Source organism: Mus musculus, chromosome 1, assembly GCF_000001635.26.
Source record: "Mus musculus strain C57BL/6J chromosome 1, GRCm38.p6 C57BL/6J".
NCBI lineage: Eukaryota > Metazoa > Chordata > Mammalia > Rodentia > Muridae > Mus > Mus musculus.
Genome location: NC_000067.6, coordinates 130,735,886 through 130,878,281, shown reverse-complemented (window position 1 = coordinate 130,878,281; position 142,396 = coordinate 130,735,886). Strand labels below are relative to the sequence as shown.

The 142,396-nt window shown below is 44.4% G+C and overlaps 4 protein-coding genes and 3 long non-coding RNA genes across 16 annotated transcripts in view; 2 read left to right on the top strand and 5 right to left on the bottom strand.

Annotated features, from left to right (window-relative positions):
* Fcmr (Fc fragment of IgM receptor) overlaps positions 1–12,505 on the bottom strand; it is a 15,014-nt gene extending 2,509 nt beyond the window's left edge. Inside the window, exons 1-6 of the mRNA NM_026976.3 lie at positions 12,386–12,505; positions 3,902–4,234; positions 3,129–3,260; positions 2,100–2,319; positions 378–529; positions 1–99 (exon numbers count right to left, since the gene is read on the bottom strand). The exon at positions 1–99 is cut by the window's left edge and continues 60 nt beyond it. Coding sequence (NP_081252.1) covers positions 1–99; positions 378–529; positions 2,100–2,319; positions 3,129–3,260; positions 3,902–4,234; positions 12,386–12,422 — 973 coding nt within the window. The 5' untranslated portion in view covers positions 12,423–12,505. The remainder of the gene's footprint in view (positions 100–377; positions 530–2,099; positions 2,320–3,128; positions 3,261–3,901; positions 4,235–12,385) is intronic.
* Positions 12,506–26,032: 13,527 nt separating this feature from the next.
* Positions 26,033–51,598, bottom strand: Pigr (polymeric immunoglobulin receptor). Its single transcript, NM_011082.3, has 11 exons — positions 51,475–51,598; positions 43,811–43,909; positions 36,441–36,785; positions 33,194–33,847; positions 31,623–31,955; positions 30,737–31,069; positions 29,652–29,844; positions 29,164–29,291; positions 28,663–28,794; positions 28,493–28,551; positions 26,033–27,481 (listed from the first exon to the last, which is right to left on the bottom strand). Exons 2-11 carry the CDS (start codon positions 43,851–43,853, stop codon positions 27,386–27,388), a joined length of 2,316 nt encoding a protein of 771 aa, NP_035212.2. The 5' UTR covers positions 43,854–43,909; positions 51,475–51,598; the 3' UTR covers positions 26,033–27,385.
* A 780-nt stretch (positions 51,599–52,378) lies between these two features.
* On the bottom strand, positions 52,379–93,576 carry Fcamr (Fc receptor, IgA, IgM, high affinity). 8 transcript variants are annotated; one of them, XM_006529787.4, is made up of 11 exons: positions 93,136–93,576; positions 92,848–93,030; positions 77,840–77,932; positions 77,510–77,760; positions 77,294–77,427; positions 75,006–75,063; positions 73,599–73,739; positions 66,573–66,911; positions 64,935–65,691; positions 64,170–64,288; positions 58,966–63,783 (listed from the first exon to the last, which is right to left on the bottom strand). In XM_006529787.4, exons 5-11 carry the CDS (start codon positions 77,330–77,332, stop codon positions 63,629–63,631), a joined length of 1,608 nt encoding a protein of 535 aa, XP_006529850.1. In that variant the 5' UTR covers positions 77,333–77,427; positions 77,510–77,760; positions 77,840–77,932; positions 92,848–93,030; positions 93,136–93,576; the 3' UTR covers positions 58,966–63,628. The 8 variants fall into 8 exon arrangements, with proteins under 8 accessions (XP_017177412.1, XP_006529850.1, XP_017177414.1 ...); XM_017321925.2 differs by lacking the exon at positions 77,840–77,932; XM_017321923.2 differs by lacking the exons at positions 77,294–77,427; positions 77,510–77,760; positions 77,840–77,932; positions 92,848–93,030; positions 93,136–93,576 and adding an exon at positions 52,379–52,611 and having other exon boundaries at positions 63,619–63,783; positions 75,006–75,330.
* On the top strand, positions 60,884–68,278 carry Gm15848. 2 transcript variants are annotated; one of them, XR_003947986.1, is made up of 5 exons: positions 60,884–61,092; positions 64,743–65,761; positions 65,916–66,735; positions 66,918–67,076; positions 67,995–68,278. It is a non-coding gene; the product is annotated as a predicted gene 15848 (long non-coding RNA). The 2 variants fall into 2 exon arrangements; XR_003947987.1 differs by lacking the exon at positions 66,918–67,076 and having other exon boundaries at positions 65,916–66,057; positions 67,995–68,268.
* A 272-nt stretch (positions 93,577–93,848) lies between the features above and the next one.
* Gm28856 (predicted gene 28856) lies at positions 93,849–111,898 on the bottom strand. Its single transcript, NR_151623.1, has 4 exons — positions 111,703–111,898; positions 111,382–111,526; positions 97,176–97,340; positions 93,849–96,170 (listed from the first exon to the last, which is right to left on the bottom strand). It is a non-coding gene; the product is annotated as a predicted gene 28856 (long non-coding RNA).
* A 21,761-nt stretch (positions 111,899–133,659) lies between these two features.
* AA986860 (expressed sequence AA986860) overlaps positions 133,660–142,396 on the bottom strand; it is a 12,681-nt gene continuing 3,944 nt past the window's right edge. The window contains exons 2-4 of one of the 2 annotated variants that reach the window (NM_177604.3): positions 140,595–140,780; positions 137,099–137,279; positions 133,660–135,953 (exon numbers count right to left, since the gene is read on the bottom strand). In NM_177604.3, coding sequence (NP_808272.2) covers positions 134,419–135,953; positions 137,099–137,279; positions 140,595–140,699 — 1,821 coding nt within the window. In that variant the 5' untranslated portion in view covers positions 140,700–140,780 and the 3' untranslated portion in view covers positions 133,660–134,418. The remainder of the gene's footprint in view (positions 135,954–137,098; positions 137,280–140,594; positions 140,781–142,396) is intronic. The other variant, XM_017319617.2, reaches the window with a different exon arrangement.
* On the top strand, positions 136,991–138,364 carry Gm28857 (predicted gene 28857). The gene is made up of 2 exons (NR_168728.1): positions 136,991–137,302; positions 138,044–138,364. It is a non-coding gene; the product is annotated as a predicted gene 28857 (long non-coding RNA).

Genomic DNA, 142,396 nt, shown 5'->3' with positions numbered 1-142,396 from the left:
GCGGCCTCTGCGAGGCATCCCGGCGCTGTGTGGGGAACGGGCGGGAAGCCCCCCGGCCTCGCCTCCTCATCGCTAGTCGGCCCGCACGTCTGGAGGAGGCTTCAGGAGGTCACCAAGAAAAGAGAAGGGCATGGCATCAGACACCAGTGGCCACCTGCCTCTTTTCTCCCAGACTGAAGGCTATACACCTCTAGGATGCCTGGCAATGTTGTAGCCTGGACTTAGACGCCCAGGGTACAGAGCACAGGAGCAAGGGCAAACTATTTTTAGACTCCATTTCTCATCCCGGTTACCTGGGCATCCGAGCTAGATCTGAATGCTCTGGGCTCTTGTACTTCAGGTCTCCCAACCACAGCCCAGATCCTCAAGTGGCTCACCTCTCCTCCTTTGAATGGCTCTTTTTACCACCAGTCCCAAAAGAACCAGCAAGAGAAAGCCCAGGAAGGTCGGAATCAGGATGTGAAATTCTGGGATGGGGATGTGAAGCCCTCGGTCTTCTCTCCCATAGTGTGGGCCATGGTGGCGTGTCCTTGGCCGTGGGAAAAAGGAGAGAGACAGAGAACTTAGACAAGGAAAGGAAACTTAAAGACTCACCCTTCAGTGGCCACCTTTCTTTAGGTGATTTCGAGTTGACCCATTGTTAACAGAATTTCCTCCATCATCCCCAAAGAGATTTGTTTATGGGGTCAGGAGTCTTTGGTTCAAATTTAAGTTCCTCATTTTACTGGTTTTGTGCTCTTGAGCGAGTTTTAATTTCCCTGAGTCTTATTTTGTTATAAATGGGTATCAGAAATGGACTTTGGACTTTCACAAAACTGTTCTGACCAAAATCATAGGGGGTGGGAAGAATTGAAGACAGCCAGTCCATCGCAGGGTCTGATATGGCTTCTATTCCCACAGTTAGAAACCTTGGCATAGGCAGACCTGTATTAACCACACTTGGACATTGTGTGTCTTTATCACAGTTGACATGAAAGAAACATTTATTACGTGGATTTCTGAGATGGAAACTAAGAGTCCTAGTTTCATTGAAGCCACATAGATTTTATTGCCCCAGTTCCCTCACAGGATCCAAATGATAGCCTTTTTTCTCTTTTGTATTTGCTCAGGCAAATTGCTTGTGGGGTTTCACACACATTTGCTTTAATGCTGCCCCCTAGTGGTTCATTGAGGTCCGATATTTAGAACCAAGCTAAGCAATAGTAACATTTGTCACAAAGTGTTAGCAGCATTAAGAAGGAAAGAAAAAAAAAGTAAGAGTAATTTTAATGCTAATTGATTAGTAAATACTTTTAATTACTTTAAATTAATTAAACCCTTTTTCTCATTTAGTTATACATTACAACAGGCCTGAATGAATCTGTATGATAGAAAGACCTGAGTCTTTCTATAAGATCAGAACTAGGGAGTTGCAAAGAATACTACATGTGGGAAAACTCTGCTAACTAAGGTCAAAGTCCATCATGACTGGATAGCCTCTGGGCCTGGTGTAATATAAGAGACTCCCTTCATTAGTGGGGTTTCAAGGAGAAACCCCACTGACCTTACCTGGGGAATTCTAAACCCACACGTTTCTACCTGAGGAATGTCACGAAGCCTCAATGAGATTGCAGAATCAATTTTCTTTCTCCCGATAAATCTCGTTCAGCCAGAACCTGAGATTCCTAAAATGCTTCCCCATGCTAGTGAGGTATCCAGGTAAGCCCCCAGCCAATGACCTTTGCCTATTTTGGATTTTTCTACTTTCAGTCCCTCAAAACTTTATAAGCCTTGAATCACCCTAAATAAAGTTGATCTGCCTCCTGATAGCTGGTTCCAGTGTGGCTAGTCACTGTATGTACTCACAGGGCTTCCAAATCCCCTCCCATCTCGATGCCTCTGCTTCCACTGCCCTTGTGGACAGAATTGGCTGATGTCCACAAGGGCAGGGAGACCCACAACAACAAAGCATATTCTTTGATGATAAGACTAATGCATTTATACAGAACACTCAAAAGCAGAGCATTTCTCAGAGGGTTTCTGGAGACAAAGCTGAGAAGGATATAGGATGACTTCAGGGCTCTTAGTACACAGGCACTAAACATAGAAGCCCTTCTTACCTTTGCTCATGAAGTCTGGTGTGGTGGCTGTAGCTGGCCTCTAGGGGCCTGATTGCTTGCTGAGTGGAAGTCTTTGAGGCTGTGGTTGCTGGCAGGAGCGCTGGGGACTTGGTAGCTGACACAGAAAATGCTCTGTAAACTCTGGGATGTTGGGTTACTGAAGTGATGCTGGAGGGCTGGTGAACCGGAGGGGCCTCAGTCTTTGGAGTTGGCGTGGTAACTTCAAGAGGGAAGGGAAAGCTTACATCAGTGGGAGATATGCTGTGCTCTCCAGTCTCCAGGAGAAGTGGGTCTCCTCTTCCACCCACAATCACTTCTCCCCTTTTGCCCATACACACCACCTGTTTTTGTAGTCCTTGTGGCCACAAATGCCTTTATAGTGCTCTAACTACACAAAAAACTTTCATGCATGCATGCATACATACTTTAAATATTTTCTCCAGGATGCCTTCCCTGACCTCACAGGCTTACTGTCTTCTGGACATGGGGAGTACCTTGCTCTTCTGTGCTCATATATTCTTCCCAATTTCATCCCAGTCAGTCACACTCATGGATCTATGATCTGCCCAGTTACACTGTTTCTTTTGACCCCAGCAAGGCCTCCTAGTGCAGCAATGTTCAATTAACGTACCTAACTCACCAGTATATGTTAAGATGCATGGGAATGTTAGTAGATAATCATCTTTTAATTGCTAAATAGAGTTGTTAAAACCACTAATTACCAGCAGGTAGAAGACACCCCTGCAGGTAGCAGGAAACATACTGACCTCCAGTTGGCAAACGTCTGCCCAGTCTTGGTTTCTAGTCATTCAAATAGGACCTGGGGTTTGTGAATTGGGCACTTTGTTACTTGTATGCCACCTAGTGGTGGTATGTGACTCCTCCAACTAGGGCCTGGCCTCTTAGCTGTCAGATGAAGGTCCTTCCCAAGGAAAAAGCATGGGAAAGTCCCTTCAGCTTTGCTAACTGCCTTATGAATTGAACAAAACAAGTCTCCCTCTTCTCGCGCTCTTGACTTGATGAGCTCACCTTTGGCTATGACTCCAGAAGAGCTGGGATGTTCACTCCCGTGGAGCCAGGGCATCTGGTGCTGCAGAAATCTGTGCAACCATCTTGGCCGCTCAGAGGTCCATTCATCTTCCCAGAATGGTTCTGGGTATTCTATTGGAGGCAAGAGGGATTCGTTGGTGATCATCAGGGAAGAGATAAGACTGGAGGGTCCAGTAAGAGCTGACTCAGCCAAGGCCATGAGGAGATGAGAATAGTCCACAGAAACAACAAGAAAGGAACGGGTATAGAGTCTCCCTGAATGCTGGCCTTTCCCACCAGCATATCCAGCGCTCCCTATAAAGCCATTGGACTGTTGGGGGTTATACATTGCTGAAGCAGTCATGCACATGTTAGGATGTCATGGAAAAGTCAGAGTTAAGAAGAAATGTAGGACCCCACCGTATAGTAACACATTTGGCTCGATCATTGTTTCTTAGTCTTATCCACCCAAGACATAATAATCACACACATAATAATTACATAGGACATGCATGGTTCCTCTGATGGTTTCCTCATCCTCAAAACCTCCTCTGTCTAAGGTCTACCTCTCCATTCATGCCCTGGGTAGAATGGGCAACATACAACATCTATCTTACTCCTTTCATCTCCTGTGGCTAGAAGGTTCTAGGCTGTGGTGTCGGTCAACTGTGAAGTTAAGCTGTGTTGTTCTGTGTTAATACTGGGATGGCTAATATGGCAATAGTATGGGATGGTTACAGTTAGATGCTGGTCTCAGTTTTCTAAACACCTACCATTATGGACATTCAGGGTGATTTTCTGGGTCTTGCCTTTGTCTGTCTTCATGCCCACACCACAGGCATAGATTCCATCGTCATTTTCCGTCAGCTGTGTCATCTCCACTAGGAATAGCTTCTTATCCAAGCATGGCGTCAGGGTGACTCGCCTTTCATATTCCTTCTTGACAAAGGTGTTGGACACCACAGTGGAGCATATCCCAGGTTTGGCCATCTGCCGACACAGATACATCCTTACGTGTAGTTGAGGGAGTGGGCATTCGATGATAATGGATCCACCCCACTCTACATTCAGCTGTACTTCTGGGAGGACTCTCAGGGCCCCAGACACTGCGAAGAGAAGAAACTAATGCAGAAGAAGCCCCATTCTCAGATGTGTCTCTACTTCATCCATACCTCCCCCTCACACTTCTCTCCAAACCTATTGCCGACCCCAGACCACCCCCAAATTAACCCCCAGATCTAGCCATGCCCTGTCACCAGCCCAGCCTCAGCCCTACAGAGTTTTCTTCTGATTTATGCCCAGATCCTTCATTCTCATTCAGGCTTACTCTGTGCCCACCCCATGTCCTTAGCCTCAGCCTCATAATTAAACCCGAGCCTGTAAGGACCTAGACACAACTACAATGCCTACTCCAAAGAGAAATGAGATGCCAGGAATGACCCCCCCCCCCAGTGGCACATAACCCCCTGAGGGACTAAAGTCTGAGGGTGAGAAAGGTGACCCATTCTTACAGCAAATTGTCCTTCTGGGTTCTTCTTTTCTCAATTCTGTTCATCTATCCACTCCTCCTTTCAACTCTACTAAACCATTCAACAAATATACATTTGATACCTTTCCTGGGTGCTCCTCTCTCATACAGTAAGTCATGTTGTAAATTATACCAACAGACAGCTACTCCAGTACAATGTAATAGATGTCTTGAGAGAGATAGCTCAGGGCTCCCTGACAACAGCAAGCAGGGACACCTGACTCAGGCCACTGAGGGGATGGTGTCCTGGGAGGATGGCTTTTGAGAGAAGTGGTGTCCAACGCTGTACCCTGAAAGAATGGGCATGGAGGGTGCCTGAGAAGGTGATGCTTGTCACTAGGGTGGAGAACTCATGGAAGGGCAATCAGGGTGTGCCTGAGTGTGAGTATACATGCATGGGTGTGAACATACATATGCCTAGGAGAGAAATAGGACAAGGAGGAGTGGAGGTTGTGGGTCACAAGTTCCTGACATTAAAAAGCAAGAAAAGGGAAGTGTAGCGTAACCCAACCCACTATAGCAGAGGGTAAAGCCACAGATGGCAATCTAAGTGGGTCCCAGCAAGTGCCTCCATATACCGAGAAGAGGGTTGTCTTAGTTGCTTTTCTATTGCTGTGACAAAACACCAGGACCAAGGCAACTTATAAAGGAGAGCATTTAATTTGGGGCTCATGGTTTCAGAGGGTTAGAGTTCATGACCACTGTAGGGAGAGGCATGGCAGCAGGCAGGCAGGTGTGGTGTTGAAGCAGTAGCTAAGAGCTTATATCTTGATCCACAAGTGTGTGTGTGTGTGTGTGTGTGTGTGTGTGTGTGTGTGTGTGTGTGTGTGTGTGTGTGAGAGAGAGAGATAGAGAGAGAGAGAGAGAGAGATGAAGTGATGTGTAGTTTTGAAATCTCAAAACCCACTCCCAGTGATACACCTACTCTAACAAGGCAATCTCCCCTAATCCTTCCCAAGCAATTCCACCAAGTTAGAGCCAAGCATTCAAACATATGAATGAATGGGGGCCGTTCTCATTCAAACCATCACAAGGGTGTGTGCTTATAGTGTAAAGCATGTGTGTGTTTAGCTGGGCCTGGAGAGCTAAGGTGGAGATGAAAAAGGCCTTTCAGGTAACAAGAACAGATTGCACCGAGGTAAGGACGTGAGAGAATGTGGCAGGGAAATCTGCTGGCTTATGATGTTTATCTACAAACCGTACATTCTGAATAGCTTCAATGAGCTTAGTCATGCGAGAGTTAAAACATTAGAATATCAATGGGTTTAGGGCATCTAGATTAGGATATCTCTGGTAGAGGGAAGTATTGAAGAGAGGTGAAAAAACATGGGCTAGAGATGGGGGTTAGGTGACAGTGCAGAGGAGCTGGAGAATAGCCACAGGAAGTGTTGAGTTCTGAAAGTGAAGCTATGCTAACAAGTTGGAGGGGGGAAGAGGCAGAGGGCACAGTCAGAAGTACATGGTCTGCCAAGGAACCTTGCATTTGATACACAAAGCTCAATACTGCTTAAAACTGCTGCCAACAGAACTCACAAGATGGCTTTGTGCCTGGACCCAGGCAATAGAAAGGTGACACATTCACAAAGTTCCAGCCAGCCAAGGCTCAAGACCTGATCCAGAGGTTGGGGGATTCTTAAAAATGACCAGATTCCTGGACAAACTAACTAGCTCTCTTTAGAGTCTATGGTAGCATCTATGACCAGGATTACAAAAACAGACTTCCAAGACAGAGCAAAGTAGGTAGGATTCGTAGTTTAGAAGTTTGAAATGCTGGGTCAGTCATTGGGGGCTCACTGATGCCTATGAATTGTCTTGTCCTTGGGCATGGTGGCTCCCTCTGTCTAGGCTGGTGTAGGGACCTGCTTTTTAAAGACACACCTCAGATGTAATTCCTGGCAACTTAAAAGTGGTTCTTGGGGAAAAGGGGGAGGGGGAGAAGGTATCTAAAGGAACTCACTGATTTGATACTAATATTATATAGGCAATAAAGTGATCTCTAGTTTCTAACCTCTAATTTGGTGACTGAATTGTAGAAATAGTAGAAAAGAGGAAAGCTGTAGTTTGAAAAGTCACTGTCGATATATAGTTGGATGAAAACGCATGATTGAGATGTTAGCATCCTATATTCTTTTCACAGTGCAAAAGAAGAAATAAGGCAGGGCCTTGAGGGCTGAGGACACACTGGAGATTTTCTAGGTGGGAGTGGGATTCAACCCAATTTGAAACAGAATGCTTGGAAAGAAAGTGGGAAGCACTTGGCTTGAGATTTGTATGTTGATTAAAGAGCTATAGTTTATGGGCGTGTGTTTGTGGATCAGGCATTCTCTTTAACTGAACCTGCAGTTTACTCATTCACCAGCAATCCTGGGCTTTCTCTTGTCCCCACCTTCCCAGCTCTGGGCTCACAGGTGTGCGGCACTGACTAGCTTTTTATGCAGATGTTGTGGCTCTCAACTCAGGTTCTCATGCTTTTGTGGCAAGCATTTTACCTACCTATCCAGTCCCTGAGTGTAATGTTTTAAATTCCTTTTAAAAGGACGAGAGGGCTGGTGAGATGGCTCAGCAGGTAAAGGCATTGCTAACAATCCTGATAGTTTCAGTGTGAGTCCTAGTGCCCACGTGATGGAGAAAAACATCTCCTTGAGATTGAAGGACAGCTCCTTCAGGTTGCCCTCTGGCCTCTCTATGCATGCCATGGCACATGGCCCAGAAAAAAACAAACTAACAGACGACAAACAAACAAATAATGTAAAAATATTTAAAAGCACGAGAACATTCCACTTAGCATCTCATTTTGATCTACAGCAACCTGCACGTGGACAGGCCCGGCACCTGCCATCGGTTCTGCCCCAGGAAAGGGTTCTAATTCATTTCACAGGGCATTTCCTCAGCTGAAACCCAAGCATGGCCTTCTTTGGTTTAGAATGTCTGTCTGCAATGGCCCCCACCCCCCTTTTTGCTGTATCATTGACTTTCGCTCTCTTCAGTCCTGCAGTAACTCATGCACAGACCTTGATGATGGCACCTTTAAAACCCTTAGATGATGTCTGCATCTCCTCCAGTCTTTTCTATGTGCTTTCTCAAATGCCTCATCCAATTCATATCCATCCCTTCCATTTCTCTTTGATCAACTTCAACCAGAATTTTGTCTCTAAACGTCCACCTAAACTGTTCTCATCTGGGTCAACACAGCTGTCCTGGTTGCTGTCTCTGGCGGTCACTTACTTGTCATCTCTGGCAGTATTTGACCTACCTGAGTTCTCCTTCCTAGGACCGCTTTTTGTGCACCACCCAAGTGCCACACTGTCATAGCTCTTCTTGCGCTGGCTCCTCTCTTACTCATCTCCATCTCCCTCTCAGTGCTTGGTACCTGACTGATTCTTTGTGTGTGTTCTCTTTTCTTTCTACACTAGGACCTTTTTATTTTTCATTTACTCTAGGACCTTTTACATACAGATGCTAATGGGTTAGATTTCAACTAAACACATGCTTGTTTCTAGTCTTGTCTTTACGGCACCAAACTGGCTCTGGTCTTTGGACTCCACTGTATATTTAAGATAATATCTAATAACAGCAAGAAAAGAACACCTCATCTCTCTTTATAAACCTGCCTGCTTGCAAAAGAGATTTGTACTTTTAGGAAATAACACTATCATCCAAGTGCAGGAGACCAAACTCATCCTCATGGTAATGAATCAAGATTAAATTTTGTGAGGTCCAGGGAGATGGTTCAGGGGGTAAAACCTCTAGCTTGACAATCCTGATTCAGTTTTTGGAACCCTTGTACAATGCCAGATAAGTGACTGTAATCCCCTCACTCTTGTGGTAAGATAGGAGGTGGAGAGAAGAGGATTGCCTGGGAGTGCATAGGTCAGCTTAAAGTGTGTAGCACAGCAGCAGAAACAATGAGAGAGACCTTGCCTTAATTAGGTAGAAGCTGTGTCATGACTCCCCAAAGTTTTCCTCTGATCCCCACACATTTTATTGTGTGCTGTGGTGTGCACACAATAACAATTTTAAAAGAATAAACCTCTCTCTCTCTCTCTCTCTCTCTCTCTCTCTCTCTCTCTCTCTCTCACAAGTCACATTCTTATTAGTAGTCTAGGTAAAGTTGAAGCCCACACCCTCTGATTCTGCCTTGTGTCATGAGGGACCTTCCCACAGGGCTCCATTCAGTATGGTCTATAGTTGTACTGAGCACTAGGGACAGGCCTATCCCAATATTTGTAGGCCCGAGGGCAGTATTAGTAATCAAAGGCCAGCATATCATACATGTAATTATTCAAAGAAATCATCAGGGGTAGGGACATGGCTCAGCTGCTACAGTGCACACACAGAAACCTGAGCTCAGGCCCATGTAACCAGGCCTGGTGGCCCATGCCTTTAATTCTAGCTTTTGAGATCCTCTGCAAGAGGGTCAGGAAGTCAAGGTCACCTTCATCTAAATAGCTCATTAGAGGCCAACCCTGTCTTAAGAACACAAGACTAACAATAAACCATTAATTAGAATATTTAGAATATTCTTTATTAGAATAAACTGTTAATTAGAATATTGTATGTTCATATCATGATAAATCCATATATTCCTTCTCTGTTGCTTATGACACATGTGGTCCCTCACCAGGAAGGCTCCATTTGGCACCTACAGCTTTCCTTGGTGATGTGATTTTCTCACATTTCTGGAATCCCCAATATCCTGGAGTCTCCACTGCTTCTCTTCCACACCCACACAGCTACCATCTCAGGATCTTGGTACAGAGAAGCCAACCCTGCCAGACTTTGCCTCAGAGGCTGTTGAGACCCTTGGTGTTGGCCTTCAATGTCCGTTCACTCTTAGGTTTTGTATATCTGCAAGGGCAGCTGCGTGTGCACAGTGCCAAGTTCTATTACAAGCTTGAGATGTAACGTGGCCCCCTTGGACCACAGCTAGAACAGGATCTGTGTTTCTTTGAGGAGAATCCTGAGAAAACACTTCCTGAGGTAGCAATCTCCTAGCACCATGCCTGAAGATTCTCTCTCCTTAAGCTCTCTCCTTTCCAATGAAAGCTTGTCAAAAAAGTTTGCAATACTACACTCTCTAGTTTGGGAGATGGAATACTGTGCTCAATACATCTTTCCTGTTGTGCCATGGCAAAGTCTGAGGCTTCTCCTTGTGCTGGCCAGTTTATGTCAATTTGACACAAACTAAAGTCTAAGAGAAGGAAACCTCAATTAAAAAAAAATGCCTCCTATAAGAAAGCAGGCTGAGGCTGGGCAGTGGTCGAGCACGCCTTTAATCCCAGCACTTGGGAGGCAGAGGCAGGTGGATTTCTGAGTTCGAGGCCAGCCTGGTCTACAGAGTGAGTTCCAGGACAGCCGGGGCTATACAGAGAAATCCTGCCTCAAAAAAAAAAAAAAAAAAAAAAACCAAAAAACAAAAAACAAACAACAACAACAAAAAAAACAAACCCCCAAAAAACCTACCACCACCACCAACAACAACAAAAAAAGCAGGCTGAACAAGCCATGAAGAGCAAGTCAGTAAGCAGCTCCTCCCCACAGCCTCTGCGTCAGCTCCTGCCTCCAGGTTCTTTGATGATGGACAGTGATATGGAAGGGCAAGCAAAATAAACTTTTTCCTCCCCAACTTGCTTTTTGGTCATGCCATTGCATTGCAGCAAACTAACTCTAACTAAGACATTCCTTAACTGCACTTAACTCTTTAAGAATCATAGCTGCTTTGTCTGGACCCATTTGGTCAGCTCTATTTGTAGCTTTCGCTGAGTTCGAGATCCTTTCTTTGCCAAGAAGCCCATTTCCCACACACTTGTGTTCTCTCTCACTGTAAATCTGGGTAAGCGCTGTGAGCAGTAACCACGCCATGGCTTGAATGTTATGCCACATTTACATTTCCTCTGTCAAACAACTTTAGGACACCATCAGAACACAGCCTGATTCTTTAATACCTTGAACAACAAATGACTCCTGCCCTAATTTCTGATAGAATCTTGTTCTCCTGTGAGCAGTATTTATTTATCTATTTATTTACTGATTTATTTATTTTGTTCTGGTCCTTTGTGCTTTCACCAGCATGATCCAATTAACCTCTTCTTATAACATCCTCGACCTTCTCTAGATCACCCACACATCTCAGAATTCCTCCTGAAAATTAGTCCTGAAGGCCTATTAACCACAAGGTCAGATTTTTCACAACAGTAACCTCACTTCTAGTTATCAATTTACTCTATTCGTCACTTTTCTCTCATTATTGCAACAAAATACATGACGAGAAGAAAGTTCAGTGGGGGGCGGGGGAGGTGTATTTGTGCTCACAGTTTTGAGACCATCGGTTCTCAGCTTATGGGTAATGACCCCTTTAGAGTACAGGGGTCACCTAAGGCTATCAGAGAACACAGATGTTTCCATTACAATTTATATCACTAGCAACACTGCAGCTATGCAGTAGCGGTGAAAATAATTCTATGACTGGGGGTCACTACAACGTGAGGAGCTGTATTAAAGGGCCACTGCTTTAGGAAGGCTGAGAACTGCTCTAGACCATCGTGGCATGGAAGCTATGGTAGCAGAAGTATGAAGCTGCCTGATTATATCTCAGGGTGGGCTGGTAGGTCGATCAACAAATGGGAGGAAGGTGAACTCAGTCCTCTGCAGCCTTTCTCTTTCTTCTTTTTTTATTCTGTTCGTGACCTCGGCCCACGGGATAGTAAAATCCGCAGGCAAGGGGGTCTTCTCCCCTTGCTGAATTCTTTCTGGAAAGGACCTTGCAATTACATCCAGAAGTAAGCTTGACTAGTACCTCAGCATTTCTCAATCCAGTCAAATCCTCAGCAAAGCTTAATTATCACAAAGCAGGCATTCCTGACAAACTAAATAAGCTGAGCACACTGAGCCGAAATAGGACATGGCTGTGGCTGGGGTTCAGAAGGTGCTTGGGAATAATGACTGTGAGAGATAGGTAGGTTTGCCATGACCTGCAAAGAGCCAGGTAATAATGGTAAACTGGGAGTAATGACAGTAACAGGGATGGTAAGCGGGGACAGCCTGAGGGAGGGTGCAGGAGGGGGAATTTGTAGCATTTGTACCAAGAAGAGGTCTATTTCTCTGGAAGAAGGTCCGTGGGAGCATGATAAGCTCAGATTCTAAGGGAGGAGAGTGTGTTTTAGTTAGTAGATAGTGGGAGCCATGGAATGACGTTATAATCTTAGAGACGCTTAACACAAATGGAATAGCTGGCTTGTATGGCAACCAGGGAAGTATATTAGGCAAGGCATTAGGCGCATGTATTCCAGATCTTGGTGGTCATTCAAGCGGATTGCTGGGTAGGTGGCTGTAAGCTGAGATAAGAAGCTTAAGGGAATAGTTTAGGGAGACTTCATTTGAAAGTTTCCAATTTCAGAGTGAAGAAGAAAGATCTAGAGGAGAAATACATACAAGAAGAACAAACCTTGGAGACATACATTTTAAGATCCCCAAAAAGTGAGTCTTTAAGATATGTGACACGTTCAACCCTTAGAAATCTAACAGCTGTCTAGGGTGGAAGTCTGGAAGCATACTGAAGGAGTGGGGAGTGGCCAGCATCCACTTCACAGGTCTCCACCCTTGTTCTCTGTGCCCCGGCTGCAACTGCAACTCTCCAGATGCATCAGGGTCAGAGATGGCTGTCAACTGATTACCTCTGGCTAATTCAAACCTGGTAGTTAAGTCTGAAGTGTTTCCTCAGAGCACTCACCTGGCAGGAAGTAAAGTAACCAAAGCCAAAAGTCCATGGTTCCCTGGAGGCCCTGGAGTGAGGCTGACACACACCGATCACCTGGGAGCCTTCTACAACTGGGTGCTTGAAAGCTATGCTGGACCTCTTTGAGTGGCAAGGACTTAAAATGAGGAAATGATAATCTGTTTTGTTTGCTAGCTAGTCTTTGTCTAAAAAAGAAAACACCAGCGAACCATAGCGGAAATCAAGAATTGAGAAAACACGTACTGCATAAAAATGAGTGAGCAGGTCCAAGCTCTCAGCCTGAGCAGCTGCCAGGCCTTGCCCCCTCTTCTCAAAGGGACCTCCCAGGATTCATAGGTGCCGACTGACTTCTGAGCTAGAGGCATTTGTTGTTTCTCCATCCTCAGGACAACAAAGCTCATCACCAACTCATCTCTCCCAACAACAAAGCCTTTGTGGACCAAAGCTAGGCTTTGAAAGTCACCTGGGTTTTTTTTTTGTTTTGTTTTTGTTTGTTTTTTTGTTTTTGTTTGTTTGTTTGTTTTGGTATTTCAAGACAGGGTTTCTCTGTGTAGCCCTGGCTGTCTTGGAACTCACTCTGTAACTCCTCCCATGAGTACTTGTGAACACCTACTATTTATAGTGATATTAGCCATGGATTTTGTGCAGTCTACTGCTTTTGTCTGAACTACATTTATCTAGAAAACAGATGGAGGTGAGACACATAGCCTCTGGTACTCCAATATGCACACTATCATTCCTGAGGTCTTAGGCACAGCTTGCTCAGGGCCTCAGTTAATCTTTAGGCCTCATTCTCTTACAGTGGTATCTGAAAGGCGCTTCCCTCTGGCAGAGGCACAAGCCACTGTCTAATAAGCAGAAGACAATGCTAAGAGTCAGGTGTGACAAGTCACATAGCAAACTCTGCCCTTAGGGTTGGCAGTCTGGTCGAGCCATTTTTCAAGACACCCAGTGGCGAGGGTGAGTGAGGCTCACTGATGGAGAGTAGAGAAGCTGAGAATAAGGAAAACAGTTTCAGGCTTCAGACAAAATGGTTTGTCCAGGCTTGACTTTGTTCGCCTTGGGCAAGCTTCGCTGAGCCTGTGTTCTCATTGGTCACTTGGGTATGGTCACTGTCTTGTCTGGTGCACAGCAGAGATCACTGATGTAGAAATGCTATAAAAGCCCTTTACCATGGGCTATTTGGCTTTAATGGTCTTTCAGGTGTGCAAAGCTGTAACTTATCAGAGGATTCCCAGGTTTTCCTTGGGTCGGGGGTTTCATTCGCCAATGGTACCCCTAGTCTAGGCTTCCTAGTCACTTTTGTCCACACTATTTTAGGCTCATTGGTGGCTGGCTGCCTGCACACCACTCCTTCCTCACGCCTACACACCAGATTGGTCACATGCTCTCCAAAACAGAACACAATGATGTCCTCAGCCCTGGAGGTTGAGTGCGAGCCCAGAGCAGGTGCAGAGGAAGAGGAAAGAGGAAATGTGTGGGTGCAGGCTGCCTTCCCTGCTCTGCCCAGCCCTGCCCTTCTCTCTCCAGGTCTCTACTAGCTCAGAGCAATGGGCATGAGATGTCCTCCAGCCAACAAACAGGCCAAGTGGACAGAGGGCAGTCTCTGCCTCCTGGTTAGAGTAGCCGACTGAGGGCAGTTTCAGCTAGGATCAGTGCCTTACAGTTCTCCATGGAGAGAGCTCTTTGCAGTGGTCCACACCCATCCAACAGCTAGCTGGGCTCTCCATTAGCTGGTTAAATGGTTAGGATTGCCTTGAAGTCCTGGGGTAGGCTAGATGAAGGACAGGAGAGAGGGAGTTTATGAGTGAATATGCTAAGTATTACAGTGGGTATGAGAGAGTGTGGATGTCAGCATATTGCTAATGTGGGAGATCAGTGGCCTGTACAAATGTGCAGCATGCTTTATGTAAATGGGTGCTGTGTGGTGTGTAGACATGTGACATGTGTTCTATGATATATGATGTGCTTTGTGACATGTGAGTATATGATGTGGCTGTGAGTGTATATTGTGTATATATAATTATTACAGATATGTATTATGTATGTCTATGATGTTCAGGAACTCGCTGTGTGGTTGAGCCTGTCAATCAGGGCTGAAAACATATAGACAAGAGGAGAGAATTTAACATGTATAGTCTTTAAAAAAGATTCCTTTTTAAAAAGCATAGGGTAAAAGCAAGAATTAGTATAGATGTGTGTGTGAGGGGTTGGCCATCTTCAAACCCTTTGGTCTACCATGGTGACCTGCCTGCAGGATACACTGTTGCAATAGTGCCACAGGTGGTGTGGGAGTATCTGATTGGAATTAAAGCCCACCTCATGAGATGGAACCTGTACCTGACATTGCTCTGGTAGCTCAGGGTTTGAGACTAGATAGACCATGGTCCTAGGGGAAAGCCAACTATTAGTGTTCTGGTAAAGGGACACTGAAATAAAAAGACTCTTGACAACATTCTGCTGTGTGTAAATCTTGCTCAGCCATCATCAGAGAAGCTTCCGCTTGCAGTATGTGACCTAATACAGAGACTCACAACTCAAACCGTACAGTCCTCAGTGGGAGGTCTCCATCAAACTCTTCCTTTCAGGGCTCAGGGAACGATGCAAAAGAGGAGGCAGAAAGATTGTAGGAGTCAGGGGGGATGGATGACTCCAAGGAAACCATGTCTTCAGACACGGCAGGACTGATACACGCATGAACTCACAGAGACTGTGGCAGCAGCCACAGGGCCGGCACAGGTTCAAGCCACGTAGGGTCCCAGTGCCGAAATACAGAAATGGACACAAACTCCCATCCCTAACTAAGAAGACATCTCCAGCTCTCCAGCACTTGCAAAGGAAAAATTTGTTTGTTTGTTTTTTTCCAATAGAGTCTCTGGGTATACAAGCCAGCAGTAGATGACCAACAGAAAATGAACCCAGTGGTATTTTTAGGTTGATTTTGTTGTTGTTCATTTGATTTTATGTTTTGTTTCATTTTATTTTGTTTTGTCTCGAGTTACTTTGGACATTAAAAACAAACAAATATACTTTGTTTACTTTGGACATTAAAAAACAAACTAAATAAACAAATAAATAAAGAACCCCTTAGTCATCTTTTGCTTGTATATTACGGTTTCAGATTTTGTGTTTTGTGTTTTGTGTGCACTCTCAGAGGGCACATGCAACCAGATGGAGGTGCATTCCTTGTTCATAGCTACACCCAGGCATCCCCTCGGGCAGTGCTTATTCAGGAAGATGCTGGGATGAACCAGGGTGAAGGGAAGCACTTTGGGGCTTGAGGAAATGGAAACATCACTAGAGAGACGCCAAGGGCTTTCCAGTCCTGGCCTCTGACAGCCCATTTCCCTCATGTGGCATACATATAAGTAACTGGGAGCCTTTCGGCTAGGGACAGACTCCTAGGAGACCAGAAGAAGCAGCAACTCGTGAACTCAGGTAAGAGAGTTTCTCAGATGACCCTGGGGATAACCCAGTCCACACAATCATTTTCCCAGCTATATTGAGGGTCAGTCATGTGTCCCCCCCCCACACACACACATAAAGAAAACCTTTCCAGAACAAAGTCTCTTGGAAAAGCAGAAGTGTCACCATTATCTTTGTATCCAGTTGGTAATAGTAGCACAGCATTTAGGACAGTGGATGTTCAACAAATTCTAGTCTGGTTGTTGAATTTATGATCATGTTGGTGCAAAAATTACAGCTCTCATGTTTTTTAAAAAAAAATAAGAGAGAGAACTTATTCTGGAGCCATTTTGAGTAATCATGGTTACTTACTCTAACTTTCATATTCCAACATGGAAGCAGTTTCACAAGGTTTTATAATTTCACAGAACAAAGAAAGCAGGTTTTAAAAATAACAATTAAAAGTACTTAGGGTTTTCTCTTACAGAGTCCTAGCTAAAATAAGGATGTTGAAAAACCTGTTTGGTCAGGGCCTTGGTGGCACATGCCTTTAATCCCAGCACTTGGGAGGTAGAGACAGGCAGATTTCTGAGTTCGAGGCCAGCCTGGTCTACAGAGTGAGTTTCAGGCTAACCAGGGCTACACAGAGAAACCCTGTCTCGAAAAAACCATAAAACCAAAACACACACACACACACACACACACACACAAAGAAAGAAAGAAAAAAGAAAATGAAAAACCTGTTTTTTAAAATTAGGTATTTGCTTCATTTACATTTCAAATGCTATACCCAAAGTCCACTATACCCTCCCCCTGCCCTGCTCCCTAACCCACTCAAACCTGGTTTCTGGTCCTGGCATTTCCCTTTACTGGAGCATATGATCTTCGCAAGACCAAGGGCCTCTTCTCCCATTGATGGCCGACTATGCCATCCTCTGCTACATATGCAGCTAGAGACACAAGCTCTGGGCGGAGGGGGGTACTGCTTAGTTCATACTGTTGTTCCACCTATAGGGTTGCAGACCCCTTTAGCTCCTTGGGTACTTTCTCTAGCTCCTTCATTAGGGACCCTGTGTTCTATCCAATAGATGACTGTGAGCATCCACTTCTGTGTTTGCCAGGCACTGGCATAACCTCATAAGAGAGCGCTGCTATATCAGGGTCTTGTCAGCAAAAGATTTCTGGCACATACAGTAGTGTCTGGGTTTGGTGGTTGTATATGGGACGGATCCCCGGGTAGAGCAGTCTCTGGATGGTCCATCCTTCCCTCTCAGCTCCGAACTTTGTCTCTGTAACTCCTTCCATGGGTATTTTGTTCCCCATTCTAAGAAGGAGCAAAGTATCCACACTTTATTCTTCCTTCTTCTTGAGTTTCATGTGTTTTGCAAATTGTATCTTGGGTATTCTAAGTTTCTGAGCTAATATCCACTTATCAGTGAGTGCATATCATGTGTGTTCTTTTGTGATTGGGTTACCTCACTCAGGATGATATCCCCTAGATGCATCCATTTGCCTAAGAATTTCATAAATCCATTGTTTTTAATAGCTGAGTAGTACTCCATTGTGTAAATGTACCACATTCTCTGTATCCATTCCTCTGTTGAGGGACATCTGGGTTCTTTCCAGCTTCTGGCTATTATAAATAAGGCTGCTATGAACATAGTGGAGCATGTGTCCTTATTACAAGTTGGAACATCTTCTGGGTATATGCCCAGGAGAGGTATTACAGGATCCTCTGGTAGTACTATGTCCAATTTTCTGAGGAACCGCCAGACTGATTTCCAGAGTGGTTGTACAAGCTTGCAATCCCACCAGCAAAGGAGGAGTGTTCCTCTTTCTCCATATCCTCACTGGCATCTGCTGTCACCTGAATTTTTTGATCTTAGTCATTCTGACTGGTGTGAGGTGGAATTTCAGGGTTGTTTTGATTTGCATTTCCCTGATGATTAAGGATGTTGAACATTTTTTTCAGGTGCTTCTTAGTCATTCAGTATTCCTCAGTTGAGAATTCTTTGTTTAGCTCTGTACCCCATTTTTTAATAGGGTTATTTGATTTTCTGGAGTCCATCTTCTTGAGTTCTTTATATATATTGGATATTAGTCCCCTATCTGATTTAGGATTGGAAAAGATCCTTTCCCAATCTGTTGGTGGCCTTTTTGTCTTATTGATGGTGTCCTTTGCCTTACAGAAGCTTTGCAATTTTATGAGGTCCCATTTGTCGATTCTCGATCTTATAGCACAAGCCATTGCTGTTCTATGCCCATATCTTCGAGGCTTTTCCCCACTTTCTCCTCTATAAGTTTCAGTGTCTCTGGTTTTATGTGGAGTTCATTGATCCACATAGACTTGAGCTTTGTACAAGGAGATAAGAATGGATTAATTTGCATTCTTCTACATGATAACTGCCAGTTGTGCCAGCACCATTTGTTGAAAATGTTGTCTTTTTTCCACTGGATGGTTTTAGCTCCCTTGTCAAAGATCAAGTGACCATAGGTGTGTGGTTTCATTTCTGGGTTTTCAATTCTATTCCATTAATCTACCTGTCTAGCGCATACCAGTTTTTATCACAATTTCTCTGTAGTACAGCTTGAGGTCAGGGATGGTGATTCCACCAGAGGTTCTTTTATTGTTGAGAATAGTTTTTGTTATCCTAGGTTTTTTGTTATTCCAGATGAATTTGCAAATTGCTTTTTCTAATTCGTTGAAGAATTGAGTTGGAATTTTGATGGAGATTGCATTGGATCTGTAGAATGCTTTCAGCAAGATAGCCATTTTGACTATATTAATCCTGCCAACCCATGAGCATGGGAGATCTTTCCATCTTCTGAGATCTTTAATTTCTTTCTTCAGAGACTTGAAGTTCTTTTCATACAGATATTTCACTTCCTTAGTTAGAGTCACACCAAGGTATTTTATATTATTTGTGACTATTGTGAAAGGTGTTGTTTCCCTAATTTCTTTCTCAGCCTGTTCATCCTTTGTGTAGAGAAAGGCCACTGATTTGTTTGAGTTAATTTTATATCCAGCTCCTGCACTGAAGCTGTTTATCAGGTTTAGGAGTTCCCTTGTGGAATTTTTAGGGTCACTTATATATACTATCATATCATCTGCAAATTGTGATATTTTGACTTCTTCCTTTCCAATTTGTATCCCCTTGATCTCCTTTTGTTGTCGAATTGCTCTGGCTAGGACTTCAAGTACTATATTGAATAGGTGGGAGAAAATGACAGCCTTGTCTAGTCCCTGACTTTAATGGGATTGCTTCCAGCTTCTCTCCATTTAGTTTGATGTTGGCTACCGGTTTGCAGTATATTGCTTTTATTATGTTTAGGTATGGGCCTTGAATTCCTGATCTTTCCAAGATTTTTACCATGAATGCGTGTTGGATTTTGTCAAATGCTTTCTCCACATCTAACGAGATGATCATGTGGTTTTTGTCTCTGAGTTTGTTTATATAGTGGATTACATTGATGGATTTCCATATAGTAAGCCATCCCTGTGTTTGTTTGTTTTTGAAGAGAAGGTGGCAGCTTATAAAGTTCTTTAAAATCCTTAGAATGTACTCACATATATCCAAAATATATCTGAAAGCACAGATATTGGTAGTCAGTCCTCTTCATCTTTGGATTAAAAAGTTCAGTATCTCAATGAGGGTAGTTTCCTAATAGAAAAATGTATTCTGGGACAAGAATAACCATCTCATAGCGAATTGCAATGCCAAACAACAGGGACCATGTTGTAGAACCAGAGTTGGGTCAAGGTAATAACATCTTGACTAGAATTCTATCATTATGTAGATCTTGTCATTAAAGTAGTTTAAAAACTCATTTTATTTGTCCTAAGGAAAGATTTAGGAATACTGGCTCTCTATTGGTTTACCTATTGTATACTTTGGTCTTTTATAAGAATTTGTTTCATGAAATTATAGTTTTACTGGGAGCCAAAGGAAGCCAGTCCAAGTTAACAACAATATTAGTTTACATAAGCACTTACTTATGAGGCAATTTGGTACTAAGTTAATTATGTCAAAACAAACTAGAATCACATGCACAGTTTATATAAGCATATATAATATCATACATAAGGTATATTTTAATAAATCAAGATTTTAAATGTTATTGTTAATTGGGATTATTCTTTCTATGTCTTCATTGTAAAAGAAAAACACAAGAGAGATCTTCAGTAAACAAATGTCTATTAATTTATATATGGTTTAGCCTTAATAAGAAACAGTTTTTTTATTACGAATACTTTGAAGAAATCATGTGAATTCTATGTTATCCATTATATAATGAAAAATAACAATTTTTATAAGTACATATTTATAATTTGTTTTATAAGGAAATTCTTATCAAAATCTATGACATTAAGTTTATTTATTTACTTATTACTTGTTTGTTGTTTGAGACAGGGTTTCTTTGTGTAGCCCTGGCTGTCTGAGAACTTGCTCTATAGACCAGGCTGGCCTTGAACTCATCTATCCTCCTGCCTCTGCCTCCAGAGTGCTGGAGTTAAACGTGTGTGCCACCACTGTCTGGCTATATTGATTGTTTTTATCTCCTTACTGACCTAGTTTGGCTTGAGGCCAACCTTATTAGACCTTAGAAGAGCCAAGGAAACTTTCCTCTAGCTTTCATTTGATTGACAGGTTGACGCTGATCTTTTTATCATAGGTTCTTTGCCAGTGAGTATGTTTCCAGGAGACAATAATGAGTTGCATTTTGCTTTTTTAATGAATTCAGATAGTCTGAACCTTTAAATGGGGGCATGTGTGTCAAAGGTTGTTTTTGAGGGATGTTTGCTAGTGCCTACGGCTTTGTTAGCGGTTGTTCTGACTGACCGGGTTATTGCTGTTTGTCTCATGTTACAGTTTTCCTGGGCTACTGTGTTTGATAAGATGGACTCTTTCCTAGCTCTCCTTTGTTTATCTATGCATTTCATAAAATCAATTCTTTAGTTTGTTTTTCTGAATATGTTTTTTTTTTCTTTTAGTATGCTACTTGTTTAAATGTTTTCTTTTGGGGGGACTTAAAAATTATTAATAAAATAATAACATGTATATGAGAGTGGATGTCACATGTGTGCAGGTGCCTGTGGAGGCCAGGAGAAGGTGTCAGATGGCCTGGAGACATAATAGACAGCTGTAAGCGGCTAGTTATGTGTGGTGGGAAGTGAGCTTGGGACCTTTGGAAGAGCAGGACAGGGTCTTAGCATCTGGGCCATCCCTTCAACCCACATTCAGTGGTTTCTGTAGTGATAGCATAGTTGTTGTGAACAGCTTTAGTTTGCAAATGCCCTTATTTTTTTTTCCCTCAGTTTCAAGAGGTAACTTACTGGACATAGACACTTGATTGACAGGTGTGTACATTCAGGACACAGTGCTGCCGGATGTCCATGTTTCCCTTTTTTTCGTTTTGCTGATGACACAGCTGATGTTATTCTATCGTGTTTGCCTTTGTATGTGGGCTGGCATTTCCCCCTTAGAGATTTAGTAGAGTTTCTTTGCTTTGCAGTGCTGACATCTTGACTATGATATATTGTGGTGTGTGAGAGAAATTCTTCCTATTTGGGGCTCTAAATGCCTCTTGTCTTTATATGCTTATTTCTTTTTATAGGCTTGGGAAATTTCCTACCATAAATTTATTGGAGAAACTAATTATGTTTTTAGATTTTTTTTTTAACCTCAACTTTTCCTTCTTTTGTGAGGATGCTTTGGTTTGGTCTCTTGAACGTGTCCTGGGTTTTGACCAACTTTTCTTTGTATGTCTGAATGGATTATCATCTTTAATTTGTCCATTCCTTGGTAGTCTTTCTTCTTTCCTTTGGGGCATGGCTTTGTTTAATGTTACGGTCCACTGTATTTTTATTTATGTGATTGACGCTTTGACTCCCCACCATTCTGTTTGGCTCATTCTCAGTCTTGTGCTGAAGTGTCTCCGTGCTTCTGTCTGTTATCCACCTTGCTCACCTTTTCTTATTTCTCTAACTCTCTATTTCTCTAATCTCTTGGTGACTTCTTTACTTCATTCATCTGCTTCTTTGTAGAACTCTGAAACATGTCCACTACTTCATCCACCATCACCTTTGGCTTCTGGTTTTGGGGAACTGTTTTCTTGTGGCTGTTTTCTTATAATTGCTTTGTGTGTGTGTGTGTGTGTGTGTGTGTGTGTGTGTGTGTGTGTGTGTGTGTTGCACTTCCATTATGATTGTTGGTTGTAGTTCCTGGGTTGTTTTCTTCTTCTTCTTCTTCTTCTTCTTCTTCTTCTTCTTCTTCTTCTTCTTCTTCTTCTTCGTCTTCGTCTTCGTCTTCGTCTTCTTCTTCTTCACATTTCCAACACTCTTTGATTGACTGTTTTTCAAGCACCTCTGGTGAGCTGGTTTTGCGTTGATGCTTCCTGAACTATGGAGAAGGGATGCTGACTACAGTGGTAGATGCAAAAATGGGCATCAGTCTTGGTGTGAACTTGCAGTAGTGGGCACTTGTCCCTTTTCTTGCATTCTTAGTTGGGTTTAGGGACAGTGGTACTAGGGTACCGACTTGAGAAAACACAGTTAATAGGTTTTGAGAGCTAAGCTAATTAGTAAAGGAATCAAAGGAGGAGGAAGTAAATAATTAAGAAGTAAAAGGAATGGGGGAGGGAAGATACAAAGTTTAAAATAAAGGATAAGTGTGGGTCCAAGGGATAAGGAATATTGGAGAAAAATGTCCTAGAATAGGTGCAGACTAGAAGAAAAGACAGCCATAAAAGCCTATTTAGATGAGACAGAAGCTAAAACAAACCAACCAAGCAACTGAAGTACTGAAGCAAATATCTAAAATTCCAGTTCCAATGCACTGCTAGCATAGAATAGTAGTCCATGTTTCTTGCTGGTTGTGGTGGACACAGGTCCTCCTACCCTCAGCCATATTATACCACAGTCTGCTGGTGGGCCATGGCTTCAAACATCATATGTCTTCCATGCTGAAAGGGGGCTGTATGACGTTCTCCTTTCTCCAGGGCCCTGCCTGCCAGCTGCAGCTTTATCTCTGGTGTGCATTGGGGGCTTTCTGTGATGGGGTGTGGAGGGTACACTCACACTTGTGTTTATGGTTGTTGCTGGGCACCCTCTTTCTGGTTCTTTCTGACCATTTTTATTCCTCTTCTCGAAGACAGCTCTTGTCTAAGAATTCTTATGATCAGTAGTGGGATTGTGCCAGACTCAGCACACTGCTCATTTTCTCTCCTTCTTGTTTGCCTAGGCAGTGGGCAGAGGAGCTGTCTTCCTTATACTCCTCAGGCTAGCTGCCCTCTGAGTACTTGCAGGGAGGCTCAGCTTAAGTACTGTCTCGCACTACTGTTAACCCAGTCCCCATAGTCCTGCGATGCTCTGGCCATCTTTCTGTCCATAGAGAGTCTAGCTCCCGCTTGCAGCTCCGTAGTCCAGCCAGTCTCTCTTTAGCTTGTCTTTCTTATGGCAGCTGGGTTCAGCTGGGAGCAGCGCTTCCCTGGCAGCTACTACTGAGCCTGGCCTGGGAGGAGCACTGGAGAGTGGCTGTGAAGCAGCCGCTCCTGGCTGTTTTGCCATGATGATTTTCTCGAGGTCACCATGGCTTATTTTTTCTCTGCTACCTGTTTTCATTTCCCCACGGTCCTTTGTGTCTTCCTGATGTTCTTCCGGCCTTTCTCTAAAAAAAATTTGTTGCATGTAATTTTAAAAACCACGCTTCTGCCTTTCCTGGGAGCTCGGCCCTTGCTCTGGCCCCTTCGGGCTTAGCTCTGAGATCTGTTGTCTCCAGCCCCACTCTCAGCTTGCCTGGGAGCTGTGGCACTCCACCATTTAGCTTCGCCAAGCCTCCAGCTACCACCTTTGTCAGGGACCAGTGACCCTGCAGCTGCTGCCCACACTCGGGCCCCTTCCGTTTCTTTTTGTTCCTCCCGGCTTAGCGCAACCTAGCCGCCAACACTGACCCGGCTTCTCTTGTCTATCTGCCTTTGCTCCTGGAAGGGTCGAGTTATCAGCCCCACCCGAGATCTGTGAATCCACGGATAAAAAACACACAGCTTTATTACTTTAGAACTTGCCGGCTAGCACAATTGCTGAACACAGATTCTCCTGCCCTCAACTTTTCAGCTAGCCTTCTCGATCTCCTTGGCCATCCTCTCTGGTGGCAGAGGCCGCTGGTTCTAGCTTCCCCGAGATCTTACATGATTTAGTGCTTCTCGTTTCAGAGCATGGCAGAAAAGCCCTTCTCTTTTCCTCTGTCTCCTTTTCCTCCTGAGACTCGGAAGTCCTACCTGTTCCTTCGGCCCAGCAATTCTATTGACCAAATCAAGGACCTATTAGGACACCAGACTTTAATATCAGCATCTCCCCCTACAGGAACTCTAGTCATTTTAATCCTGACTCCTCTTCACTGGGGCACATAGAGGCAGCTCCTCATCTATCACCATACCCAGAAATCCTTTTTTTAATTTACTTTTGAGACAGATCTTGCTAGGTAGTGGAGGTTGGCCTGGAATTCACAGTATTCAGGCCTCACTGTCGCTAGTGTTGTGACTATAGCCATGTGCCACCATACTGAAGGGCCTTGGAAGATACTCTCTTGAGCCCTTGGCTCACATGGCAAGGTGACCTGTTTTTCTTTTCTGCTGTAGTTTCATGGCCAGCTTACTTGGCACTTCTGCCCCCAGTCTTAAACCTTTTATCTAGTGTGCCCCTTTCCCACTTGAATAGCATTATTTCTGAGATAATGCCTCATTATTTCTTTTTATGGTACAGGCTCCCCAGTACAATTAAATACTCCGGGAAGCTTGGGTGATGGGCACACTACAGGCTTCTTTGCCATGGGGTCCAGCTTCATAGTCTTTATCCTAAGTGGTTTGTCTCTAACCTCTTGGAAGAATTCTTCAGTCTTGAGTGTTAGAAAAGTCTTAAATGTTTGGTTTGATATTGAAAGTAAAGTCAACCGCCACCCCAAATATCTCAGAACTGCTAGGTGGGCCTTGTTACTGTATAGTTGTACCATTATGTCACAGCCTCTCAAAGATAATTTCCCTAGTCATCAGACGTTTCAGTGACTCCCTGAGTGGTGGTGGTGGGGCATTGCTGATCTGCTTATCATCATCACTCTCACCGTTGATTATTAATCTTTTGTACAGAATTAAATATCATCCTAACAACATTCAGGTCCACCTGTGAGTCAGCTTCCTTCTTGTAAGGAACTTCCTCGGGAGCAGATGAACTTTATGTAATGCCCTTGCTACTGCTTACTGAGAATACAAGTTAGGAATAATATGACATTACCTGTGGCTTTAGTGGCATTTCTTGGCCTCTGGGTACAGGGATTGGGGTAGGCCATGTGATGAGCCCAGGATCGGGCCTCTGGTTATTGACATGAATGCAGACATTGAATCTTAACTTCTGTTGTACACAGAGCCACTGCAAGCAGGATGGAGATGGGGCTGGGGCTGGGGCTGGGGCTGGGGCTTGGGCTGGGGCTGGGGCTGGGGCTGGGGCTGGGGCTGGGGCTGGGGCTGGGGCTGGAGCTGGGCTGGGCTGGGACTGGACTGGGGCTGGGCTGGGGCTGGGCTGGGGCTGGGGCTGGGGCTGGGGCTGGGGCTGGGGCTGGGGCTGGGGCTGGAGCTGGGCTGGGCTGGGACTGGACTGGGGCTGGGCTGGGGCTGGGCTGGGGCTGGGGCTGGGCTGGGGCTGGGGCTGGGGCTGGGGCTGGGGCTGGGGCTGGAGCTGGGGCTGGGCTGAGGATGGGATGGGGATGGGATGGGGATGGGATGGGGCTGGGGCTGGGGCTGGGCTGGGGCTGGGGCTGGGGCTGGGCTGGGGCTGGGCTGGGGCTGGATGAGGATATTGCTGCAAAAACAAGTGTCACAGCTTACAATTAATTATATCTCTTCTGGGATGACTTTCTATCATTACTGGGGAAGCTAGATCTGTATTCTCATTACAAACAAAAGGAACCAAACATTCCTCATCATTTTCTCTGTCTCTTTTTTCCTGGGTGGGAGTCCAAGACACTGATCTAGGCTAGGGCTAGGGAATTAAGACAAAGTACTGCAGTTGGTGGTCCGAGAGGATTGAGCTCAAGGAAGAACAAATTGGTCAGTATTTGTCCCCAGGGCATAATGCTCAAGATCTCTCAGCTTAGCTTTCATGGTGGCTGAGTTTGTTTGAACACATATTTTGGGGTGTCTAAAGTAGGAGCTAAGGTATGGATGACAAATGCACTCTGAGCCTCCTTGGTGGCAATCATAGACTTTAATTATTAATGGACATTTCTGATTTGTTGGTTTCGGTCTATAGGTGCTGGTTGAAGAACAGAGCTCAGAGAGAAACAGTCCTAATTTGACTATTGGAAAAACAGCTGCTCCCAGGCTCCATCTTCTACCTGTCTGCTCAAAACTCTCCAAATACAAGAGGTTGAGAGTATCTTTCCCTTATATGAGGTCCACATGAGTGACAGGAAGGGGAAAGGTGAGACCAGGAAAGATCCATTTGTCTTTTTGTCTGTCTGTCTTTCTTCTTCTTCTTCTTCTTCTTCTTCTTCTTCTTCTTCTTCTTCTTCTTCTTCTTCTTCTTCTTCTTCTTCTTCTTCTTCTTCTTCTTCTTCTTCTTCTCCTTCTTCTCCTCCTCCTCCTCCTCCTCCTCTTCCTCCTCTTCTTCTTTTTTCCTTCTCCTTCTTCCCCCTTTCTACTCCTCCTCTTCCTGCTCCCTCCTCCTGCTTCTTTGAATCCAAGTCTCAATGTATCCCAGGCTGGCCTTAAACTCCCTAGGTAGCCAAGGATTACCTTGAACTTCTGATCCTATTTTTACCTCTTAATATTGGGATTGCAGGAGCACACCACCATGCTCCTTTAACTCATTTTCTCTTACTTTCCCCCATGCTAAAGTTCTCCCTCTAATAAGAGCAGAGGTCTTGAAGACAGATCGTAGGCCAAGAGCCAGGAGTTGCCACATCTGGTTTGACGCTAGTCTATCTCACTAGGCACTCTTGAGAAACATCTCTTCTCATCTGAAAATCATGATGCCCTTATGGCTTGTGTATGCCTATGAGGCACAGAGGCAGGAGGTATGCCTGGTAATGATGTCTTATCTTAATGAAAAGACAGAATCTGGGAGGAGATGGCATCTCTTCCAGTAATATTTATAGAAAGATTGTGGCCTGGCTCTCAGCATTTAGTAGGCACTGAAGCCTAGTGAGTTCTCAGATGTGTTGTTTGAATCAAGAGGATAGGAAAGGAGAGATGGAGGAGAGAAGAGTTACGCTGACATCCTATCATATGGTTATAAAGAAGATTCAAATGGCCTTTTCTCCTGAAACGAGCCCCTATTGTGAACCCTCTTCCTCCAGAGATGTCTCTCAGGTTCACCTCCTCCTCATTTCCACCTCACTCTCTTCATAGAGAAAAGAACGCCTCACACTCTCTCCTAAACAGGCGTAACTAGGCCAGGCTTCCATGGCCGAGGAAGGAACCAGCACACCTCTGAGGACAGGAGGGAAGAGCGGAGGTGATGGGTGAGTGTGGGCTGCGAGCAGATCAGTGTGATTCTCAAGTTGATTGTCACAGGCAAGGGTGGGTGGTCAGCACTGCCTAGGCTTCCTGGGGACCATCGTGGACCTGTGCAGCTATGGTGCTGGACTGAAGCAGGAATGCCGAGTAGGCCATGTCAGCTTCCTCCTTGGATGACTAGGGAGCAACAGAAGAGGCGTTAGTAGATGTCGGGTGAGAAGGACCTACATCTGAGCTTCTGAGTTTCCCATCTCTGCTGGAGCAAAACACTTCTGAGACCTCACTCTGAGCCAGCCCCCGGGCTCAGCAGGAAGAGATAAAATTTGAGAAATGGAAAGTTGTAGCCTCTAAAAATATCTCCCTCTGTCTCACTACCCCCTTATGCAAAGTGGGATGGAACACTCTCTGTTGGTGGGGCCTGTCCCCAGAAGCTATGCTCTCGTAGTCCACAGGCAAGGTGGCCTAGGTTGTTGTCAGCCAAGGTGTCCTGTGTTTTCTCCTTCCACTACACTAGAGAGGTATCATTTTAGCCCTGTCCTGATGGCGGGGACTCATCTCTAGGACTAACTTCCACATGCTAATTCTGCTAAATAACATCTTTGATGTTATCAGGAGGAGCCGATATAGTAACTAGTGTCAGTGCCCCAAGATCAGAAGCAAAAGGACATCATAAGGAACCTTAGGAAGGCAAGATAGGAGGGCAGTTTGCAACCCAGTGGTAGGAATCGCCTCTTCTGGGATTTCATGATAGTGGTTGGGGTGGGCAAGTAATTCTAGTGATGACCAAGAAGGCCACCATCAGTGAATGCCTTTCAGCCTCAGGAGAAAGGATAAACCTGAGGAAGCTCTCAAAGGAAGATGTGTGACCATGGAAAGGCCCTAGGGCCCCATAGCTCAGGAACACCACCCACTCCGTCCTCACTGCTAACGTGTGACTCTCCACATCTTCTGCACGTTCACAGCTTACAAATGAGTTCTGCTCCTTCTTAAGCTCCAGTTACATCAGTCAGCACCCACACCCAAAGAGCCCGTCTCCTCCTCAGAAAGTCCTCTTGGATACTGGATTTATAGCATCTTCCTTCCCTGTTTGGGGGCTGGGAGTCAGACTCCATGTGGGGGTGACTTTGTCCTGATGTCAAACTGCAGTCTGAACTCCCCGTCATGCAGTGGGACATCTTTCTCTCTTACCCTTTTTGCTTTCTTGGATTCTTCTGGCTCAGCGGTGCACTCCGTGGTAGTCACGATTTCTGCATGGAGAGAGAGAGAGTATCCTTAGCGCTTACCCATCTGTCTTCCTTCCTGGATGGAGCAGATCCACTTCTGTTCTTCCAAAGCCTGGGCATTCTAGAGATACATACCATCTTTTCCTTCGATGACTGTTTGCTGTGTGTCTGGAGAGGCCCCCATGTTGTCATTGCCTCCCAAATCTCTGGAGTTCTTGAAGTCTGCCATGCTAATGTCTGTCCTGTAGCTGCTGATTGACATGCGGTCTGTTTGGCAGAAGAGTCGTGAGAGAATAGGACCATGGGTTAGGAAAGCAGGGTGTGTTACTCTCTTTGAGAGGACCTGCCACATGCCTCAGTCCGTGGGATACCAAGGAGTGCTACCTTTTGATGATCATTTCCATATTACAATGAAAATAGTCTGGCTCCCTTTCTTGGTAGTCAAGACTCTGGGGCCTTTGCATTTGTGTGACTCAGTTCACAGAACTCCATTCTAGCTTAAATCAGCCCCGAGAAGGCATTGTGAGTACCCCATCTTGAGCCATTGGGAAATGGAGGAAAAGAATGGGCCATACCAGAGTCACATAGCTGATTAGCTGAGCTGGAGGCGGGGTGGGGAGCATCCTGGGTACTCACCTACATTCTTCCGATGTCGGACTCTGGCCACCCACACAGCTATAGCACCCACTGCCAGCACCAGACCCAGGGGCACCAGGGTGGAGAACAGCACTTTGGAGCTGGAGCTCCTGCTTTGTCCATCAGCACTGCAAGAGGGATTAAGTCAGCCCACTATTGAGAGCAAGATCAGGGGCTACCCAGCAGTTCCCTCCCCTCCCCCCATCTATATTTTTGATGTAGTTCTCAAGTCTGTCTTGCTAAGGGTCACCTTCCCACCCCTGCTCTGAGCCAGCAAGCCAAGAACCTGGCCTTCTCTATATTCTGGACTTGAGATAATAAACTGGACTGTTCCAGAGAAGGACTGTGCATCTTCTCTGCCGACAAGCATCCTTGAAGGCTGTGAGTGCTGACCGTCTGCTCTCTCACACACTCTGCTGCTTGGTTCTAGTGATCCAGACTTGGAGCCTAGCCTCTGGAGTGTTCTCTGTGGTGGGGAATCTGCTCACCTGCCAGCATCCCCAGATGCTCTGTTCTCCTGAGCTTGGTCTCCCACATTCTGTATCTCTCTTTCGTTGGCAAAAGGCCCGGGATTTGGAATGGCTTTGTTCTCTTTTTCACTGATGGAGGAGTCCACTACCTCTTCTTCCAGAGCGACTTTGGCACGTGCATTTGCATCTGTTGGGTTGACATGGGATGACCCTGGAGCAGAGCAGAACAAAGCTGGTTATGTTTTTTTTTTTCTCTGTGTTCTTATGCCTGTGGGTTACAGGAAAATCACGGGGTGAGATCTTAAAGCTACAGAGGTGGGCTCTGGACTAGCACTAGACTTGGAAGTGAAAACCTTCTCTGATCTCCAGATGCTATTTCTACTCTTACCTCTACCCTATAGTCATCAGGTTCATTTCCGGCATCAAGGATCTATGTAACAGATCCACCTGTGACAACAGGTTGACAGGGAGGTTTTCACAGCAGAGTGAGACAGAGCTGCCTCTAGGCAGCAGCTTAGCGTTGGCTTCTATGCAGAAAGTCTCTCTATACTCGGACTTCCTGAGATTTCCAGGGTCTCAAAGGCCCTCACCATATAAGATATCTTATGTGACATTTTAAACAGAGTCTGGGAATGCAAACTTACTAGACAAGTTTGTGTTAATTGTTTTCTTTCCTCTTTATTCTTTTGGTGTCAGGAATTGGACTTGGGGCATCGTGTTTGCAAAGCACATGCTTGAATCCGAGCTACAAGCTCAGCCCTGAGCCACAGTGCTCGTGATTAAGATGCAGCTACTTGGCCATCCTTCGTGAGCGGTCTTGGGCATATGCAGCAGGAGGAAGTGTACTGATATGAGTCTGACTCTGATGAGATTGCTATGTAGGGTTGCTGGATAGAGAGGGAGCTTCAGTCTGGTTTGAGAGGCACCTATGAGACTTATCTGAATACTGAGATTAAATAGAAAAGCCATTACTATTTGCTCTCCTACTCCCTCTCTCTTATAGGAAAATTTGAGGATCACCCCGATGGCCCCTAACAGGGGCCTTTCATAAGCCTCGCCATGAGGTACCGTGGGGGCTGGCACTGACTGCCCTTGGAACTCACCTCTGGTCCTCTCTTCAACTGCTATATAGATGGCGGTAGTTTCTCCATAGGTCTGGCCTTGCTTTACCCCACACCAGTACCAGCCTTCATCTTCCTTACTGACCGGGTTCAGGGTCATGGAGACCAGCTGGCTGCTCTGGTCGCAGCTCACAGAAGATTGGCGGGCACCTTCGTCATGGCTTGGCAGGATGTGGCAACCCTTGTTGCTCCACTTGCACCAGTATTTCTCCTGGGAGTAGAATTTGCACGGATAGTGGCAGGAAACGGTGAAGGTCTCTCCTAGTACTGCTGTTGCGTTCTGTGGCGTCACCTCAAGGTTTGGCTCCCTTGTAGCTGCGGGGGTGGGGGGAGGAGGAGCAGGAAGACATGGACACAGAAATTAAGACTTGGAGATGCTACAGGGGAAAGAGAGTGGTGGCGTTAGTGTATGGTGCATATTTCCCCTGACACCAGCATTGTAATGCACTATTCTGAATACATAAGAAGCAGAAGGCCATACTAGCAGGATGACTACTGATGACCACCATCTCAGTCCAGAGTCTGATGTAGAGTGACTTGCTCACTGGCTGCTGCTTGTCTCCATTACTCTACTTATTTATTATTTTTCTTTTTTTCTAGACTTAGTACAAAGAGCCATGTTCATATTCCACTTCAGGGGATATCTATCTTCTGTAAAGGAGGCTCATCCTTCTAATACCAGGAAGTGTGGCAAGTGATGATTAAAAGAACTTGGGATGCTGGTCACAGGTATGGAAATGTGACCTCTGAACAAGAAGGTCCTTCCTACACCTGCATGGATGGAGATAGCCTAGCAGAGAAGATGTCTAGGGAATGCGACTGCTACTATTAGGATGGTCTTCAGCCTCCTCCCTCCACCTGCTCTCACCTTCGGCAACCTGGAGTTCTATTGTGGTTCTCCAGCGAGAGTCACCATTGGTAAGACACCAATAGAAGCCAGCATCCTCGGTGGTGAGCTGGTTGAGGATGACAGTGTAAGTACCATTGCCTGGCTGATCAAACAGTGCCAGTCGGCCTTCATACTCTTCTTGCACCTGGGCCTGGGTCCCCACAAGCACGGGGCAATGTCCATTTCCGTCCCCTTCCCAGCGACACCAGTACTTGAGGCTGCTGCTTTCCTTGGGGTTATAGGGACAGGCGATGGCCACAGAGCCTCCTGTGACTCCCTTCACAACAGAGCGACGATTGGGAATGGTAGACTCTGGAAGTACAGACGGAGATGGGGTGAAAGGACTGAATAACCCAAATAGTCTTGTGTGCCCCAAGCAACTTTTCTCCTACGACATCCACTATGGAAAGAAAAGTTTAGGCAAATCACCAACCCCTCCTGAGAAAATGAAAAAATATTTTATTTATGTCTGAGTCTATAACCAGAGTCTGGAGGCCAGACTTCAATGACTCCAGAGTGGGTTTCTCATTCCTCTCTTCCTACCTCATTCTCGGCAGGGAATGGAAAGCATTTAAGAGATAATTTTGGTCTCACTCCTTTCTTTGGCTTCTTATCATATCTCCCCATAAATAAGCATTTAATATATTCCTTAGTCTAAATAACAGCTCAAAGTATTGTACCTCAATTAAGAAAATATATTTGGAATGGGTCTACTTTAAAATGTAAACTAGAACTATGCGGTATGATTTTAGAAATCAAAGACCCAAGTGTCATCTTCAAGAGTACAGCAGTTAATGCAGACATCCAGAGAGAACCCATGGTGACTGAAGATGTCAGGGATGTGGTGAAGACCCAGAGTTGGGAATAGAAAACCGGTGTCAGGAACATAGTCCCCTCAAAGAAAAGTCATAAGAACAGGTACTTTGAACTTCAAATACTGGCTTCCTGCTTCTTATAAGGAGGACTCTGTGCACTGTGCTCTAGGGTGAGAAAGAGCAGGAGTTGAATCCCATCTTGCCGATGGCTCGTGGAGGTCAAGCTGCTGAACCAGATTGTGCTGTGTAACAAATAACCCTAAGAGCTGTGGGAGTGGAGTCTTTGGATGCTGGTGTACTGCCTTTCCTGGAAGCTTTCAAGGACATGGTGTGCCAGACAATGTTCTTCTATCTGAGTGTGAGGGAAAGGGGGTACAACTTGCTCTGGAGTTGGTTGGGGTGGGAAAGGGGACATAGGCCTATCATTGGTACTGAATCCCATCTACTAGTCATCCCCCCCAAGGGGCTCTACTTTCCTTATTCTTGTTAGCCAGGGATAGCCATCAATAGATCCTTGATAATACAGAAGAATAATTGGGAATTAGCCTAAAGCAGACAGAGGCTACATTTTCTGGCTCGCCTAAACTGCATCCCACGTTGTACTTGGTTCAAGACTTTCCAGCAAGTAGATACTACTGATGGACGTGAACATCATGGAACACATCAGAGGGCTAAGCTACCGTCTCACCTGCCATCTCATGCCCCCCCCCCCACTTCTCTTTTGGAGGTTCTCACCTTCATTGACAAAGAGTTGCCAAGTCTGGATGGGCCAGCCTTCTTGAGGCAAACCAGAACTGTGGGCTCCACACTGGTAGTGCCCTGCATCCTCCTTCCTCAGGCCTGTGATCAACACACTGAAGCGGCCATTGTCATCCTTGGGGGTTATCAGGATCCTGCCCTCAAAGTCTGGATCCCTCTTCCCCAGGGTGTTAATGATCACATCACAGGTTTCCTTATTCATCCGGCACAGATATTTGGCCTCGTTTGCCACCTCACGGCCCAGGTCACATTCAAAAGTCACTGAGGACCTCAGGTCTTTATAAAGCAGCTCTGGCTCAGGCGCTAGCACCTGGAGGTCAACATTCTTCTTATCAGCACTAGGACCTTCTCCAGCTTGGCAGATGTACAGCCCAGCATCATTGTGCGTTAGGTGACTAATGTTGACATAGAATACAGTTAGGTCGGTCCCTTTCATAAAAAGTTTTGCTCTGCCTATATAGCTGGGGTTCACCTTCTCAGTAGAGTCAATGACAAGTTCGCAGGACTGGTTTGTCTTCTTACACAGGGATTTCTTGCTGGGAGCATTCTCCCTTTTGAAAGGGCATTCAATGGTCACATTTCTGCCTATGTCCTTTGTGTAGACGTGGGTGTCACTCGGCAACTCAGGAACTGTGGAATGAAGGACAGGGGTAAGTTACAATTTTTGTTTTGTAACATTGCACTGTTAGTTATACCCAGCGAGGGTCCAGGGTAGTCTAGTGACTTAGAATGCCTTCCTCCCTAGAGGAACACTGTCAGAATTTTTCTATAGGAACTTATACAATGGTACACCATAGAAAAGATCTCCAAAGCAAAGGTTTTTACTTTGATTTTCTCCTGCCCTTGTTTTTCACTCCATTCTTCCCAAAAGCAAGCCATAGAACCCAGAATTCTTCTTCCCAAAGGCAGACCATAGAAACCATGACCCCTTTATCCTGAAGCTACCCACAAACCATAAAAATATTACTTTAATCTCCCCATTCTTTTTTGTAAGAGCTTCCCAGAAAGAACCTGCCTCACACCCTAACAAGAAATACAACAGCAGAGGAGCCAGGAAGAATGTGAGCAGATGGGTCTTTCTGGGCTTTCCATTTATACTCCTCCCACCAGTTCACATGTGTTTTGTCCTATCTCATATCTATCTGGCCATTCCTGCTTCACGAAACCCAAGATCAAATCATATCTTGGCATGGTCATTGTGAAGGTTCCTATGAATGTAAAACTTCAATAAGTGGGGCTCTGGAGAGACAGATCAACAGTTTACAGCACTGGATACTCTTCCAAAGAGGATCAGGACTCAATTCCTAGCACCCACATGATAACTCACAACTGTCTACAACTCCAGTCCCATGGGATCTGACACCTCTTCTGGCCCCCGAGGGCACCAGGAACTCACATAATACACAAAAAATATATGCAGACAAAATATTCATATATATAAAATTAATTAACTAATTTAGGAAACAAACTTAGTTGAATGAAGCCATGTGTTCCCTTGTTACCCTGTCTTTTGTTGAGGTCTTGGCTGTGACTTTTGTGAGTGAGGTCAGCAATCAGCCATCCATCTCCTCCTTCTGCCAGGGCCCATCCTGACTTCTCAGGAAGGGTTTCTGTAAACTGGTGTTAATTTCTCCCTTCTCTATGTCCTCCTAAACATCTTCATTAGTCATTATGTCTAGTCTAAGCTCTACCTCTACAGATCTGAGAGTGGAGACATTATCTTTACATCTGTCCTCTCTGCTGTGACTCAAACATCATTTATATTCAGTAGGTGCCAAATTAACATGTGTAGAAGCAAACAGAATTGAATGGGAATTGTCTAAAAGCAATAGTCCAAATATTTTTGGTTGCCTTGTGAAGCAGAGCCTGCTATTAGAATCAGAGCCTGCTATATTTCCACTATCTGTAGTATTCTTCTAGGTATCTAGACGGGGCAGTATCTAGGTATTCACAGTTGGTGAATACCCCTCAGCTCTTAGGAATCCGTGGAGCACAGAAACAACCTCCCTATTTAGTGTACAGCTGATGGCATACACATCTCAAAGAGCAATGCATATCCTTCAGAGCCCTGCATATTTACTCTCCTGAGTTTTTTCTTTTAACTTCTGGACAACTAGAATTCCCATCAGTTGTGCACTCTTATCAGAAAGCCTTTTTCTTCCTCTCTTCTTTCATTTACAGTGGAGTTGTCTAGAAACTAACTACTTCAGGGGCCTAGACTTTAGTAAAAAACAAAATCAAATTTATGCTCATAGTTCTAATGAACAAATGGATCCCAGTAAAATCCATTTATGGAGAAGCCTTTTGTGGCCCAAAAAATCTCTTGGTGTATTTTCTTCCTTGTTAGTTGCTATAGATGGTCTATAAACTGATGACATGACTGCTCCAAGGTTGATGAAGTGGAAGGTTTTAATTGTAGACATGAGGGGGAGAGAACAGCCATGGCCATCTGGAAGAGTCCAGAGCAGGGACAGAAAGTAGTAGAATGAACCTGGCTAGCAGACTAGGAGAGAGGGGAGAGCAGAGTAGAATGTGTGTGTGTGTGTAGTGGGGCAAAGAAAGTATAGACCAAAAGAAGGGAGCATAGCTGAAATAGCATGGTATACAGAGAAAGGAGTAGCTGGGGAGAGAGGAGTAGCTGGGGGAGAAAGGAGTAGCTATGGGAGAGTGACGCCCTGCCCTGTGAGCTGGAGAAGTTTAGGGTAGGATAGGGCCAGGATGCCAGCATGGGCTTTGAAATGTATAATAGGTAGTGCAGGCCATAATTTGCTTTGGTATACTAATAGGCACCACAGGTAGCCATTTGTCCCTTCTGTTAGTGGTAAAGGAAATGGCCCCTTTGGGGAACTGGTTTCAAAGATATCTGAGGAAATCCTGCTTTGTTCTGTCATCCAGGATTTGAGGAAAAGGGGTTTCTTTTGGACTTGACAGATATCATGTCTCAACTCTATCAAATATAACAAAAATGTTCTCCTGGCACCAATTTAAACCTAAGGTGCTTGTTAGAGACCAGGACGACATGGTAAGTCTCACCCATTCCCCCAAGATACACCTTAGATGTTTTTTCTATTGTGGAAAGTCTTTGCCTCAGGAGGAAGGAGACTTTAGACTTCATGTCAAGAAACCCTTCTGTAGGAGGTATCTGCCCCCAGAAAACTCTCTCCCTGTACCTGAACTGATTTCATTTGCTTTCCCCAGCAGCCCGGGATGCCTGAAATCTTACCCTGGCTGACCTCCAGGCTGACATCGAAGGACAGGCCTCGGTTACTGGTACCCAGGCCACACTTGTAGCTCCCAGTGTCGTCCTGGGTGAGCTGCTCAATGTTAATCACAAATGTGTTGTTCTCTGGGAAGTTGATGAGGTTGGCTCTGCCTGAATACTCCTTGGAGAGGTAGCCATTTGAAGAGATGAGCGTTGTGCACATGCCGCTGGCTCCTTGTCGGCACCAGTATTTCCGGGTGTGCCGGTTGACAGAGGTGTCTGGGTAGTAGCACGTGATGGAAACAGAGTCGCCTTCTATACTACTCACCTCCTGGGGACCAAATATGGGGCTTTTTGTGGAGACCCCTGTGGAGACAAAAGACAAGAGTTCTAAAATCTGACAGGGGTTGAGAGGGCTGATAGGATCCACATAGCTCATACCGAGGAATGAAATTTTCTAATTTATGTGTATTCCCTACTTATTTACATGATACTGTAACCACACAACATAGTATTACATTGCCTAATCATAATTGGGTTCAATTTTAATTGTAACTTGGTAAGTAAATAAATTCCATTTTGCACCAGGCATCTACTTTAGTAGCCGTTGGCCTCTGACCTGAGTTCGAAAAGCTCTAACCTCCTCCCCTAAATTGTACAACTGTTCTGAAATGATTAACAGTTTGCTCTGGCTTCTGTAAACACACTTATCACTGCTGGCAGGAGAAAAGGCCACTTCTCATGTAGCTATAAATTCTGCAGAAGTGGAGTAATTATTGTGTTCACCTTTAAAATCCTTTCCTCCATCTGCTCGAGGAGGCTAGCTGCCCTGCTAGCAGAAATAATAAATTTGGCTACTCGTAATCTGTAATTGAATCCGTGGTCTTTTCTTAGTGGTCATAAACTCCACAAAATTTTTGGAGGCCCCCGAGAGATCCTAGGAGACCCTAGACACAGAGCCAGGGATCTAGGATAGACTCAAACAGGGGCAAGTCTGAAGCAGATTTTGGAGACTCAGGGGGCACCTGAGCCCGTGACTGCCACAAATCAAGGAGTCACTAGTCATGGATAGGCCCTAAGCAGGGGTAAGTAACAGAACTTGGAGGCCCAGGAGCAAACAGCTCTGATGGGAGCAAGTTCTTCTGTGGATTTAGAGGCCCTGTGTTCCCCAGACTGTCACCACTGCAAATTTGCAAATTGAAACAAAGTGGAAGCAAGGATTGTTGGCTAATGTGTGCTCAAGACAGTTCTGATTCGTGAGTTGTTCTGGGAAGTCCTGACATCTGGGGAGACATGGAGGAGATTGAATGTGATTGTACACCCAATCTCTAGGGATAGAGAAGACGTCCTACTGCATCCCTGGCTATTTTATGTTTGTTTTGTTTTGTTTTGTGTTTTGTTTTGTTTTGTCTTGGCATGTAAGTGAAGGTGTTCAATGTATATCTGACTTGTTTGACCATGTGAATGTTTTATCTTTTTCTCTTGTTTGTATTTGATGGATTTGTGTTCTCTGGTGTGTTTATGAGTTTTGTTACAGAAATGGGAAGCAAACAAGTCTCTGATGAGCTGTGTGCTGCAACACTTCCAGGAGTTCCATGAGACAGACTCTGGAGTCAGGATGTCATCTAGAAAGCTACACACGTTCTGTGAACTAGAATGGCTCACTTTTTATGTGGGATGGCCAGATGCAGGGTTCTTCAACCCCTAAATTTCCAAGAGAGTCTGGCACGTGGTCACAGGGAACCCTAGCCAGCCAGACCAGTTTCTTTATATTGTTGGTTCACCCTTTGTTAAGGCCTCTCCATGGCTGAAATGTTGTGCCCTTAAACAAGGTTCTTCTGTTTCAGTTACCAAGTCAGTAAGCCAAGGACTGAGTAGAATCCTAAATAAAATACATGAACTCTCTGTACTGGCCCCTGTATCAAAGGTATTCAGGGAAATCAGGACTCTTGCTGGGCTCCTGGAACACCTCCAGGAGGCTCTCTAGAAGTTTACTTCCATAGATCTAGATGGACCCAGGAAGCCAGCAGAATATTAACATTGTCTTTGTCACTTGTTGGATCCAGATATTCACAAGAAGTTACAGAAATGAGAACATCTTGAGGGAATGAATAGGTCATAGTTAGATATCACTAAGAAACTTTTAACTGTAGAGATCCAGAAGAGAAGGCAGAAGACTGGTCAGAATTGTGGTGGCTATGTTCAGAGAAGTGCCTGATAAAAACTAAAAGGTGACCTACCCTAGATGACCAAAGCATCTTTGATCCAGATTGGAGAGGGCCCAATACATGTATTAAAAAGATGAAGGACATTGGAAAAAATGAATGCCCTAATTTCAGGCAGGAAAGAGGGGGCAAATGCTCAGAATGACGGGATCAGATTGACAGGGCCGGGGCTCTATGCCAATGGGCCCCCAGGAGCCCATGGTCACAGGAAAAGTAGGGGGTAGAATTCTGGTTCTATGGGTGCAGCCTACTCAGTGCTAATTCAACTCCTGGACTCTCTTACTAAGGAAAAGAACCACCATCCAAGGGATCATAGGGACTGGAACCTATGCTTAGACCATCACCTAAGGAGTGGACCGTGGACAAGGTACTGCTCTGAGCACCCTGATTGGTAGAGACTTGTTGAGAAAACTTGGTGCCACCATCATGTTCAATGAGAAGTAAGCCATTTCTGGACCTAAGGAGTCCATGCCCAATGACCTTGGTGACTTGCTCCTTATCAGAAGAATATAAAATGACAGAAAACAGTAATGAGGAACTGGGAATGGGTGACCCCTTCTTAACAACGTTAATGTTCCCTAGAGTGTGGGCAGAAATCAACTCCCCTGGACTGGCCTCACTCCGGCTGCCAGTTGTTGTTCAGCTCTCAAGCTCAGCCTCCCCTATGAAGGTAAAGCAGTGCCCTATTTTAAGAGAAGCTAGGGCAGGCATTAGGAAGCATGTCAATTGCCTTAGAGATGCAAGTATTTTGGTTCCCTGCCACTCCCATTGGAACATGCCTCTGTTCCTTGTCATTAAGGCAGGCACCAAAGAATATCATCCTGTTCAGATCTTAAGGGAAGTAGGTAAGAGAGTGGAGACTGTCTTCAGACAGTACCCAATTCTAATGCTTTGCTCAGCCTATTAGATCAAGGAGAAACTATATACATCATCTTAGACTTGAGGGATGCCTTTTTCCCTCTGCCTCTGGTGCCTGTGAGCTAACCAATATTTGCTTTTGAGTGGAGAGACCCTGAGTCAAGATTCAGTGGCCAATTAATCCGCACTGAGAACTTCATCAGAGTAGGAGAGTTCTTAAACACCTGTTCTTAGTGCGGATCTGCTTGAGTAATTCTAAGAGTACTTGAATGTCGCCCTCTTGCGGTATGTGGATGATCTTATCACTACACGTACCCTGAAGGAGTGCAAAAAAAGCCACAGAGGAACCACTTGAAAGCCTTCAGAAGCTGGGCTACTATGTGTCTGCTAAAAAGGCCCGAGTGTGCTCTAATAAGTTAAGTTATCTGGGGAACTGTATTGAAGGCAGCAACAAGAGGACCCTGTCCTCAAGCCTGATCCATCCTATTCTGGATATCCCTGAGCCACAGGATAAAAGGCAGGTGAGAGAATTCTTGGGTACAATTGGATACTGCATACTGTGGGTGCCCAACTTTGTGGAAATAGCAAAGTCATTATACAAGAGACTGGGAGAAATTGACACTCCTGAGTTAGGAGGGCAAAGAAAAGGAGGCATTCCAAAAGATCAAGGAAACCTTGATGTGAGCCCAGTACTTGGGCTATCTGACACTGATAAACCCTTCCAGTTGTTCATGGATGAACAACATGAAAAAGGCTTGTGCCCTAGTCATCTAAGTGTCTAGATCCCATTGTAGCAGGATGACTAACATGCATCCAGGCCATTGCTGCCACAACACTATTGTTAAAGGCTGCTGTTAAAGGAAACAGTTGATAAACTCACCATGGAACAGGAAGGAGTTGGTTGTCACAATTTCCCACTCCATCATCAAGCTCTTTTTTTTTTTAGATGCACCAAGGATCAGATTCTTACCTGCAGGGTTAAACCCAGCTTTGCTCCTGCTTGACCGTGAAGAACAGCCAATCTATTACTGTTCCAAGGTCATCAGTTACATGCAATATGGACCACGGGACCTTTGAAACAAGCCCCTGGGGAAGGCAGATGCAACCTTATTCACCTATGGAAGCAGTTATGTACAGGATGGGTTCTGGTATGCAGGAGGGGCCTTAGTGACACAGAGGTGATCTGGGTGCAACCTCTGCTTCAAGGGACATCAGCCCCAAAGTCAAAACTGATAGACTTAACCTAGGCACTGTCAACATCGGTAGCATAGGCCACATGCCTATGCCACTGCACATACCCATGGTGCTTTGTACCAGGAGTGGGGTCTGTCAACCTGCCGAAAAAATCAAAAACAAGGAGATCTCTGCTCCCATAGCAGGTTTTTGGCTGTCAAAGAAGCTTGCTATTATCCATTGCTGAGACACAGGTAGAAACCAGAAACAACAGATTTTCTGATGCCAAAGTGAGAAGAATAGCCACACAGCAAGTGAGGCCACCTCGAACATAAGGCCCTCCATATGCATACATCCGTGATGAAGAAAATTGGTCCAGACAGTAAGGGTTCACAAAGACAGAGGACTGATAGATGTTCTATACGGGGTCCCCATTTTACCAGAAGCTTTTGGGGTCTTCCTTTCTTCTCTCAAAGTTATCAGAGTACACACATGAGATCAACCAAATTAAAAGAATTTGGGGCAGGTACTTTCTATGTTCACCTACATGAAAGAGTTCAAGAAAACTTTCCCACAACATTGCAACAGATGACCTGAGATATCCAGAGCTATCTATCACCCCCACCACTGGCCCCCAAGTCCAGGTTCCATATCAGGGACTTGGTGTGGGTCCTTTGCCTACCCAATAGAACCTTGAACCTTCCACAAAGGGGCCATATCCAGTGATCCTGACAACACCCACAGCCATTGAGGTAGCAGGTAGCGGGTGTTGAGGCTTAGATTGGCCACTCTCATCTAAAGGTGGACACAACCAGCCAAAAGAAAGGAGAAAAATGGAGAGTAATGGAAAATCGCCAGCTGCCCTAACGGTGCATTTCATCCACAAGACTCAGACTGACACTAATGATGGGAATCGTGACAGATATCTTTTATGGTTGACCCACTGAAAATGTTAAGGTTTGGGACTGGGGGTTGTCACAGGGATCACACATCTTTTATCCATGGTCAGCTACTAGAAAAATAATACATGTTCTCCAAAATGCCTTCCCAGCCTTTGTTTAGATTTGATCTATGTGACCCCTTTGAGGAGTATCTAGTCTAGGCCTCCTTTTTAAGTGGGGATAGGTGTCAATCTCTCTGTAACCCCAACTGCTTCCTGATCTGAGAATTTAAATTGTAAACCAGAGGAAAGTAAGCTCGCACTAGGAGATCTCCAAGGAATAGGTTCTTGTTTAATATCTTCAACTTACAGTTACTCAGCTTCCCTTTATGGCCAGTCCTGCAGTTCTCACACATACAGAACTAAGTCTGAATAAATTAGAATGTACTTTCTGGCACCTTTAGAGAACATAGTGGGCCTGCACATTTGACCTCATTGAAGGTGTAACCCAACTGCTGGATGGCTAGCATTTTGGCCATGGGAAGGAAATCTTGATATTCTAACCTATATCTTTCTCCAAGTAGACATGTATACTGTAGAGGAGATCAGAAAACAATAGCCTGTATGTAAAGAACACTCCCACTTTGAGGACCAGGGCCTCATTAGAAGCTATAGTCAAACCCCTCCTCATGACCACAAGGATCACAGACCTGTCTGCCTTTGGAATGACAGCTTTAATTATTCAAGATCATAACTTCAATATTCTAAATAATAGAGTAGACCAAGGCATACAACACTTCAAAGATTCTGTAGGACAACTAGAAAAAACCAATAGATTCCCTAGCAGAGATGGTTTTATAGAATGGTTGGGGATGAGATTTGCTATTCCCTAAGGAGGGAGCCTTTGCTCTGCCTTAGGTGAGAAATCTGTTTTCGTGCGGGACTTATTCTAGAAACATTAAGCATGGTCCAGGAACACTTGGATGCAAGAGTAAGGGAGTGTGCCAGGCCTCTAATTGGTAACAATCTGGTTTCTCTTGGTCCAAATGGCTTACTTCAACTGCCTTTGCAGAACCCATTCATTTACTATTCCTTGGTGTTATGATCAGCCTTTGAATTTTAAATTGGTTGCTAACACACATTAAAAAGGAAAAATGAAAATAAACCGTCTGTTAAAATGTGAGTCCTACAGGTTCAGTATCAACTGGTACATTAACAGGAATGGGGAATCTGGCAGCTAACAACGAAATTCCATTTTGTAACAGGCACCCATTTGAGTAGCCATTGGCTTCTGACCTAAATTCCTAAAAGATCCAACCCCTTGTCCCCTCCCCTAAACTGTGTAACTTTTGTGAAATGATTAACAGCTTGTTATGATTTCTGTAAACTTGTTTATCACTGTAGGCAGAGGGACAGGTTTCTTGTGTAGCCGTGGGAGTGGGGAGTGAAGCAGATCTTCCCATAGATGAGGGAGAAGGACAATTCTTGACATAGCTGTACATTTCACACAAGTGGAGTGATCGTGGTGTTTGCCTTTAAAAACCTTTCCCCCATCCCTGGTGGTGTGGCACATTTCTGATTTGGCTTAGAGATGGTTGCCCTGCTAGAAAATAAATAAATAAATAAATAAATAAATAAATAAATGTAGCTAATTATAATCAGAATTGAGTGTGTGGTCTTTTCTTGTGGTCTCAAATTCCACAATAGTAACTCACAAACAATAATCTTTTTAAAGACAAAAAAGGATTATTGTCACTTGTCACTGATTGGTGACAAACTGGTGGTAGCTTAGCACGACTTTTGTAGACTATTTTGCATTTGCTTTATAATTTCCCTATGTAGATGACTTCCTCCCTTACAATGGAACACTAAGGCCAGGAAAAATAGTTAATTTAGTTACTTTCCCCCAAATGACACAATTCAGAAGAGACATTTGGTTTGAGGTCAAGGTTGTTTGTTTGTTTGTTTTGTGTGTGTGTGTGTGTGTGTGTGTGTGTGTGTTTTAAATCTTTAGAGAGGACCCTTTACCAGACTCCTGGTCTTAAAATTAGGAATTTTCATTTCCGTCTCTGATTACTAGTGGTTACATGTCTTTTCAGCTTTGCCCCTGTGTGACTGTGTCTTGTAGGGATACATCTTGTAAGAGATTTTGTTGGGGGTAACTCTGATGTAAGTGTCTCCATGAAGTTGGATCCTAGAAACAAGGAGTCTAGGAGCAACAGTTTGAGCTGGAGAGTTGGGACCATCAGACCTACCTGAAAAGACAGTTACCAAGAGCGTGAACAAGTAGAGCCTCATTGCTTGTGGCTTCCAGGGGGGCTGTGCCGCTCAGGTTGGCTTCTTGTATGAGAATGCTGAAAGACAATAACCAAAGTAGATGAAGTTCCTCTGGAACATCTATTTTCTTTCCGTATCCAGAAACTGTTGAATTAAGGAAGGATGCATGAATGGTTCTTCAGTGCTAAGGACTCCCAGTTCTCCTCTCCTCTTCTCTCTCTTTCTCTTGATCGTCTACAATAAAAACCTTCCTCTTAACCAATACATGTTCTTAATGGCTCTTCAATAGTTGCAAGTACCTTTGTCTTTTTACCTAAGCTGAAAATTCCTTTGGGCTAGGGATACGGATGGTGTTCTTTGTTGTCATACAGGACTAGGTTCTGGGTACACCGTAACGCTGCCCTGTCTTTCTGTGTTGGTTCCCCTCCCTGCATCCATGAAGGTACTGGAGAATGACATGTTTTTTTGGGTGGGTGATGAGCAAACTGACACAGGGAGAAACAGTTAAACAGTTCTGGTGTTTGTAAAAGGATACAAAGGTTTGTGAATGTCACCAAAGGGTTAACAGCAGGAATGGGCAAAGTAGATCTGGGGGAAATGTGAGCCCTGGCTTGTCTGGCTTGTGTATTCTCCCAGCCTCTCCTCTGCTGCAGGATTCTGATAGTATGCTTACATTGGATGCCAGAATGCCTACTGTTTGTCAGACACCATGCTTGATACTATTTTTATAAATGGACAACATGATCATTTCATGGAATGGTTAAGAGGAAGGTTAGGTTTTTTTGTTATAGGGGGAGGAGAGGGAGAGAGAGACAGAGACAGACAGAGAGACAGACAAAAGCAGAGAAAGAGACACAGAGAGACAGACAAAGAGAGATAGAGAGAAAAAGAGAAATAAAAACATAGCAAGAATAGCAGGGTTATAAGGGTAAAGAGTAGCTGGGAAAAGGAAGCCTGTAACAGGTCCTTTTGATGCTGAAGGAGCCTGAAAGCCAGCGTGAGCTTTAATATGTTCATAAATACCACAGGTAGACATATGCTCCTTCTGTCTGTCAAAGGTAAGGGAAATGGCTCCTTTTGGTAGATGTGGAACCAGCTTTACAAGTTCCTGAGGAATGCTGACTTTTGTCTAACCACCAGAAGTCCTCCTATAGTTCAGGTTGAGCCTATTTCTGGATATTTGGACTACCTTTTGGAGTTTGGGGAATTAGAGCTTCCTCTAGACCCAAAATTACTTATTTGGGTTTTACAAGTACCCTTGAAATAAGACAGACAGACAGCCACAATAGCAAGAAAAGTAAAAACTTGAGATTATGAGTTATGCCCAAGGTTTCTAATGATTCCATTATGGGGTCAGAGACAAAATGTAGATGCTATCATCTTTCCTGCCTGGTGAGTTCTGTCAGAAAAAGATGGTGAATGCAAGCAACCCATGTGGACTTTGTACACAGTCCAGGGTTAGAAAGGACTGAGGCTTAGGCCCATTCGAGGTTGTGCTATCTCAAGGACCCAAATTATAGCCTAGACTCCAGGGCCTGGCGGAAGAAAGAAGAAAGAAGAGGGGACTCCCCAATTTCCAACAGACTTTGAGGACTTTGCCTGACTTTAAACTTTGGAATGGTTTGATGGGGCTTTTAAAAGAGAAAAACAGTGATAATAGACAATAATGAAAGCTCATAAAGATAAGGAAATTGTAAGCAGGAGGCAACCTGGGTATTATCTCTTCCTAGCTTGTCCCTGACTGCTGGTTCCCAGAGACTTCCTTTACTAGTTGGGCCAAGGGCAATAGAGTTGTTTATCTTAGTTATTTCTTTCCTTAAGGGAATTTCCCTGCAAGAAACCCTTTTATTTCCTTGTAGAGATAAAGGTTTTCTGTTCCTCTAGTTCTTTGGAAGAGTGAGGGCAGAGTTGAGGACCGACATGGGTGTCAGATGGCAACTAAAGGCTTTTTTTACCGGGGTTAATGGCCCATGCATTCTACTAAGTCAATAATAAACTCCTAAAGCCTTAGCCAATCTGACCTTAATTTGGATGTGATCAGGTGCTTGGAGTCATCTGAGTGGCAAGAAACTTCCAGGTAAGAGCAACTGTGAGGCCAACCTGTTCCATAACAGTTGGGATGGGTGGCGACAAATCCCAAGGACCTGCCCCTTGTGCTGGTCTTGGTTGCAGTAACAGGTGGGAAGGCCAAATATTCTCAGCTTTTAAGAACCCAAACTAGTGGTGGCTCTCCCTTCTTCTCAGTCTTGTCCTTGACTAGAAAAGCAAGCTCTAAAAGTCATGAGGCAGAGCCCGCTCTTTACATATGCCCAACTCAGGGTGCTACCCTCCTCTGGGTAGGTAAACGGATTTTCCTTTTTTTTTTTTTTTTTTTTTTTTTTATACAGAGAACCAGGTACCAGGCTTTCCAGAGTAGGGACCTGACTTCTAGCCTGGCCTTGTAATCATTTTGTGACACATTTAGATGGCTAGGTTGGTCAGCTTGGAAGTAGGGAGATACACGTACACCTCTAACTTTGTGTGTAGCTCGAAGTCAGGTGTGAGAGCATCGAGTGTACATATTCAGAAGGAAAAACCTCAGAAAGGGTCACCTTGGCAGGAAAGACAAGAGTCTATTCTCAGGGCCCAGGGCCCATTGTGGGCAGGAGACTTTTTTTTTTTTTTTTTTTTTTTTTTTTTTTTTGGCTAAAATTAGATCTAAACTTTGGAGCAGGTTCTCTGGTAGCAGCTAAAAGTACTGCAATGCATAAGTCATTTTCACCTCCGTCAAACTCTTCCCAAAGCCCAGGCGATCCAAGAGATCAGGGAGGCCCCAAGGACAGGGCGACTGGAGATGAATTTAAGAAGGGAAAGAAAGAGCAAAGCACTTACTTGCCCCAACCCCACCCCAAATGTTTTGCTAGGATCCTCTCTTCTGTGATTTAATGTATTGCCACAGATGCCGGGGCATAAATGCTATTATCTTATTGGTGCAAATGGGAGATCTAAAGACCAGGGATTCTTGACCCCAAGACCTATATCAGAATCAGAGCTGGACCTTGAGTCTGTTATCACTTCTTGCGTGAGCCCGGAGATCAATTCTATTGGGGTTAGGAGTAGGCTAGTGAAATAGCTTACGAAAGATAAGGTTGTCCTGTCTCTTAACCTCCACTTGGGAGCCACATTTTCCTGTAAACAAAATGCTTCTCTCTCCCTTGATGAAGTGTTTTGCAGCACCAGAAGGGCCCTGTTCCCATGCCGAGAGAGGGTTCTGCTATGTAGAAACAGTTTGGTTCCTCTAGAGCAGTGGTTCCTTAACCTGTGGGTTGTGACCTCTTTGGGAGTCAAACCACCCTTTCACAGGGGTCGCATATCAGATATCCTGCATATCAGATATTTACATTTACGATTCATAACAGAAGTAAATTTATAAAGTAGCAATGAAAATAATTTTATGGTTGAGGGGTTCACCACAGCATGAAGAACTGTATTAAGGGGTCGAAGCATTAGGAAGGTTGAGAACCACTGCCCTGGAGGGATGAGCTTGTGTGATGTTTTGTAAGATCAAGGGTTATATCGTAAAGACCCACAGCCTACACCAGGTATGGTGTGATTGATTGTAGCCTTTGACTTTGAAAACCTTACCCTCTATCTATTGTCTGGACACCGAGAGTCTTTTCTCGGGCAAGGCCTACTCTTGTCCAGCTCATTAGACTCTTATTTGGCTTAATCAAGGGTGGTGAGCTGTAACTTTCTTGAGTGGATGATTTCACCAGTATCCTTGCACTGAAACTCGAGTTGAGCTGTATTTTCACAGATGAGGCTGAGATGGTTCAGGTTATCTGTGTTCTACTCAGTTAGTTTCCCCGTGTATTTATAACCTATGCCCTCAAGCATGTAGATTGGAGCAGAAGTCTGGACCACAACAGAGAGTAGAGTTTGTCTCCTTCCTTATAAACCCAATATAGCTGGCTCCCCTTTGGTTCAAGTGACTGCTTTTCAAGTTTTTGCACAAACCTTGGCTAATCTAATCTCTGTTCCTCTTCAGAGGAAGGGACATGTGGACCCTACTAGCTTTGCCAGTAAGCTATCTATTCTTGTATCCCTGAAACAACCTAGAGTCTTCACATCCCAGGAGAAGATAAGATAGAGTTCTCAAAGCTCCGGGGCTGCTGAGGGGAAATAGAATATGATAAGAAGCCAAGTGTGACAGTTTCTAACAACCCATGGGTATGAACTTAAAGGAGTCAGACACTCTGGAGCTGAGAAGAATGGGGTGGGGGGTGGTGGCTTGGCTGCACCGGCTTCTCTTCGTTTCTTCCTTGGCAGGAACTGAATAGTCCCTTCCCTTATTCCAGGAGGAGCATTGCCAAAGTCCATGTGGGACTGTCACTTTCATCTCTCACAGACCAGGAGCTGAGCACAGAGTAGCATGAGCTTGGACATTGTCACATAAAGAAGTGGGTTAGGAATGGAAGAGTACTGGGTGGGTCTGGCCTTCCATTCTATCATGAGTATAAGGAATATGTCCAACACTCGGGTAGAGTATACTGACACAACACTTTCTCTATAAAATGTATATAAGAGCTCCCAACTCTTTTAACTTGGAAGGAAAATGCCTTGCAATGGGAAAACAGAGGAAAAGATAGCACTTAGCTTTCAACTCTGTCACCTGGGGGCTGTGTGGGCTTTTAAACCAAGCCTTCATGCCTCCATCTGCACACTGGATATGATGCTGCATCATAGAGGGTTGTTCTACAAATCAAATAATAAAATCCTAACAGAGAGATGGGATTAAGAGTGCTAACTCACCCACACTCCCCCTCTAAAATCAATGAGGTTTTCTCTTTCTTTTGGTCAAAGAGTGAAGGGGGGCTAGCAGACTGTTAGCTGGGCATCCATCAAGACTCAGAGAGAGCGATTTATATTTAGACCGAGCCCTGTGACTCTGGAGATGAGCATTGAGCATTGTGACCTGAGTTAGAAGAACACATGAGATCTTTTCTGCTGTTAACTTTTTAATCCTCACAGCTACCCCAGGAAGCAGAGTTGGAAGCACAAACAGGTAAGACTTTTGCCCAAGGTAAGTGCCCAAGTGAGAACAACAGAGGAACATACACACACAGTGTAGGTCTTCTGCCCCCACATGATAGGCACAGGCTCTTTACTTGAACAGCATGCACACACATGTATATACCACACACATGTATACACCACACACATGCACACACATGTGCATACCACACATACACATGTACATACCACACACATGTATATAGCACACACATGTACACACATGTATATACCACACACATGCACATACATATATACATCACACACACTCCACATACATGCTAAAATAATAAAAATAAATATTACAAGAGAGCATAGGAGCAGAGACTCTGATGCACTGCAGGGGCTCTGGCTGCTAGAGGATCCAGTGGGAAGAGGCAGGAGCAGGCAGGCCAGATTTAGAGAAGAGAGTAAACTCGTTCTCTCCTCCCCACCTTTCACAGGAAAGGCGATTCTCATGAGGTGTCACCGGACCTGGAGTTGATGCCAGGAGATCTTTCTTCCTGAAAACCTTGGCTGCTGTTTATTTAACACTGGGCATGGATGGGGAGTGTTACCTTTGTTTCCTGAGTCTGGGTGCATCCATGCCAAAGCTCTGTCACTCCTGCTATGCTGTGCCAATGCCAGCGACACAGTGACTAGCTTTGGTGTACCCAGAGTCATGTTTTCCCCTGAACCCAGTGCATACATTATGTAGGATGAGCATCCCTTGTCTAAAATGCTTAGGATCAGAAGTGGTCTCCATTTTAATTTTTGGGTTATTTTTAGATATGCGATAAGATATCTTGGCAATAGTGCCCAGGTCTAAACATATCCTGAAGGAAATTTTGTATATTTTTAATGTGACTATGTTTTAGATTGATGCTCAGTATCTGATGTCTAATGTGGAATTTTCTGCTTGTGTGGTATTGGCAGTTCAGATTTTAGAATTACAGATTCAGGCATACTCAACCTGTTATTAATTAATTAATTAATTAATTTAGAAACAGAGTCTCTCTGTGTAGCTGACCTCTAACTCACAATCCTGCTATGCTGTGACAATGCCAGCGACTCTGGGACCCTAGTGTCAACTTCCCTACTTAGCCCCATAAGTATTAGGTCCGTAGGTGTGTTCCAGCTGCATGTATTTTTTAAGTTAAGGGGTTTGCTTGGATAGATAATATCAAAGCATCTTTAAAACCATATCAGAAAGGATGTATCAAGATATTGTTTAGAACTCCTGGGTGACTTTACATCATTCACAATAACTCCTGAAAATTTAGTTGCCTCGGCTGTAAGATGAAACCATGGTGTCTACCTTTCCCAGCTCCTTGGTGTTTGGGGGTAGGACTGAGATGAAGCCATGGAGCCCCAGGGCAAGTGGATTTACTGAACGAAAGCTGAAGTGACCGGGTTTCTTGTGAAGAACCTCCCAGCTCGAGAGCAGTGCTAAGAAGCAGGTGGTAGTCAGAGCTAGGTGTTCTCCTGACTCCTGATTCGGTTCTTTGCGCTATAATACCATAGATGGAAAGTCCCATCTATGGCTCAAAGCTGAGCCTCTACTTCCAGTTACCAGATAGATGCCTTCTCCCCAAATCCCCCAAAACTGGCACATCTCTCTTTATAGTCAAGAAAGCTCCAAATCCTTTAGCAGCAGGGGAGAGAGTTAATAAAGTGTCTGGTTTCCCCCCAGAATAGTGACAGTTACACACATGAAACTGGTGCAGAGGATGAAGCTAGGCCGGCACTGTCCTTCGGTATTGGCTTAGGAATATTGTCAGGATGGATAAGGCTGCGAGGGCTGAAATGTGGTTGCTTGGATGCTGTGTTAGGGGCTTCATCAGTCACAGGGCTGCTGCCTGTACCTAGAAGGTAGCTCTGCTCTCCACCTATTCTATTACTCTGCAAGGACATAGTTCTCCGTTTAAAGCAGGGCAGAGAGACACCATAATGCATACTTGTTTTTAGTGCCACAGATATGTGGAAGCAAGCCTGGATTGCAAATAGAAATGATTTGAGAATCTCAGAGAAACCCAGAAAAAAAAAAAATTGAATGTGGCCTCCTTCAGAAGGTAGCCGAGGCTACGTGCTACCTGCTTTGTTGTATGATCTGCACCCAGACCTGCTTGCTGCTTGATTAATTCTTGAGTAATTGAACTAAATTAAGATGCCCCCAAATCATTACTATACTGCTACCCTTCACACATATTTTTCTCATTTGAACCCACGCTGTCCAGCCGTGACAACTGTTATTTTTAAATCCTCACTTTGCAGATTAAGACTGAGGCTCAGAAAGATCAGGTGCAGTCTAAGTTAGTAACTGTAGGAAGATAAGGGAATTTGGATCTAATGGTGAAGGGGATGTTGGCAACAGACATTCTTTTCTCCTCACCTAGGATATTTTGCAGAAAAGCCTGAGGCATGCCCATATCCATACCTGCCTTTTCTTGGTCCACTGGGATATGCCCTGTACTCCCTGTGACACACAGTCACACGGTCTGCCAGATTCTCCTCACCCTTTCTGTGAGGCTGATACCTGGGAGAGTGGTGGACCATCCGAGCTAAGATCCCACAGAGCATCCTATCCCAGGATCCCAGGCAGCACACTTACTTTTAGCTACTTCCTTCTCTCCAGGTGATCCAGTTTCGGGCACAGCCTGCAAGCCAGTATGTACCCTTCTAGAAGCTTCCAGGAAGGCACTACTGGTGACTATTGTCAAAACTGAAACTGTTTTCTGGGCTTGACCCGCACCTGGCTCTTAAAGGGCCGTTGTCCCATAGTCAAGGTAGCCAGCCAGATCACGTGACTGCCACAGATCCTTGCTTTCCTGGCTGGCTCCTTTTGTTCTCCCCTGTACTTGGGAAGACACCATCATGCGTAGATCCTCCATTGTTGTAGTTTCAGGATATGGGACAGAATGTCTCCTTAGTGTTTGGTCTTACCTTTCTAGTAACTAGGGATTGCCCTGTTCCCATAACTACCCAGTACATGGAGCCTGAAATGCCACTTTTTGAGCACCATCTGCAGAATTCCCCCTTTCTGCCTAGAGCTTTCAGTACCTCCGGAGCTCCGTGTTTTCTCTTTTCAGCCTGGACTCTATCTGGGCTCCCTGAAGCTGAGCTGAATGTGGAGGGGGCCCTGACCTGGCTATTGACAGAAGAGGACTCCCACAAGCTGTGTGGAGATAGCAACTCCTTTCCTCACTACAGCAAGTCCAGGTCATGACCTATTTGGGTTTTCCAGATATTCTCCAGATAATCATAGCCTTCCTGTGTCACACAAATGAAGCCCATTGTTCCACATACATTCCTCTACACCCTCACAACCTCTCCCGCCCCCTTGAAGTTGTATGAACTGTACCTGGGCAGGACTCACTAGCTCTTCTTTCAAGAGTCTTAATTTCCAAGAAGGGGAAGGGGAAAAGGAGAAACAAGGGCTAGAGAAACAGGAAGGTCAGGCAGAACTCACTCATGTGCACTAACCACCAGACAAGCACAGATTTTGATGGCAAGAAAAGAAATTATTTTTTATTACAGAGCTCAATTGAAGATCGTAAATCCACAATCTGATGGATGCAAGAAAAAAAAAAATCATGGTCACTTTCAGGAAAGCTCAGTCCAAATCAATGACATTTCAGATTGGATTTCTTTTTCTCTTGGTCTTCCTTTCCCTCCTCTGGGTGGCAACACTACTGCTGGGTCTGTGATTTTGGTCTTGGTTTGCTGCGTTGCTGTGCTGGTCTTGTTCCTCAAAAAGAAAAATTGGTTTTGTGACCCAAAATCGAACTCCCACCTGGTCAGAGGGCCCATTCCAAGGGCCTTGTAGTATCCTCACTCTGGGCTTTCTTGCTGCTATGGCTCAGCTCAGTAGGACTTTGGGGCTTCTAAGCCCTCCTTTGTTCTTGTGCTTGTGTAGTGGATTGACTGATCTGTAGCTTCCTGTGGTCTCTGGGAAAACCATGCTCCCATAATGCCTATGTAGCTTTTGAACTTCAGAGCTCTCATGTTGTTGGAAGGACTATGGGGAATGGCAAGACGGTGGATCACTGGTAGTTTAGAGAGGACAGGCAGTATTGCAGCCCATTGGGTCTGGAACCTCTAAACTGTCTGGATATCATTGTTAATCTCCTCTCTTCTGGAGCTCAGGCTCAGAGCCATGGTGGCAAGCGAGAGGTCACGTAGACACATTAGTAACCGACTTTCTTCCTCGCTAGTAATTTCCTCCTCCCCATTCTAAGGTGGATGTTTACAGAGAAATGTGTAGGGAGGGGAGATGAATGGGGACAGAGATGACACAAGCCCATTTCTGACACCTGAGAGCTCCTTAGACAGTTTTCTCTTCTGTGTCTCCTTCTATTTAAACTCAATAGTCAAGGTACTTGTAGGATATGTTTGCTTCCCCCACAAAGCAGGGGTAGCTTGTGTCTGGTTGTCTGGGGTGCAGTAGATACTAAGGCATGCTCCTGAATATTTGCACAGAGACTTTGATAAAGCAAGGCTTTGCAGGAGGGAAGGAAGTACATCAACCAAACCATCATTTCTTTGCTGCTTGCAGGTGGAGGCCGGACTCATTGCCTACTCCATAACTTCAGGAGAGTGGGTGGCTCTCTAGATCATGTCCTGGTGGCACACATTCCCCGTGATGTCCTGATGTGTTTTAGCAAACTGTGTTAACACCGGGAAACAGCCATATTCTCTCCGTAACCCCACTTATTGATCCAGCTTTGGGAAAGAGGACCTATGAAAGCAGAACCCAATGAATAATCAGGAAGTAAAATTCCCGTGGCCAGTTTTGAGTCCAGCCACAGGCTGGTGATGTGAGCACAGAGATTGGCTTCCTCCCTCATGTGGCAGTTTCCCTCTCTAGAACCCAAGGAGTGACTCCGGCATCCGGCTCTGAGGGAGGAGGGACTGGGCCACAGCTAGAGAATGTGTCTATGTTCAACTTAGTGATGATGATGGCATTAATTCCCAAAACCAACTCCATTTGCTCAAGCCAACCTTCTTCCTGAAATAAGAAAATATGATGTGTTTTCATCCAGTGTGGGGAGGATCAAAACCACAGGACCTGAGTTAATGTGCCTGCATTCTGGCTTCGGTTCTACCCCTAACTTGCTGAGCAACCTTTGCAGGATCACTTCCTCCTTGGCTTGTAGGCTTTTCATATGTTAGATGAGAGAGCATTTGGCCAATTGGGTCACAAGGCCTTTCCAATTCTAGGTCAGTGTGTGTCTGTTGAGCACTGTCCAAGTTTGTTGCAGGGGCTGTAACAAGCAACCACGATCTTAGTACCGATAAGCAACAGAAATATATTCCTCTTTAGTTCTGAAGAATAGAAATCTAGAATCCAGGTGGCAGCAGGACCACCCTCCTTACAAAGTCTCTATAGGAGTAAGTATTTGATTTTTGCTTCTTCTAATGTCTAGCTTCTGCTAGGGTTCCTTGACATTCTTTGATGAGCAGAGGAATCTTCCAGGCTCTGCCCCTAAAGTCACTTTGTCCTCAGTGCATGTCTCCAGAATCTGCTGCTCTTTCGATGACATTTGTGATATCATTTATTGGCTGATCACACCATCTGGGATGACTTCTTTGTCTGGTTAACCTGAATTTAACCCTAAATGAGGCCACATTTACAGGCGTCTGGGATTAGAGTGTAGATATAGCTTGGAGAATAGGTCTATTACAGGCATCTACTCTGAACATGACCCGTTAAGAGATCCAGGGAACTGGAAATCTGCAGAAGTGTGTGTTGTTGTTTCCTCAGGGTGTATAGACACCACTCACATACAACACTGTCCTGTACAAGCCAGGAGGTGGCAAGCATGCAGAGGCAGTGCAGCCTGTGAGAAGGGACAGCCTCTGCACGTAGACTGTCCTGGATCGATACCCAGGTCTTTCCGTCTGCCAGCCAGGATGCCTTGGATGCCTTGGACAATGTGAATTCATGTCTTTGTGCCTTATCATCCTCAATCCATAATAGTGTTATAAAACTCAGCATGTGTAAGGGATTTGAACTTAGCAGACGCTCATCATTCAGTGTCAAAAATGGGCCAGAACAGGGACTCAGAACTAAGAGTAATTCTGCACTGAGCAACGAAGAGATCCATGGGCACAGATGTGGAATGATGTCCAAGTATATTTTGAAAGGAGGTGGCAGAGACAGGTCTATAACCAAGATCTGCCACCCAACCCTACCCCTGCTGCTTACCAATGCCTTCACATTAAGAATGACCATGTTGAGTTACATTTCCATAGGCAGCAAGGGTTTCTTTCCCATTTACCCATTTGTTTGATCCAGTGGACTGTAGAAGGTCAAGCCTACGCAGATCCAATCATTAGCTTCACTCATTAAGCCTATGGTTTGATCCAATCCCTGATGGAGAAGGATTTCCCTTTCTTCCTTTGCATGGCCCATCTGTTACCAGCCTGGAGTTTTGACCTGGTTCATTTTTCTCTGCCAGTTAAAGAATTATAAGGCAAGGAAAATGTCCTAGACCCAGCAGCCAACCAGTGCAGAAAGATGTTTACTAGGGATGAGGAGACACATACAGTGCAAGACACACAGAGGGAAAGACCCTACAAATCTAAGACTGGATAGCCTAAAGTTCAGTTTCTTTCTCAGGACTCAGGGATTTAAGGGTTTTCTTTCCCTAACCTAGGGTTGATCAGTTTGAACAAAGACAGGGAGGCTGATAGGCCCACAATTTGGGTGGTGGTGGTGGTAAATATGTCCTGATCTAGTCTTGAACTTGTTGGACCCATACAAAGGCAGGAGGCCCACCAGGCCTTTAGGAATCAGGAGTGTGAGGAAGAAGCTGGACGCTTGCCATCTTTATTACCTCCTGGAGACCCCTCTGTCTATGTGCCTGCCTAACAGGAATCTGTCGAATCTCTAGTCCTTCACATCTGGCAGGGGAATGGTCCCTGTGACTGTTACTATTCAAGGTGAATGAAATAAAACTGAACAGATGAAGGGCTGTTTACCGTCAGCTCTGCTCCCATCCGTAGGTCTTTAACTGAGTCAATATTTAACCCTCGTCCTCGAGTCAATGTTTAATCCTGGGACAGCTAGTTGTATAATCCAGCATTCCCTATCAAGCAGACAGTATCGTCAGGTTGATATTAATCACAGCCAATCTGCCAAGGCTGAATCCTATCTTCTCTACCTTTGAAAAGGCTATCAGGTCTTTGGAATTAGTTGCTCCAACAGTAGCCCATCAGCAGATAACGATACAGTCTCCTGACCTCATGACCTCTGACAGTGCTCCTTTACCTTGCTCCAGTTCTGCCTGGTGCTGGTGGGGAGGTTCATGGGCTGGGGCTATTGCCTCTGTTTGTCCAGCTAGCCACCCGAGTGCTGCTAGCTAGCAACAGAGGACACATGCTCCCTGTTTTGAACCACAGTAGGAGAGATGGAACTGAGAAAAGTCTATTTGGCTTACACTAGGCAAGTTTGCTAAAGCTTGCTGAGCCTAGACTGTAATACCCCCAGCCCCTGCAAGCAAGTCTTCCTTTTAAGGGACAAAGAGAAGGGAGGTTGATCATAAGCAACCCTATTTGTCTGGATATTGGGGGCTGTAAAAAGCAAGGACGAGTGGTCCAAGGAGTGATTGAGAAGGCGTTTGTTGTAAATATGAGGGAGAACACAGCCAGAGACATCTGGAAGAGAAACTAGTGGAGTAAACATGGCCAGTAGACTCAATGAGGTCATAAGGAGTGGTGGGGAGTGAGAAAGGACACAAAGAGAAGAGGGAAAAGAGGAGAGATGAACAAGAGAGAAGGGACCAAGAGAGAGGGGACCAAGAGCCAAGAGAGGGCCAAAAAAACAAGAGAACACAAGGCTCAAATGGCAGGCTTATGTAGGAATGAGAAGCTGAGGGAGGAAAGCCCAAGATCTGGATTTTAGGGTAGAGGCAGGGTGAGAAGAGCCAGGATGCTAGCCTGGACTCTGTAACAGGCATATTCCATGCTGAAAGCCTGGGGGCTAGCATGAGCTTTGATGTGGTATGTAACAGACATAAACCACAGTTAGCCATTTGTCCCCCAGTTTCTTTTGGACCTGATAGGTAATTCTTTAATGGCTCTGTGAGGATTTGCCTAAAGACCTCATGGCATGGAACGTGCCATCTGGCAGTATTGTGCCAAGAAGGGGGAAGAGGCTGGCAAGCAGGGCGGTAGGGTGATAGGGGAGTTTCAAAAGGGAAGAAGGCTGTTAGCTGATTTCCAACCCCACTATTTACTTACAAGAGTCATTTATGGGTCAAACACATATTCCCGTCTTAGGGTTCTCCTAATCAAATGAGCATCCCACATGACCTCCTCCATGACCATTTTCCTGCTGTGACACACTTCAGTCCTTCACTGTTTGCCCAGCTGCTGGCAGTCCATCAGAGGGTGCACAAGCATAACTTTGGGGCACCTGGGATGCCTGTGCCACCTTTATCAGTTTGGCTGAGGGAGAAGGGAAGAGATTGTGGCAGCTCCTTCCCCCACTTCAGGCCTTTCCCCCTCTCCTCTGCTGACTGTTCTTCGCCCCAGGCCAACTATTGAGTGGAGGTAGACTGTTGTGGGTAGGTAGAGCAAAGCTGAATGCAAAATGTAGAAATGGAAAGTTGGCTGTGACCCAATGAGATCTCAGTTCCCCTCGGGGGATCTCCCCAGACTATAAGAAGCTTTGAGTCTATTCCAGGTGTCAGGGACAGATGAACAAGTCTTTTTCTGAGATCAGCAAACAACTCTCCTCTCCTCCTTCCTAAACCACCCCCTTCCCGCTCACCCCCCCCAACCCCCGCCCATGCTACGCTGTGGAGAAGGAGGAAGTTTTGAGTAGGCATCCAAAGTCAACAGGTGAGTGCCAGGTAACAGGGCACCTCTCACAAGCCACCATGGTCTCCCTGAAGATTTGCTGTTTCCTTGTTCCTGGTTTGGGACGGACCTGTAGCCCAAGGTGTGCCAGGTAGGCAGGTGTTGGACAAACAGCTCCTGTAATACCCTGCAGCCTGGGTCCAGCTGAGCCTTATGTTCCCAAGTCTTTCATTCTGGTTTTGAATCTTGTCAGTAATTGTTAGCTGTTTATGCTACACTGTGGTGGTTGGGAACTGGTTGCATCTTCTAAACAATCTACCTTTCTTGTGTCAGGCACTAAAGAAGCAAATCTTCTAACCTTTGCCTGCTTTTTTTTGTGTCTTGTTTTCAATTAGTTAATTAATTAACTTTATTTGAGATAGAGTCTTACTCTGTAGCCCAGAATTAATCTACAAACTGACTTTGAGCTTGTAACAGTCCTCTGGCCTGGGATTACAGGCAAGGAAGGGTCACCACATCAGCTGCCTTTGCCTGAACTCTTAGCCAAAGTAAACTGCCTCGACTTGTCAAAAGTGACTGGGAAACTTGTTTAATCCCTTCAGACCTAGTACCCTGACTCCCCCTCTTCTTGAAGATGCTCTGAGTCCAGTGGCAGGACTTTGTAACTCAGAAAGCACTGATTCAGATTGAGAGTGCCTGTCTGCTTCAGAACTCTAATTCCCACAAGCCTCTGGGGTTGGGGGTGGAGTCCTCTTGTGGCTGATACCTCTCTGTGGGGTTTCAGCCTACTGCCCAGAGTGGGCCATTGAGTTTGCCTATCTTCCTGCTGACATCAAGGGGAGCAAAGGGCCAGTGTCTGAAGCCAAACTATGGCATGTTCAGAATGGAGTGTGGTGGTCCCAGTGGCCATATACAGGGTCACGTACAGAGTCCATTTTCAGTGTAGAGTCTCCAAAACATGTTTGTCAAACTGTGAGCTCCAGGGTATCTCCCTAGGGAGGATCATCTCTGTGAAACTCCTCATCTCTGTGGCTCATGTGTTCCTGTGTGTTTCAGTGGAGGAACCTTCAACGTAGGCAGCTATTAAATGGATCCAGTATTTCTCAGAGCATCCTATGCAAGGTGAAGAAATAACTTCTGAAGTGGTAGTAGTAATGCAGTCTGGGGATCTTGGAATGATACTGTCTAGGTGTCCTGAGTGGGTTCATTCTCTCTACCAGTTGAAGAGTTAAAAGGTAGGGAGATATGAAGCACAATGGGTAGCAGCCGAGAAACCTCAAGTACGGCAGACAGAACGGACAGTTGAAAAAAGGTATTTATTGGGGGGTGATACAGAGAAAGCCCCTCCGGAGACTCTGAAAGCTGAAAAATCCCATATCTTCTTGCTTGGGGCCCTTCAAGCCTCTGAAATGTTTTCTCCTCTTAAGCTACGGTAGTTGATTGGCCCAGAACTGTTGTGTGGCATGTTCTGAGCAGGCCTTGAACTGGGAGCCTGTTGGTGAGGGAGAAGAGCCTACAGAGACTTTGTTTTAAGTGTCCAGGCTTTTGTCTCAAGTCAGGAGGGTGAGGAAGAAGATGGGCATCTTGGGAATTCCACCACCTTCCTTATATAGCCAAGGCCCTCTCCGCATTTGCCAGCCAGAGAGTTCCTCTAACTCTGTGTCTCTCAGTAGGGCGCAGTGAGAAGCACTTATACTGAGTGACCTGGGATACATAGACACCCTTATGGATCCTTGACATCTGTGCTCCATTGCTCCAAAAGCCAGCAGGTACCTGAGGGCTAGTGTCTGAACTCTCAGCTTTCAGTCTGGCTGCATGAACTCTTCCTACTCCACGTCCCATGAGGCTCAGACTGGAATAAACCAGTTAGTGATTAAGGAAAACAAATGGCTGGAAATGACTGTATGTGTAACTTCCCACACAGGAGTCTCAAGGGGAGAAACACGAAACCTCATGAAACTCTATGCAGGAAAACACCTGACCAGAAGACAAGGTTATTGTCAGGTCCAGAGGAAACCCCACTTCCCCAAATTCCAAAAGGCAGCACCCAGAAATGACCGTCTTGACTCAGGGTCTGCTGAAGTATAGGATTACTGAAGGATACTGCCAGCGTTCCTGAGGAACCCATGAAAGAGTTTCTGTCCACCAGAAAGAGGTACAGACCATACCTATCTCCCTTTCCACTGGAGGATGAAACATCTGACATACAAGGATGCATACTAAAGCCCATGCTAGCCCCAGGCTCCTTTAGTCCCTAGTCACACATACTTGCTATGCATTTCAAAGTGAATGTCAGCCTTCTGGCCCTTCTCACTGGGCTAGTTCCCAGACTGTTGCAGTTCATACGCACCCTTCTTCCCCATAACTCTGTGCCCTATATACAAGGGCAAGGTTTTCCCTACCCCAAGCCCAAGCTAGCCTCAATATTTTCTCCCACTCTACTCTTCCTGCTTTCCCAGGCCTGGCCATGTCCTCTCTGATTTTTCTCTAGGTGCCTCTGGCTCTTCGTTCTCTCTCTCTCTCTATCTCTCTCTCTCTCTCTCTTGCTCGCTCCCTCGCTTGCTCTCATCATGAAGCAGTCATTTCAGTGGTTTCTTTACTGTGTCCTCCATTACAGCTATCAACAAATACAAACAAGATGGCAGACAAAGTAGTAGCGATCAAGGATAGAGACTGCAGGTGGGCCACATGTCCCAGCTTGCCTTTTCCTTGGAAGTATGGGATGTTTCCTCTAACAGTTTCCTCATCCCTAAGATGGGAATGGGCACAATTACCTTCAGAAATATGGCATCCAATGCATATAGAATGAGCTGTGTAGAGACATGTGTACGAGAAGTTAGCTACATTCCTAAATAGAAAGAGGAGTGTTAGAGAGCTGTGCCCAACTGTTTCATCTTGTGAAAATCAGTGTCATCCCTGAACCCTGAAAGGGAGGTGGTCCCCAGAAGTGCCTCTCATTCTAGCTAAGTAAGGATGGGTTCCCTGCTCCTCACTTCAGTGGCAGGAGCATGGTGCTGGTGGAGTTGGTCTGCTCTGTATGGTTTGTCTTTGACCCGTTAAGCTTATAGCCTGCCCCGTTCATGTGTACTTCCTTTGGGACATAAAGGAGAAATGTCAACAGGAGTTACCCTACTTCCTTCTCCTGGCATCTACTCAGATCTCACTTACCCCTGCCTCCCTCCAAACACCAGGGCCAGATATCGATCTCCTGCAGCTCCTCCTGGTGGATCTTGAGGTTCCTTTAAAGCACCTCCACTCCTGGAACCTTCCCTGGCTCCACTATCGAACTGCTGGGTGGGGATCCGTTCCTGCTATTACCCTCTTCTACTGAGATGGGCAGCAAGACAGGACAGCACAGCTGCTCAGCAGTTCAGAGGATGGGGAAGTTCCAGCAAGGAAAAGCAAGAAGCTCCCGAGGAGACAGGTCGTGTATGTGTGTATACATATGTGTGTGTGTGTGTGTGTGTGTGTGTGTGTGTGTGTGTGTATGTATGTATGTATGTATGTATGTATGTATGTATGTACATATAGTCTTGTGGAGTCTTACAACTTAATACAGGCATTGCAAATTATGGTTGAAGGCCTACTGCAGCTTCCTGTTTCTGTGAAAGTTTTGCTGGAATGTAGAATAGTCAGTGGACCCTCTCTAGCTACAGAGGTGGGGCTGAGTGGATGCCTCCGAGGCTTCTGAGTTATCAAATCTAAGGTATTTGCTGTGTGTCCCTTGGAGGAAAAGTTGACCATGTCTTAGTTTAATGTATTAGCTTCTGGAAGGGATGATCTAAGGACATCCAGTTCAATGCAATGGCTTTGCCAAGCACAATAGTCCAGTGTACATCATGTCCCCTCCTCTTAGTTACTCACCATTTTCCCTTGGACAGCTAATGGCCTGAGAAGCCCTGCATGTAAGAATCTGTTGATTAATCTAGAACGCCCTAAACATCTTAAAGCTACAACTTAATTTCCTCTCACTAACCCTTAACATCCCTAGAATCGATGTCCTATGGATATTCCCAGTAAAGACTGATTGGATAGGCACACCAAACAGTCTGAACTTTTGGCCCATCCCAGACATCAATAAACGAAGTGGTCTTGACTGAATTATGTACCCTTAAAGAGCTGCTGGTTCATTGATGGAATGAAGCAATAGTTCCTGTTCCGTTTCTCTCATTGATTTCTCAGGCAGGCTGTGATTGTGGGTAGAACATAGTCTGGAGCAATGGTTGTGGTGTGACACACTTTTGACAAAAGCTGCAGTGGTGAAGTGGAAAGATACTAGGCCAAAGTCATGTGCTTCTCTCTCTCTCTCTCTCCCTCTCTCTCTCCCTCTCTCTCTCTCTCTCTCTCTCTCTCTCTCTCTCTCTCTCTCTCTCTCCACTAGCTTTCTTACCTGAGTGACTTATAACAAGTGACTGCTTCCACCAGGCCTCAGAGTCCCTCTAACACAGTGGTTCTCAACCTCCCTAATGCTGTGACTCTTTAATACAGTTCCTCATGTTGGGGTGACTCCCAACCATAAAATTATTTTTGTTGCCACTTCATAACCATAATTTTGCTTCTGCTATAATCATAATATGAATATCTGATATGCAGAATATCTGATTTACAACCCTTGGGAAAGGATCATTTGACACCCCGCCCAAAGGGGTCCCGACCCAAGGGTTGAGAACTACTGTTCTAGTTTAAGCATCCAAAGATTTGTGTTTCCTCCTGGCTAGATGCATTCAACCTGCCTACTTACTTATGACAGGTTTCCCATCAGGACCGTGGATATTTCCTTTGGCTTTCTTGGTACAGTGTCTGGGGACATAGGTGTGAATAGGTATTTCTGAAGGACTTTAATGCCACTGACAGCTTAGAAGGCAAGACTGGGCCTTCTGGTAACGTCAGTGTGACAGTTCTTAAATTGGTGTTGGGACTTTTCTTCCCCCACAGCTTATGTTGCTCAATGCCTGCACTGCCCAAGTACAGAATACAGAGCACTTGCTAGCATATCGGGTAAAGAAAATACCAGTTGTGATTGCTGAAAAGATGGAGGTTCCCCAACAGATACTGTTATAAGACAGAATTCACAAAAAATTCCTCTCATTTGTCCTTCTGTCTTTCCCAAACCATCTCCAGCCTTGTCCACAGCCTTTGATACAAAAGATTCATAAACAGTGGAACAAGAGGAGGTTGATAATGAAAAGTACCCCTTTCTTCCATCATTTAGGGAAATCCCAGAAAATCTTGACCTGGCCCAAAGACCTACAGTGTAATGAGAACAGAATCAAATAGGGAGTTACGATATGAAGAGTGGAGGCTCTTTCTTCCTGTCTCATGCGGAGACTACATACTGACACAACATCTAGTGAACCCCCAAACAAAATGAATAGAGACCCTTGGGTGTTCAGAACTCCTGCCAGGAGGATCCTCAGTGCCCACTAAGTCCATGCCATCCCCAGCCAAACAGTTATGGGTGTTTAATTTGCTGAAGTCCCACTGGAGATGTAGTGGAATAGATTAAATACAATTAGTGTCCTTAAGGAGTTATGGTTACGCTTGCTCAGGCAAGCCTGGTATATGAGAATACTGTTAAGTGTGAGCAGCAGGCTTAGTACTAACAGGCAGAGAGAAGGAAAGGTGCCCAGAGGCAGCAGTGATGCACACTGATGTTTCTGGAGATATCTCACCCCAGCACACTCCTCTCTGAAAGAAAAGCTTGTAAGGGACAGAAGGCTAGGCAACTGAAGAACAGTCAGACCTCGAGACCTTTCTTGAAGACTTCTTTGAGTCCTTGTATTGTCATCTTAGCTTCAGAGAATGCCTGGCCTCTGAGGCCCAAGCTGGTATGCTCCTGTGTCTCCAGGTGGAGGCTGAACTCAGTTAGCTTCGTGTGGGTGGAGGGAAAGGAGAAGAGGATAAAGCTGTTTGGATTTGGTCTTCCCTTCATGGTGACTGAGCTATTTACCTTTCCATCATCAGGGTCTTGGGTCATTCTCCAGGACGGTCAGGCTGGCTTGGGGAGGAAGAAGGTTACTCTGTTGAAAGTTCTTTCCCTCATCAGGGAGCTTATCTGGTAGGAAATGTGTCATCTGAATTAGAGTGATCCTGGGTACCCTTTCTTTCTTCTGAGCTGCATAGAGACACATAGAAGGCTATGAGAATTTCCCAAGACACAAGTCTAGTAGCTAGGCCCTTAGAACATATTGATTGGTCCAGATGATTTGATCCCTGGCCCTGAGAACCCCAGCGTCTCCTAATGGCTCCCAGAAATCCTCAGTCTCTTTTCACCAAGACCATACAACATGGAACATTCACATCAAGAGTCTGTACCTGTAGGACTCTTACACAACCAAGCATAGTTAGATGACTCAGAGTAGAATTCACCTTTTCAACATCCCAAAGTGTGGCCACTCCATCTAACCTGACCCACTCAGTCTAACACAACTCAGTCCTGAGGCTATCGGGTGGAAAAAACCATTTCTTTCCCTAGACTTGGGTTACTTCAGCTCAACTCACATGTCCTCTGTCTGCCAAGGCTCCTTTTCAATAGGATCAGAGCAGCAATTAGAAGCAGGGCCAGCACAGTGGAGACTGGAGTCAGGATCCGAGTGTGGCTTTCTCCTTCCATCAGAGCACTGCAGGGGAGGAATTGGGCAAGGAAGAGATGAGCAGAGGACCACGGAGGTCAGAAATAGATGGAGTACTAAGATGGATAGCTCACCTCTCTCATTTCACAGGTGGACAACCCAAGTTCCAGGCTAATTGGCTACCCTTGGCCCTGTAACTGGTTCCCAGCAGAACTGTTCTCCTCAGCTCCTAAAGCCCTAGTCCTTTCCCTCGCTCCACTCTCCTGCGCATGGGCCACAATATGCCACATTGAGAGAGAGAGAGAGAGAGAGAGAGAGAGAGAGAGAGAGAGAGAGAGAGAGGATGAGCGAGAGCCAGGATGTTGGCCCAGTCAATTGACTCTGTGACATCTTTTCCTTGTGCCTTCAGCAACTTATGTCCCTTCTCTGGAGTTCTGCTCCCCACATTAAGCAGAAAGTCCCAAGGGTTCTGGCCTAAAAGTGACTTCATCGTATCATTTAGATTTTTGCTTGCAAACCACTGGCAAGCATTCAGAGAGCAGCATCACGGCATGGGCTATGAGGTGTGAAGGAAGGTAGCTGACGGATATGCGCTCTATCCCACCCTTTACTGACTGGTAAGATACAAGGGAAAGCTGGTCAGGAATCAGGGCAGACCTGGGGTCCCAAGTCAGAAGAAGGACGCAAGGCTTACCTCTTCATGGATGGCCCCTTGACAGAAACCCACACAGGGCCTGCTACTGAAAGCTGGCTTGGTGTTGGGGGGCTGCTTTCTTCTGTAGTGTTTTCAAGACTCCCATCAATGCTCCTTCCTTCCTCGGATGCCACTTCCAAACAGGTAGCATTTAAGGTCTGTGCACTTGGAGCTGGTGATAACTCCTCCAGGGAGTGCAGCATTTGTTGCTTAGACACCTCTGTTTTGTCTTGGAGAGTTTCCCAGGTCACATGTTCTGAGATCAGGGCCGATGGCCTCGTGGTTCCTGTGGTCTTCCTGGGTGCTTCTGGAGACACCCTGACGTCTGTTTCATCTCGTGGCCCATCAGTCTCTGGGGTTGTGCCTTGCCTCCTTCCTTCACTCGTGGTAACACTGGGTGTTACTGAGTTCCTGGTGCTCCACAGCCAAACACCCTGTGTTGTGCTGGACATGCTTCTTGATTTTGGAGACGGACCCTCTGGAGTGGGGACTGCTGCCCTGATAGAGCCCTCCTCTCTGCTGCCTGTCCCCGGAACCATTGTCCTGGCTGTTCTTAAGGTTTGTCTTCCATTGGCTGAAGATGTAGTTTTGCTGGTACCTGTGGTTGGAACTGTTCTGTCCCATTCTGAGCCTGAGCCTTCTAGGATCTGGGTGATGCCTGAGGTCCATCCGTTGCCTGCTGAGGATGCTGCTCCAGGAGATGCTGTGGTGGGCTCACCGGAAGCTGGTGCTGCTGCATAGGTGGTGTTGGATGGACCTGTGTGGACACACAGAGAGAAAGGCCAAGCAGGAAGGCTACCTGGGTTACCTACTCGATTCAGCAAAGGGTATTTGATCAAAGCATGTGTTAAGAAGGATGCACCACACTAAGAGATGTGATTTTTCTGCCAAAATGTCCAAAAAATTAGAAGTTGAGCATCTCAACCCGCTTCTATTCTTTTGTAAATATTCACATTTTTTATTCCTATTTTCTTCCCTCAGGCCTGTATATTCCCTATTCAGCTACTCATTCATCTACTATGCATGCTACCATTCAGCAAAAGGGCAAAGAAGCTGCTGATTGCATCAGACTGCAGCATTCAAAGGGATTTATATGCTCGCCAGAAAGATGGACTCTGACTAGGTATTCTGCAGAGCAGGCTTTATGGCGCATACCCTGCCCTTACACCTCCACCCAAGAGGCTGGATCCAGCCTCTAGAAGAGAGCTTTGGAGGTGTCAGATGTCTGCAGGGGGTTGGTGGGGGGACTCAGCAAGGGGCTACCATAGAAAAGTCTAGCCCCAGACCTTCTGTCCTCCCGTGAAGCCCTCTGGAACCAGAGAAATATTGTCTAGGTCACAGCATTTTTGAAACTTAGCTCAAACATTCACTCTGCAACACTGAGGGTAGAAAGGGCCAGGCAGGAGACCCTGTGTGTATTTTGTTGGGCGCTTTCCCCTGCTATCTGCCTTCTTGAAGATGACTTCTATCTAAATCAAAAGTTTTCCTCCTGGAGTCTTTCTCCTACCTCCCTCACTCACCCCCTTTTGTTGCCTAAGGGTTAAAACTTTCTTGGGCTTTTGATCCTTCTTTTGTAATCATTTCTTTTGGACATTGGCTTTACAAAAATTGGCCCTTTAGCCATCCATCTGCACATACCTGCAGACACAGTCAGATTCACGCTGAAGAATAGCATGTCGTTTCGGTCTCCTATGCCACAGCGGTAAAGTCCCACGTCACCCAGGGACAGTCGGAGCAGCCTCACCACAAACAAACCGCTCTGTGGAATGTCAGTGAGAGCCGCGCGCCCACGGTAGTCAGGGTGAGTGTATTGGTTGGTGGACACGACAGTGTGACAGATCCACAATGGAGACCCCAGGCGGCACCAGTATTTTCTTTGATGCCTGTTGACTGAGGAGGGGGCGTAATGGCAATGGATGGTGACAGCTCCCCCAGTGTTCCCAGTCACCAGTCGCGGGCCTCTCAATGCATTTGTACCTGCAGGCAGAGACAGCAAGTACAGGAGAGTCACTGTTGGAGAGTTAATTACCGACTCCACTTGTCAGAAAATGCAGCTGGGAAGGTGGCCTGTAGAACTGAAGAGAGCACAGCCACTGAGGGAGGAGGCTTTGCCCAAAGGTCTGAGTGGAAGCTGAATTCAAGGTCTCAACACAAGGACTCTTACCCAGTATTTGGCTAATACATATGTGTTAGGAGTTCTCCTGCAAGTCTGTCTAGAATCTGCATTCATTCCACTAAGCTCCATCTAGATGCCTGTAAGAAGGCGGAGGCCACTCCAGACAGAGGGCGCTGGTCATCGTGGCACATAAAAGAGAAGTGCTACTTAGTGTGGACATATTCCACAGGTCTGAACTGAATTTGCATCAGTGCAGCTCCATACATCCCAGGGGTGGGGGTGGGGTGAATTCAAAATACATCCCAACAAAATAATAAATACCAAGTTGACATTTTAAAATCTGATATACTTTTATCATTATCCTTTCTTGTTTGTTACTGTTAATTTGAAAATCATTTTAAAGAATTTTTTTCCTTTTTAAGATTTATTTTTAAATTGTGTGAGTGTGAGTGTGTGTGTGTGTGTGTGTGTTTGTGTGTGTGTGTGTTTGTGTGTGTGTGTGTAATACGATAGTAGTCTGGCTTGGTTTATACATTGCTCAGTTAGATTTTAACACTTTTCTGTATGTTTCTCCTCTCGGTTTTCCAGCTGCCAGTCTCTACTCTTGTTCCTACACACAGTTCATATGTTGCCTCTTTCCTACCCTCCTCTTTATATTTCTTGGTTATGACCTTCCTTAGCTTTAACAAACTCTAGAATCTGTACCCTAAGAGCACCCCAACTTCCTCCTTCCAGGCTGCCTTTCCAGCTTGTTTTTTTCAAAGCTGACCTATTAATAAAACCGATTCCCATCCTCGTCTACCCCGCTCTCCTCTGAGTCCTAATCTTGGTAACTGGATTGGACATACACCTTGTTCATTTATCTTCCAGTGGTTACTGATGTTATAGTGCTGCTGCTGTTGCTGAGTAGGTATAACGGACATATGTGCTCTCTGTTCCCACAGTCAATATTCTAGTCTAGAAGATCAGAGACCGAAGCTGGCATCCTGTGTTGCTGGATTGAGGAACTAGTACTGAATTTTGCACCTCAGCTCTACCACAACCCAGTCCCATCTGAACATGGCAAATACTTCATCCAAAAGAATACTGTCGATAAAAAAAAAATCTAAGCAATGACATAACCCCAGATATATAAATCCCAGCATAAGAATCATGGAAAACCAAGGCTATGTTAAATCTTGTAAAAATTACTAATCCTACAGCATTCTCCCCAATCTTAATAAGTTAGATTATATGCTAATAAAGTCTTCAAAGAATTCAATCCCACTTTGGAGAGAGAAAAAAACAATCACAGGAGGCTGGGGCTGGGGGTGGGGGAACCTGTGTGGGAGAGGGGAGGGGGAGGGGAAAAAAGGAACATGATCAGGTATGGAGGGAAGAAAGAAGAGAAGCCCTGAGGGCCAGCAGAATGAATGGAAATATGCAACCTCAGGGGTGGGAGGTGGGGGGACCCTCTAGAAAGTACTAGAGATCTAGGAGGTAAGAGACTCTTAGGATTTAAAGTGAGGGGCCTTAGATGAAATGCCCAACAGTAGAAAGATAGGGCATTAAGTAGAGGGATGGGGTTGCCATCACTGCCATTCTGACCGAGAACTGTTCCTATCTAAAAGAACTGCAGGGACAAAAATGGAAAAGAGACAGAGGGAAAGAAGGTCCAATGACCAGCCCCAACTGGGATCCATCTCAAGGGGAGGCTCCCAGGCCTGACACTGATACTGATGCTATTGTGTGCTTATAGACAGGAGTCTAGCATGGTTGTTCTCTCAGAGGCGCAACAAACAGGTGACTGAAACAGATGCAGATACTTACACCTGACCATTGGACTGAAGTTGGGGACCCCTGTGGTTGAATTAGGGAAAGGGTGGAAGAAGTTGAGGAGGAGGATGACCCTAAGGGAAGGCCAGCAGTCTCAACTAACCTGGACCCCTGAGATCTCTCAGACACTGGGACACCAACCAGGCAGAATACATGAGTTGGTCTGAGATCCCCCAACAGATACACAGCTTGGTCTGGCCTCAGTGAGAGAAGATACACCTAACCCTTGAGAGAGTTGAGGCCCCAGGGAGTGCGGAGGCCTGGGAGGGGAGGGACATCATCTTGAAGACAGGAGGAGGAGGAATAGGATGAGGGACTGTGGGAGGGTGGACTAGGAAGGAGCCAATGACTGGACTGTAAGAAAAAAAGAAAGAAAGAAGAGAAGAGAAGAGAAGAGAAGAGAAGAGAAGAGAAGAGAAGAGAAGAGAAGAGAAGAGAAGAGGAAAGGAGAAGAAAAGGAAAGGAAAGGAAAGGAAAGAAAAGAAAAGAAAAGAAAAGAAAAGAAAAGAAAAGAGAAAAGAAAAGATGAATCTCATAAGAGCACAAAGGTGAATTAGAGTAAGGAAGTGAATACGAGATACAGAAATTCTATAAAGAAATGGAAACACAGAGGAAAATCCAAACTGAAATACTGGAATGAAAAACACACTAGGGACTTGGAAGCTCTGTGGAAATCCTCATCAATAGAATGGTCAGAATATCTGAGCTAGAAGACAAGGTGGAGAAATTGGCACACTCCAACAAGGACAGAGGTGACTAGTGCGTGGCTATAGGAGGTACTATAAAGACATTTGGGGCATCATGGAAGATCAACTTAAGACTCACTAGCATAGAAGAAGGAAGGGGAGGAAGAGGAGGGAAAGGAGGAGAAGAAGAGGAGGAGGAAGAGGAGGAGGAGCAGCAGGAGGAGGAGGAGGAGGAGGAGGAAGAGGAAGAGGAAGAAGAAGAAGAAGAAGAAGAAGAAGAAGAAGAAGAAGAAGAAGAAGAAGAAGAAAAAGAAGAAGAAGAAGAAGAAGAAATTTTCATTTTCAGTAAAGTCAAAGTAGGAAATTTTAAATAATTAAGAGATTCCAATTCAGATACAGGAAACATTTAGAACACCACATAGAAAAGACCAGAAAAGAAGTCCCCTTGTGATATGATAATTAATCTACTAAATATACAGAACAAAGAAAATGCATTGAAAATGCCCAAGAAGCATCCAGTTGCATATCAAGGCAGACCCATACATAACAGATTCCTCCATAGAAACTTTCAAAGCCAGGAGAGCTTGTGATGATACGCTTTCGATCCTGAAAGGTAATCGCTGTGCTGCCCAGCTAAGTTATCTGTCATTGAAGGAAAAATTTTTCCACAGTAAAATTATGCTGACTGCCAATCCAGCTTAATAGAAGATAAAATGGAAATTGCTCAGATTGAAGAGAATGACAAATGAGGCCATAGGAAAGAACAAACCACTCTTTAATAATAATAGTTAAGCAAGAGGAATAAGAAAATGCCAAACAACAAGTTCAATAAACATTGACAGGAATTAATGCACAGCTCTCAATTTCCCATAAAAGGTGGATTAATACTACTTTAGTATGGCGAGACTATGGAAAAAAATGAGCCAAGCAAACTGATCTTGGAAACAAGCAAGTGTTATTTTTCTGGAGCAGTTCTCAATTCTGAAGACACGCAGAACCCAGGTGTACACAGTTTCATAAAGCAAATATACTGTATGTAAAGGCATAGATTAATGCTAACATAAGTGCTGGTGACCTCAAACCCCCTAATCAGGAGATGGTCATCCTAACAAAACCAAACAAATAAAACAAAACACAACACAGAACCATCTGAGTAAGATGACATCATAGGTGAGATGGGTCAGTGGACCTGGCAAATCGCTATAGAGTATTTCATCCAAACATAGCAGAATGCACATTCTTCTCAGCAGCCCAATGGGTCGTATGTTAGGACACAAAGCAAATTCTAACAATATAGGAAAATCCAAATAATCCCTTGTATTCTGTATCAGTACCATTGAATACATTAAAATTCAGTGGCTAAATGACCCCCAAATACACACACACTCTTGGAAACTAGGCAGTACACCACTGAAGGATGTTCATAGAAGAAATCAATAAGAAATAGAATTAAAATAAAAATACAACATAGCAAAATGTGTGGGATATATTGAGGGCAATCCTGAGAGGAAAATGCATATATGTTAAAAATCAATCATGGACATCTTAAATAAATGGCTTAATGATATACCTTGAGTTCTTGGAAAAACAAGAACAAACTAAATCTAAAGCCACTAGTTGGGATGAAATACTTAAGGTCATGGCAGAAAGTAATGGAATGGAAATAAAAAAGGAATGTAAAAGCAGAGAGAGTTCATCCTTTGTAAAGGTAAACAAGGTTGACAAACTCTCAGTCAAACTAACAGAAAGAGGAGACCAGCGTAATAAGCCTAGAGATGAAAGGGGAGTGTCAGATGTACTAATGAGATGCAGAAAGTTATTAGCATATGCCTTAAAGACACATATTCCACTAACCAGGAATCCAAAAGAAGTAAATGAATAGCTAGATGTATATGACCTATCAAAAATTCAGCCAAAAGAGATGGCTCAGTGGTTCTTTCAGAGGACCCGGGTTCAATTCCCAGCTTTCAACTCTCTGTAACTCCAATTCCAGGGCATCTGACACCCTCACACAGACATACATGCAGGCAAATGACCAAAGTGTAACCTTCACTCATGCTTCTGTAAGCAAAGCTAATTAAGGTAACCAGGACACACACACACACACACACACACACACACACACACACACACACACACACGAGACTTGAAGGCAACTACTTAGAAAAAGGAAGAGGATCAGCTAGAATGGAAGGGGGTGAATATGAACTAAACACATCACATACATCTATGAAATATCATGGTAAAGCCCATTGTTATATGTGAATTCATTATATTAATACAAATGAAGCTAAAAAATTGGACCAACAAAACATAGACAAACCAACACCAGCAACAAAAGAGTTTTAAGATAACAACAGCAGAGCATAAAGACAGCCACCTCTGTCTGAGTGCAGATGAATTTGTGACTTGTGTCTTACCTGGGACCTAAGGTCTAATTACAGGAGAGTAGCAACCATAAATGCTTTGGTTGTATCAATACCATGAAGGCTTAATTAAACAACATAGCACAAACCACATGCTAAAGGTTACTGGTATTACAGTTTATCATTAACAGTCAAGAATATTAATCATCATTGAAATTATTAAAATTTTATTATTAAATTGTTCCCACCCTAGATTCTAAGAATTCTGTGTCCTAGAGCTGACACATTTGAAAGGGTCACTGTGCCACCATAAATCAGGAGGATGCGGCAGACTGGTTTTGCTGATTGAGAATCTTTGATGGACTCTTGCAATACACTAACTTTTTCATTAATACCGAAATTAAGAACCAATACTGTAGGATCATGAAAGGCAGTCTGGTTCCTGATCGAGATAACGCTAGAAACCCCAGTGACCCTAAAGGGACAGAAGGCGTTTCACCCTGCTCCCTGGGAACCAGGCTCCTGGCACGAGGCCGTAGCCCTCCATAGATTTGTGACCATTAGGCAGGTAAGGGCAGTGTCCCAAACCCCTCCACAGGTAGAGGATGTGACCTGTGGTCACGTAGACTCAAGACAGATCTCCATTTTAATGAGGTACCTAAAGGCCTGGAGGCTTAGCCAATAAACTCTCCTTCCCAGACACTCCTCCCTGCAAAAGGTATTTAACCTCTGGCCCGCCCTGAGAAATGGAGTACGGTTTTACTCATCCACTTTCCACCATGACAATAAATGCCTTAAAACCATGACTGCCTCTTTTCATTGGGATCCACCATGGGGAGCAATGGAGAAGGCTTTCACCTAAAAAGCCACCATCTAATCTCCTATAGACGGTCTCTCTGACCTCCCAGCCACTGTCTCGACCAAGTTAAGCCAAACCCAGCCTCCTGCCATCAAGACTCTCCCCTCAGGATCCAGCGAATTTTCCCTTTTCCCCCTGGGCTAGATTCAGTTCACAGGCCCTCACTCTGTTCTTAGCTCTTCTGAGGCTCCCAGCAGCACCAGGGTGCCCAAGAGCCTGAGAACCAGGCATCCGTGGCCTCCTTGCAGGTCTGGGGACACCCCCCAGCTCCCAGCCAGTTCTGGCTGTCCCCAGGACCTCAGACTGCGCCATCCTGCCATCCTCAGAGCAGCAGCGTCCTGCCTGTGGATTCCCCACAACAGTAGGGTAGGCAGGGTCCAACTTCCACATCCTGCCTCCCCCAGCAGTCATGCCCTGAGGCAGAGCAGACAGGGACCCCACTTACCCTACACAATAGCTCAAGTACTCACGTGGTGAGCTATTAAATATAGCTCTTGGCTTCCATAATGATTTAAGGATTTAAATTATATACTAGTCAACTGTGATAATTAAAGAATGGGCTGGTATTTAGGATTAACTCACCTGGGGACCCTATTGCTAAGTCTCTGCTTCTTGCTGGATGGATGGGGAGTGGGGCAGGGTCTCACTCATCTCCATCATTGTCCAACCATAGTGTACTATGTTGCTCTGACTTCCATTGGGGACTGGGGCAGGGACTGGGAGTGAGCACCAGGGTGCCCCAACTGCAGGCCTTATACTGGGATAAGACTTAGTTTGACAAAGGAGATCTGTGGCCAGACAGAGGGAGAAGAGGGGCTGTACCTGAAAGGGAGTTCTTCCAGCAGCAAAGGGGCGTGGGAGCTGTGTGTGCTTCCACATTGTAGAGATGGGTCCTGAACTGAGGAGAGCCAGCCTGCAGCCATCTGGAATGTGACCTTCTGTGTGGAGGGGTCATGGATGAACCTGGGTGAAGAGAGAAGTCGAGCTATCAGGTGCCACCAAATGCCTACAAATCTATTCTTAGGAATGAAGTGTGAGGTCAGCTCTAATCCCTGTCCCAACACTCCATGGAGTAAGAGAGCAATCCTCACCGCCTCCTGCTCACTCTAAATCTGCTGGGTATTAAGTGGCAGTACGGGGGCGACGAGCCAAAGACTACACCTCTTAATGTTCACAGAGCCTGTGGTCATGCAGGGATACAGGAGCAGGTCTCTGAGTGGGGATTAAAGTACGGACTGACCTTAGAACTGTCAAGTTTAGAATACTTAGAGACATAAAGCAGTCTGTTTTCTGTATGTGAACAGAGAGGCCCTGTGCCTTCCTGAGGTACAATAAGATTAGAGAACTCTCCATCACACATCACAGAGCAGCAGCGGTGACTGCTGCTACACTGTGACTTGTCAATGAGCCAGACATGAGTAATCCATTTTTAGTATTATCACAGTACTTTCGCTTGTTAGTGAATTCAATAACGATTTGTAGAACAAGTCCCTGGACTAGAGTCTAACTGATAGACACTCCACATACACTATAATCTTCAGTGGCTCCCCATTACCATCATAACAAAATGTAGGCACCACTGCATGAGGAAAGGATCCGTTACCCTCTTGCCTGGTCTATACCTGGCTGCCTCAGCATGCCAGGCTGCAAGTACTGCCAGGACTGGATTCTATCGCTAATGGAATTGTCCTCAGCTCCTGATGCATACTAAGCCCTGTATAAATACCCATTAAGTGAGTGACCAGTTATATTTTTAATCATGTAATTCCTTTGTTTACTGACTTCTTTATGTGTAGGATAGGGTCTCCACTTTTATGTTGTTAGTGTTGGGCCTGGTGCTTAAGTGTTTGTCAAAGGAGCGGACACTAAGCCTGTAACATTTGTGTTTGGCAGTCCTTGGAACCTTAGAACACATTGTAAACGGCTAACTTTCACTCGTCCATTTAAGCGGCAGAGAGCAGGGGTGGAGGTGGGGGCCTAGGTGGTGTGTGTGTGTGTGTGTGTGTGTGTGTGTGTGTGTGTGTGTGTGTGCTTGACTATTCTAGGTAGCATTGAGCTAGGCACATGCAGTCTCCCCTAAGCTCTCATGGCCTTCATTTCCCAGAGCTCAGATCCACGGTGCAGTGACGTTGGATCCCAGGAAAGAAGGCAGTAGACCTGCCTGGTTGGTTCTGAGTTCCACTGCCAGCTCTCCCACAGTCTCTGAAGCCTGGCTGTTTATGGACTCACCATGGAGCAGACAGAGTGTGAGAAGAAGTATTTCCCATCTCGTTCTCAGGCTGGGGACCTGCAGCCAAAGACAAGAGGCCAGAGGGAGGCTTGTGAGAAGCTGGAGAGAGTGGTCGGGAGTCCAGGGCTCGGCACTCTGGCTGTGCATTCTCAGTTTGCTCCAGTAGCTGGGTAGCTCTACCCGAAAGGCAGGGCCAGGGAACTGCGTGTCCTGGCAAGTGAGGTGCTGCCAGGAAGATTTGCTCATGAGTTTGCCTTACTCATGAGATTTCTGTGTTTAAAAGAGACAAATTCCTCCGTGAGATCCCAGCCCTAGCACCCCAGGGGAGCTCTAAACTGGTGGGAGGCAAAGACCAGAAAGAGTGTAAAAAGCCACTTTGCCTGGAAGGGGCAGTCTCAGGGATCTGGCCTTCTCTGGGGGATACAGATGTTTCTCAGTACGGGACAGACACCTTGTCGGGGGTACAGCATTCCTGGAATGAAGGCTATCACCCCTCTGGCTTTTCTCCTTTCCCCTTGCAGAGAGGAATTCTTTCTCTCAGCGGGGAGGTTTCTGTTTCACTGTCCCTGTACAACTGAGTTAAAACTAAATTGTCACCCTGTCACCCCGTTGGCTGTAGGGTGCCGTTCTTCACCATCATCTCTAGAAAGTCCTCTTGGACCTTCTCCATCTCCATTCTACCCTCTGTTCTGCATTCTCCTGTTGGCCTTGGTAGCTCACTGAAAGCAAAGCCCTATGCCACGTCCTTCTATGCTTACACTCTGAAACCAGATCCAGAGCAGAGTGTGAGCCCCGTGGGCAGCTACTGGGAACAGGAACCCAGTGCTTCTGTCAAGGGACCCCCAAAGGGGTCACGTCTCAGTGATTAAAAAGACAGATCATATCTTACACATATCTTCTGTGTTCTCTGAGGACTTTCATGGGTGTTTGGCTGCAGTTCTCTGGATCTACAGGTGCCACTCTCTTTTCTTTTAACATGAATGCACGCTTTACCAGTCGTAAGAATGATCAGTGCTCCGACTCTAAGTCAGTGGTTGAGCGAGGCGAGGAACCTTCTTCACTCCCAACAATACCATAGAAAGCCACGGGCAGTAGTGCAAGATTGAATCAGAGGAGGAGAAAGGGGATGGGAGAGAGGAGAGAGCAATAAGGAGAAATGCAAGAGATAAAGGAAAAGGGGAGATAAAAGGAGAAGGGAAGAGAGAGGAGAAAAGGAAAAAACTCGAGGCTCCTAGCCACTTGTTAACCAAGCTTGGCTCTGCTCAGCTACATCTATAGAGCCTTTGGCTGCCCTATTGTCTAGGGGCCAAGACAAACTGTGACTTAGTTTGACAAGACCCAGGTTTCTTACATCTTCCAGCTCTCTTCCTACCACAATTTACCATGTCCCCTCCCTTGGGGACTACTGTCAAGGGAAGTCCTGCTCTTCCCTGCCTTAGCTGGTCCTCTCTAGGCTCTCCCAGGGTGTGGCTGCACTTAGTTCCCAGTTTGATTACTATTCACCAAATCCAGGTTCCCTGCATGGCTAGCATTCTGACACCACAGGCTACTGTTTCCAAAGTGTCAAGTCCTTATATGGCTCACATAAAGGCCAACATCACTAGGCCATCCAGAACTTTCTGAAGCCCAGTGGTGCTTTAGGAACAAAGCTGTCTCCATGGGGCAATGAGGAAGCATTGAAGGGGCCTTGTCAATCGTCACCCTCCCTGCCAATGACCGTCAGGAGTCTTTTCTGCAGGACTCTGGGAGTCCCAGATCTTTGTTACCCCAACCACATTCAGAGCTTAGCAGCTTGGGCCCTCTGAGGTCTACTGGGAAACACAGCCACCTCATCTTCCATCACAGGTGGGTGTGTGACTTCCCTGCCCACCCTTAGAACCTCTGAATCTCTCTTCTGCTTTCATCCCCATTCCTGGGATGGTCTGCATGTGCAGAGGGAAGAGCAGAGCATCACCAGGTTTGGCATTGCTGGAGACTGCTAAGTTGACCCTGATGCTTATTGCCCTCCACTTCAAAATAAGAGCCTCTCCTGAGTGGCTATGTGTTCTGTATCTAATGTGTGCTGCTGGCTCTGTCTTACCCAGGTTTCAGACTCAGAATACTTGGCTGCAGTGGAGAAGAGAGTACAGAAAAGGAAGGCTGGGGCTTGAACTCCTGAGTCTTCGCGGCCTTTGTCAGGAGCCTCCCTGCTCAGAGGAGAACCCTGGTGCACAAGTTACAGTTGCTGCTGCAACGTACTACCCTTGCTGGGAGCAAGACCCAGACCTCCAGGAGAAAGCCACGTTACCTTTTGTTCACTGGGCTTAGCTGGGGCACCTTGGTCCATGTTAGTCCTGAGCAAGATCAACTTGGACCCTTTCTTTTATCTGAGGAGATGCTGGTGTTTGGGGGTCTTCCGGTGGCTTCCTCTCGATCTGGAGGCTGAGAAGGCAGGGTGAGGAGTTGATGGCTGTGGGAACTAGAGCTGGAAGACTGCGGCCGAAGGGGAAGCCTTGCTACTCACCTTTCTGCAAGTTATATCAGGGTCCCTTCTCTCGAGTTTTACCGGTGACAGAAAGTCAGTTCTGGTCTCTTGCCCTCGCTGCCACTTGTTTCTTTGGAACCTTTTCCAGGGCTGGTGACAACAGCTTCAGGGTAGCACATTGATCCCCACCTTCCTTCCTCTTATACCCTGTGCAAGGTCTCAGACATTTAGGGTACCCATCTCAGCAGTTTTCTTAGGAGCCTCCAAAACCAGTGATGTAACCACCTGAGCTGGAGAGAAGGGGATTTCAGGGTTCAGGAGAGGAAATCCCCCCCAAAGCTGGCTATCAGCGGCTGCCCGATGGCTGACCTGGACACTTCAGCTTCTAGGAAAAGGCATTTGAGTGGTTTGGTTCAGCAACTTTAGTTTAAATTCATGGTCTGGTGTTTACCAATTTGTGTCCTGCACAAAGAACAATAGAACTAATGAGACGGTCTTCACAGAAGAAAGAGACCTGGACAAGTGTGGCTGAAGCAGATGATTCACTTAAAAAGCACCCCAGTATTTCCCCTGGGAAAACAGTCTACAGAGGCTCTTTTCTTTGCAAAAGATACAATGTTTGTTCCTACAACTGTTGGCCTTGAATTGACACAACCTAAACATGTTGAACAAAGGAGCCCAGAAGAGGAAGGGTGCTGTAGGCTGTGCTTAAGTACCATTGCCAGGGCCCCTCATAGAAAATAACACCCTTGGGCCAAATCAAAAGGTTCTTCTTCTTTAGCATGGATTCAGTTGGTGCTTTGTTACGTAACACCATGGGCAGTTGAAGATGTTATCCAATGCTTTCCCAGATATGGAGACATTGAAGTATAAGTGGGATTCTTGGAGTATGATAACCCGCTACTCCCAAATTTATAAGCACAATTCAAATGGTCCTCTGCATACGGCTTGTGTCCTTAGTTATGCTTCAATACTTTGCAGTGAATTATAACAAAACTGATTTTCCCCCTAAAACACCCAACATATTCTCTGTGTGTGTGTGTGTGTGTGTGTGTGTGTGTGCACTGGTGACTATGATAGTCATGCCTACTGCTATGCCAGGACTTGGCCAGCATAGGTTTCCACTTGGTTCCCATTCCTGAGCACCTGATCTTCATTGGTAGGCAATAACCTCTTGCATGTTAGAGTACACCTGCCACATGAGAGGCATCCTCTTAGAAGTGGTACCCTTGAGTAGTGTGCAATAAGAGGAAGTGCGCATAGCTCTACCCTCAGAGGCTCATCCCAGAACTAATAATTCTCATGCAGGTGCTAGAGGGGTAGCTAAGGCCTAGCCCATCTCTTCTCCTTAGGAAACATCACGCTGTGTTGAATAACATAGACTTTGAAGCCAAGGATTTTTGTTGTTGTTGTTTTGTTTTGTTTTTCTTTGATTGTTTGTTTGGGTGTTTTTGCTTTTGTTTTTATGGGAAAGTAATATGGGTCAGATTATTTGTTCTTTTTAAACCAGACTATTCTAATATGTTAATTAAGAATTAACAGTTCTTGCCTCATGAAGGTATCATGTAGAATAAATGCAAAAAGGTACAATAAATTCTCAGAAAATGTCAGCCACTGGTAACATCACTAGCTTAGTTTATAGCAAGAGGAAGCAGGTGTCTTATACTAACGGAATGCTGAAAATCCCTTGCAAGCTTTCATCTGTTCATGAATCCCCCACTGGCTTCCTCCCCTCTCCCCCTCCTTCCTTCCCTTCCCCTCTCATTTTGGTATTTGAAAGACAAAAATTAAAGTAGTTTAAGAATGTCACTAAATTAAATTTGTATTTTAAAGTCAACATCTTACTTTCATTTTATAAATGATGTGTATTAGAGTGCCTTCAGAATTTAATCCACTTTGCAACAGTGGACTTAAAGGCTACTAAAGACATAAATAGTATCATTATCCCAGGCTACTTTACAATGCACAGACCCGGAGCCAAGCTGTTCTGGCTCTGAAATTTTATGGGAGAGAGAACTTTGTACTGACTCCTATTCGGATAAGGGTGTAACTGAACTTCCTTACCCAGAACAAAGTCTGTGGTAGCACATTTACATTGGCTTCTACCAACTGTGACCCCCTGAGTTCAGAATGAAATGTCAGAGTCTAGTGAAAGTATATTATTAGTCCCTTTCTACCTGTTCCTCCACCCCTGAGCTCCCAGTCTCAGTTTTAGCAAACAGCTCTATTCGATAAACATGATCACAAAGCTAAAACTCAGCAAACAGAAAAGCTCAGCTCTGAAGCGACAGTGGAGAGCAAGAGATGAATGGTGGCACCTTGGGCTGCTTGCTCGGAGCTTTCTCTTCCTTGCTAGTCAAGACTTACATACATTCCTGCTGTATGACTGCAGTTTTGCACCCCTTCTACCTGATGCTTTGAAGCCCTTTCCCCTGCCCTTGTCCTGTGCTGGAAAGATACACTTTTCCAGTCTCGTCAGCATATCAAGGGTTGGAAAACCAACCCTATTACTGCACGTCCTGATCAGCTACTGAGAAACTCACAAAGGAAGCTGAACTATGAGCCTTGTCACCACTCCAAGGAACGACAGAGAAAGCTGTTTGGATAGCTCAAGTGCTCGTTTTATAATGGCATTTGGCAAATTTTTACAGTTACAACCATCATTTAGCTGATAGGAGAGATTGTGACCCTGCAATGTTCAACCCTGAAACCCGATGGCATTCAAAAAGCCGTTAGGAGAATGCCAGGCTACTTTGACTTCCTGCAGTCTGCCCACAAAGGTGGATCAAAAGATGCCAGGATGGCCTTTCAGGAGTGCACACAAGCTGTTTAAAAACTTCCTCTGTGGTTCACACCAGAATGCTTGGTGTGGATCACCATAACAGCCCACATCTCTTACCACATTTTCAGATGGGTTTGAATCTGGGAAGTGAGAGGGACATTCATACTGGTTGGGATTCTTTGGTTAAGATCATAGATTTTTTTTTCAAGACAGGGTTTCTCTGTATATCCCTGGCTGTCCTGGAACTCACTCTGTAGATCTTACCCTGTGATAATGCATCATCGCCCTTGCAGAGATGAAAGGGGCTCTAAGTATTTGATTTGCTACTAAAGAAGCTGATGGCTTTGTGGAGAAGTGTGGAGTTATACTAGCAATTTGATGTTGCTGGCAGATGTTCGATAGCAAAGTAAAAACCACAGGACTGGGCTTATAACTAGGTGGTCACGCAATTGCCTAAAATGCACGAGGGCCTTGGTTCTGTTCTCAGTACCCACAAACAGACAGACAAGCCACAGCAGCAAAACAGTAGTTAACTCGGCTGAGCTTAGTGGAGTGCTGTGCTGTTTGTTAGGACCACGAACAGATGCAGCAGAGGGTGGTGCCCCCTGTGCCAGTGCCAAGTTGTTAAAGTCTTAAGATGGCTGACAGTAAGTGGCTAAGCCGTGTGTCCACTTAGGGGCTCTGTGGGTTCTCTCTTGGGGGCATTGTCATGCATACATTTAGCCCACTTTCTGTACACCCATATGCCTCTACCCCATCTTTCACTCTTTGTCCATGAAGGCTTCTGTTCCTGTCCTAACAAGAAGCAGTAGCCAGAGGAGAGGACAGAGATCAGATCCCCTGCAATTGGAGTTACAATTAATAGTGAGCCACCTGGTGGAGGAGTCCAGAACTGAAGACAGTCCTCTCCAAATCAGTGAGTATTCCTAGCTGCTAAGAGCCATCTCTCTACCTCCCAGCAGACTCTTTTATTTCATGTAAAATAGATAACTAACCACCCTATTTAGAGTTTGATCCATTGGAAGGACTTTCTCTGCCGTTGTCCTCCGAGTCACACTTCTTGTAGTGTGTCTACTGTTCCTCTTCAACTTGACTTCACATAACAAACGAATTCATCTCTACATAACGCTGGGGCTTCTCTCTCTCCTACCTTCTTTTGGGTGCTCCATGTGTTATGAAAATATAAGCAGGGGGACAACTGGGGGTGTAAAGTTCAAGTGAGGCATGGCAAGTGGAAGATGGAAAAGAAGGGTGTGGAGGGAGGAGAGGGAGGGTTATTCAAGATGAAGGGTGGATGAAGAAGCCATATGGAGACCTACTTGTTTGTAAGCTAATTAAACTAGAGCTGCTCTGTGTGGCTGTCAATATCTTTACTCACCAATCAGAATTAACTTGGGGCAGAGTCCCAGGGGCTATGTGCTGGATCCAGGTTTTGGGGACTCAAACTTACCATTATAATAGACAGTAAAACACAAAACCTCGACATTACAAATCCAGATTAATGCTAATGGCCTCTAGTCCTCTTCTTCTGAAGAAAAAGCAAAGAGTGCAATATACCAAATCATGGCATTCAAACACCTAAGGGCACATCAGTGTGCTCATGGAAGATAAGTAGGTGCCGGGAGGGAGTTGGAACTACTATTGTTTGAGTTTTTTTTTTTTTTTCAGAGTCCACCTAGTTTTTGTAGGGAATAGTTGCTGAATTCAAGGGTGACATTGTGGGAGCTCTAACTCCTGTGTATTTTAAAAGTAGAATGGTGGCAATAATATCCAGATTTACTCTCATGAGATAGTGGTCTGTATTTACCAAAGTGGGGCACTTTCAAAAACTTCATCTGGTCCCACTACAAGTCTTAAACCACAATCCTAGGACCCACTGGTCCAACTAGTAACTGTATCGATTCCAATCACCTATCCATTCTATGGCAATTTTATAGGTGTATACAGTATATCGTGATTGTATCCACCCCGATTCCATTCTCTCTTTCCATACTGGTTTCCCTAACACCCATCCCTCCCATTTTTATATCCTCCTCTTCTGTTTTGTTGTTATTTGTTTGTTAATAACCAACAGAATCTGGTTAGTGTCATCTGCATAAACATGAACAATTTATCAGTGACTTGAAAGAAATGTCACCCTACCCCCACACTCATCGGGCAGCCATCAACTGCCAATAACGTCTCTGCTAGGGCTGGGACTTCATGGGCCATCCCCAACCTTTTCCAAGCTGTGATCTTGACTAGCTTGTTTTTGTGCAGACCTTGTATAGGTAACCACAGTTGCTATGAATTCATGAGCACAATAGTGAATTTCACAGCACTGCTTCCATCCTTCTAATCCCCTCTTTGGTGATGTTTTCTGTGCTGTGGGGGTTGATATAGATGCTTCATATAAGGATGAGCTCTTAGTAGCCACTTATTCTTAGCACTTTGACTAACTATGCATCTCTGAGTCAACTATTGCTGCTTTTAAAAAGAAGCGTCTCTGAGTAAAACTGAAAGCAGCAATAGCCAATGCCTAGAAAGTAGTAGGCAAAGGATATGCTTAGTGAAATAACAGTAATAGGTTCCCCCTAGAGGGCCTATGACCTACTCAACCACGGACATTTTTCTTTGTTTCTTTCTTTCTTTGTTTCTTTAGGAGAGGTTGGGGGCTTTCTTTTGGTGTTTTGCCTGCATGTGTGTCTGTGCACCATGTGATTGCCTGCTGCTAGTGGAGATTAAAAATGGGAGTTGGATGCTCTATACTTTAGGACTGTTATAGAAATCATAGAGTTATGGAAGATTGTGAACTGCTCAGAGGTGTTGAAAAATCAAATCTGGGTCCTCTGCAAGCTCTTAGCTGCTGCGATACTACTCCAGTCCCATAAAACCATGAAATCTTGGTTAGTTTATAGTAGGAGAATGAACTGTTTCCTGTGGAATCGGCCTTAAATCCAAACACAAAGTGTTGGCTATTCCCATAGTTGATGCCATCATGGGCATATCTTGCCTGCAAGTGAATGTTGTAGCATTCTGGGTAAGTCTTACCTGCTGGGTAAGTCCACTGATGACTTTTCTCATCCAGTATCCACATAGCAACTTATGGCTTCACCAAAGCTACCTTCTAGGTTAATTTCAGCCTGTTTTCTCTTTGTACTATGATCAAAGTGTGGTGCATTTAGTAATACATTCTTAACATTCAGTTATAGTGGGCAACCAAGTTCCTAGCTCATTTCTTTAGGCTTTTATGGATAGTGTAGTTCCTGGACCTTTTCATGGAAAGAAGGTAGATCTTGTGAACTGACGTTCTTGGAGGGGGGCGGGGTCAGTGGGGGAACCACACCATGCTAAACATATAGTCAATTATAAATATGTTCAAGGACCTTAAAGAAAATATGAACCAGTGTTTTAATGAAGCCTGTGAAGACACAAGTGGGTTAATGGAACAATGAAAGCAGGTCAAGAAGACATAAAAGTAGAATTCAAGAAAGAAAGAGAATCTCTCAAGAAAAATGCAAACTAAGATAAACAACACAGGATATCAAAGAAAAACCTCAGAGGTAATCTTCACCAGCATATTAAAAGGCATAGAAGAAAGTATTTCAGGTCTTGAAGACAAGAGAAAAGAAATGGAGAACCCAGTCAAAGCAAATGTTAAACATAAAGATATTCGGGCATAAAACATCCAGGAAATCGTGGACACTATGAAAAGAGCAAACCTGTGAATAATAGGTGCTAGGCTTCACAGGCTGTCCATAGATTTGAAATAGAGCTCAAAGGGACTGTAGGGGGATTTCTGGATATTGTATAAAAGCCAGCATTCTTCAGAAACATAGGAAACTGATTACCATCTTCCAAAGGAGTCATTTCCCTTACCTCTGATAGAGGGAACCTATGGCTCTCCACTGTTATGTACCTGTGGTTACAAATCAAATCCCACACTGGCCACCAGGCTCCCTCAGTCCCTATTCACAAGTACCTGCAATACATTTCAAAGGCAATGGTACACTCCCAGGATTCCATTTTCCCAGATACTAGGTTGTTTTCTTTATAATGGCAAGGACATTTCTTCCCTTACACTTTCTATTCTCAGGAAAATGCCAGTGCCAAGTGTGAGATATCCTCCCTATGCACTTTTGGTCAGGAAGACATTGGGAGTGCCCCTCCCCACATGACTATAGATTATTTGCTATTGCCTTTGATTATATAGTAGAAATAGATGGTAAGGCTTGACTGAAGACACCACATACTTTGTTCATAGCTTATGAAGGAAACAAGCAGCAGCCAGACTAGAAGTTTCCTCCCTGACAGCTAGCTTTGATGATGTTAGAAGGTGCTATGCAGGCTGAACTTCCAGATGCCTCTGGGTATTTTATCTCTCTTATGCACAATAAAAACCTTCCCCTTAACCATATCATGAAATGGTAAAGTTATCACTTTCTTTACTGCAACTCCTCATATACAATAGGTATAGGGGAAGGAAAAGAAGCCCGGGTCAAAGGCACAGAAAATATGTTTAAAAAAAAATCACTGAAGAAAATCCTCACAATCTAAAGCGGCACCTATTAAGTAAGCTACAAGATCAAATCGACAGGCCCAGAAAAGAAACTCTCTATAACATGATAATCAGAATGCTAAATATATAAAACAACAACAAAAAAATAATAGAAAAATCTGTAAGGAAAAAAGGCCAAGTCACATATATAGGCAGACACATTAGATAAAGGCAGACTTTTTAATGAAGACTCTGAAAGCCGGAAGGGCCTAGACAGATGTTCTACAAGCTATAAGAGACCACAGATACCAACCCAGACTAAACTAATCAGTCTAAACTGCATTTGTCAATTACAACTGACAGACAAATGAAAATATTTCACAATGAAAGCAAATTTATGCATTTTTCTATTTGCCACTATAGCTCTATAGAAGGTCCTAGAGGGAAAACTTCATTGTAAAGAGGTTAACTAAACCCAAGAGGACACAAGGAATAAGTAATTTAAGAACAGCTAATCAAAAGAAGAAAAACTCACATCATCACAACAAAATAACATGAATCAATAAAAAATTCTCGTTAGTAGGTCTCAATATTAATGGTCTCAGCCACACCCAAGAGGATACAGACTAACAGATTAGATTAGAAAATTTGATCTCTTATCTACTGAACCATCTCTTGGGTGGTGGTGGTGCAGGCCTTTAATCTCTGTACTTGGGAAGGAGAGGCAGGCAGATCTCTGTGACCTTGAGGCCAGCCTGGTCTATAGAGCAAATTCTAAGACAGTCAGGGTTAAACAAAAAGAAACCCTATCTCTGACCACCTCCTCCCACTCCAGAACAAAACCATGATCTTTCTTTTTGCTGTATCCAAGAAAAACACATCACCATCAGGGACAGATATCACTTTATGGGAAAAGGATGGGAAAAGGTATTCTAATTAAATAGACCCAAGAAGCAAGCAAGAATAGATATTTTAATATCTGCCAAAATAGGCTTTAAACAAAAAGTAATCAGAAGAGATAGAAAGAACATTACATACTCATTAAAGAAAAATGCACCAATAGGATATTATAATTATAAACATTTGTGTACCAAATGCAAGGGTACCAGAGAGCATAAAAGAAACACGAATGTGGCAGGGGAATACAGTGCAGAGTTTCCTCCATCTTTTATTCTTGTTGAGGCCATTTTGGGTTTATCTAGAAGCTGATCTCCTTGATGGAGGAGATTATCCCATGGAAAATTGTCCAGTTCTATTCTAGGAAGCTGAGGTCAAGATGCCCAGCTAACATCTTAGCTTTTGCTAAACTGCTTGCTTGTTCAGCATTTCACTCCAGTTAACTGCTTATCTTAGCTTTTGTTAAACTGCTTGCTTGCTCAAAACCTCTCCCCTGTAGCTGTAGAATAAGATAAAGAACGAGGTTTTTGCCCTCAAAACCTTTTACTCTAAAAGTTATACTCTAAATTTTACTTGGGTCTCAAATACCTGAGTGTAGTCTCAGTGAGACAGAATAATGACTTTCACCTGGTTATAAACTGTGTCTGAGTAGTCATCTCTAGTAGATTCCCTTAAGACTTCTACAACTAAAAATCACATATTGACCCTAACTTTATGATAGTGAGTGATTTTGTTACCCAACTCTCATCAATAGACGTGTCACCCAAATAAAAACTAAACAGAAAAATGCTAGAGTTAAATAATGTCATAAATCAAATGGACCTAACAGATGTTTACAGAACATTCCACCCCAACACTAAAGAACATACTTTCTTCTCACCAGCTCATTGAACTTTTTCTAAAATGGATCATGTGTTAGGACACAAACAAAGTCTCAACAGATGTAATAAATTTGGAATGACACCGGTATCCTATCTGTATCCATTAAAGCTGGATATCAACAACAGTAGAAATAGCAGAAAGAATACAAACTCATAGAAGCTGAACAATATATTATTGTGTATGAATTGGGTCAAGAAAGAAATAAAACAGGAAATTTAAAACATTTAGAATCTGAAATAAATAACATAATATTTAAAATAACATAATGTTTAAAATATTTAAAGTGGATAAATCTGAAAACACAACATTCCCAAACCTATGGGACACAATGAAGGCATGTTTATAGCACTGAGTGCCTATATCAGAAAGTTGTAGGGCTCTCATATTAATAACTTAATGATATTTTAGAAGCTCTAGAAAAACAAAAAGAAATAATACCCTCAAAAAGTAGACAAGGAGAAATAATTAAGCCCAGAGCTGAAATCAATGAAATAGAAACTAACAAACAAACAAACAACAAAACAATACAAAGAATCCATGAGATGAACAGTTGATTCTTTGAAAAGAAAAAGTCAGTAAGATTGACAAACTCTGGCTAAATTAATCAAAAGACACACAGAAAAGATCAAATTAATAAAATTAGAGATAAAAAGGGATTCATCTGAATAAACACTGGTGAAGACCAGAGAAGCATAAGGACATACTTTAAAACTCTGTATACCACCAAGCTGGAAAACCTATGAGAAATGTATGAATTTCTTTATATATAAGACCTGTGAAGGATAAACGAGCATGAAATAAAACAATAAACATATCCTCAACCTAGTGAAATAGAATCAGTAATTAAGGATCTGTCAACTAAAAAAGTCCATGACCAGAGGAATCCACCAAAACTTCAAAGAATTAATGCCAACAACCCCAAAAGTATTGTGCAAAATAGAAACCGAAGGAACACTTCCTAATTCTTTTTTAAAAACTTTTTATTGATCCTTTGTGAGTTTCACATCATGCACCACAGACCTGGTCATCTCCCAATCCCCTCGAATCTGCTTTCTACCCTTGCAGAGCCCCGCCCCCCCCCAATAACACACACACACACACACACACACACACTCACACACACACACACACCACACCACACCACACACACACACATCACACACACACACCACACCACACACACACACACACACATCACACACACACACCACACACACACCATACACACACCACACATACACACACACACACACCACACACACACACACACACACACACACACACACACCACACATACACACACCCCACACATACCACACCCCCACACACACACCCCACACACACCACACACCCCCCACACACACACTAAACAAAACAAAGCATAGAAAATCTCTCATCATGCAGTATGTCACAGTGTGTCCCACAGTATATCCCTCTGACCACACATTTTCACTTGCAAATGTTCACTGCAATGAGTCATTGGTCTGATTTGACCAATCTCTGGTTTCTGTGACTCCATCAACATTGGATCCTTCTGGGGACTCCTCTCTATTAACCTATTGTTACCCTGTTGTCATGGAGACCCTGCAGCTTTGGATCAGCAGGACCAGCCTTTCATGTGTGCCAACAGTTCACAGATGATGTAGATTTTGTGGTGGGCCAACTCAAAGCCCTGGCTCTCGGGGGTAGCTGAGCTTGTCAGCATGCAGACTTTCCCTTATCTGCACCACCAGGGTGAACTCTCCAGTACTGCTCCAGCTAGGCCACCCAAGACTGCCATTGTCAGGAAGCAGAGTAAGCATCCCCATTCTCATGCCCTCCTGGCTGGCTCACCAGTGCCTTTGCCTCCAGGGCAGCTCTATTGTGCTACAGCCTGTGCATAGACAACTTTCTCCTGAGTGCTATACCCAGTGAGGGGCGTGGCTAGTTCTCTTGCTCTCATGACCAGGTCTCTCTGCTACCACTGGTGAGAAGGAGCAAGCAGGGAGGGAGGACATTATCCCCACCCCCAACACCACCTCATGGCAGATGAGTGGTGGAGTCAGCTTTCCTGCACTTATGCCCCATGGGTCTGACTCACCTGAGCCCCCTCCACCAGGGCCAGCTCACTGTGCTATTCAGGCGAGGTGCATAGCTCACTTTCCCAAGTGCTGCAACCAACAAGAGGGGAGGGCCAGCTTACCTTCTTTCATGACCCCTGGGCCAGCTTTCCCAACTGCTGGAGGTGGAGAGCAATGAGGGGAGAGGCATCACCTCCATGCACATGCCACCCCATGGCAATGAGGGGCAGGGTCAGCTCTCCTGCTCTTAAACCCTCGGGGTCAGCTCATCTACTGCCCTTGAGGCCTGGACCAGCTCTACTATGCTTCCTAATTGAGGGGCAGCGTCTGCTCTCCCAAATCCTGCCACGGGGAGAGGTGGAGCCAGCTCTCCAGAGCACCAAAGCCAGTGAGGGGCAGGAACAGTTCTGTACAAGTCCCTGAACATCCCCATGTAGTCCCAGTCAGTTGCCAAACCGGGTACATCTCCATGTTCTCTAGTGATAATATGATCCTCATACAACGACACCAACCTCTGCCGATGAGTAGCCATGGATCTAGACATGGCCCTCAGTGGCAGTTTGGCCTGGAACCTCACCACGGCTCCAGTGGTGTGGCTGGCCACTTACAACAGGCTACTCCTCTCTACTCTCAAGTCTCCAGTTTGGTCACTATTCATAATGCTTAAACTATTCCTCTTCTCTTTTTTTTCCCATCTATCCATCATATACTTGCACATTGTAGTGGCTCCTGCTGCAGGCAGACACCCTCTGGGTGACCTCCTCTGTCTGACCCACATGGTGTGGTTGCAAGAGGATCTCTAGGAGTGTACAACCCTCCCAAGCCATGCAGCAGCAGGCAAGTCTCAGGGTGTCTTTTCTTGTCTTCACTGCATGGCATGGGAGTCAGCAGGCTCTAATTCTTTTTATGAAGCTGTTGTTGCCCTGGTATCAAAACAACACAAAAACCCAACACAAAGGAAAATACTAACCAACTATCCTCTACAAACATGCAAATATCCTCTATGAAATTCTCAATAAAATCTTAACAATTCAAATTCAAGACACACTGAAAACATGACCTACCATGATCAAGTTGGCTTCATCCTGTGAATACAGGGAAGGCTCAACATAAATAAATCCATAAATATAATTCTATCACAAAGACTAAAAGCCACATGATCCTCTCACTAGACACTTGAAAGGCCAGCAGCAAAACGCAACTTTCCTTCCTGATAAAAGTCCTGGAGAGACTAGGGATACAGGGATTTATAGCACACTCTCTAGGGCTTGAGTAACATTGCAGAAGATGCCGTGAGAAGAATGTAGGAGCCAGAAGACAGGGAGAGAGGAAGCCGTTGTCTACAGTTTTGCACCCACTGCTGAGTCCAACAGGCTGCAATGGATAGCCAAATCCATGTCACTGAGACATCCCTGGTTGCAAAATGTAGACAAGAATATGAGAATTGTATTTGTGGGGACTTGCAAGGGTAGCTGAGGGGAATTGAAGAGAGGGCAGAGGATGAGAGTATTCCTCATGCATTATATACGCGAAGGAAGCTGTCAAGGGACATCTTTAATTAATAAAAAATAAGAGAAATACTATATGAAATCTACTTTTATGCCCACAAATGTTAGGATCCACCCAACTTGCTCGGAGTGATCCAATTCAAAATACATCTTGTTCTTTGCATAAAGTGGAACAGATTACTTATTTATTTTTATTTGGGGAACAAAAATGCTACCTTCCATAAGGCCAGTTCTACTGTGGTGTATGATTTTTTTTTGTCAGAAAAATTCATTTTCAGAATTATTTCATACTGTTCTATGATTAAATGACTCTCAGACCAGTATGGTGTCCTATAGAAAGATGGGTATCAGACACGTAAACCCCCCCCCCATCTTATCATGCTTAGCTATATGGAACACAGAGAGAAAGAAAGCCAATGTTTTTTAATAAAAGTTCAAAATGCACCAGAAAAAAAGCAAGACAGTCTTTTATTCTATCTGCAGCCTGAAGTATTTTCCTGCAGTAGTTTCAGATTTTTAAGTTAAGTTTTCTGAATCATTTTGAGTTGATTTTTGTGTAGCTGAGATGGGACTCACTCAGTTTTTCTTTACAACTATTTTGCCTAAGAGAGGATAAAGAACCTAAGACAAAATGGATACATCAATTAGCTTCTTGATAGACCCATGCAGAAGACGAACCCTAAAGTCTCAGTGGCTTGCATAGTCAAGGTTATCTGGCAAGTTAAAGAAGAAGGGGAGAGGGAGGGAAGGGGAGGGGGAGAAGGGGAGAGGAGGAGAGGGGGAAGGAAAGGGGGAGGGAGAGAGAGGGAGAGAGAAAGACAATGGTGGTCGGACATGGGGTGGAATTGGGGGGTGCGGTCTTGGCAGGGGGCCGTCTTCCAACCCTTCTATCAGGGACCAAGCTCCTCCATACTCCTAGCAATACTTTTCCCTACCAGAAGATCCTGCAAGGGTTCACCAGCTGCAGCAGGGTTTTCACCTGGAGGTGCTGCCTCCTTGTGTCAGAAAGCCTCCATGGCTAGAGAGACTGAGGTGGCACAGAGCAGAGCCAGCTTGCAGTCACTGTGTAAGACAGCAGGTGGAACTCAGGACCCTCCCAGGAAGCCCTTTAGCAGCAATGGAACAGGAATCTTTGCTGAGGAAAATCAGTCATTTTCCTATTTTCTTACGTTTATTCCCAGCATGAAGCCTCCTTTTTAGATGGACTACCCTGGCCACCCTGTATGCCTCATACAATGTTGATAGTATGTGAAAGACCTTTGGGTTCTCTAACACAAAAACTAAATGCCATTATGCCTATTTTAAAAGGACTTTCTTCTCCATCTTTATCCCTGCACATCTTATAATTTTGGTGGAAATTTTGGGTGGAAAGTTTTGTGGGTGGGTTGTGTCCCCCTCCCTTCACTGAAAGTCCTTCCTGGTCACAGGAGTGGCCATTTCAGCCTCCATACCCCCACTACTGCTAGGAGTATCAGCTAGGGTCACCCCCATATCCTCTCAGGAGCCTTTCCTGTTCTAGGTCTCCAGCTTGTCCCAGAGGTGACTTCTTCCCACTGATTCCTCTTCTCTCTCCCATCCCTCTCACCCCCTACACCTGCTCTCCTCGTACCTGATCCCCACCTCTGTTACTCTCTCCATCCAGTTCCCTCTCTCCATCCACTGCTGATGTCTATTTTATTTCCCCTTCTGGGTCTTTGGATTGTAGCATGGTTATCCTGTACTTCATGACTAATATCCACTTAAAAGTGAGTTCATACCATGCATGCCTTTCTGGGTCTGGGTTACACCCACTCATAATATTTTCTAGTCCCATCCATTTGCCTGAAATTTTTATGATATCCTTGTTTTTAATAGCTGAGTAGTATTCCACTGTGTAAATGTATCACATTTTCTTTGTCCATTCTTTGGTTAAGGGACATCTGGGTTGTATCCAGTTTCTGACTATTATGAATAAAACTCCTATGAACATAGTTGAGCGAGTGTCCTTATGGGATGGTAGAGCATCTTTTGGGTATATGCCCAGGGGTGGTATAGCTGGGTCTTGAGGTAGAACTACTCCCAATTTTCTTCAGGAATAGCCAATAAGTAACTGATCCAACGTGAGACCCACTGTGTGGAAGAAAGCCAAGCCCTGACACTACTGATGATACTGTGCTATGCTTGCAGACAGGAGCCTAGCTAGCACAGCTGCCATCTGAGAGGCTTCATTTAGCTGCAGATGGAAATAGATGCAGAGATCCAGAGCCAAACATTAGGTAGGGCTCAGGGAGTCTTGTGGAAGAGTCCAGGGAAAGACTGAGGAGTCGGAGGGGTTAAGGACAACGTAAGAAGACCTATAGAGCGAACTAACCTGGGCCCATGGGAGCTCACAGAGATTGAACCACCAACCAAAGAGCACAAATTGGCTGGACCTAGATCCTCTATACATATGTATACATATGGTTGTGTTGTTGATTTTCCTCCTGCCTTGTCTTGTAGGACAGCTTTCCTGATTTTTGTTTTATAAGGATAGAGCCTCCCTGCAGTATCACTCTTAAGAAACTCGGTTTGTATCCAAACCAACTCCCAGAGACAGCTAAGCAGAGGACAGGAGCAAGCTGCTGTTACAAAATAGGTTTCATGATGGTGCCCACTCACGTTCTAGCACCTGAGTAATGGAAGCGAGAATGTTAGGGGATCTAAAGCAGTGACACACTGTCTTAAGTATAAAAATAATAGCTTCACAGTTGTATACTCTGAATATACCAAAAGCCAGAGAAAAGTTTACCTACCTCTCTGTTATTTAAAGACACATGGTCTGAGCACTCAAGGCCTATTTGTCCTCCATATTTTCCCACAAAATTGGAACAACCTGCGTTGTTGCTCTCAGGTTTCCCACAGAACACAGATGGTTGCGCTCCCTCCTTCAGGGCGTGCTCTGGGACCAGCTATCTCTCTACAGCATCTCCAGTCTCCTGGGGGAAATAACAACACTTTCCAGCAGCATCAAAAGAAGTATTGACATCCCGATGAAGACAGTGGGAAACAATACAAAGAATAAATGACTGTTGAATACCCACCTATAAATGGGATGTCTGTGTCAACCGCCACTCCTCAAGGCTCAGGAACCATCATGGAAGTGGGAAAGAAAAGAATGTAAGAGCCAGGGGATGGGGAGACACGCTATGGAATGGTGTCTTCTGTGTGTGACACGGCCATTGCCTTCACTGCAGCTATAGTTGCCCACACAAGATGGGGGAACATGGTCAATGAACATTCCAGCAGACAGCACTGATTGGAGGACACAGTGGTTACAAAGTCAAAAAGGGGGAGAACATGAGGGGGGAGAGAGATGATGATAAGTATACATGGTTACACATATATGAAACCATATAATAAGAGATATTATTTTTAAAAAAAGAAAAAGAAACAAGTTGAGAAAAGAGATTAATGTGAGGGGAAGGGACAAGAGAGATAAGAATAATATGATAAATATAATAAAAATCCCATGGCAAAATTTTAAAAGGGTCTACTTATTTTATAGAGTTCCTTTTCTCTTTTCTTTTCTTTCTTTTCCTTTCCTTTCCTTTTCCTTTTTCCTTTTTCCTTTTTCCTTCTTTTTCCTTTTTCCTCTCCTCTCCTCCCCTCTCCTCCCTTCCCCTCCCCTCCCCTTCCCTTCCCTTTCCTTTCCTTTTCTTTTTTCCTTCCTTCCTTCCTTGCTTTCCATTTCTTTTATTTTATTTTATTATTTATTTTATTATTTATTTATTTATTTATTTGTTTATTTATTTTTGGAGAAGCTTTTTTTCATTGAGTTAAGGGAACTAACTTTACCTGTTACCTTCTGCATCACCTTGTAAGATGAGTTGCTTTGATCTGCTGGCTAAGTAACTTGTGTGGGCCACTAGGGGGAACCCAGCTGGCAGAAAGAATTTGGCAGCTCTGTTCCGTGAACAGAAAAGGCTGTTCGTTCTTCAGGCTACTTTTAGTTAGCATATAATCTGGTCATCAAGTCGTTGGCAACCTGGAACCCTTCTAGAGAATGTGCTTAGCTTAATTTAATTACAATTGGAAACAAGTAATTTTACAAAGTCCAGACAAATGAGTCACTGTTGTTTATTTTTACTTCATGTATTTGAGTGTTTTGTCTACATATATGTAAACATACCGTGTGAGCGCCTGTGTCTCCTGGACTCCAGGAAACGGTCTCAGATCCTTCTGGAACTGGAGTTACAGACAGCTGTAAACTGCCATGTGTATGCTGAGAACTGAACTCAGGTCCTCCAAATGATTGGTATGCATTTCTTTAATTTACATTTATTATTATTATTTTAATGGCAGATGCATTCCTAGTGCTGACAAAAGACAGAAGAGGGAGTTGGATCCCCTGGAACTGGAGTTACAGATGGTTGTGAAAGATCACATGGATTCTAGGAATGAAACCCAGGTCCTCTGGGAGATGACCTCTTAACCACTCTTAACCAATCTTAATCCAGTGCTCTTAACCACTGAGCTATCTCCCCAGCTCCTCATAATTATTTCAGTTGATCACTTAAGATTCTTAAGCCCTAATGTTGTGTGACTGTCATTTATTCACATTATGTCAAAAAAAAAATCCACATAACAGATCCGACAGCATCACCAAAGGCTCAGATTCTTCTTAAATCCTCAGCTTTAGACTGTTATTTATTTGTCGCCAGTATTATCACGGTACACAGATCAAAGCTGCAGCCTGTGACAGCTCTGTCTCTAGCCCTTATTGAATGTCCCGTAGTGCCTTTTACAGATTGAAAAATAGTCAAAGAATAGCTGAAAAACAGGCTCTAATTTTATGTGGTTTTTGTACCATGACTTAAATGATCACTGTTTTTATTGTGGGTCTTACACATGAAGTAAATGTAACTGTCTGCTTCTGCATTGTATGATGCTATATTTCACAAAGCACTCTGACAGGAGCCAGACGTGTGCACATCACCCCTCCCCATGCTGGGAGGCTGAGGATGGTGATCTCAAGCTTAAGGATGATATGAGACTCTATTCTAAAACAAAATAAAATCAATAACCGTGTCACCCCAAAAGCATCCTGTTAAACTGAGTGCATTGTTCAAATGAGATTTAAGGTTTTGCTCTGGAAATTGAATTGTTTATTCCCAAAAGTAATAGTAGAAATACTGTGAGCCTTAGTCTAATGACTTGAAGGCATAAACGATGAGGTCTTTTCCTTTTAGATGGAATCTTGCTACATATCCCAAGCTGACCTGGAGCTGATGGTTTAGTGCTAAGGTTACAGGTGTGCGCTGAGCTCACTTCGGTTTCCCAAATCCCAGCATGCACTGCGTGACGAGCTCCCTCTGTCAGTCTTTGAGATGCTGTGTAGTGATTCACGTTGCAGTGGAGACACTGCTGTCTGGTTCTCCTGACTCCTTTGTATTAAGTCCATGCAGATAGCAGTCCATGGGCAGTACCAACTGAATTCCACAGAATTATAAAATCAGGAAAGAAGTTGTATTTATCCTCAAAGCTGAGAAGTGTGAGCTTTTGGATAAGTATAGGTTTAAATATGGAAAGGATCAGCTGTCTAGTTTTATCTATCCAGCCTACTGAAAGGAGCAATATATTTGTAGATATTTAAGGAAGAGCCGAAGGTTCAATTCATTGATGCATGCTTTTGATGCTTCTAATAATAGATATTTACTATCTCTACACTCAAAAGGACCTGAAGGTTGGCAAGTGGCTCAGTATCTAAAGGTCTTATCACCCATGCTTGACAGCCTCAACATCCACTTAAAGGTGGAAGGAGAGAACCAACTCCCACACATTATCTTCTGACACCTCCACACCTCTGTTTTACATCATGAGCTTCTGTACACACACACACACACACACACACACACACACACAGAGTGTGGGGAGAATAAAGTAAATTTAAAATTTAGAACTTGATTAGATTTATAACATTTACTTTGGTCTAAAAGTTTGGTCTAAAAAGTTTATTAAGTCAACCACTTACTTCCAAAAGACTCTTTCCATCATGTTTCATGCTGTCACCGGTCTGACTTGTTAACTGATTTCAATCACCTCAGACAGTTTGGGATCATTCTCTCATAGGCTCAAACTGTAAGTTATTTAATCAGTCCCTTAGTAGTTAGCAATAAATCGATTTTGCTAATATAAATGATTTCACTGAATATCTGTATTGATTTCACCTTTTTGTATTTTGCACTGATCCAAGTGTGGGTCATAAAGGCTTCTATGCATATTTAACTAGAATTTCTTTCCTTCTGAGTGTTAAAATGGAGAGAGTGGGCGTAGGCAGAAGACTGATATCCTTCATTTTGCCACAAATACTTTATTTTTGTTTACGTAGGTCTTCTCCAATAGTTTTTCCAAAAATTATGTTTTTCCTACATTAAATCTTTACACACTTCTTTTTAGAGTTATTTTAGGTTCTTTTTTAATAAATAAAAATAAAATTATATTCTGTTTGTCATTCATATACAAATAAATTAAAGCTATGGTATTAAAGATAAAGCTAATATTTGTATCTTTCATTTACATTGGTTACTTTAGTATATATTCTCAATGATTTAAATAGATATGCAAATTGTTAGACTGAATATGTAAATTACTTGGTATTTCCCTTGTGGGATTCATATCATTGACAACTAATAGTTTCTTTTTTTAATTTTTAAAGATTTAGTTATTGTATTATTTTATGTGCATGAGTTTTTTGCCTGCATGTGCACACATGCACCACTTGCATACCCGGTGCCATTGGAGGCTGGACAAGGATGTCAGATCTTCTGGGATTAGAATTATAGACAGTTGTGAGCTGTCATGTGGGTGCTTGGAATTGAACCTGGGTCCTCTTCAAGAGCAACAATTGATCTTAAGCTCTGAGCCAACTCTCCAGCCTCCCCCCACACCTCCCCCTTTAACATTTTATCTTTTTAAACTATTGCTTTTTTTTTATCATATTGAGCTGGCAGAAAGGTGTACTATACACCCCTCCTGAACAAATGAACAAAATTAAAACTCCCTAAAACAGACAAACTCGGAGTGCCGCCAGCATGGGAGACTGTGTGCTTGGCATTTGTTTTTATTTGAGAGCAAGTCTTACCTTGTAGTTCAGGCTGGCCTTGGTCTAGCATGTGCTATGGAGCTCAGGCTGGCTTTGGCCTTGTATACTGTGTCTCCAAGGCTGGCCTTGAATGAGCAGCAGTCTTCCCACCTCAGTCTCTTGAGCACCAGGATTATTTGCCACCCCTGGTGTTGTATTGGCATTCTATAGTCAAGAACAGAGTAGAGAGTACAGTAGAGGTTTTAGTTACACATTCACTACAATTATTAAGAAAACAGTAAAGTACTGTAATCTAAAAATGACTTTAACAAGAAATATGCATTACTTTCATGTAGGAAAAAACACATCTGGGAAAGAACTATTTGAGAAGCCCTAGCTGAAGAGAAAGACAATATATGTTCTTTTCCCATCAGTATACTAAGAACCAAGAACCAGGCTGTTACCATGCACTGGGTCTCCTACCATGGTGACCTTGGACTGCCAGTCTCCATAACTTTGAAAATGAACTTTTAGAGACAATTCACAGATGAAATGAAATGATGGATATGTTTGAGTACATTAATATAGTATATGTTTGAATATATTGAGTATCTTGACATTGCTTATTAAAGTATGCATGAAAAGAAGAAAAAAAAACTTCAAACAAGGAGAATATGTCCACAACATTAAGCTATGACAATGAAAAAAATATAGGAAAATGATGTGGAAACTTAAGGGTTCTTTGGAAAGTTGATTGGATGGTGTTTTGCTGGGGCAAACATGTGAAGGAATGTTTTCCTGGAATGGACAAAGATGAAAGACTAAGGCAGACTTGTGAAGCAGACACAGAAGAAAGGATGTTTTGCTAAAGCAAGCACATGAAAGGACACGTGATGAAGGATTCTTTGTTAATGACACCCATGTATTGGTCTGCCTTACATTGCATAGCTGAGCTGCATTTGTCGGGCCTCCATAGAGAATGCACCAAAAAACTTCTAGTGATATGTTGCAACTTCTTGCTGCTTCTGTGGACTTGGGCTGATTGGCAGAGTGATGTCAACTAAGAAAGATGCATGTGCTGAGGCAAGACATGTGGAGGTCACGTGATGTTTGGAAGGTATAAATAGGACTTGACCACAGTGACGGAGGCTGAGCTTGGCTTGCTTTTAGAGTTAGCTTTTCAATGTTAGTGGGTCTTCCATGTTTGCAAAGATCTTCACTTCCCTGAGAGAAGCATAGCTTCTCTCCTGGCATTCCTCCTGGTCCCTCCTGCTGACTCATGTGAAGGCTGAGGCCTGGCTGTCTCTGCTAGGTAGTACCACAGCTGCTGATTGGTACTTGCGATCCCAACTCTATGGAACGGACTGCTGGTGAGTCCATGAAGTGTTTGTGAATGTATCCAGATGCTACTACTTACCACAAAGGATATTGGAAGGAATATTTCAATATTAAGAGAAAAATTAATACACCCAAGAAGTCACAGAAAGTAAATAAATTCCAAAACAATCAAATGAGGTCTAATAAAACACATCTATCACAACAAATTGACAGGAAATTAATATACAACCTACAGTAATAACTCTGAATGTTAGTGGTTTTATTTCACCAATAAAGAGGCACAGAGTAGCAGAGTGGATTAGGAAACCCCAGTGGTAAAGTCATTAAGACCAACAACTGACAAATAGGACCTCATGAAACTAACATGTTTCTGTGTATCAAAGAAACCATCATTTGAGTGAAGAAGCAGCCTAAAGAATAAGAAAGAATTCTTTTTTGGGTAGAGGGTTAACCAAAGAAACCTAGAAAACTAAACATCAAGAAAATAAACAATCCAATTTAAAAAAGGCACAGACCTAAGGCTTCTTAAAAGAAGAAATACAAACAGGTGAGAAGTGATTTTTAGATATTCAATGGGCTGGAGGGATGGCTCAGTAGTTAAGACACTTATTCTAGCAGAGAACCCTGGTTCAGTCTTTAGCACCCACACAGTGGCTCACAAATATTTGTAATTCCAGTTCCAGAGGATCCAACACCCTCATCTGACCTCACTGGCACTAGGTATTCATACTGTGTAGTGCATAGCCCTGGGGCTAATTATATTTGATGTTAATAACATTCCCCTGTGAGGGGCTGCGAACAAGGAAAGTGGCAACACTCAGGTGATTTCCTATAAACCTGCTTCCCACCTTAATTTGTAAAATAAAGGAGAGCTGATGATTGGGCAGATAAAGCGAAGGTGGAACAGAAGGTTGGGGGAGGGAGGAAGGAGAAAAGGGAAGGGGAGAGGACATAGAGGAGAAGGAAGAAGAAGAAAAGCAGAGCAGAAGCACATGGCCTGGAGAAACCACTAGTTCTAAGGGATCTCATAGATGGGGAAGATGGTAGTGTAGCAAGCGGTAGATCAGCCCAATCTAAGCTCACAGCGTGCATTCATATTAATTGTGTTGTGTTTTCATTTCTGGGGCTTGTTTGGGTTGGAGATTTACCACAACAATACCGCTAATAGATGTACACGTAAAGGAAACAGTTTTAAAGTTCAATAAACTTAGCCATCAGGAGAATGCAAATTAAAAGTGTTTGGAGATTTCCTCTAACCCCAGTCAGAATGGCTAAGATCAAATAAATAAATGAGAACACTTGCTTTGTTGGGAGTGGAGAAGGGGAACACTGATTCACTGTTGCTGAGAGTGCAACGAGGGGCAGCCACTATGGAAATCAGTGTGCATGTTCCTGAAAAACTAGAGATAGATGATTTACATGATAACTATGCCAATATTGGGAATATGCCCAATGAGCTCTGTTGTGGTAAATCTCCAACCCAAATAAGCCCAGGCAATGAAAACAACTCAATTAATATGAATACATGCTGTGCGCCTAGATTGGGCAGATCTACAACTACACTACCATCTTCCCCATACCCTTAGAACTTGCAGTTTCTCCAAGCCATGTGCTTCTGCTCCACTTTTCTTCTTCCTCCTCCTCTGCGTCCTCTCTCTCTCCCATTTTCTCCTTCTCTCTCCCAACCTTCCACTCCATGTTCCCTTTATCTGCCCAATCATCAGCTCTCTTTTATTTTACAAATTTAGGTGGGAAGCAGGTTTACAGGAAATCACCTGAGTGTTGACTCATTCCTTGTTCGCAGCCCTCACAGGAGAATAGAATTAACATCAAATATAATTAGCCCCAGGGCTATCTGCAACAGGCTCTGTTTCCTACAACAGAAATACTGTCTCATCCATGGTCTTTGCTCCTTGATTCACAATATCCAAGAAATGGAAACAGTCTGGAAATTCATTAACTTATGAATAGATAACAAAAAACACGGTGTTTACACAATGGGATATTATTAAGTTGTTAAGAAAATGAAATTCAAAAGAAAAATGAAATGATGACATTTTCAGCTAAAGGGATAGCACTGGAAATAATCAGCATTACATGCAGGAAACTAGACCCAGAAAGACAAACTCCACTGTTCTCTGTCCTATGCAGATGCTTGCTTGACTCTCGGTGTATGTTTAAACTGTAGGAAACTAGTAAGGGACCATGAGTGGGTTTTGAAGGGAGGGGAAGATATTCTGGTAGTTCAATGGGGGAGATAATGGAGCAGGAAGGGTTAAATGCAATGGGTAATCAGAAGGCAGAGTAGGGGGAAGGTGTATAGGGAAGAATAACTAACATTAACCACCTTTTAAAAAGTAATATGGAAACCTATTACTGTAGAAGCTTCTTAATTACATATACTTGTATGTATATTTAAGAATATATACATATATAGTATAATATAGTTTTATATAGTATATAAATATGTTTTATATATTATATACTGTATATAAGTACATTTATTTATATAGAAATAAAATATATACATATATAGTAGGAATTTAAATGGAATTACCCTAACAGGTTGGTGTTAAAAGGAACAGCGCCTCTCCATGGGCTATTCAAGTACTATAGTGCCCCCAAACATTTCAGGTTATTGTTGTTACCCTTAACTACCCTCCAGAACTTGATAGTATGACCCTCTTGCTGAGGTCGCCACAGACTTGAGTTATAGAACATGGAAAAATCATGCTGGTACCAACCTAGAAACTTCATCTTTCCTGGGTGGCTTTCATCTTGCCAGAGGGTGCTGTGCGTGTGACAAGGGGAGGAAAGACATCAAAAACTTAGATAATATCAAGCCACTGAAATTCCAAGGTGGCTGAGGGAGAGGGTCCTAAAGCCTGACCCCTAGCTGAGGAGCTGTTGGAAAGTGATTGCTGATGGGAGTGGGAGGGTCAGTTTTTATTTGTGGTGCAGTACCTGAGGGCTACCCATTCTCCAGTAGATGGCTCTAGACCTGTTCATTTATAGGCAGCACTCTGGATTCTGTGATTTCAAAACAAAGCACAAAAGCTATAAAATTGGGAGAGACTATTGGTGTTTAGGATAGGCAAAGATTTGGAGGGGAGAAAGTTGGGGGTGAATTTGATCTGTCTGTCTGTTTATCTAATCTATTTATCTGCACAATAATATATAGAGTATGTATGTATGGATGTATGTACATACGTAGTCTACATATTATGTATGTATATACATACAGACAATATATACATTATATCTGTTTATCTATTTATCTATCTACACACAATATGTAGCATGTATTTATATCATATTATATATACATTACATACACAATATATTATATATGGATAGATTAGATAGATAGATTTTGTGTGTGTATAATTTTCAAGTAAATAAATAAATTTATTTTCAATATATAGTTAGTTGAATATGGAGATGTAGACCTTGCAGGTAAGAGCACTGGCTATACTCTGAACCTATAGAAGAATGTAGAAACATTGTGTATAACAGAGAAAGATTGAAACTAACCCATCGATGTCTATCAAATATAGAATGTGTTTTATAAAATGCAGTATATATACAAAATGGATGCCAGCAGTCATAGACATCAAAATGAATGGATCTAAAAATACCCTGGGAGTTCTCTTGGGTTTCTGTTTGAGAGTGTGACATGGTTCAGTTACTTTGGAAACCAGTCTAGCAGGTTGACAGAAAGCCAAATGTAGATTCTCCATATGACCCAGTAAGACCAACAGCAGTAAAGCTTTCAACTATGTAAGAAATTCTCCATAAGTATTCACAGCAGCATTGTTTGTAATCACTCAAAAGCAGAAACAACTCAATTGTGTGGTAGGCGAAAATGGATAAATAGAAGTGCATTCTCACACACTGAATGGTGTTCAGCCACAGGAAGGAAGCACAGACACGGGTTTGGTGTAGACAGACGTCAAAAAACAGGTGAAGTCAAAGAAGCCAGACATGTTTTGTCAGATCCACTTACATGAATGGACAGCGGCATACTCTCAGGCACAGAGGGCAAACAGTGGCTATCCGAGACAGTCTGAGCGGCAATGGGAGTGACAGTAATAGCATTGCATAACTGTTTCTGTTTGTGCAGTGAAAATATTCTGGAATTGAATGATCCTTGAAAAAAACTTTTTAAATATACCAAAAAAAAAAATCATTGTGTTGTACACTTCTAAGGAGTGATTCTTTTGTTGCTGATGTACTAGTAAAATTTGTACTTGAAAATAAATATAGCTGGGCTTGAATAGTGCAGTCCTGAACGCTCAACTACTTGAGAAGCTGAGACAGGAGGATTTGAGGCCAGTTTGACCCATATCAAAATAAGAAAGAAAAGAGGACAGAGGGTATGGCTCAGTGACTGCACATTTGCAGAGCAGATGGAGGCTTCAGTGCCCGACACCACAAAGACAAAACAAAACCAGAGAAAGAAAGAAGACAAAGAGCAGCACCCCCAAAACAAGCATAATATTCAGGGGAGTGGGGAGTGATGCAGACAACAGAATAGGAAAAAATCTTTCCCAGAGATTCATCAAACAGATTAATATCCATTAATGCACAATAACTCAGAAAACCAATCACCCAGAGATCAAATAAGTCCATTAACAAGTAGTCAGATGAATTGAATAGGCATTGTCTAAATGATATGTAAATGCATAAACAGGGTTTAAAGACTTTAATCACATGGAAATCGAAATGCCATTGAGATTTCATATGACCCTGCCAGAATCCCTGACATTAAAAGAAACAAACAGGCTGGCCAGATGGCCTTGCCATATAAGCCTGGAGACCTGAGTTCAACATCTGGAGCCCACATAAAGGTGGAAGGAGACGACCAACTCTACAGTCGACCTCTGTAAACACAATGTGATGATTTGTGCACCAATCTACACCTACACAATAAGAATCAACTGAACATAAAACAAGTCAGAAAAAAAAAAAAAAGAATGAAAAATGCTGGTGAGGATGGGCCGGAAAAAGAGCTCCTATCCCACTCCTGTAGTGTAAGTTAGAAGTCAGTATGGAGGGCCCTGAAAAAGAAAAGTAGCTCTATCAAACGACCCAGATGCACTACTGAGTATAAGCCTGAAGGAATCAAAGGCAGGTGACAATGGCAGCACCTCATGGTGACGTCTACCACAGTGTTGTTGACAACAGTCACACCCCATCATCAATGAGCAGATAAAGAAAACATAATCAAAATAGAGTTTTATTCATCCTAAAACAATAATGGTATTATGCTATTTGCAGGAAGGTAGATGGGGTTGGGCACGGTGGTGTACACGTATAATTCCAGGACTCCAGAGGCTGGTGGAGGAAAATTGTGGATGTGAAGCCAGCTTAGGCTACACAGTGAATTCCAGACCAGCATGAGCCACCCAGAGAACTTTTCTCTCAGGCAGACAAGCAAATCAACAGGATAGTTGGTCAGTATACAAGTATTTGTCATGTTATTTTTGATACTGCATTTAATTCTTAAAGTGAACTTAAGTGCTCTCTTGCTCTCTCCCTCTCTCTCTCTCTCTCTCCCTCCCTCTCTCTCCCCCTCTCTCTCCCTCTCTCTCTCTCTCTCTCTCTCTCCCTCTCTCTCTCCCCCTCTCTCTCTCCCTCTCTCTCTCCCTCTCTCTCTCCCTCTCTCTCTCCCTCTCTCTCTCCCTCTCTCCCTCTCTCTCCCTCTCTCTCCCTCTCCTTCTCTCCCTCTCTCTCCCTCTCTCTCTCCCTCTCTCTCTCCCTCCCTCTCTCTCCCTCTCCCTCTCTCCCTCTGTATACACAGAGACCATCAATATGGTGTAACTTCCAACCCTAGCCCCTCCATCTTCCTCTAAATCCCCATTCCTTTTCTGCCTGTGCTCCCTACATTACCCACTGCTCTTCCTAAAACTCCTTTTCTTCAAAATATTTGCTGACTTCATCCATATGCTGACAACTGTTTTCCTGGTTCCTTTATTCCATTATATCTATGTCATCTCTAGATGTCTTTATCTCTGTCTATATTTATCTAGGTCTACATATGTCTGTCTATCATCATGTGTGCATGTGTATATATCTGTCTATCATCATGTGTTCGTGCATGTACACACACATGTGATTGAATGCCCTTATACCGTACAATGCATGTGAAAGTCAGAGGACAGCTTGTGGGAGTTGATTAGTTGGTTTTCTCATCCAACCATGTAGGTTCTGGAGATTGAACTCACGTTCTCAGGCTTGGCAGCAACTACCATTACTGTCTGAACCATCTTCCTGGTCCCTGCGGTTGCTATATTTTAGTTCTTTATTATGACTTAGAAATATCTTGTAGGTAGTCTAGAAAATATGGTTAGTATGTTTGTCATTTAAAATGATTATCTGGGTTACTTTTCAAATGAAAATAAAGCAAAAAGTAAATAATGTTTATTAAACCCTGACTCTGTGCTATGTACAGTTCTAGAACTTTTGTTTATTTTTACAAGCAATATTCTGGGCCGAGGGCTCTTACATTTTCTTGGTGTTGTAGATGAGGAAACTGAGAGACAGGGCTGGTAAATAGCTTGCCCTAGATCTCAAAAACAAGGTAGCAGCAGAATGAGGATGTGACGACAGCCAGTCTGAGGCCAGGAGATCCACAGATCAGCTGCCCTGAAGGCCCTGTAAACATAGGTGGTAGGTGAGAGGGTTCGAGGGTGTAAAGCCAGCACATACAGAGGAGCTGACCAGCGCAGGCAGCGTCACTAGCGGGAAGGACAGACACAGCTGTGAAGTGAACTAGAGCAATGTGTCCCCATCTCAGTCTACTTTTTGAGTGACATCTGCCTTTTTTTTTTTTTTTTAATACCCTGACCTGTCCTCGAAGGTCATTCTTCAGTGACAGGGTCCTGGTGGGGAGGTGCAAGGGGGTGATAAAGGTAGAGAAGATAGAAGATGGAGAAGATAAACATTGGGGTCTTGAACAAGCTTTTCCTTATGCTAAGCAAGTTTATTTAAAAGAATAGCATCTTATATTCTATTTAGAATGGCCAAGGTCAGCAGAGAGCTAAGTAGATGATGTTGTCAAAAACAAACAAACACCCTATGGGGATACATCAGACACAGCTGCCAAAGGTCTGACAACCACAGCCCAGGGGGAAAAGCTGGGTCCCCAGATATCTAAACCTTGGCTTCTTTGGGGCACTGGCTTCAGCCCTAGACCAGACTTTCGAGTTCTGATCTTGGACAAGGACACAGGACTAAGTTCCCTTTGTCCATTCAGCCGAGCTTCTGAGTAAGTTTTGGGTTGGCCTGGTCCCCACAATACCTTTATGCCAATTTTATTCCAATGGCAGGAGTATTAGTGGGGATAGCAATTGCTTATCTGCCGTGACCGTGACAACGTTCAATTCTTCTTATGTCTGTTCTGATGCTCAATCAAAACCAAAACCATTTCAGCTCTCATCCGCACGTCCCTGAGATGCCCCTCACAATCCCAAAGCAGGATCCCCAACCTTTCCCAAGAGGCTTTTCCTCTTGAACCCTGTTAGCCATTCTTCTGGAATACCCTTCCTCACTGCATGGAGTCAATCAGTGAATCTAATTATGTCAGACTATATACATGTGCTATTTGGGCTATCATGTATACATGTGAACCCTCATAGATTCATTTCTTTGACTTAAATCTGACTTTCTAAACATACAGGGCACCTTAATAAAAACCTTGATGGAAGCCAGGATGATGAAAGAATCCTATGATTCCAGTACTCTGAAGACTGAGGCAGGAGGATCAGAAGTTCAAGATTCTGTCTCCAATCAATCAATCAATCAATCAGTTAATCAATACTAACAATGACAATAGCAAAAGAAAACAGAGTCAAGGAGAAGGCTCAGGAGGTGAATGTGTTTGCCACCCAGACATGATGACATGAGTTCATTGTCTGGAACCTTCTGAGTGTATTGGCTCACATCTGTAAAGCTAGCTTTCTCATACAGAGATCGGAGGCAGAAACAAGAGACATAGTCAGAAGCTCATGGGCCAGCCAGCCTGGACTATATACCACAGCACAAATAAGGTGTGAAGAGAGAATAGTTTCCTGAAAATTGTCCTCTGGCCTCTATAAACATGCCTTGGCAGGAGTGTGTGTATGTGCATACCATTCACACATCACAGACACAGACAATGGTAATGCTATAATAGTAAATAGGACACCCTCCAAGAACAAAACAAAACAATATGAAAAACAAAACACAGCAGTCGAAGGGTACATGTAACTACTCAGTCCTCCAGCTCGCCTTGGCTTGCTTGCTTATTTGTTTGTTTGTTTGTTTGTTTGTCTGGTTTCTGGGCACCAAATCTTTCCAAGAATCTTAATTTTAGACGTTGGTTTTAATCCAGTTTTGGGCTGTTGCAACTGCCATTTCCTGGGTGATGGTTATGTCCTCCCATATCCCTCAGAAATACCTGCTGCTCCGGTCACGTGGAGCTTTAGAGTAATCATGTCTCAGCTGAAGGAGGGTGGTGCTCCCCCATCCCAGCATGCAATGTCCCTAATGTAAGCAGCACAACTAAGAGTCAAGCTTCTGCCTGTCCCTGACTGCCTTAGGGTTGGGGACAGGAGGATACATTATCAGGGGGGAGCTATGTGCACTATTCTGTGAGCTCTGGCCAAGGAGTGAGTCCTCAGTGCTTTGATGCCAATAAATGAATGAATCACACAGCATGAGGCAGAAATTATTGTTGAGGCACTTAAGGTCACTTCCATCTTCCTTCTCTCTTATGAAATGTCCATGTCAGGGCTGGTCATCTCCCCATCTCACAGTTAAAGAAAACAGACAGAGAGGCTGTGTGTCTTGCCTACAGTAAAGTCCCTTCACCCCAGCAAAGGGCCACTTCAGTTCCTCATCTGATTCTGGGTGTCTGTGGTGTGGATGTGCTCACGAGTCCTGATGTATGGACCAGTAGAACTGGAAACTGGTTTTTATTTTCACATCTGGAACTGAGACCTACCTATTAACCGCTCCTTCAGAAGCTGCCCAGCCCTGACAGGGAAATGGAGCCATACCCGGGACTGGGTTATGTAAGTGGAGGCTAGGCTGGTGCCAACTGTCTGGGCAGAGAGGGTGGAGATGGGCGCTCACCTCCTGAGGGTGAGTGTGGGCTCAGGAATGTGGTGAGGCCACTTTGAGCTGGGTAGGATGGGTCTTTGCCTCAGAACAACCTCTGGACAGGTTCAACCAGTTTGTGGCTTAGCCTATACTTCAAAGGGGTGGGCATTACATTTTCTACCTCACTCTAAGTAGCTGTCCCACCAGAAGGAAGCTAGTGGGTCAGACAGGAGGCAGTGGGGTGGCCCTGCGTGTGCCAGAAGAATTTGGGCTCAGGCCTAGAGGCTGCCTCCGCTGCTCTAGGAACAGGTCCCTGATACCACCTCTCAGACAAGTGACCAAGGATACTGCACAGCCTTTACTGGGCATGTCTCAGACATCTGTTTTCTTTAGCTCCGTTCTCTTCTCTTGAATCTGCCCTTGCTCTTTCATATATAGATAACCCAGCAGCCAAATTAAGCTTCTGAGACAGCACACCTGCATGTCACTTCTCCGGCTGTAGGCTCCCACTGTGTATCATATCCAAATTCTAGGCAGGACCAACAAGGCCCACAGTGGCCTTACTTTGTTCCATCTCCTGATTGTTAGGCAAGCCAAGTTGAAGTTCTTGGCAAGGACCCTGTGTTGCCTTGCCTCAGACCTGTGTGCCTGCTGTTCTCACTGCCTAGGAGAGCTCTCCTACCTCCAGGCCCTTTCTACTCTTTGTTTCCACTTGTATTATTCCAGTCCCTGTGTAGGATGTATGGTTCCCGTGTCTTTTTCACAGCTCTCTACCCACACTCTGCATCCCACATTAGGTCCTTATGTGTGCTCCAGGTGTTCTACAATATACCTTTACTGATTTGTCACAAGTGTAAGAAGCAGCTGCTATTTACTTGATGTCAAGCCTATAGTTCTATATAACGAAGGCTCCTTGAAGACCAAAGCTCACTGTCATTCTACTCACTGCAACATCCCTACTGCTGTGTATATGTGACTTAGGGGTTCTGTTAAGGATCTAGGACTCAGATTCAGCAAAGACTTACCAGGTACCTCTTTGTGTCTAACATGCTGTATCTTTATATAGATTCTTAATTAATTTGTTTAATTTCTACATACTTCATGCTAGAGTTTGGCATTTCAGGGCCAGAGTTTCTTCATTGTCTTCCTCTCCTTCCTTCTTCTTCCTCTTTCTCCTTTCTTTCTCTCTCTCGTTCTTTCTTTCTTTCTTTCTTTCTTTCTTTCTTTCTTTCTTTCTCTTTCTTCTTCCTTCCTTCCTTCCTTTCTCTCTCCTTTCTTTTTTCTTTCTTTCTCTTTCTCTCTCTCCTTTCTTTCTTTCTTTCTTTCTTTCTTTCTTTCTTTCTTTCTTTCTTTCTTTCTTCCCTCCTCCCCCTCCTTCCTCTTTCTTCTTCTTCTTCTTCTTCTTCTTCTTCTTCTTCTTCTTCTTCTTCTTCTTCTTCTTCTTCTTCTTCTTCTTTCTTCTTCTTCTCCTTCTTCTTCTTTTCCTCCTCCTCCTCCTCTTCCTCCTCCTCCTCCCTCTCCCTCTTCATTTCTCTGTCTCTCTCCCTCTCTTTGTGTGTGTGTATAATATATAAATTCTTTGAGAATTCACGCTCTGTTCTTTGGTCATCTGTATGCCCCCTCCTCTAACTACTTCCAGATTCACCCTGTTTCCTACCCACTCAGCTTTATGCCATCATTTTTTAAAGCCATTGAGTTCAATTAATGCTGCCTCTATATTCCTGGGTGTATGGCTATCCACTGCAAAAACCCTCAAAGAAAACAAAGTTTTCCTTTCCTATCAACTACTAATTACCCATAACTCCTTAGCCAGGGCTAGGATTTGGTAGCTACCTCCCTGCTCCCTTCCATTTGAGATTTTGTCTGGTTAGCTTGTATAGGTCCTGTATATGAGGTCATACCTGCTGTGAGTTCTTATGTGCATCTGCCCTGTTGTATGCAGAAAATATGGTTACAGTGTAGTCATCAACCATCTCTGGCTTCTATACTCTTCCTCCACCCACACCACACCCACTCCTTACGTTGAGATTTTGAAGACTAGATGAGCTCATACATTTTGAAAATACGACCTGGCCCATAGTATGTGTTCAGCAAATGTTTCAAAGGACAAAGCAATATTCTGATGACGTTGAATGATTCTTTTGTAGCTGAGAAACATGATGTCTTCTAATTCATAGTTGATGTTGGAGCAAAGACTTGGTTTCAGGTCTAGAGGTGTGACTTCAAACCGAGTTCTGTCTTCCCACCCAGGTCTCCTGGCCCACCAGGGAACTCAAAAAAATCACGAGGCTTCAGTTTGCCTTCAAGGACCATTCAGGAAAGGGGATAAAAGATAATGACCCAAGAAAGCATAAAGGCATGGTTTCATGCTGCGAAGGTTAACACAGTAAGTGAACTGAAACTCTATGAGGAGAGAGATCCCCAGAGCAAGCAAGGAAGCCTCTGGTTAGAGAGACAGGAAAGGGCATCCAGACAATGAGATGACTGAAGAGAGCTGAGCAGAATGAGCCCTCGGGAAGAGATCCCTCCCACCAGCCTTGATATTCTGAAGAACAGGTCTGGAAGACTAAAGGACAAAGTAAGCTGGAGGGCCTTGAATGGCAGAGTGACAGAGATGCCACTGGACTTGGCAGTGGGGACCCGTTCAAGATTTGCTGAAGCTGACTGGTACAAGGCAGGCTTTGGGAGAGAGAAGTCTAGGAGTGCTGATGGGGAGGAATTGTGGGGTCCACACAAAAAGAAGGGAAGGCATGGCAGAAGGGGCGGGGAAGATGGAGGGAAAGAACACTGTATTTGTGATCCACCCATTTAGTGGGAACTTTCTAAGTCGTCTCATTTGATCTTCTCAGCAGCAATACATGCTGTGTATCGTTGTCTCTGATGGGCACTAGGAAGATGGCTCCATGGGTAAGAGCACTGGCTGCTCTTCCAGAGGACCTGGGTTCAATTCCCAGCACACACATGGCAGCTCACAACTATCTATAACTAGTCTATACATAACACACATGCAGACAAACACCAATGAGCATAAATAAATAAATAAATAAATAAATCTATCTATCTATCTATCTTTTAAAAAATATTATCCCTGCTTAGCACATAAAGAAATTGGAGTTTAGAGAGGTAGACTAGTTTGTTCATAGTCATTTTCCTAGATAGGAATCTCTACTAATGCTTTTGTTTTGCATCTAGGCCCTGCCAGCTTTCCTTAGACTGTAAGGTCCACTGGACTAGGTACACAGTTAGTGGGAGACTGCAGCAGCAGGGGTGGTAGCTCTGAGTTTAGAAAGGCTTTGGAACTAAGATAAGTGTGTCTATCTCTGAGTCCTGGCTTCTGAGGCAGCATAGTGGGCATCTTGAGGTGGCGCTGCCTGAACTTATTACCAGTGAAGTCAGCAGCAACATAGGGTCAAGAATGGAAGGAGTGTCCAGCTTGGAGCCACGTGGAGTGCTGACTCCAAAACTAAGTCCCTGGGTGGGTGCCAGGTGAGCTGGGCTCAGATCCTGTAAGCATAGCTTTGGGCCATTGCCCGGGGCCATTTTCACTTTCTCATTCGAAAAGTCTTTGAAATCCAGTTTTCCCTGCCTTCCAGACCCCAGAAATACTGACTGAGCTTGTTTGATTACAGAGGAATGCTTGGCTAGAGGAAAAGGTGCTTGCTTGTCCGAGAGTAGGACAGTGGCAGGCCACTGGATCCAGGATTGACTCAGAGGGCAGGCAGCCCTTGTTCACTTGGGATTTGATGTACACCCTTGCTGAGCCACCGCCCTGCACTTGTGCCAGCCATTACCCACTCCTCCTTCTGACTGTGACATTTCTAATTAGTGATTAACTAATACTTACCAGATGATGGCCGGGACACCTGACAGTCAAGTCAGCCTGTGACAATGTGGCTGAGGAAGCCGGGACTGGAAGGTTCTTCTGCTTCATGGAGCCTCCATTTCCTTGCTTGGGAAGTTAGTATTTCCTCGAATTTTCTTAGAATCCCCTGGAAATAAGTCAAGCTTTGGCTCAGGCAAATGCTGCTGATGTTAGTAAAGTATCTACCCCATGTCCTGGACCCTGGTTTCAGAAAGCAGAGGTTCCCTGGAGGACTGAAAGGCAGAGACCAGGCATGGAGTGAGAGTATCCCAAGGCAGGCCGGGTGATGAACCAGCTGCTTACCTTGCTGGCCTGAGGTCTTTCCATACGCACTTGTTCCACTATGCCTCTGGGTGCTTGATTTAGCTGTGGGCAGTAGCCCCTGAAGCTGGCCTTACTTAGGAATACATGGCCCCATCTTCTCTCTAGGTTAGGGCATGTCAACCCATCCAATCTATGTACCCTTGTCTTCTCTCCATCAGACTCTGTCCACCTGTGGGCAGCTTGCCATGGTTTCTCCTCATCTATGGCTCTATAGGATTGGAGCCAGGAAGCTGTTCACCTTCTTCACATGTTCTGGGAGAAGCGCCTACCTCTGGCTCAGCCCTCTGAAAGCCCTCTTTATCCTTGCTCAGTTCAGGAAGAGAACAGCAAGAATCCTTGCTTGTCACCTGAATTGTCTTTTCCTCTCCCCAGTGTTCAGGGCTCATGGCTCTTCTTCCATGAGCTGTAGAGATGGCTTCTGGTTGAGTCCTGGTGCCTCTGTTTCCAGAAAGGAGGACAACTGCATGCCAGAAAGTCCTGGATCAACAAGTGTCAGATGGGGACACCAAAGGGGCAGAGAAAACAGTTCTGTGCTCTCAGATCACTTCATTTATGGTGTGTGTGTGTGTGTGTGTGTGTGTGTGTGTGTGTGTAAACTGATGTCAACTTGGAGTGGGGATTCCAAAGCGCTCATAGACATTCAGGAGAACTGGCCCCACTGGCCCAACAACTCTTTCTGGTTCCTTTATCTGCTTCCTCACCCCATTATCTGCAGTGTTATCCTTGCCACTACTATCCTCTTGGGTCTCTCCCACCTTCTTACTTGGAGAGGCTATAAGCATAAACAAGCGTCACCCAGGAAGTGTTGGTCAGAAAAAAATAGATAGTTAGAATGCTGGCTCAGGGATTCACCTAGGAAAGGCCTTATTGCAGATGTGTGCTGTATGTATATGTGAGTGTGGTATGTATAGATTTTGTGTGGTGTGTGATTTGTATGTAGTGTATGTAATATGTGTGGTTTAGGATGTGGTATGTTTATGATATGTGGTGTAGTATGATGTATGTGTATATGTGTGTGTATGTGTGTGGTGTGTTTTTGTGTGGCATATGTACTATATTGTGATGTGTGATTTGTGTGTACTGTATATGTATGTGTGTGTGGTTTGTGTGTGTGTGTGTGTATGTGTGTGGTGTATGCAGTATATTGTGATGTGTGATTTGTGTGTACTGTATATGTATGTGTATGTGTGTGTGGTTTGTGTGTGTGTGTGTATGTGTGTGGTATATGCAGTATATTGTGATGTGTGATTTGTGTATAGTGTATGTATGTATGTATGGTGTAGGATGTTTATGTGTATGATATATAGTATAGTATGATGTATGTGTGTGTGTGGTATATGTAGTATATTGTGAGTGTGTAATGTATGTATATGTGTGTCGTGTGTATGTAATGTGGTGTGTGTATATGTATGTGTGTATGTGTGTGATATGTTTGTATGTGTGTGTGGCATATGTAGTATATTGTGATGTATTATGATTTATGTGTAGTATATGTAGTATATGTGGTGTGTGTGTGAGATATGGTGTGTATATGGTATAATGTATGTGCTGTGATGTGGTGTGGTATGGTTTGCCTCAAGCTGCCAGATAAAAAACAGCTATGTAGTGTGAAGCCTTACTGCGGGAGATTAACAGATAGCAGATAAGAGGACGGCATCCAAGTGGTCCCTCCATTGTACAAGCACATTATGTTAGAGGACAAGGACCCTTGCTTCACCATTGCCTACTGGCCTTGTTTTTCTAAGTATAGTCAATGCTGATTTGTAGAGAAGATGAGTCTGTCTGCCGAGGTTCCTCTCTAGAGGTCTTCTGTTGCCTGAGAATAATACTGGCCCATTGTCATTTCCTGCTGGGACCCTGTCCAGATGTAGGAGTCCTACCAGAGCCTCTACTTTGGTTTATGGCCTTGGAACCAAATAGGAATCTAGATGTGAGTGGAGCCCCTGGGACAGGCTGATGTGATACCCACAGGTGAGGAGTTGAGCACCTCTTCTTTGTTCTCAAGCAAAGCCTATTTCAGAATAGTTTTCCTTTTACCTATCAGGAGGACTTTCCCCTTCAAAATGGAGCTCATTATCTTTTTCTTACTCACACGCCTTTTATCTGCCCCGCCTGCCCTCTCTTCGTCATCCCTCAGGTCAGATGTACCCACTGGGACTCAGTGTCCCACATCGGAATGCTCTCTGAAGGCCAAACTTCACCCGCGACCTCCCCTCTTTGCACTTGTATCCAGAATGCAGTACACCCAGTTCTTTAAATGTTTGCTCTGCTCTGATTCTTGCCACACCTCTGCCAAGGATCGTATTTGAAAGACCTGCGTGGAAGGACAAATTACGTCAGTGAGAGGAAGAAGCTGTAGGAGAGAAGGAAGAGTCCAGTCCCACGGCTGCCTGGGTCAGGAGACTGCGCATGAGCGGCATTGCTAGTTTACACAGCTCAGGAGCCACCCCTTCAATAAGTCTGCCTGAAGTGCGCTTAGCAGGAGCCCTCCAAGCTGTTTGTTTCAGGAAGTGGGGGAGAGTTCTGAGTCTAGTAAGTCACCTGCCTTCCCCACAGTACTCCTTGGTTCTCATTTCTGAGAACTGAACTCCTGGGAGGGAAGAATGTATGCTCAGCCTGTGGGGTCTTGCTCTTAAGACAGGCAGGACCTGTTAGCCCAAAGGACTCCATAGCGGACTTCTATTCTGATCTTCCTCAGCACCCTTGATTGTCACTACACACGAAACTCCAATTGAGCCTCTTGTGTGTGGTTCAGCCCCTTTCACCTCTGCCCCAGGTAACGTCTAGTTCTCATATCTGGGATGACCGTAGGGAGCAGAAGCAGTGTGTTCCATATCCCAGACCATTTTTTGAAGTAGATCTTCTCTACCATTTGAACCTAATAGCACCCCTGACTACCCTTCATGTACACAAGATGTATTTTCACACACCTTTCCTTTAAGCACTAACAGGAGACTGGAGGGTCGTCTTACACTTTCTGGAACTACATTAAGAGAACAGCAGATTGACTTAAATATTTGAAGATCTTCTGATGAAGACATGCTGTGGTAACTATGGAACGGTGAATGTGGGGCCTCTTTCAGAGCACCTGAGAGGGACATGTGGCCCAGAACTTGTCCTGAAGAATACAAAGGTCACTTTACTGTCTCCATGCTCGTCTTGGTCATTGTTCCAAACTAAGTATTTCTCATTCCGATTTCCCATATTTCTAAGCACCCTCTCTTACCAAGCTCTTTACATTACGCTTTAGTTATGACTTTGTTATTTATTTGTGTCAGAGGCAGAGGGACAACCTGTGGAAGTTAGCTCTAGCCTTCTTCTTCCATGAGAGTCCTGGGGATAGAACTCAGGCTTGGCAGCAAGAGCCCCTCTCTCTCTCTCTCTCTCTCTCTCTCTCTCTCTCTCTCTCTGTGTGTGTGTGTGGGGGGGGGGTGGGTGGGTGTGTGGGTGTGTCTCTGTGTGTGTGTGTGCTACTGAGGATTAAACCTAGGGCCATGTAGATGCTAAGCAAGTACTCTACCACTGAGCTATTCCCTCCCTCCCTCCCTTCCTTCCTTCCTTCCTTCCTTCCTTCCTTCCTTCCTTCCTTCCTTCCTTCCTTCCTTCCTTCCTTCCTCCCCCCTCTCCCTTCCCTTCTCTTTCTACATTTCCCTCTGTTTGTTTATTATTTTGAGACAGGGCCTCACTAAGTTGCCCAAGCTCATCTTACCTTCATTCTGTAGCCCAGGCTGGACTTGAACTTGTGATCTTCCTGCCTAAACCTTCTAAGTAGCTTAGATACCAGACCGGTTGTCACACCTGACTTCTCTTTGCCTGATCCTTATTTTCAGCAGCTCACAGGGCTTTTTAAGTTAAAGTGGAAAACGCAATCCACAAGGAACAAGCCCTTTCATTTCCTGCTCTTTCCTGATTGTATTCCCTTTTCTGTCCACAGTCTCTCTCACCCAGACCTGGAGAAGTGCCAACCTTTCCCAAGAACCCATTCTTCTTTACTAGATAGATTGTGTCTCATCCGCTTTCATTCAAGAGCCTCCTTCTGACCACTTTCCTCATTCTTCAACTGACTCTTTCCTTCTAGCATGTGATCAAGTTCAAATCTGTTTTTTTTTTTTTTAAAGCAAAGGATACAAAGATACCTGGACCCTTGGTTAGCATTGGTCAACTTCCCTGGCTTGCTTTCTCTCCCCCTTTCTAGCTCAGTTTAATGCTATGCTCCCTGAATTTCCCACATCCTCAAGTTAATTGTCCATGTTCACCTCTCTACTGAGCTGAGCTTGGTAGAACACATGTGCCATGCCAGTGCTTGGGAACCAAGATCAGGAGGAGTGTGAATTCTAGGCTTGCTCAGGCTATACAGCAACACGTGGCCTCAAAATAAACAAACCAGGGCTTGGAGAGATAGCTCAGTGGTCAGAGGACTGAATACTCTTCTAGAAGACCTAGGTTCAATTCCCAGCACCCACATGGCAGCTCACAATCATCTATAACACACTCAAACAGACATACAGGCAGGCAAAACACTAATACACATAAAATAAAATAAATTATAAACAAAACAAAACAAACAAACAAACAAACCAAATTAACCTCCACTGAGACAGTTTGTGTTGGGATTATTAGGGACTTCTTATCCAGCCTCCATCCCTGCCAGCCCAAAATAGGTTAGCTGATTTTCAGGTGTCTACAGCATTTTCAGTACTGGCCACATCCTCTTTTAGAATGTTCCAGAGAACACCTTCATCTAGTCATTAAACAAATATTTGCTGAATACTTGTCCTGTGCCAAGAATCCTTCTGCAAGGTGTACAAAGTCTTTGTTTTCATAATGTTTATATTAGGTTTATAGAAAGAGGAAGTAAATAAAATGAAACTAAGCAATAAACAAGGAGAGATAAGACTGTGGCGAATGCCACACAGGCAATACAATGAAAGCAAAGACTGGGGTTACCTTTAGAGGACCCAGCAAATGTAACCAGAGCCCCAAAGAGTGGTAAGGAGCCGCTGTAAAAAGACAGGGAAAGAGAATCTCCACAGAAAGGATGTTGGGGCAGAGTTCCCCAGCTGGTTCAAATTTGATGTTCTTAAAGGTGAGCATACAGGTACATCTCTGGAATCTAAGAGCACGAGCTCACAGCGGGGTTGCCAACTGTGTCAAAGAAGACTACTGTGAGAAGAAACAAAACTAAACCGAAACCGCAACACAACACAAGAAGGCCTACTGAATCTGCCACAAAGAGTATCACTAGTGACTCAGAAACTCATTTTCAGGAGTCTTAGGGCACATTTGTGTTTTAAGAAGGGAAAAGGTGTGACATTAAGGTGGGTAAGAAGATGTTGTGACTACTTCACGAAGCATTTCCAGGTAGAGTACAGCAGACTGACCAGAGCTCGGTGTCCCACACTCCACACCCCAGGTGAAGTTGAACTTGGAGGCTTGGGGTGCATGGGTGGTTAAAAGCACTTTTTACTCTTCCAGAGGACACTAGTTCAATTCTAAAAATCCACATCGGCAGGCACACAGTGTGTTTTAGGGGCTTTTACACACACAAACACACACACACACACACACACACACACACACACACACACACACTCACACACTTTTAGCAACTTTAATTTTGATTAGTTAAAATGAAACAAACTTAAAAGTTTGGTCCCTCACTGAGGTGAACTAGCTACTTTTAGGTCTTTGTAGCTCCATGGAGCTAGTGGGTACTCAGCTGGGCAGAGCAGGTGTAGTGTGGTTTTTTTTTAATCTTTGGGGAAAGTTCTAGTGAACAATCATGCCTTTGAGAAAGTGATGCTAAGTTAAATTTTTTCTTCTTCTTTGGCTTGGTTTGATTGCTCTCTCTCTCTCTCTCTCTCTCTCTCTCTCTCTCTGTGTGTGTGTGTGTGTGTGTGTGTGTGGTTGAACCCAGGGCCTTACACATGCTATACAACAAGTAGATTGCCCCTGAGCTCCATCCCTAGCCCTTTAAGCTTTTGAGACTGGGTCTCACTAAGGTGCTCAAGTTGGTCTTGAATTCACCCTATATCCCAGTAAGGCCTTGAACTACGACCCTCTTGCTTCCGTTCTCAAGTACCTGATGATAGTACTTGAGAATATAAGATTATAGTCATGTGCCAGCGTATCCAGGTTGTCTGCTGTTAAGTTTTCTATATGAAGGGGACTAAGCACATTCGTGATTATGTCAAAATACAGGGTGCAAATATTAGGTTTCAGAGGCAGTCTAGAGAGATGGCAGAAGGAGACCTGGCAGAAATAAACAGACCTTGCTGTTTATTTCAAACAGCAAGGGGCAGACACAGCAGGAAAAGGGTGTCTATGAAAGGGAAGGGGACACTTGGAGTTTATATGGGGGGGGGGGTGGAGAGTGGGAAGTTAACCCTTTGCTTCAGGGACCTGTGTGCCAGCTCCCTGGTTCTCCCTCCTGGGGTTGTTTGTCCAGACCAGGCTGTTTTATCTTCAGACACTGCCTTTGTCCTGGTTATCAGGATGCAGGTGATAGTGGGTGACCGAGTTAGGCAATAACCGTGATGAGGGAAGGGCTGGAGTTTCAACATGGAGACGGGATTTCAGCATGCCTTGGGAGAACACAGTTCCTTGCTCAGGGTCTGGCAGCGTCTGTTCAACGTTTATTCCAGCGCTGAGTTCTCTTTCTTTAACCACCATCAGATGTCAGCAGCTGAGACCCATCCAGGACACCACTCCTCCTTCGACAAAGGTCACCCTTACTCACAGTCAACTATCTCCTGTTTTGGTGGTTGTTGCTAGGATGTCTTCCTTCCGTATGATCCTGGGGCCACGGCATCCAGTAGTTATATAACAGGTTTGCATTTGACAAACCTCAGATGGACTCCCCACCCCCACCTCCCCGCCTCCAGTACAAGCCCTACAGCATTTCTATCCACAATGCGGATGTCAGTTTGAACTCTTCTTTCTCCTTTATCGTTATACTCCATTGTTCTCTAAGAGGCTAGTTAGAGTTGAAAACACATTTAGAATTGTTATCCTCACCCCTGTCTTTACTGGTTTGGAGTTCTGGGGGATGCGTCAGTTGGAAGAATGCTCACACCTCAGCTGTTTTCTGTATGCTTTCGTGAACTCTTTGAGGGATCCTGATAGGGAGTTCCAACTGGAAGACAGAACAACAGCAAGAGGTCTTGTTCTTCCTAAACTAGCCCCAAAACTCATGAACTGGACCCAGAGTGTGCTAGGTCCAGCAGGCCCATAGAGTTGATGGCCACTTCCAGGTCATTCTCTCTCTCCCACTCCTGAGTTGGCCAAAGCCTGCTCTGGTAGTACATTCTTCCACATGGCCTCAACAGCTAAGCTAAGAGTGGAGGTGACATTTCCGGACACTGTCAACATATATACTCATATCCTGATGTTACAGGTCATGAGAGTAGAGTAGCCACAAGAGTGGTCTTTCGAGAGGTTTTTTTTTTTTTATACCAGACCACATACGTTGAGTTGGTCAATATTGACCTGTTGAGAAGACGACGGAGAAGACACATTTTAAGGATTTTGTTTAAAAAGATAGAAATCAAGTAACATTCAGATTTGTTACTATAACAAATAACTGAAATAGGCACTCTGTACAGAGGAAAGGGTTGCTTGAGAGAAGAGCTGTAAAGGCTCCAGCAACTGGGCTATTTTCTTTTCTTCCTTTTTTTTTTTTAAACTATATTTTAATTTTATTTTCTTTCTTTTTTTCCTTTTTTTTTAAATTAGGTATTTTCTTCATTTACATTTCCAATGCTATCCCAAAAGTCCCCCATGCCTTCCCCCCTAATCTCCTCCCTCCCACCCCCACTCCCACTTCTTGGCCCTGGCATTCCCCTGTACTTAGGAATATAAAGTTTGCAAGACCAATGGGCCTCTCTTTCCACTGATGGCCAACTAGGCCATCTTCTGATACATATGCAGCTAGATACTCATGCTCCAGTGGATACTGGTTAGTTCATATTGTTGTTCCACCTACAAAGTTGAAGATCCCTTTAGCTCCTTAGGTACTTTCTCTAGCTCCTCCATTGGGGGCCCTGTGTTTCATCCAATAACTGACTGGGAGCATCCACTTCTGTGTTTGCTAGGCACAAGAATAGCCTCACAAGAGACAGCTATATCAGGGTCCTTTCAGCAAAATCTTGCTAGTGTATGCAATGGTGTCACCTTTTGGAGGCTGATTATGGGATGGACCCCCAGATATGGCAGTCTCTAGATCGTCCATCCTTTCATCTCGGCTACAAACTGCATCTCTGTAACTCCTGCCATGGGTGTTTTGTTCCCAATTCTAAGATGGGGCAAAGTGCCTACACTTTGGTCTTCGTTCTTCTTGAGTTTCATGTGTTTTACAAATTGTATCTTATATCTCGGGTATTCTAAGTTTCTGGGCTAATATCCACTTATCAGTGAGTACATATCATGTGAGTTCCTTTGTGATTGGGTTACTTCACTCAGGATGATGCCCTCCAGGTCCATCCATTTACCTAGGAATTTCATAAATTCATTCTTTTTAATAGCTGAGAAGTAGTCCATTGTGTAAATGTACCACATTTTCTGTATCCATTCCTCTGTTGAGGGGCACCTGGGTTCTTTCCAGCTTCTGGCTATTATAAATAAGGCTGCTATAAACATAGTGGAGCATGTGTCCTTCTTACTGAATATATGCCCAGGAGAGGTATTGCGGGATCCTCCGGTAGTACTATGTCCAATTTTCTGAGGAACCGCCAGACTGATTTCCAGAGTGGTTGTACAAGCTTGCAATCCCACCAACAATGGAGGAGTGTTCCTCTTTCCCCACATCCTCTCCAGCATCTACTGTCACCTGAATTTTTGATCTTAGCCATTCTGACTGGTGTGAGGTGGAATCTCAGGGTTGTTTTGATTTGCATTTCCCTGATGATTAAGGATGCTGAACATTTTTTCAGGTGCTTCTCAGCCATTTGGTATTCCTCAGGTGAGAATTCTTTGTTCAGTTCTGAGCCCCAGTTTTTAATGGGGTTATTTGATTTTCTGGAGTCCACCTTCTTGAGTTCTTTATATATATTGGATATTAGTTCCCTATCTGATTTAGGATAGGTAAAGATCCTTTCCCAATCTGTTGGTGGCCTTTTTGTCTTATTGATGGTGTCTTTTGCTTTGCAATTTTATTAGGTCCCATTTGTCAATTCTCGATCTTACAGCACAAGCCATTGCTGTTCTATTCAGGAATTTTTTCCCTGTGCCCATATCTTCGAGGCTTTTCCCCACTTTCTCCTCTATAAGTTTCACTGTCTCTGGTTTTATGGGGAGTTCCTTGAGCCACTTAGATTTGACCTTAGTACAAGGAGATAGGAATGGATCAATTCACATTCTTCTACATGATAACCTCCAGTTGTGCCTGCACCATTTGTTGAAAATGCTGTTTTTTTTTCCCACTGGATGGTTTTAGCTCCCTTGTCAATAATCAAGTGACCATAGGTGTGTGGGTTCATTTCTGGGTCTTCAATTCTATTCCATTGGTCTACTTGTCTGTCTCTATACCAGTACCATGCAGTTTTTATCACAATTGCTCTGTAGTACAGCTTTAGGTCAAGCATGGTGACTCCCCCAGAGGTTCTTTTATCCTTGAGAAGAGTTTTTGCTATCCTAGGTTTTTTGTTATTCCAGATGAATTTGAAAATTGCCCTTTCTAATTCATTGAAGAATTGAGTTGGAAATTTGATGGGGATTGCATTGAATCTGTAGATAGCTTTTGGCAAGATAGCCATTTTTACTATATTGATCCTGCCAATCCATGAGCATGGGAGATCTTTCCTTCTTCTGAGATCTTCTTTAATTTCTTTCTTCATAGACTTGAAGTTCTTATCATACAGTTCTTTCACTTCCTTAGTTAGAGTCATGCCGAGATATTTTATATTATTTGTGATTATTGAGAAGGGTGTTGTTTCCCTAATTTCTTTCTCAGCCTGTTTATCCTTTGTGTAGAGAACGGCCATTGACTTGTTTGAGTTAATTTTCCAGCTACTTCATCCAAGCTGTTTATCAGATTTAAGAGTTCTCTGGTGGAATTTTTAGGGTCACTTATATATACTATCATATCATCTGCAAAAAGTGAAATTTTAACTTCTTCCTTTCCAATTTGTATCCCCTTGATCTCCTTTTGTTGCCGAATTGCTCTGGCTAGGACTTCAAGTACAATGTTGAATAGGTAGGGAGAAAGTGGGCAGCCTTCTCTAGTCCCTGATTTTAGTGGGATTGCTTCCAGCTTCTCTCCATTTACTTTGATGTTGGCTACTGGTTTGCTGTAGATTGCTTTTATCATGTTTAGGTATGGGCCTTGAATTCCTGATCTTTCCAAGACTTTTATCATGAAAGTGTGTTGGATTTTGTCAAATGCTTTCTCAGCATCTAACGAGATGATCATGTGGTTTTTGTATGTGAGTTTTCTTATATAATGATTACGTTGATGGATTTCTGCATATTAAACCATCCCTGCATCTCTGGAATGAAACCTACTTGGTCAGGATGGATGATTGTTTTGATGTGTTCTTGGATTCAGTTAGCGATAATTTTATTGAGTATTTTTGCATCTATATTCATAAGGGATATTGGTCTGAATTTTTCAATCTTTGTTGGGTCTTTCTGTGGTTTAGGTATCAGGGTAATTGTGGCTTCATAGAATTAATTGGTTAGAGTACCTTCTGCTTCTATTTTGTGGAATAGTTTGTGAAGAACTGGAATTAGATCTTCTTTGAAGGTCTGATAGACCTCTGCATTAAACCCATCTGGTCCTGGGCTTTTTTTTTTTGGTTGGGAGACTATTAATGACTGCTTTTATTTCTTTAGGGGATATAGGACTGTTTAGATCATTAGCCTGATCCTGATTTAACTTTGTTACCTGATATCTGTCTAGAAATTTGTCCATTTCATCCAGGTTTTCCAGTTTTGTTGAGTATAGCCTTTTGCAGAAGGATCTGATGGTGTTTTGGATTTCTTCAGGATCTGTTGTTATGTCTCGCTTTTCATTTATGATTTTGTTAATTAGGATGCTGACCCTGTGCCTTTTAGTGATCTGGTAAGGGTTTATCTATCTTGTTGATTTTCTCCAAGAGCTCCTCGTTTGGTTGATTCTTTGAATAGTTCTTCTTGTTTCCACTTGGTTTAATTTGCCCCTGAGTTTGATTATTTCCTGCAGTCTACTCCTCTTGGGTGAATTTGCTTCCTTTTGTTCTAGAGCTTTTAGGTGTGTTGTCAAGCTGCTAGTGTGTGTTCTCTCTAGTTTCTTTTTGGAGGCACTCAGAGCTATGAGTTTTCCTCTTAGAAATGCTTTCATTGTGTCCCATAAGTTTGGGAATGTTGTGGCTTCATTTTCATTAAACTCTAAAAAGTCTTTAATTTCTTCCTTTATTCCTTCCTTAACCAAGGTATCATTGCGGAGAGTGTTGTTCAGTTTCCACAGGAATGTTGACTTTCTATTATTTATTTTGTTATTGAAGATCAGCCTTAGTCCATGGTGATCTGATAGGATGCATGGGACAATTTCAATATTTTTGTATCTGTTGAGGCCTGTTTTGTGACCAATTATATGATCTATTTTGGAGAAGGTCCCGTGAGGTGCTGAGAAGAAGGCATATCCTTTTGTTTTAGGATAAAATGTTCTGTAGATATCTGTTAAATCCATTTGTTTCATAACTTCTGTTAGTTTCACTGTGTCCCTGTTTAGTTTCTGTTTCCATGATCTGTCCATTGATGAAAGTGGTGTGTTGAAGTCTCCCACTATTATTGTGTGAGGTGCAATGTGTGCTATGAGCTTTACTAAAGTTTCTTTAATGAATGTGGCTGCCCTTGCATTTGGAGCATAGATATTCAGCATTGAGAGTTCCTCCTGTAAGATTTTACCTTTGATGAGTATGAAGTGTCCCTCCTTGTCTTTTTTGATAACTTTGGATTGGAAGTCGATTTTATTTGATATTAGAATGGCTATTCCAGCTTGTTTCTTCAGACCATTTGCTTGGAAAATTATGTTCCAGCCTTTCATTCTGAGGTAGTGTCTGTCTTTTTCCCTGAGATGGGTTTTCCGTAAGTAGCAAAATGTTGGGTCCTGTTTGTGTAGCCAATCTGTTAGTAGTCTATGTCTTTTTATTGGGGAATTGAGTCCATTGATATTAAGAAATATTAAGGAAAGGTAATTGTTGCTTCCTATTATTTTTGTTGTTAGAGTTGGAATCTGTTCTTGTGGCTGTCTTCTTTTAGGTTTGTTGAAGGATTACTTTCTTGCTTGTTCTAGGACATGGTTTCCATCCTTGTATTGTTTTTTTTTGTTGTTGTTGTTGTTGTTGTTTTTTTGTTATAATCCTTTGAAGGGCTGGATTCGTGGAAAGATAATGTGTGAATTTGGTTTTGTCATGGAATACTTTGGTTTCTCCATCTATGGTAATTGAAAGTTTGGCTGGATATAGTAGCCTGGGCTGGCATTTGTGTTCTCTTAGTGTCTGTATAACATCTGTCCAGGATCTTCTGGCTTTCACAGTCTCTGGTTAAAAGTCTGGTGTAATGCTGATAGGCCTGCCTTTATATGTTACTTGACCCTTTTCCCTTACTGCTTTTAATATTCTATCTTTATTTAGTGCATTTGTTGTTCTGATTATTATGTGTCAGGAGGAATTTCTTTTCTGGTCCAGTCTATTTGATATTCTGTAGGCTTCTTGTATGTTCATGGGCATCTCTTTAAGTTTGGGAAGTTTTCTTCTATAATTTTGTTGAAGATATTAGCTGGCCCTTTAAGTTGAAAATCTTCATTCTCATCTACTCCTATTATCCGTAAGTTTGGTCTTCTCATTGTGTCCTGGATTTCCTGGATATTTTGAGTTAGGATCTTTTTGCATTTTGCATTTTCTTTGATTGTTGTGTCGATGTTCTCTATGGAATCTTCTGCACCTGAGATTCTCTCTTCCATCTCTTGTATTCTGTTGCTGATGCTCGCATCTATGTTTCCAGATTTCTTTCCTAGGGTTTCTATCTCCAGTGTTGCCTCACTTTGGGTTTTCTTTATTGTGTCTACTTCCCTTTTTAGATCTAGTATGGTTTTGTTCATTTCCATCACCTGTTTGGATGTGTTTTCCTGTTTTTCTTTAAGGACTTCTACCTGTTTGGTTGTGTTTTCCTGTTTTTCTTTAAGGACTTGTAACTTTTTAGCAGTGTTCTCCTGTATTTCTTTAAGTGAGTTATTAAAGTCCTTCTTGATGTCCTCTACCATCATCATGAGATATGCTTTTAAATCCGGCTCTAGCTTTTCGGGTGTGTTCGGGTGCTTAGGACTGGGTGAGGTAGGAGTGCTGCATTCTGACAATGGTGAGTGGTCTTGGTTTCTGTTAGTAAGATTGCATTTGCCTTTTGCCATCTGGTAATCTCTGGAGTTAGTTGTTATAGTTGTCTTTGGTTAGAGCTTGTTCTTCTTGTTATTCTTTTAGCCTCTATCAGCAGACCTGGGAGACAGGCTCTCTCCTCTGAGTTTCAGTGGTCAGAGCACTCTCTGTAGGCAAGCTCTCCTCTTACAGGGAAGGTGCACAGATATCTGGCGTTCAGACCTGCCTCCTGGAAGAAAATGAAGGCCCGAAACAGGGCCTGTCCCAGAAGCTGTTAGCTTCTATAGTCCACACTCTCACCTGCGCAGACTAGTCTCAGAGGGATCTGGTAACCAAGATGGCACCCCCAGGTGCTCCGGCAAAGCCCTCCTGGGTGCGGCGGACACCTCTCCTCTGGCAGGAAAGGTGCCTGAATGTCTGGAGCCCGAAACTTGGTCTGCCTCAGAAGCTGTCCTCTAGGGACCTTGGAGGTGTCTGCTGACTCTGCGCCCAGGTGACCTGGTGCTGGCACTGACCGGAAGGGATTTGTGACCCTGGTGCGGCCGGCTTTTCTGCTTCCCTAATGCTGTCTCAGGTCCTGTGCGATTTGATTGGAACAGAAGTTGTGTTCCAGTCACCAGTGGTCCCAAGATCTCATGGAGAGTCCTCTAGGGGAGCTTGGGGGTATCCACCGACCCTATTGTCTTCCAGGCCTTTGGTGGGGGTGTTGGGCTGTAATGGTGGGGAGCATGTAGTAGATCAGAATCACCCCTCTCATGACCAGGGACCGATACAGAGTAACGGGTCTTGGGACCCACAGCCAACTTTAAGGCCAGCCTCTCAGTGGTTTAAGAACCTACACTAGGTACTACTACCTCTTGAAGTGCTCATCTTTCTAATAGCACCAAACTAAGGACCAAGCTTTATCACATGGCCTTTCTCATTGAGACAATGAGACAATGTCTACACATTTGTGTGTCAAGGCTGGCTTCCAAGATGACAACTGGGGACCATCTCGTTACATCCCACATGACAAGTCCCAGTGTAATATATACATTATGTTATTAAATATACTTTATTATATATAGTATATTAACCAGGCATGGTAGCACACAGCTGCAATCCCAATTAAGAGGTTGATGCCAGATACAGGAGGATTGTAAATTTAAGGTCAGCCTGGCCTACAATGAGACTCTGTCCCAACTAAACAAAAATTAAAAAGATGCACCTAAGGCTTGGAGAATCAAAAGCGCCCCACCTTTTGTTTGAATTCTAGGAATGATGACCTTTTGTAGCACACTGCATGTTGTTCAACAGATGTCACTGTGTGCTTACGTCATGCAGAGTGCTGAGCAATATGGAGTAATACGGCATTGCTTGCTCATCCTATGGAGCTCTGTCTAACAGTGGCATTGACGTTAGCAAAATATCTATGAGCAAATGCTTTTGGAGGAAGCATACAGTTCTGTAAACTAGAAAGGTGATTGCAACTGAGGAGGGAAAAGGCAGGTTATGCTGGAACTTACACAGTTTGGAGTCGGTGTTTACGAGTTTTAATCTGGGATCAGTGAGATGGTTCAGTGAGTGGAGGTACTTGGTGTCAAGTCTGATGACCTGAGTTCTATCCCTAAAGTGTGCTCCTACTTCTGTGTATGTCCTACAGCATGTGCAGTACACAAATAAATAGATAGATGTAATTTAGAAAAAAGATATTTTGGTCTCTATCCTAAGAGTAGTGGGAAAGTTGGTCATGATGAATTCAGCTTTCTATCTTGAAACTTTAAATTATTTTGCAATAATATTGAATTTATAAAAGGTTGTAGAAGCCAAAACATTGATATTCAAAATATACAAAAGATTCAGCCCACGGTTACATATGGCCTCCGTGTGTTATCTCTCGTGTCTCTTTCAATATGTGATGATTTCTTAAGACTTTGTTTTTCAAGACCTTGAAGTCTATGAAGAATAATACTGGCTAATGCTTTGATGGACTGTCTCCCACTCTGTATTTGATGTGTTCTCATGCTTAAGGTGATTTATTTATTTATTTATTTGTTTATTTATTTATTTATTTTGGCAAGAATAACAAAAATCTTAAATTTTGTTGATCATTGAACATATCTGCTAAGCATTTCTTTGCAAAGATACTATTTTCCTTCAGTATATCTTTCATTTGTTTGTTTTTAAGACAGGGTCTCACTAGGTAGCTCTGGTTGGCCTGTAACTTGCTGTGTAGACCAGGCTAATCCCAAACTCACAGAGATCTGCCTGCTTCTGCCTGCAGAGTGCTAGGATTAAAGGTGTGCACCACTATGCTGGGTTTGTAAGGTGTTCTGTTGTTGTTTTGTTGAGACATATACTGAGGTTATGCCAATATCTTATTGTATTTCCTCTGTGAGTTTCAGTGCACATTGAAAATCCTACAGTTTTCTGAATGATGCTCTTTATTGCTGGCAATCATCTTGCTTTTATTTATCAGAATTGTAGCATGTATCTTTTTCAGGATTTAGTATTAATTAATCTAGTTATTTATATCAGTATAGGACCATTGGTGTTTTCTTTTATTCCAAGGAGTACAATCCATTTATTTGTTGCTCAACATTTTTGTGTTTAGCTAAGAGAACTTTGTGTTCTGCTGACATTCTTCCAAGGTGCCACTGTCATTGCTTGAATAGATCTTTGGTTTTTTGGTAGTACAAGGAAGACATTTGAAGCCCATTGTATCTTCTTTCTGCACTTATGTAGAACTCTACAAAGAGTTCTCTTCTTCTGGTAGGGAATGGTGTTGAGAACTCACAGTTTGGGTGTTAGATATGCTCATGGCTATAGGGATCCTTTTGTTCCCAGATTATTTCAGGGAGAGAGATAGGAAAGATGTCCAAGTAAATGTATACCTATGTCTCTGTCTATGATTATCTATCATTTGTCTGTCTGTTTGTCTTCAATCTATCTTCCATCTACCCACAAGTTACTAGATTCCTCCAATTCCAAACCAGCTTACAGGGTTCATTCTAGCCTTTATTTTATAGCTCCTTTTCCCAGCAATAATGTTTGTCTTCTTTATTCATAACATAGTCACCTACTCATTGCTGTAGTACACATAATGTACTTTCAAATTCTTTAACCCACAAGGGTGATACACACACTTATGAAATAGTATCTGCCTATTTTGAAAAAAAAAAGCACTGTCAAATTATGGTGTGCATGTGTGTATGCTCATGTGTGTGTGTGTGTCCACGCGCACTCAGATATATGTGTGTTGTACACTTGTGTATGTGTTCATGTGTGCATACATGTTTGTGTCTATGTGTGTGTGTTCCTGTGTGCTTGTGTATGTGTTCCTGTATGTGTATACTCATGTGTGTATGCATGTTCATGTATGTAAGAGCTCATGTGTATGTGCTCATGTATGAGTACATTCATGTATATATGTGTGAATGTGCTCATATGCGTATGTGCTTGTGTGTTTATGTGTGTGTACACTCATGTGTATGTGTGTGAATGCATGCTCTGTGTGTCTGTGTGTGTGTGTCTGTGTGTTGGGGATTTAAACTCAGATCCTCATGTTTGCAGGGTGTTTTTACTCTTCTTATTTTAATTTCCTTCCTTTCCTCTGTCCCTTGACATGATTTCTAGCACAGTTACACCAATGTCTTCTATTTGTAGTCCATTTTAGAGTCCCCCCTCCCTCTCCCTACACTATGGGTGTTGGTTTTCTTGCTTGTTTAGCATTTGAAGCTTGTGTGAAATGTCACCAAGGCTTTTAAGTTTGAACTATGTACAAAGGTATACAGAGTATTCCCTTCTGTCCATTTCCACTCTCCCTATTTCCATGGCTTCCCTGCCTGACTTTTGCATTGACTTATATACAAATACATGTGTCCCTCTTTATTACAGTGAAAACTAGTGCAATGGGGCAAATATCCTCCTGGTTCTTGGGTAGGCATGGACTGAGGCAGATTGGTGGTGTGAAAAAGCAGACAAGCACATCAGTGCTGTAATAGACCTGACTACATCTCCTACCTCATTTTATGAGCAAGATTGAAATTCACTGGTCCAGGGCTTTCCCAGGATGTCATTATATTTTAGACTATTTTGAACTCTTCATCCTTGGCAGATGATCAACAAAGATGAAAATCCTGCTAGGGAACAGGCAAGAGAATGACAGTCTAGAATGCTTCCTGTCTTTAACTCACGTGTGTGTGCTCGGTGCCAGTAATGACCATGATGGTGATGATGGCTCCTGTAATCCCTAGAATCCTGACACCAGGAGGGATGAGAGAGCCCATCACAAGCCCCTCTTGACTCTTCCACACTAACAGCTGATCCATGCCAGAGAGATGCCAATCTTAGTTTTACAAGGTGTTCTAGGAATCTTGAAACATTTTTAGCTTTTATCTCTTGATTTGGGTACACGTCCTTCCTTGTGGGTAAGTTAGTAGGAAGATGAAGAAGCTGACAGTCTGGTCCCTGACCATATAAGATTGACAATCAAGGAAGTTGGTTTTGAATATTCAGAAGCAGGAAGTCTTACACGCGTTCTCGACCGGCCAGGAAAGACGCAGCAAACCAGAATCTTCTGCGGCAAAACTTTATTGCTTACATCTTCAGGAGCAAGAGTGCAAGAGCGCAAGAGCTCTATTGCTTACATCTTTAGGAGCCAGAGCGCAAGAGCGCAAGAGTGCAAGAGCTTTATTGCTTACATCTTCAGGAGCAAGAAGCAAGAGCCAGAGCAAGAGAGCAAAAAAAGAGAATGGCGAAACCCCGTCCCTTTTTAAGGAGAATTATTCTCCGCCTAGGACATATTACTCCCTGATTGGCTGCAGCCCATCGGCCGAGTTGTCGTCACGGGGAAGGCAGAGCACATGTAGTGGAAAACTACCCTTGGCACATGCGCAGATTATTTGTTTACCACTTAGAACACAGGATGTCAGCGCCATCTTGCAACAGCGAATGTGAGGGTGGCTCCCCACAAGGAAGAATCAGGCTTAGTCTCAATAAGACATAAACATCAGATTCAGGCGGATCCTTTCCTTTTCCAACTGCAGGAAGCAAAATGTGGGTGCTGTTGGATCCTTTCCTTTTCCAACTACAGGAAGCAAAATGTGGGTGCTGTTGTGTGGACTGGTGGGTGAGCCAAAGACTGGACTACTTTGGACTTCATAGGTTTCACGTTTCCTTGAAGAATTTAGTTTCCTGAGAACTTGGCTTCCAACTTTGCATATACTCCATGAGAGAGAGGGATTTAGAGTTAAAAGGATACACTGTAATTTACTGAGTTGCTACAGTGTGCCTATGACTGTCCCCTATGTGTTTAATATCCCTTATTCATCCTCACAATCTTAAACTACTAGTAGTACTACCCTCATTTCACTCATGAAAACTTTTAAGAGTCAGCGGTGAAACCCACAGATTGCTTGATTTGTCTATAATGAGTTTTAGATTTGAGAATGCGTTGCTATGCCCCATAGTCACCCACAACACAGAAATTTCAGAGCAGCATTACATCTGCAATCCTGCATAGAATCTGATGGAGAAGGACAGGAGAAATCCTGTCTATCCTGGACCTAGGAGATTGAAACCTCACATACTGATGGCATACTGATGGCATACTCTTCTGCTCACACTGACAACCACGAAAGTCATAGAGAGGAGAGGACACCTTGCTCGCGCCTGTGTCCCTTCATTCTTCATTTTCAGGTCAGATTCAGCACATGAATGAGAGAACCTGTACTCTCCCTCTTTAACCTGCCTCTCTTCCCACAGAACACACAGCAATGTTTGCACCGTTACTCACACACAGGTCATAGGATGGCTTTTGCCAAACTATGCTTCCTCTGAGGGGAAGCACAGAGGTGAGCGGGCCTGTCTGGACTTCACTGTAAGATGGCGTGTATGTCTGCCTCACCACTCTGCAATCTCAGTGCTGCGCTCCTAGGGTAGCACAGAAGTGGTGACTCAGGGAGGCAGCTATCCATACATCTACAGGCACGTGTCCCACTGGGCCAGGCTTGGGGGAAGCCTACCTCTATATTTGGAAGATGGCTTGCATGCAGCAGCAGCAGCAAGACTCTGCTGGGATAGCACAGACATCTAAGACCCAAGAGAGAGTAGAACACTCTGGCCTTTAAAATCATACATGGTTTTGCAGACCTTTACACAAAAGCTCTTGACAAGAGATAACAGCTCTTAACCCACACCCACCTCGCACTCCACCAGTGCAAGACGACTTAAGGAGCACCTAACTGGGTACAAGAAGATAGACCCGTCAGAATGGTTGCATGTGATATCACTTTTGGGGAGATGATGTCCTCACTGAACCTTTCTGCCCCTTTTTAAAATGAAGATGGATAAGTTTAGATTGATATTCTTGAATCCTAAAAAAACATTCTCTTTTTCCTTCTTGTGTATGTGTGTGTGCATGGAGAGAGAGGGGGAGGGAAGGAAGGGAGGGAGGGAGAGAGGAAGGGAGGGAGAACATGAATGAATGAATGAATGAATGTCCACATGGAGGATTCCATCTTGGTTTTTGAGACAGCATCACCCAGAAAGCTCCAGAAATTGTCCTCTGTCTCTGTCTTCCCAAAGCTGAGATTATAAGCATGTGTTACTACGCCTAGTTTATTTTTCATTTTTGCATTTTTTTTTTTTTTTTTTGGTTTTTCAAGACAGGGTTTCTCTGTATAGCCCTGGCTGTCCTGGAACTTACTTTGTAGACTAGGCTGGCCTCGAACTCAGAAATCTGCCTGCCTCTGCCTCCTGAGTGCTGGGATCAAAGGCATGCACCACCACGCCCGGCTCATTTTTGCATTTTTAAAAAATGTGTTTGAAGGGGACTGAACTCATATCCTCATGCTGATGTGGTGAACATTTGCTTTCTGCTCTCCTCAGCTTTTTAAAGTAGATTATTCTCAGGAGGACAAGCATATGGGAAACGTGGATCTTCAGCTACAGCAGGAAGGAGTCATTCACACTGCTGTGTAAAGATGCCCTTTAGGGGATGGGGAAATGAGCAAGACACTGTGGTGAAGGTACAGAGAGGCAGGTGCGGGCTGTAAGTGGCTTGCTTGGAGGACTGAGATCTTTCCTTTCTTATGGATGGAGATGTAGCCTGTGGCACTTCTGACCAACACAAGGCTACCCTTGTGTTGCTCCTAGACTCTCAGGAAGCCTCAGTACCAACTGAGGTTTTATTCAGGGTTCTCTCTTAATCATGTAATGAGTAGGGAATCAACTTGTGTCTTGAAATACACATAGAAAATAGCACCTAATAGAGTGAGCCAAGTCAGTCATCTAGAATTGGCCTTCTGTGTTTTGAGAGGCTGTAATAATGGAGCTTGGCCAATGTGGGAGTCCCCACCAGCTCTGAGAGATCAGGTCTTCACCTGGGACTGGGAAACAGGTAGCAGACATTTGGGTGTGTGAGTATGTGGGGGTGTGTAAAGAGTGTACACAGAAACTGCCACACCCACACCCCACATACCATGATGGGGTGGAGTCATGCATAGCCCTTAATCCTAACTGTCTCATTGTTGTTAGTTTTGATCTTTGACAGCAATGGGTCTCTAAGGACACAAAGCAGAGATGATCGGAGGACCTAAAGAGCATCGTTACACAGCAGTCGCTTACCTGCTCTTCTTGGGCCTCTCCATAACCACTGGCACACAGCTATCATAGCATACACTACTGAAAGGAAATTAGAGCCATGTCTGGCTACACTTGGTCATTAAGGCCACAAGACTTACCCAAGTCACTCAAGATGTATAGAACTTGTTGGGGGATTTGGAGGAAGAATAGTTCTGAGTTACTAAGAGTTACAATAGACACCCCTTGTTAAAGAAAAGAGAACCAACGGCATCACATATTACTCCCAATAGTTCACTCGGTGCTTTGGATGATGGTTTAGATTCGGAAGGTTCTAAGGCTGAGTCTCTTATTATAGTGACAATGGATGTCTGAAGTGCTGTGTGCAAGAACATTGACTAGGGATGCAGCGGTGGCACAACGGAGTAGCAACCTGACTGACCTGACAACTAACTGTGTTAGGTGAGCTGCATCATATGTATATTTTTTGTCCTGGTTTCAGCTTTAGCTGTTACTGAATGGCAGGTCGACTGATGTAGCACCTCCTTTTCTGGTGGCTGCAGGGAGCTTTAAGATCTCTCTGAGTTCCAATTGTCTGTGTATGTGTTGGGTTTCCATCATCAGAACTGAGAAAACCTGAACATGTATATGTGTGTGTGTGTGTGTGTGTGTGTGTGTGTGTGTGTGTGTGTGTGTGTATGTATGTGTGTGTGTGTGTACAAGTTCAGAAGTCTTTGGATGCCAGAGGAGAGCACTGGATCTCCTGGATTTGGAACCGGAGTTATAGGCAGTTGTGAGTAGGTGCTCAGAATTGAATTTGGGTCCTCTGAAAGAGCTCTGAACCATGGAGCCCCCTCTTTAGCCCCCAGGAAACCTGAACACTTTTGAACAACAGGGAGAAGTTCGGAAATGGCTCTGTGTGTGTTTATAAAGCTGCTGGGCTGGGCTTGGCTTCCAGCTCAGTGCTGACGTGTCCTGAAACCAGCCACGGAGACAGAAAGCAGGAAGAACAGGGACTCCAGAATCGTGGGCCATGGCACAGTTTATTAATGTATTCTTCAAGCTGACAACAAGAATCCTTCCAGGTAGAAATGGAGGAGTGTGTGGCCATATATTCAGTTTTCTCAGACCAGGGAGTGGCCCCCTGCTATCAATGGCTTTGAGATCTAGAGACAGGCATACGTCCTAGCCTGCAAGAAGTGATAGGGAAGGCAGTGGGTAAAGACACCAAACCAGATCCCCTTGGCCTCAGGACATGTCTGGAAGGCCCTGAGAGAGGGGCACAGCAAATACAAGCCAGTCTCACTCCAGTTACTGCAGAAACTCAGCCTGTATTTCATGCCACCGTAGTCTCATGCTCTGTGTAAATTCATCTTTTTAAGTTGCTTCTGCATCCTTTGTGTCCTTTGACTTTGCTTCTCAGGTTTGGCCACTCTGCTCGACTCAGTTATGGGACAGGCTGAACTTTGCACTTGGAAAATCTCAACTAAGAGCAGAGTTCTGAACAGTGACTCCTTGTGCTATATAAATAGTGTCAGTGATATGTAAGCCCCCCCCCACCTCTCTCTCTCTCTCTCTCTCCTTCTGTGAGTCTCATCTTGATAATGATCTGCGCATGTACTCAATAGCACAATTGCCTGAGTACAGGCATCTCCTTGGCCTCAAGCCTCTTCCTTCTTCACCTCAGACAGGAAGGAAGCCAGCTCTGAGCTGTGAGGCTGCAAAGGCTCTAGGTAGAGCCAGTCTCTTCTGGTAGGTTGGCATGGGCTATGCCATGCCTATGCTACTCCTTCAGCAGCCCCAGCTTCTTCAGAGCCTCCCTCCTGTGCCCATCAGGAATGCCCTTTGGGGATATCTTGACACTGATACAGGGGGGTCGAGGAAGCTTGTCATAACTCTGTCCTTTGAAGGATGGCTGCTGGGAGCACTGGTCCTGCTCCAGGCCAACCAGCTTGCCTCCCTGGATTCCTGCAAAATCCTTTCCCATGCCCAAGGAGGCAGGCCGGGGCCGGGAATTACGAAAGGCGCTGGGTGAAACCTTGTCCAAGAAGGGGCTCTTTCCCAGAGATGTGCTGGTTTGGCAGCTGGGGTCTTTTTTCTCAGCTGCTGAGAGATAGCTGCTCAGCCCTACGCCTGAACGCTCCAGAGTATTGGACTTGAAGTTCATCTGTCTCAGGCCAGGGATGCTACTTTCCTGGAGGGTCAGCCGTGGGTCAGGCTTGGGCTGTGTCCGGGAACTGTTTTCCTTTAAGGTCTTAGGGATAGGAATGGGCATAGACTTGGCCTCTGCAACCTTTCCTGGAGGGGTTTCCTGGGTAGGAATCCAACCCTTGCTGAGAGAGTCCATAGGAGCGACAGCCTTCTTCGGGGACACTTTCCCTGCCGCAGAAGCAGTTCCCGAGACCAGAGCTGGAGATGCTGGCCGAGCAGGAGCCCGGGCCTGGGAAGGGGTCTGAGGCTGAGCCTCCCTGACTTTGAGGGTACTGGTATGCTTATTTACAAGCAGACTGGGATCATCTTGGTCCTGGGGCAGCCCTAGCTTTTCCAGAGCCTCTCTGCGGGCTTTCCTTTGTTCTTGCAAAGAAGAGACAGGGCCCGAGTCTGTAGCTTCAGTGTGATTTGACAGCCAGTTCTGGGGATGGCTGTGGAAACTGCTTCTGCTGCTCTTCAGGACTATATTAGGTGGCAGCTTACGGGCCTTTGAGGCTGTGAGAGGAGTCTGCTGGATGCTTGGCTTGACCCCTGAAGGTAGAGAAAGTTCTTCAGCTTTCGTGGGCTGGGATGACTGGGCCGGAGGCTGCTGTGGTTGCTGCAGCCCCTCTGTCCAGCCTTTCTCAGTGGCTTTATGGGATACGGTTTCAGAAGACATTTCCACTTTCTTCTGGGAATGTGGACTTCTCTCCAGAGAGTGGACCTGCGGTGTGTGTGTCTGTTCTCCTGGCTTTTTAGGTGGGCTCTCTTCCCCACTTTCCTTTGGTCTAATGTCCTGGAAAGCTTCTGGCGGGGGTATGAGAACTGTGCTCAGGTCAAGTGTACCCTTCTGGGATGGGGCTGGTGGCTGGATGGTCTTAGCCTTAGCACCCTGGCTGGTCTGCCCTTTCTCAGGCTCCTCTAAGAATACCTCAGATGCTTCAGAGACGGGGCTGTTAGCCTGGGTGGCGCTTTCCCTGAGGTTCTGGCTTCGGCCAAGATGAAGGTTTCTGGGAAGGCTGTAGGAACCAGCCCTGAGACCCAGGCTGTGAGACTCAGGAGGACACGAGGGCTGGGCTACTCTCTTTGGCACTGGCACCTGCTGAATGTCTGTGGCCTCTGGCTTTCCTGTGGGGATGAAGGAGAACAGAAGGAAGGAGTAAACAGACTGAAAATGCTGCTAGAGCAGAAAGCACGCATCCCTCCCCAACTCTCTTCCCCAACAGCGGCGATTGCTTTATTTGGTCTGCTTTTAACAGGGCAGCTCTGTTTTCTGGAGGTCACATAGACTAATGGATAAAGAATGGCAGGATTTTTTGTTTTTTTGTTTTTGTTTTTTTTTTTTTGTTTTTTGACTGAGAACTGGTTTTTCATAGCAGTTGGAAGACATCACTTCCGAGTTGCTTCCAATCCTTGACTTAGGCTCTCCCATCCTTCTGTTCCTGCACCAAAGTCATGGAGAGACTTTAAGATCTTTACGTTCTTTGTAGCTATCATGTCTCCCAGGTCACAGAGCCATGGAAGTGCCTGATCTAAACTTGATGTGCTTTGGCCTTCTGCTGTCAATTCCTAGGAGAGCTTGGTGTTTCTGTGATAGCTAGTGACCATAACAGTGACTGACACGGTATCTTGCCCTAGTGATCTTGGCAGGTATGTGAGGCCTGCTGGGCCCAGTGAATTAGCTTTGGGGCACAATGAAGTTTCCATTTCTACTCTGTCTAGATGGTGGGGGGTAGCCCAAGGCCATGTTAAAAAGTACTTACTGAATTAGCAAACAATAGCAGTGTGACATCCAGAGTAGCAGTGTTTTCTGTTTACCCTGGAACACATTCTCGCACAGTTGGGTGCCACCCCATGCTCTTTTACTGAGTTGGGACTCCACAGGCTTTCTGCTGTCTCTTTACAGGGGCCTCAAGGTACCACATACCGCTGGAGCACCCCTCTCTTATCTCCCACAGTCTTGTTCTCTGGCTCGCCCAGATTAGCTCCCCTATGCTGACTCATTGTCTCCTGGGCCAACTGCTTAGGCCTCCCTGACTCCTCAGTACATGAGGTAGCCTATCACTTTTTAAGTTCTTCCCTGACCGGAAGGGAGCCAGGCAAACTCCTTTCCTTCCGAGGTCTCTGTTACTTGGTATAAAACCACAGAACGCTGGCTTCTCAGGAAGCCTCTTCTTGAGTCTGGCTAGGAGAGCACAGGGCTCCCTTTTCTGCCTGGGAAATGTTTAGGAGACTCTGGTCTTCCGAGTGCTGCTTCCCTGACAGACTCTTACCCTGGGGAGCCTGTTGGGTGGCGGTGGGTAGGGCTCGGAAACTCCGAGGACTGGTGGCTGGCTCTGACTCGTCTGTGGAGAGCCCACTGTCAGCCTCAGCCTCCAGGGAGCCAATGGTTTTCTCCAGGAAGAGCAGACACTCCTTTTCTTCAGCAGACAGGAAGTCGTAGCTGCTGTCACTCTGTTGGGAGAAGCAGCTATGAGGTTGGTGCTGGGGATGGGAGTGCCGAGACTCGCCCTGCTGTGGGGGAAGAAGCTGGCAAGCTTTCCCTGGCTCTGCTCTGCCAACTTCTGAAGCTGCTTCCTGCAACAGTGGGTACCAAGGAGAACTGGCAGGCTGAAGCCCACCAGGACTCAGTTCGGAAGGCTAGGCAGGCAGGCAGGTGGCAAGGGCACTTTTCTGTTGTTTAGTCCTGAGTAGGTAGACTATTTAGGGGCACAGGTCAGAAGCAGCCCCAGGTTTTCATTCCAGTCCTATGAGACCTTATTATTTCAAGAAGTATGTCTTCTATCTAACCCTGAATTGTAAAGGCCAACAGCACAGCTAAAACTTGACTGGTATCTGGTAGCTCCTTTAACTTTTCAAAGCACTTCTGCCTCTTCTCAACTACTACCTGGCAGGCAGGCCAGTGCAACAGCAGCTATGTACACGCCAAAAGGAGCCATGGGGATACTTGGCATGTGGCCCGAGCTTTTGCTTGGCATTTCCATTGCTGGTCACACTGTCTGTGATGCTTCAGATCTGTGACTGTTGCAGCCTCCCTGAGATTGCTGGTGACGGTTACCAGACTAAACTCTCCTGAGGAGAAGAGGTTGTGGAACAACCCTTCCAGTCGGGCCTGCCCCATAAGTCATCTGCCAGATGCCTGCTCAAGGGAGAGTCCCCCAGACAGCTCTTGCCATTAAAAGATCTTCAACACTGCCCTCTGCATCTCTCCTTTACAGATGACCCAATGGAGCATGACTACTCTTACTGATGTCTTCCAGTCAGAAACAGGATGACGTCTCTGTGTCCCCAATCTCTCATGTCAAAGGGAAGATGTGCATATCCTGCGAGCACTTTGGATTTATATGTGCATGCATTGGCTTTTCTGCTCCCTGTTTATCTATCAAAACTTATTATCTAGGCATCTAGGTGTGCTGGGCACACTACTGAGTTCCAGGAATACTCTATCTCCAAAACAAACGAACGACTCATAAACCCATTAACTATATTAAACATTAACATTTTGTAGAAACCTTTCATAAACCTCAGATTTTCTTTTCCTTTCTTGTCTCCTTCTCTTTTTTTCTTTTCCCCTGAGACAGCACCTCCTGTAACCTAGGCTGTCCTTGAACTTGCTCAGTAGCCAAGGATGGCCTTGAATTTCTGATTCACTTCTCTCTATCTGGTATTTAACTAGGTTTTGTGTGTGTCGGGATCTAACCAGGCCTTTGTGCATGCAGGGCAAGCACTGTCCCCCTCCCCCATCCCCAGCTGTAACCCTCCCCCTCCCCCCCCCCCACCCCCCCAGCCACAGGCTACATTCTCAGATACTCTTCAGGACACAAACCAGCAAAGTCTGAGCTCTTCACTCAGGCTTACACTGTGTGTAAGAATGATGAGCAGCAAAGCAATGCTTACACTTGGATGGAAGGCACACCTCCTCCTTCATTCCAATCTTATAAGACCAGAGTTTAAACTCAGGTCCAGAAAAAGGATAGCTTATTCCATGCCCCCACAAACAGGTAAGCATTGATTTTGGACATTTCTGTCTCTGTTCAGAGAGGGCCATTTATTTTCTACATAGGGGCTTTATTTCCTATACTGTTTAGAAATCTTTATTACTTTGTACATGTGTATGTATGTGCTACTGTACGTGTAGAGATCAGAAGGAGTTAGTTTCCTCCTTGTGCCCTGTGGATTCTGAGAATAGGACTCCATCTTTATCTCCTGAGACATCTCGTGAACTCTGTTTATTTAGAAGGTTTCACTGTACAGTCTAGCCTGGCTGATAATATGTTGTCTCCATACCTTAGCTTTCTCTGTGTTGAGACTGGATGTGTGTCAATATACTCAGTAAGAATAGCTTCTTGTTTTCCTTTTTCTTACTTCATAAGACACTGGGGATGGACACACTGGGCAGCAGCCTAGCTTTCTAGATGTTCTTTTATGATGCTTAGCTGTTGTCCTTTAACCCCAGACACTCCCTATTGGGGGGAACTTCTAAGACTCAGCTGATAAAACTTAGATTGCTCAGGGATCTCAGAAAGTCACAAGGTTCACATAGCCCCTCCCCAAGGTTATGTAGGCAGTAAACAGATGTGTGTGTGTGTCGGGGGAGCAAGAGAGTCAGAGAGAGGCAGGGACACAGAGACAGAGACACAGAAAGAGGGAGGGAGGGGGGGAAAGAGAGAGAGGGAGACGGACTCTTTGCAAGTTGGTCAGGGAGCTACAAGGAACAGGTTTTGAGCTGTCACCCATGCTGGTGGCTTTTTGGCAATGCCTGAGAGTCACACATGCTCCTGTAAGTAGGCTCCATATTAGGATCATGTCTTCAGTCTGTCTGTGCCCTATCAAGCCTCCCCAGGGAAAGTCAAACATCACATACATCTTATTACTCCCTCGAAAACCATCATCACTTGGGTGTTAATATTTTTCCTACTTCGAAACTGAGGAGACTTGCCCGAGTGGTGGTACACACCTTTAATTTCAACACTCGGGAATCAGAGGCAGGTGGATCTCTGTGAGTTGAAGGTCAGCCTGGTTGACATAGTGAGTGCCAGGCTAGCCAGAGCAACACAGTAGGACCCTGTCTCAAACCACAAACAAACAGACGGACAGCTCCCAAACTGAAGAGACTGAAGCTTAGAGAAATTGGTGATATGCCAAGGTAGTATGGCTTCTAAGTAAGGAATCTGGACGCGTTTGCTTCCATAAGGGCTCCCAACTACCCTGTTCTCTTTGATTTTTGTGGGAAACTGAAGCCATGCTATTCATTGCAGTGAACCCTCTCAACTCTCTCCCCCTTCTCTCCACTAAGACTGGTCTCACTACGATCGATCTTCTGGCTATATTGGAACTTGACCTGTAGACCAGGCTAGCCTCAAACTTACAGAGATCCACCTGCCTCTGCCTCCTGAGGGCTGGGATTAAGGTGTTCACCACTATGCCTGGACATCACCGAGAATTTAAAAGTCCGCTGTGCTACAAAAATCTACCCTCCAGTTTCCAGCCCGACTTAAGTGCCTGCCCCTTTTCTCCACCTAAGCTCTTTGATCTAATGAAAATAGGAATGGGTAGGTATCGATCCGATTGCTCTGAGGCTGTCCCACCCAGTTCTCTACAGAAGCAGATGTGACTCAGAGGCAGGAATCCAGTGATTCACTCCCTGGTGAAGAAGATGAAAGAGAAGGTGCGCTGAGTGACAGCGGGTGGCCCAGGGTAGGGCGAGGAGGGGCGGGGCGGGGCCAGTGTGCAGAGAGGACCAGGCTTTGAGAGGGAGAGAGTACATACAGATCCAGAGCGGGTGGAGGTGGTGCTCATCATGTCGCCACAGCTGCCGATGTGGGTCACAGGTTCTGAGCACAGCCCTGCTGGCCAAAGCTCCCTCTTGGGCATCGCCTGAAGCAAGGCGCAGGGGTGGTGAAAGGGGCTCCCAGAGGGGAAGTGAATGGAAGTGAAGAATGTCCCAAGCTGGGCCTGAAAAGAGAACAATCAAAGCCACGTGTGAGCTGAGGCTTCTGCAAAGCTCTGTTCAGGCCCTGGGGTTCTATGATGGCAAGATACCAAGGAAGCAGCGAGCTGGAAGGGGGCTGTGGACCGGCCATGTCTGAACTTCACCCCCAGTCTGCATGGAGGGACACACAAGCTGGTTCAAATGCATGCAAAAAGATGGATTCAGGGAGCAGACAAGAGGTTCTTTTCTTTCTCTTAGTTGCTTCCTCCCATTATGAAGCAAGGAGTTTAATATATTTTCATTACCCCACCCAGTACATATTACACGGTTGAGAGCTTGGGTTCTGGGTTCAAATTCCAGTTGAGCCACTTAGGTATTTGATTTGAGGCAAATTGCTTGTTAACTATGATTAATGTAAGGATTAAATGAGTGGCCAGTTAGCACACAAAGCTCCACTGGTAGCAGATAATCATCAAGTGAATTTAATAGGTAAGTACTATTGTTCTTATAAAAATCAGACAAGATCCATCTCACACCAAATTAAACCCAAGCACAGGGAGCAAGAAAGAAGGGTTTTGAAGAGAAGAGTTTCTGTCTAAATGGGGGATTCCAGGCCCTTAATAACATACTTCTTAAAGTTATTATGAGACTATGGTACAATGGAATAACCTATTAGAACACACTGTATAGGATATGCCCAATAATGTCAGTTGCAGTCATTGTTAATAAATATCATAAACATGACATGTCACCAATGAGACTCAAGTCATCTTTCTGCCCTGGGCCATCTGAGCATGGCACCTGCAGCAGCTGAGAGGTGTCCTGTTTCCCTTGAGTAACACTTGTGTTCTGCTCTTGCCTACATTCCCAGTGAAGTTCCCTAGAGTACATCAGATGAACAAGAAAGATGTCTAGTTTAGCTTCTCTTAGACTCAGCTCCTTGTGTGTGTGTGTGTGTGTGTGTGTGTGTGTGTGTGTGTGTGTGTTGTAATATTTCAAGTTCATTTCGGAAGCAATAATAGCAACAAAGCAAACGAACCAACCAACCAAAAACAACTTCATTGCGGCTACTGAGCTTCCCAAGGATTTTCACATCTGGTTGTGGGAAATAGTCCACGAGAGCTGGGCACATCAAGAGTAAGTCTCTTTATGGAAAATGAAGGTTTAGAAGAATTATGTACAAACTTAGTATCAGGAGCAATAGGAACATAGGGGAGAGATAGATTTTATGTGATACAAATCCATATTTTGTCTATAACACTGTACTATATTTTTAATCATTTCTGCTACTCCCCTGAGAGAAGATAAACTGTCCTGGGACAATCTTGAGATCTGGGGTCCTGGAACTTAGACGTCAGGGTACATACATATTCGTCTGCTAACAGTTGCTCCAGTGCCAGTGTCAGGTTTGGGCTAGATTAGGTGATCTGTCTTCCAGCCTGGCTGCGCTGGCAAGCGTAAGGCCTCAACAGGGCTCCCCTCTTGCTTAGGAGAGACCATTAAATAAATCAGAGAAGGGTGAGCAAAACACCGGAAAAGAAAAGGCAGGGTTCTGAACCAGACACACAAGAGTTCAGAGCCTCTTAGGAGATAAGGACAGTCCAGGAGGGAAGGGACAATGATGAAGCCCTATGATAAT

Excerpts from the sequence above, each read along its gene's own strand:
- Fcamr (NM_001170632.1), bottom strand. The coding sequence starts at position 77,332 with ATGGACCAAGGTGCCCCAGCTAAGCCCAGTGAACAAAAG. Across the intron at positions 73,740-75,005 it reads CACACTCTGTCTGCTCCATG|GTTCATCCATGACCCCTCCA; the intron begins GTGAGTCCATAA and ends CTCTTCACCCAG. Across the intron at positions 64,289-64,934 it reads AAGGGGCCATCCATGAAGAG|TGCTCTGATGGAAGGAGAAA; the intron begins GTAAGCCTTGCG and ends CCTCCCCTGCAG.
- Pigr (NM_011082.3), bottom strand. The coding sequence starts at position 43,853 with ATGAGGCTCTACTTGTTCACGCTCTTGGTAACTGTCTTTTCAG. Across the intron at positions 36,786-43,810 it reads CTTGGTAACTGTCTTTTCAG|GGGTCTCCACAAAAAGCCCC; the intron begins GTAGGTCTGATG and ends TTGTCTCCACAG. Across the intron at positions 31,070-31,622 it reads AGAACTCCAGGTTGCCGAAG|CTACAAGGGAGCCAAACCTT; the intron begins GTGAGAGCAGGT and ends CCACCCCCGCAG.